Raw genomic sequence first — 144,179 nt, forward strand, 5'->3', positions numbered from 1 at the left:
GAGCTTGCTTCCAGGACTTGGTCATCTAGCTTTTGAAGGCTAGCATGTAGCTCACAACATCTTGGAGGGTTTTTCTGGAGCCTGCTCCCACCCCTCACTAACCAGACTAAGAGGTACACTTACTGGATGGCCATACTGAGGTTCTCAGGGATTACATCCAAATCTAGCATGAGGTACTTCTGTCTAAGCAAAGAGTAGGCAGGGTAAGAGGGCATCCCTCTTATACCACATTGCCTCAGGTAGGCCCTTAATCTCACCTTTAAAGGAATCTCTCAACAGGCCAATTGGTTTGTGAATGGTGGGTTTTTGAAAAGATATAAGCAATTCAATACTCTCTCCACGTTGACTGCATATAAGCTGACATGAATTTGGTTTCCCTATCAGACACCACTTCCTTGGGGAAACCCTTTTGGATTAAAATCCCCATTAGGGCCTTAGCCACTGCAGGGGCAGTTGCAGTCCCGGCCTCTAGGTTCTTTGTGGCATGAACCCCCCTAACCAGGATAAACCTGTTGACAGTGTCTGTCTGTTGATCCAGGGGCTCTACATTTTCGATGCCCACCCATTCAAAGTGGGTGCCAATGACAGGCAAATGATTCAGGGGAGCTTTCAGCTTCTGCCCTTACTTCCTGCTGGCCTGGTAAGTCAAGTACATCCTACACAATGTATTTGAGGAAATCTTTATCCAGGGCCAGTAAAAGTGGGGGACAAGCCTGGCAAAGGTCTTGTCATGCCCTAGATGTCCTGCCTGCCAGGGGTATCTCATGAGCCAGCTTCAGTATAAGGGCCAATTAGCATTGGGGAATGCCCAGTGCCATTGTTGCCCCATGCACAGTTACCTTGGGCTCTCTTAACAGGAGGCTGTCATCCTATTATATCTGGTGACTTCCAGAGGCATCACCTGCTGCCTTGGCTTTGGCCTGTTGCCTTATGCCCTCCAAGGCTGGGCACCCCATCTGCACCTTACAAAAGTCCTTCCTAGTGGGTCCCTCATCCCCATGCCATCCAGCAAGTACAGGCAAGTCAGCAAGGGGGGCAATGTCCTCTCCACTGGGCTCCAGCAGTAACCTCCTCTGTCACCCCATCCACCTCAGCTGGGAGACATTCAGGGGCTGGTATCCCATGCTCATTCCTTCTCTTGGCATCTGTCTGGGCCATTCCTCCATGCTGCAGACTTCTTAGACTCCTTTACTCCTTTCCTGGGCAGCCATGGACCTAGTGTTTGCACAAATCCACTCAGGCAACCCCAACATTTCCATGTGTGGCCTGAGATCCTCTTCCTTCCAGGTATTTTACTCAATGTCATTACCTAGGAAACCTCCACAGCCATGGCAGGGCTCATAGCTACTTTCAGAAGACCTGATACCTTTCTCCACTCAAAAGACTTTCAGAAGACCTGATACCTTTCTCCACTCAAATGGAACAAGGGCCACTAGGTAGTGACCCTCACTGCTGTATGTTACCACAACATGGTGTAATGTATTGGGTAGCGTCTGCTCTTGGTCCACCAGCTGACTCCTTACCATAGTCATACTAGCACCTGTGTCCTTCAGAGCCTCAACACCTTGCCTATTAATGGTGACCCACTGCCTCTCCTTTGAAGTATCGGAAGGCATATGGGTTTCTGGTACTATCTCCATGTCACCCAGGGACAATAGGGTAACCTCACTGACTTCCCGCCCATTAACAGGGACAAACTCCCCCTGAAGCACTATAATCAAAGCCCCTGGTGTCCTTTCTACTGTGGGAAGCTGTGCCCTCTTGGGACCCTTGGGATCCGCCTTGTAGAGCCCACACTTATAGCACTTGTAGCACTTATGAGTTTTGTTCTGACTTTTGTCAGGGAAGCTCATTCTCTGGTGGCTAGACTGGGAAAGGGACCCTTTCCCATGAGAACTGTTTTGGAGATCTTTGGGGAACATCTTTTCCCCTCCCTTCCTTTTTGTGGTGGGAACACTGACCACCCTTTTGGGAGCCCCCTCCCCCCTGAAGCTTTCTTGGACACACTGGTCCTGACCCAAATATCTACCACCTCAGCAAGCTTGCTGGGGTTTTGCCAGCCCTGGAAAACAAATATCTAGCATGTGCTTCTTCACAAACAAGTTGTGCAGCCCAGAATAATCTTCAACCTTGCTGCCCCTCACCCAGCCCTTCAATGTCTTGCTGGAATAATCAAGAAAGATCACCCAGATCTGTGTTGAGATCTTGTGGCTGCTTCTGAACCTCTGTCTATACCTTTAGATGGTCAGCCCAAATTTGTTGACAAGAATAGTGTTCATGGGGGTGTGCTGTGTCTGATCCTCTACCTCTAGTGTTAGGAGTGAGTCCTCTCCAACGTGGGCATGTATCTTCACAACCTTCCCACAGGCCTCTTCAGTATCCTTGTGCATTCTTAAAGCCACTTCATAGGTGTAGAACCATTTGTCAAATATTCATCCCCCTCCACATAATTAGGCTCTAAATCTTTGGGTATACAGACCCTTACTTCTCCTGTGATCATTATAGGTGGCTACTATCATAACTGCTGGACTAAATCTGCTTTGCTCTCAAGTCAGACACTTCAGGATTCTTCCCAGACCAAATCTCATCAGAATCATTCTGATCTTACCCATACACCCAACTATCACACTTGGTAGATTCTTTCAAAGAATATCACACCGATGCTACTGAGGTTTTTCATTTGCTACTGACCTCCTGCCTTTCACCTCAATAGACCTCTGACACATTTATGAATACTGTTGTTTTTCTGGCATAGGAGCCTATGGGCCCAACTTTCTTTTTACCTACAGTTTTTTTCACAGTGGAAGTAAGGTGGCTCCTTCTGTCCTGATGAAGACCCCGTTACAAGGAATCATTGTCCCTCCTATTCTTATTGGGTCGAAACATCGACTGTCCTGTATTTCAACCTGTACTTCAAGTATATCCACATGTAAATGACAGCAATTAATTTACTGCATATCTTCACTGTATTGTGGTTTTCTTCAGTTATATCAGTTATATACATGTTTACCTGAGGGTCTAACAAAATAGAGAGGATAGCACTCCTATAAAGCAATAATTATAACAGTTAGGGCAAAAATAAGTAGCCCCTAGTATGTGAAACTCTAGTATTTATAGAGTAAACACAGAGACATGCAATAAGATGACATTCAATGGCAATGATTCAGATATGAAGTTCTGGGATATAGTCCACTTGTTTTTTATTAGCTTCAATCTTTATTCTTATTATTCCAAAGCACAGGTTATTCCAGCAGGATTAAACATCACCAACACGTGTTTCGTCCTACACAAGGACTTTTTCAAGGCTGGAAAATTACAAAAAATATACAATATAATAATTCATTTATTATTTACACGTAATAATTACAATTAAAAACCCTATGTACAATGGTGTAGCATGCCGACTGACCTAGCCTGTTATATCCAACTTAATATAGCATAACGGGCGGGCCTGGATCTCAAAAACATAGCCTTTGGTGTCAGCAAGTAAACACAGTATCACCAATAAATACAAAAAACAACATGTAACATTGTCAGTCCTGAAAACGGGATATCTTTGATAATGAAAGGAATCCCTGTGGGGCTGAGCAAAATAAGACATAACATTTAAAACATGTACTGCTTTTACAGTTATATATATACATATACCCTATGGGGCTGAGCAAATAATGCATTAGATTTTTGCATAAAGTACTGTTAGAGATATGAATATACAGATGAACCCACCTTGTAAAAGGTGAGCTAAGCTGTCCGATGGGTGTCCAAAATAGAGTGGTAAGCCAAAAATGTGGAAGAGAATAGGATGTCTGAGGAGAGAAAAATTGCCATAATTGTTTGAGTTAGGGAGTCTAAAGAACGGCTAACGTCTGTGTCCAAAGCACTCGACTAGTAATACAACTGAACAGAGTGGACCATCACTAGCAAAGTTTAAACGTCACTAACAGGGTTTCACAAAGAAAGGCTAAGTAACTGTGGGGTAGGCGTCTGAAAATATGAGCAACCGTATTGAATCTAGAACGAAGTAGCTGGAGAATACACAGCTACCACAAAGAAACTATAGTAAAGATTGTGCATGGGCACTATATTGATGTAATTAGTACTGGACATAATAAAGCCCATGATAAAGCCCATATGTATGGAAATATTGACAACATAACTCACCTAGAATTAAACGGTGAAAATTAGAATATTTAGCAATTTTCCGGTCCAAAGAGACAGTTTCAAGGGTCGCATAAGACCTAGCTAGTACGCTGTAGGAGAAAGAAAACAAGTAAGTCACACATGGTCCCGCAAGAGTAGAAAGCAGCTGCGCATAAAAATACGCAATTGTAAAACCTGCTCGGCAATACATGATAATCACACCAGGACTGACAAAGGTGTAACTCTATCAAAAAAGGTTCAAGTTATAGGTATCTCTAATACGTGGCAAACGATATAACGTCTAATGGAGAGTAGCATTCCAACCTAGTAGTGTTACTACATTGTAGAGGAAAGATACTTGTATGTTAATATAAACAAAACTCACCAAGCTGCACAATTAAGCAAAAGTTGTATAAAAGTCAGGTTCTCATGAACGAACACACGAGCGTGGACCGGGATAAATGCAGTAGTAGAAGAAGACAACCATGATAAGTTGAGACGCTACAAGAAACAGATACCATGAAATTAATTAAGATGCGGTAATCAAACTATTGTGTAAAAAACCCAAGCAGGGTAACGTTAGCTCGCCGCTAGCGTACACTTACCCTAAGTTAGGACTGTTACATGACCTCAATCAGACAGTATCTGGAGCGCGAAACGCCAGGGTGCAACACGCGGCATTATATGCAGTCGCCGCTAAAGTGAAACCGCCGCCACACACACGTGGAACGACGGGTCATAGACATGAGGGAAGGACTAATGCGTGTCAGAGCCAACTAACCAAAGCAACGTGCCATCCAACTTGGAATATCCTCAAGAATTACAAACAAGCCAAAGTACTGACCAAGACTATATGGACTTAGAAGGTCAAAAAGTTGTTTGGACACAAGCATAAGCCGTAATAAGCTCCCATAAGAAATATAAGTGAAAGGTGAGGGTACAAAGATATCTGTAGAATATGTAAATAAATGAAAAGAATGAGTTTAGGTGAGAGAAGGACTTATGTATGGGGCTCATAAGGTAATTGTGCACATAAGGTTGTGACATTTCAAATATAGGTTGAACATCATATATAGCATAATGGCATCAATGGAGAATTTGATTTTTCAGAAACATAGGTACAGTACAGCTAATCCTTGAGAAAAACGTGAAGCTCACGGTCAACGTTAAGACCCATATCTACAGCTCGTAGTTTGATTAACCATTGGGATTCGCATTTCCTCAAAGTATTTTGTTCTATCACCTCCTCTGGGGTGAGCTTTTACCTCCATAATACCATGAAATTTCACCGCAATAATTTCTGAGCCAGCATGTACAGTATTGTAATGGACTGCTAGGGGATAGTTTCTATTCTGATTGCGGATTGCTCGTATATGTTCCTGTATTCTCTCTTTCAAAGGTCTTGTGGTACTACCAACATAGATTAGGCCACACTGGCACACTATGCAATAAACACAGAATTTAGTGTTGCAATTGATGAAATCATTGATCTGGTATGTGTGGGGAGAGTTGTATTTAAAACTCTTTTTTTATCATCAGCAAATTGACATATGCAACATTGGGTACATTTGTAGAAACCCTTAGGTTTATTAGGAAGCCATTTATTAGGGTTATCAGTAGGCACAGGTTCTTTAATTATGGACGGGCTTAGTCGATTCCTAAGGGTTTGTCCTCGTTTGTATACAATACATGTTTACCTGAGGGTCTGACAGTTTTTTTTCCAAAACGAAATGTAAATATTGTGATATCCCTTATTTTCATCCTTCAGTCTTTGCACAAGCACCTCCTTGAGAACTTGCTTTCTTCACCCTATCTTGGAGCACCGTTTTTGAATTGTACAGATTGAATTTGATTTGCTGAACATGATATACATTTGTCATTTTCATTACAAGACCGGAGGCTAACATTCTGCGTAACATCTTTTATTGCCACTCCTGAAGCACCTTCAAAGCCTTTCCAATAGAATAAAACACTAGACCTGGAACACACAAGTCAATAAATAGTCCTACCATCCAACATTCTTCCTCTTTCAATTGCTGCTCCTGAAACAGATAAGTCATACTCATTTTGTTTCTTGTATGAAAGTATGTTGAAAGGATATTGTGGTTAGGTAATGTTTATGTGATTTAGGTTAGAGCTAGCTTCTAATACATGGACGCATGCTCTTTTGTATGTTTGTAGTTGTTTTGAGGTAATTTGATTTTGACTGAAATAGAAGAATATATTTTAAAAAAAGGATACATTCAAAGTAGGATCTTTAACAGGAAGCATTTTTAAATAAATGTGAATATTTCAAGGCATTTTTGAAGTTGTATTAAGCTTCTGGCATTTTCAAAGTTGTACTTTAGGTAAAGATCTATAGCCAGTTCAGGCAAATAATAGACATGGGCCGTTCTAGGCCTAAATATTGCATGTACTCACACATCAAAGTACTAAAAACATGCAAAGATAGACCAAAATTGTCACCAATAAATATAGAAAATTATTTCTCACTTTATATTTCAAATATACTTTAAATTATATTTATGTTTTATCATAAATAACAATTGCAATCAGACAAATCACATTTGAATTCGAAAAATTATATCCATTAGTGCATTCAGATATACATTAGAAAATTGTTTTGCTATTTTTTTTTATAAAATATATATACACAACAAAAAGAGCCATAGACAGGAATTGATGGTGGCAATGCGGTAGATGTAGATTTTCAAAGTTGTATAAAGCATATTTTTTAAAAGACGCAGCTTTACCGTTAAAGTGTAGCTGATGCGCGAGGTTCTGAGAGAGTCTTTGGCTGACATGCGAGGATCCGCTCCCGTTTAAGCTGAGAAGGATTTCAAGGGGAATCTTTGGCTGACATGCTGTCAGCTAGAGGCTCAGAAGCGCAAAGAAAAGAGTAAGTAGAATATCGCGAGAATCACTCAGAGGCCCGTTGCCTCTTGCTTGATCCAGCGAGAGTGATGCCATCGTGGATTTGGCACAAATGCATTATTCAAGTGAGTTACACGCAAAGTGGGAATGGTTTAACAATCGTTTTTCCTAGCGTTTTCGCGTAATGGATGTAACAGCTGCTTGGTGCACAGTAATTTATTGGAGAGAGTTATTTATAGGTCCTGCGGAATAAGGTATTGGTTTTTAGGTTTTTGCTAGAAAAAAAGGATATATAGAATTAATTATTAATTAATAGGAAGTGGTAGCAAATTTGGAAATGGAGAGATCAAGACAGAGATGTGGTGATTACAGGAGGAAAAATGAATGAAGATATTGTTAAAAGAATAATTGAATTTGAAATGAGGAAACAAGTTAAAGAATCTATAGAGGACTTTTTGAAAAGTGGAAAAAGGAGAGGTAATGAATCTAGGTAAAGTTTTATTCATTGTCAAAGGGTGAAGGAATGAGTTCATAGGTAGTAGAAAAGAACAGAACAAAGAAAGAGACACAAGAAGGAAGTGGGTATGGCACAAAAAGATATGGTTGGTAGTTTACCATCTGCAAAGAAAGGTGTCCTTGGTGGCACAAAAAGGAAAGGTGTCCATAGTGGTACGCAATGAGAGGATGTCCTTGTCGGCACACAGGATGGTGACCATTTTGAAGAAGGGACGCCAAGTGTTTTGGCTGAGAAAAATTGTGATAATTTGAATGAATATGTCTTAAATTTAGAGCAAGATGATGGATATGAGGATTTTGAAAATATGGAGATAGAGGCTTCTAGTGAAAGTATTCAAGATCCCTTTGGAGGGGTTATGTTTAGGTAAATAAATATTAAGCATCCAAGAAGTGAAGAATGGTAGCCTATGGACCACGTTGCAAAATTGATAAAAAAATGATTTAAAAAAACCCTTGGACAGGGAAATCAATCAATCAATCAATCAGAGTACTTGTAAAGCGCGCTACTCAACCGTGAGGGTCTCAAGGCACTGACGGGAGGTGGGTGCCGCTACTGCTTGCTCGAAGAGCCAGGTCTTGAGGAGTCTTCTGAAGGCGAGTAGGTCTTGGGTCTTCCGTAGGTGGGTAGGTAGGGTGTTCCAGGTCTTGGCGGCGAGGTAGGAGATGGATCTGCCGCCGGAGGTCGTTCGTTGGATGCGGGGGACAGCGGCAAGGGCGATGCTGGCGGAGCGGAGCTGGCGGGTGGGGGTGTAGAAGCTGAGTCTGCTGTTCAGGTAGGCTGGTCCGGTGTTGTGGAGTGCTTTGTGTGCATGGGTGAGGAGCTTGAAGGTGGTCCTCTTGTCGACGGGGAGCCAGTGTAGGTCTCTCAGGTAGGGGGTGATGTGGCTGCGGCAGGGGACGTTGTTGTTCAGTCGGGCGGAGGCGTTTTGGATGCGTTGTAGTCGTCGTAGGTGTTTGGCTGGGATTCCTGCGTAAAGTGAGTTGCCATAGTCCAGTCTGCTGCTGACAATTGCCTGTGTCACCGTTCTTCTTGTTTAGGTCGGGATCCACTTGTAGATCCTGCAGAGTGTGCGGATGGTGTTGTAGCAGGAGGAGGAGAAGGCGTTGACCTGCTTAGACATGGAGAGGGAAGAGTCGAGGATGAATCCTGGATTGCGTGCATGGACGGTGGGTGTCGGTGCTGTTCCCAGTGTGGTCAGCCGCCAGGAGTCATCCCAGGCTGAGGGGGTGGGTCCGAGGATGAGGACCTCCGTCTTGTCCGAGGTCAGTTTCAGACGGCTGCTCCTCATCTAGTCGGCGACGGCCTTCATTCCCTCGTGGAGGTTTGTTTTGCGGTGTGTGGGTCCTTGGTGAGGGAGAGGATGAGCTGGGTGTCGTCGGCGTAGGAGATGATGTTGAGGTCGTGATGGCGGGCCACTTGTGCGAGGGGGGCCATGTAGACATTGAACAGCGTTGGGCTGAGGGATGAGTCCTGGGGGACGCCGCAGATGATGTCGGTGGCTTCGGATCGGAAGGGTGGGAGGCGGACGCCCCGACCGACCCGCCTGACGTACACCGCCGCCACGCTCATCGCACTCAACACTGGCCGAGTCCCAGGATGCTGCAGAGCCACCCCACGACGCGTCCACGGACCCTTCAGCTGCTACACCTGCAAGTTCACCTGCATCCGGACCTGCCCGACACCAGCACCTACCATGCCGAACACCAGCAGCAACCACCTCAAGTGCATCTTGCTCAACACCCGCTCCGTCCACAGACACGCCATCGAACTCTGGAACCTCCTCGACACCACAGCCCCTGACGTTGCCTTCATCACGGAGACCTGGATGAACACCTCCTCAGCGCCCGACATCGCCATCGCCATCCCAGAAGGATACAAGATTACCCGGAAGGACCGCAACGCCAACCAGGTGGGAGGAGGCATCGCCATCATCCACAGGAACACCATCCGCATCACGACCAGCACCGACAACACCCCACCCTCCGCCGAACACCTGCACTTCCAGATCCACACCGACCCGAAGACCACCCTCAGAGGCACCCTGATCTACCGACCTCCGGGACCACGCACTCAATTCAGCGAGGACATCGCCGACTTCGTCAGCCCGCACGCCCTCCCCTCCGCTGACTACATCCTCCTGGGGGACTTCAACTTCCACCTGGAGAACAACAACAACTACAACACCAGCACCCTGCTCGACAACCTCGCCAACCTTGGACTCAAGCAGCTGGTGTCCACCCCCACCCACCTCGCCGGACACACTCTCGACGCCATCTTCTCATCCAGCAAAGACATCGCCTTCAGCCACGCCACAGAACTCCACTGGACAGATCACAGATGCATCCACTTCACCTTCAAAAGAATGACGACCCACCACCACCAGCAACAGGTTGCCCGAAGAAGCTGGAACAAGATCACGGCCGACCAGCTCGCCGCCTCCCTGAGCCAGCACCCTCCGGCCAGCTCAGTGAACCCCAGCCAGGCCGCCGACAACCTCACGAAGTGGATCATCAACTGCGCGGACGAACTCGCCCCACTGAGGACCCCGCCCAGCAGACCCGGCAGCAAGAAGGCCCCATGGTTCACCGACGAACTCAAGAGCTCCAAGAAGGACTGCAGAGCCCTCGAGAAAGCCTGGAGAAGGGAACCCATGCCGGACAACAGGACCACCCTCGAGCTCGCCACCCGGAAACACCACCAACTGATCCGCATCGCCAAGAAAACGGCTTTCAAAAACCGACTGGACAACAACGCACACAACTGCAAGGCACTCTTCAACATCGTGAAAGAGCTCTCCAACCCCAACGCCGGAAACAACGACATCACCCCTTCGCAAGACCTCTGCAACTCCCTCGCCTCCTACTTCTACAACAAGATCGCGGACATACACCACAGCTTCAGCATCAACCGACGCACGCCACGACCGCAGCAACGCCACCCACCACCACCCTCCGCGCCTGGACCCCGGTCAACACCGAAGACACCGTCCACACGATGAACTCCGTCCACTCCGGATCTCCGACCAACCCCTGCCCTCACCACGTCTTCAACAAGGCCGACGCTATCATCGCACCCCACCTGCGGGACATCATCAACACCTCATTCGACACCGCCACCTTCCCTGAGAGCTGGAAGCACGCCGAACTCAGCGCTCTACTGAAGAAACCTACAGCAGACCCCACCAAACTCAAGAATTACCGCCCCATCTCTCTACTCCCGTTTCCAGCCAAAGTCATCGAGAAGACCGTCAACAAACAGCTGGCCACCTTCCTCGAGACGAATGGATCCCTCGACCCATCGCAGTCTGGATTCCGGGCCAACCACAGCACCGAGACCGCCCTCATTGCCGCCACTGACGACATCCGAGCCCTGATGGACAACGGGGAAACAGCGGCCCTCATCCTCCTAGACCTCTCCGCGGCTTTCGACACGGTCTGCCACCGCACCCTAGTGCAGCGCCTCAGCAACGTCGGAATCCAGGAGAAGGCGCTGGAATGGATCGTATCCTTTCTCGACGGAAGAACAAAAAGAGTCCGCCTACCACCATACAAGTCAGAGGCCACCAAAGTCATCTGCGGCGTCCCTCAAGGATCCTCACTGAGCCAGACTCTCTTCAACATCTACATGAGCCCCCTCGCGGCCATCGCACGCCAACACAACCTCAACATAATCTCCTACGCCAACGACACCCAGCTGATCCTCTCCCTGACCAACGACCCCGCCGCCGCCAGAGCCAACCTGCACGAAGGGATGAGAGAAGTAGCCGAGTGGATGACGACGAGCCGCCTGAAGCTGAACACAGATAAGACGGAGGTCCTCATCCTGGGCTCCTCACCCTCCGCCTGGGACGACACCTGGTGGCCCCCCGCCCTGGGCACCGCACCCAAACCAACGGACCACGCACGCAACCTGGGTTTCATCCTGGACTCCTCCCTCTCCATGACCAGGCAAGTCAACGCCGTCTCCTCGTCGTGCTTCAACATCCTGCGCATGCTTCGGAAGATCTTCTGGTGGATCCCCACAGAGACCAGGAAGACCGTCACCCAGGCCCTCGTCACCAGCCGACTGGACTACGGCAACGCACTCTACGCCGGAACCACCGCCAAGATCCAGAAGAGACTCCAGCGCATCCAGAACGCCTCAGCCAGACTCATCCTCGACATCCCACGACACAGCCACATCTCCGGACACCTAAGAGACCTGCACTGGCTCCCGGTCAACAAGAGAATCAGCTTCCGCCTCCTTACCCACGCACACAAAGCTCTCCACGACCAAGGCCCGAGCTACCTCAACAACCGAATCAACTTCTACGCTCCCAAACGCCACCTCCGATCCGCCAGCCACGCCCTCGCCGCCGTTCCACACATCCGCAGAGCCACCACAGGAGGAAGGTCCTTCTCCTACCTGGCCGCCAAGACCTGGAACTCCCTACCGGCCGACCTGCGCCTGACCCAAGACCACCTCTCCTTCAGGAAGAAGCTCAAGACCTGGCTGTTCGAGCAGTAGCGGCACCCCCCCCCCCCAAGCGCCTCGAGACCCAACGGGTAGGTAGTGCGCTCTATAAATGTCCTTGATTGATTGATTGAGTTCTGCCCGAGAGGAAGGACGTGGTCCAGTCAATGGCCTTCTCTTGGATTCCGGCTTCTTGGAGGCGTGTCTTTAGAGTGCGATGGCAGACCGTGTTGAAGGCGGCCGACGGGTCCAGGAGCATGAGGGCTAATGTTTTGCCGCTGTCTGGTTGGTGCCTGATGTCGTCTGTGGCGGCGATGAAGACTGTCTTGATGCTGTGGTTTCGTCTGAATCCGGACTGAGACGGGTCCAAGATGTTGTCTTCGAGGTGGCCAATTGCATGTTGACGATTTTCTCGATGACCTTCGCCGGGAACGGGAGCAGGGAGATGGGCCCGAAAGATCTTGAGGTCCTTGGGGTCTGCCTTGGGCTTCTTGAGGAGGGAGATGATTTCGGCGTGCTTCCAGCTTTCCGGGAATGTCGCTGTTTCGAAAGAGATGTTGATGACCTTCCGTAGTTGGGGTGTGATGGCTGCGTCTGCCTTGTTGAATACGTGGTGTGGGCACGGGTCTGACAGAGATCCTGAGTGGATGGAGTTCTTGACCATGCGTGTCTCGTCGTCATTAACGTAGGACCAGGAGGTCAGGCGGTTGGCGCTGGTGGTGTTCGCAGGGGAGGTGGAGTGTGGCATAGTCGGGCGGTCGTGGTGTTGAAGCTGTTGTGGATGTCAGCGATCTTGCGGTGGAAGAAGATGGCCAGTGAGTCACACAGTTCTTGTGAGGGCGGGATGGCGTTGGCGTTGGCGCTGGGGTTGGAGATTTCTTTTGCGATGCTGAAGAGCTCTTTGCTGTTGTGTGCGCTGTTATCGAGGCGGTCTTTGAAGGAGGATCTCCTGGCTAATCTGATGAGGTGGTGATGTCTGCGGGTGGCGTCCTTGTGGGCTGCGTGGTTGTCCGGTGTGCGTTCGTGGAGCCATTTCTTCTCCAGTTTCCGGCATGCGTGCTGGGAGGTCTGGAGCTCGTTGGTGAACCAGGCGGCTCTCTTGCAAGCGTGGCTGTTGGAGGGTTTCTTGAGTGGGTGAGGGTGTTAGCGCAGTCGTCGATCCACTGTCTGAGGTTCCGGGCTGCGGCGTCTGGGTTGCTGGGGTCGGTGGGTGGGTTCTGGGCAAGGGTGGTGATCAGCTGGTCTTCGATGACTTTGCTCCAGCAGCGGCGAAGCAGCTGTTGGGTGCAGTGGTGCGTGGTTGGTTTCTTGAAGGTGAAATGGATGCAACGGTGGTCGGTCCAGTGGAGTTTGGTGGTGTCGTCGAAGGCGACGTGGGTGCTTGTGGAGAAGATGGGGTCCAGCGTGTGGCTGGCGGCCTGGGTGGGTGTGGTGACAAGTTGTCTGAGGCCGAGGTTGGCGAGGTTGTCGGTCAGCGTGGCGGAGTTGGCGTTGTTGTTGTTCTCGAGGTGGAAGTTCAGGTACCCGAGGAGGATGTAGTCCGTGGAGGCGAGGCATGGGTGCTGGCTAGGTCGGCAATGGAGTTGCTGAACTGAGCCCAGGGTCCGGGGGTCTGTAGATGAGTGTTCCTCTGAGGGTGGTGTTGGGGTCGGTGTGGATCCGGAAGTGCAGGTGTTCGGTGGTGCTGAGGGTGTCATCTGCGTGGGTGGCGACCTTGAGGGTGGACTTGTGGATGATGGCTATTCCTCCTCTGATTCCGTTGGTGCAAAATGAAATGACTAGGCTGATGAGAGCGGAATGCTCAAGACCTAGAATTGAGGAAAAGGTCTGTGCTACCCCTAATCTGGACCCTGACCTGATAAATTATCTGTTCAGACTCGCCAAAGACCCAAGGAAGGGTCTGGAGAGATCCCTGAAAATATGTCAGGACAAGTTGTTGGAATTTTTTGGTCCATTGGGTAGAATTCTGGATATGGCTGAGGACACATAAGCAAATAAGGAAAATGTTGATGTAGAACTTTTGAGGGGATGGAGCCAGAGGGCAGTAGTGACTTTGGGAAATGCAAATGCTGGACTACTGCAAGAAAGAAAGAAAGTGATCTTGATGAAGATTAATCCCAAATTGGGAGATCTGGCTCAGAAAGAAGGTCAAGAGGACACCAAGGGTTTTTTATTTGGAGATGGATTAGTTAAAGGAATAGGTAAATACGTAGGTACATTTACAACCTTAGATAAGGCGCAGGGAAATATGCGTAAGATGTTTGGAGTTTTTGGAAGGGCCAGTAGAAGGGAACACTTTACTGGCCGTGGCAGGTAGAGGTCCAAATATGGATCACAGTACAACCTGAAATATGGTTGGCAGAACAGAGAAAGAGTATATCACCAGAATTTAAGTTTTTATCCATCCAGAGGAAGTTCAGGTTGAGTCAGAAGATATTCGAAAGGTCACGGATTACCAAATGGTGGAGGACAAGGTGAGTATGGGGATTACTTTTGGTTCTTCCCAAAAAAGAGTAGGATGTCGTCTGAAGTTTTTCATGGAGCAATGGGAAAAAATGACAAAAGATCCTTGGGTCTTGCAAACAAATCAAGGTTTTGTAATAGAGTTTATAAGCATTCCTTTCCAAGATATGGAATCAAGGGAGGTAAAGATGTTTCTAGATCAAGAAGCAATAGTAGACCAGGAGATTATTTCTTTAACCACATCGCTGCTGTGCATTTTCCCCTCCTGTGCTGTTTTATGATGAAGTCTATTGTTCATGACGAGCTCAGCTCGTCATCAGCACAGCTCCACTGTGCCTCATGACCAGCTGAGCTCGTCATGAGCATGGAAGGGGTTAATTGGGAAAAATGCAATAAAGGAAGTGGAAGAATGGGAAATTTGTTTTGTAAGCAATTTATTTTTGGTAGAGAAGAAGGACAAAGGATGGCATCAGTGATAAACCTCAGAGGGCTGAACAAATTCTTAGTGTACCATCATTTTAAGATGGAAGGATTACATGGCCTGAGGGATTTATTAATGGAAAAGGTTTGGATGGTAAAGTTGGACCTAAATGATGCTTACTTTACAATTCCAATGCCAGAAGAAAGTCAAATTTTTTGCAACTCAAATTGAAACAGATTTTATCATTTCAAATCTTAGTCTTTCGGATGATCCTCAGCACCTTGCTGTTCCACAAAGGTGATGTGGGTAGTAGTTGCTTATTTTCGAAAAAAAGGAATAGGGATGATTATTTATTTGGACGATATTTCGATATTATCACAATGCAAAATGAAGTTGAAGAATATTATGATGAAAGTGGTGAAGATCCTGGAGGAGTTAGGATTCATTTTGAACAGGGAAAAGTTTTGTATGGTTCCTTCACACATGCTAGAGTTTTTATGTTTTGTGGTAGACACAAGGTTATGTTAATTAAGCCTTCCAAGGAAGAAAATGAAAATGATCAGGAAAGAAATTCAACAGAAATTAAAGAAGGATTTGGTTTTTTTAATGGAATTGGCAAGGATTATAGGACTTTTGTCTTCTTCAGTCCAAGCTAAGAAAATAATGGGTCAAGATGGAGTATTTTTTGACATTTTTAAGAGAATGAAGACTATATCCACTTCGGTCATTTATCCAATTTATATGGAAGAAAATAAGTTTTGTTTAGTTGGTAGTATTCAAAAGTATGAAACCAGAATTTTAGAAAATAGAAGAGATGGTGATAAGCAATTTTTATCTCCTAAATTAAACCCTTTAATTTGGTAATCGCTGCTACTATCTCTAGATGGGTGAAACCTGTACTGTCTGAATGTGGGATAGATGTGAGAGAGTTTAACTCACATTCCTTGCATGGTGCTTTGGCAAGTAAGATGTGTTGGCCAAGTGCTTGTTTCGAGGACATTTTAAAAGCTGCACATTGGGCGAATGCAGGCACGTTTGCTAAACATTATTTTAGGCCAATTAGACATGTTTCAAACTTTGTTTTTAGTTGGCTTTGATTATGCATAATGGTAGCCTGTGGTCTTTTTTTGTCCTCATTTGCCATAACCTCCATCCACGGAAACACGCCAGCCACCACACGTGTCTGCCTTAAGGTACTTTAGCGATCTATCCTCCTCCATGACCTTTTCCAGACCCAATATTTTAATGGGCAGGACACCAGCCTCTTAAGTGGAAAACGGAGAGACTCCAGACAATGGTATTAAAACCTGACAAACCCAGGATTTACATACGGGAAAGGCCACTTCCTGGGGTCTCTGGAGACTAATCGGCATAATCATAGGACCCGGGGGGAAAAAACCCTGGAAATCCTATCTCCAGTTAATTAACAAATCCCAAAAGGACAGATTTCTTTTGCTACATGATCTGGCCAAGTCTGTCTTTGAAGTTTCATACAACGACGTTAACCAGGCTGCGTGGGATGGAGATATAACATCCACCCAAAATCTACATATTTGTCGCCTTGCCAGGATAATCGAATAAAAAAGAAGGGACTTTGCCTGACTGGTTACATTTTCCTCCAATCCAAAGATTATTAGTGGGAGGGTGATAATCAAAGATATATTTAAGATCGAATCCAAAGTGACCTTCACTTCTTCCCAAAACTGCATAATTACAGGACAATCCATAAACGTATGTGTATCTGGAACTGCCAACAAGTTGCACTTGTTAAATTTCTTCCCTGGAAGAAACTTTGAAAGTCTAAGGGGTGAGAGGTAGGCACGATGCAGAGTAAACAGATGATTACGTCTTAACCAGGCTGGCTTCACTGTTTTATAAAGGAAATTAAAAGAACTTGTCCATAGGTCCTCGCACCGAAAGGTCAAGACATTTCCCCATAACTTTCCTGGGAAAACGAAGTCCCCCATCCGCCTCCTCGACCATTGTCCAATACCAAATTGCCACCTCCTTGCCCCCTTCTGGCTTTTCAACCAGTTGTTGTTCAAACTGACTGGATTTTCCCAGTTGGGGGCCCCTCCTGCTTACTGCTCGTGCCCAAATGTCCATCTGTATAAATTTAAACCTGGAAAGAGCTGGACCCACCCTGTCCCTCAGCACCTCCCAGTCTTGACCCCTCCCATCCACCAATAACTCTCCCCATCTAAATATCCCAGCCTCCTTTATCGGGGTTGCCAAACTGTCCTGCATACAGGGCGGCAGCCCTGTAGAATCCCACACAGGGGCATAGTTGAAGTAATAATATAACCCGATTTTCTTTTTGATCTGCACCCAATTTTTTATGACAGACTGTAGAGTCTTTAATCTGACCTTTTTGAAGTATTTCATGTCGCCAAACTTAAAAAAAAATCCATCCAGTGTGATATCAACTCCCCCAATCATAGCCCTAAACATAGCCCTCAAAGATGATGTTACGGGGGTTTTCAGAAGCATCCTGGAGGTCAGCTGAAATGCCCATGCGTAATACAACAAATCTGGCAATGCCAACCCTCCCTTCTCCCTCCTCCTTCTCAATTTCTTCCAAGTCAACCTAGCTGTTTTGTAATTCCAAATAAAAGAATTTATCTCTTGCTGGCTTTTTTCCAGTTTTTGTTTATCAAACATCAGGGGAATAGAATTGAAAATAAACGTAAACTTTGGAAGAATGGTCATTTTAACAAGGTTTGTTCTCCCAAAAATAGAGAGTGGCAAAAATGACCAAGATTTCAAAAGATTCCTACACTCCGTGGCAACCCGATCTAAATTAGTCTGTGCCAACCTTCCTATTTCTTGGGTAATACGTATTCCCAGGTATCTCATAGATGTTGCAACTGTTAATTGTACATTAGGAATATTCCAACACATAATCTCAGTTTTGCTGGGGTTGATGTCATAACCTGAGATTTGTCCAAACTCCTCTGCCTTTTTAATTACCACCGGGAAAGCTCTCTGGGGATCTGATGTGTAGACGAAAATGTCGTCTGCATAGAGAGCTATCCGCTTCTCCCACTCACCAAATACGAAAGGAGGGATATCCGCTTACTCTATCAAAACTTGGGCAAATGCCTCGATATAAAGATTGAATAAGAGAGGGGAAAGCGGACATCCCTGCCTGGTTCCTCTGGTAATTTTTATTGGGTCTGTTAGGGTGCCATTAACTAGCAATCTTGCCGTGGGGGCCCTATACAGTTTCTTGGTGGCCCTACAGAAGACCTCCCCCAACCCGAACCTTCTCATCACCTCCACCAGATAGGGCCAATTGACCCTATCAAAAGCTTTGGTGGCGTCTAATGTCAGGGTGGCCAGTGGAAGGGAAAATGTAGTTGCAATATCGATTGCCCCCACCAAATCTCGTGTATGATCAGCCAACTGACGCCCCCTATAAAACCCCTTTGATCTGAATGGATTATTGAGCCAATTACCTCCCCCAATCTAGATGCCAAAATAGATGTAAACATTTTGTAATCGTTATTTAAGAAGGAGATTGCCTGCGGTCTTGTAATGAAATGGCAATTTTCCAAGCATAGTGAAATGAGAATCAAGATTTCATTAAAGATACGAAGGCTAACAATATCCCTCCCTGCGCAACCCTTTGCTTAGGAGTGGGGGGATAAGGTTGCAGGTTGAACCTGATTTTGTGTAATACCGTTATAAGTCGTTAGAAGTGTTACATTTTTATATTGATGTTTTTCTATAATCTTATGCAGAATACTGGATGGCGTATTTCAAGATGACATGGTTGACGAACAGAAGTTTATTTGAAGTTTTCAGTTTTCAGCATTAAAAGAGGAAGAATAGTGGATGGAAGGAATATTTATGGACTTGCGTGTTCCAGTTCTAGTGTTTCATTCTATTGTGAAGTCTTTGAAGATGCTGCAGGAGTGGCAATAATAGAGGTTAGGCATAATGTTAGCCTCTGTGTCTTTAATGAAATCTGGATTCTCATTTCACTATGCTTGGAGATTCGCCATTTCACAATACTAATTTGGAGAATGTGTTTATTTTGGGTGATGTCGTTTTTACAAATCCTTTCCTTCTGCTTAGACCAATGTTACTGTACCTTGCTCTCAAATCAAGCTTTCTCAGACTCAGTTCATGAGTCAACTTTCTCTCCTTCATCTTTAGCTTGGCCAGTTCTAACTTAACTTTCCTTTCTTTTTTCCTGTTCTCCAACTCCGGTGGGAACAGGCCTCTGATAAATACACTACTCCCTGAGCATCAGGAGCATCCATGTCATCTACTGAAGCAGAGTGGAACTTGCCTTTCCTCTGCTCATCCTCTGTGAGTGCTCCCTCCTCCTCCTTGTTATCCATCTCATCATCCTCTGAGGCAGCCTCCATCTTTACACCTTCTCAAAAGCCCTCATGGATTCCTGTAGATCCAGTTTTGAAGCCTATTTGTCTGCTTTAAATCCTGTGTTCTTGCAGTTACAGAAGCTCAGGCCTGCTGACGGTGTCAAAGCTGCAGGCGTCCATGGTACAATAAAAAACAATTGGTGCACATAAATTAAGAAAAAGGGGAAAAAAGCAATTAAAAGACCATGGATGGGGTAGTGGCCATGCGGTCCAACAATGCAGACGCGTCTTAGCTTGGCTCGACACAGTCTTCGACACAGTCTGCCACAGCACCCTTTTACAACGCCTCAGAAACATCGGAATACAAGGAAAAGCACTTGAATGGATCACCTCGTTCCTCACCGGAAGAACCCAGAGAGTCCGCCTTCCACCATTCAAGTCCAAGGCCACTGAAGTCATCTGTGGCGTTCCACAAGGATCCTCACTCAGTCCCACCCTCTTCAATGTATACATGAGCCCCCTCGCGGCCATCGCCCGCCAACACAACCTCAACATCATCTCTTACGCGGATGACACGCAACTGATCCTTTCTCTCACCAATGACCCCAGCACCGCCAAAACTAACCTACACGAAGGAATGAAAGAAGTTGCCGAATGGATGAAACACAGCCGTCTGAAACTGAACTCAGATAAAACAGAAGTCCTCATCTTAGGTACATCCCCCTCTGCATGGGACGACTCTTGGTGGCCGGAAGCCCTTGGAAAAGCACCCATCCCGACAGACCACGCACGGAACCTAGGCGTTATCCTGGAATCTTCACTTTCAATGAACAGACAAATCAGCGCCGTCTCCTCATCCTGCTTCAACATTCTTCGCATGCTCAAAGAAACATTTCGCTGGATCCCCACCGAAACCAGAAAAACAGTCACCCATGCTCTGGTCACGAGCCGACTGGACTACGGAAACACCCTCTACGCAGGTACTACCGCTAAACTCCAGAAGAAACTCCAACGAATCCAAAACGCCTCAGCCAGGATCATATTAGACATCCTGCGTAACGAACACATCTCTGGTCACCTGAAAGACCTCCACTGGCTACCCGTCAATAAGAGGATCACTTTCCGACTGCGAACCCACGCACACAAATCACTCTACGACATCGGACCAGAATGCCTCAACTCACGACTGTCCTTCTACACCCCCTCCCGCCAACTACGTTCTTCCAGCCAAGCCCTCGCCACTATACCTCGCATCAACAAGACCACCATGGGAGGCAGATCCTTCTCATACCTGGCAGCTAAAACATGGAACTCACTCCCCACTTACCTTCGCCTTACCCAGAACCACCTAGCATTCAGAAAGCAACTTAAAACGTGGATATTTGACAAGTAATCCTCCTCCCCTCCCTAAGCGCCTTGAGACCCTCTGGGTATGTAGTGCGCTATATAAATTCTTTGACTTGACTTGACTTGACTCCTGGAGCCCCGTAATCATCTGTTAATATCCTGCCGTCTAATCCCCTATACTAAACAAAAACTCTGCAGCATTGTCATAGTCCCATGCCCTACGGTGCCTACCGGGTTGCCACACTGAAGGGATTTAACCTCTGTGGCGATTAAGGAGCCCAGGATCGGTCTTCGTGGGGTGTGGCTGGCCTTTGTTTATAGATAACACCCTGTCATGCTTGACACCCAGCACCACACAATCGTCCGGCGCTGGTAACCAGACCCTGATTCAGAAAAGGGGGTGGTGATGAAAAGAGTGTCTGAATTAAGCAGACCACTCTTACCCAGTCCAAAGATCAGGGCTTGATCCATCACCGTTTTTTAGCTCACTGCACCATCCCAGCTCAGAACTTGGCTATATGCAAATTAGTCTGACCCTGGCCCAGTGCATCATGGGAACAGGGCAGACCAAACTACCAAGCCAATTCTTATACTGGGAAGGAAACAAGCTACCGGGGACCGGTTTCTGGCATTTCAGCCGTCTTCGGCCCGGCTTGCTTGAATCCTGATGGTGCAATGAGCTAGGAACTCACATCTGAGTATACCCTTCCACGCTTATGGTGGACAAAAATGATTCAGAAAAGGGGGTGGTGATGAACAGAGTGTCTGAATTAAGCAGACCACTCTTACCCAGTCCAAAGATCAGGGCTTGATCCATCACCGTTTTTTAGCTCACTGCACATCCCAGCTCAGAACTTGGCTATATGCAAATTAGTCTGACCCTGGCCCAGTGCATCATGGGAACGGGGCAGACCAATGTACCAAGCCAAATTTTATACTGGGAAGGAAACAAGCTACCGGGGACCGGTTTCTGGCATTTCAGCCGTCTTCGGCCCGGCTTGCTTGAATCCTGATGGTGCAATGAGCTAGGGACTCACATCTGAGTATACCCTTCCACGCGGTATACTCAGACATGAGTCCCTTTCTCACTGCACCATCAGGATTCAAGCAAGCCGGGCCGAAGACGGCTGAAATGCCAGAAACCGGTCCCCGGTAGCTTGTCTCCTTTCTGGTGAAGAAGCCAGGGACAGTCTGATTTGCATACAGCCAGGTTCTGAACTGGGATGGTGCAGTGAGATAAATAACGGTGATGATCTTTGGACTGGGTAAGAGTGGTCTGCTTAATTCAGACACTCTGTTCATCACCACCCCCATTTCTGTATCGTTTTTGGCCACTATAGGTGTGGCAGGGTATACTCAGACATGAGTCCCTTTCTCACTGCACCATCAGGATTCAAGCAAGCCGGGCCGAAGACGGCTGAAATGCCAGAAACCGGTCCCCGGTAGCTTGTCTCCTTTCTGGTGAAGAATTGGCTTGGTAGTTTAGTCTGCCCTGTTCCCATGATGCACTGGGCCAGGGACAGACTGATTTGCATACAGCCAGGTTCTGAACTGGGATGGTGCAGTGAGATAAATAACGGTGATGGATCAAGCCCTGATCTTTGGGCTGGGTAAGAGTGGTCTGCTTAATTCAGACACACTGTTCATCATCACCCCCATTTCTGTATCGTTTTTGGCCACTATAGGTGTGGCAGGGTATACTCAGACATGAGTCCCTTTCTCACTGCACCATCAGGATTCAAGCAAGCCGGGCCAAAGACGGCTGAAATGCCAGAAACCGGTCCCCGGTAGCTTGTCTCCTTTCTGGTGAAGAATTGGCTTGGTAGTTTAGTCTGCCCTGTTCCCATGATGCACTGGGCCAGGGACAGACTGATTTGCATATAGCCAGGTTCTGAACTGGGATGGTGCAGTGAGATAAATAACGGTGATGGATCAAGCCCTGATCTTTGGACTGGGTAAGAGTGGTCTGCTTAATTCAGACACTCTGTTCATCACCACCTTCATTTCTGTATCGGTAACCAGACCCTGTCACAGCCTAAATCAGTCAGGCTAGACCCTGGTGTGGCCAGTGGTTGAGGGAGAGATCCCTTAGTTCCTAACCACTGGTACACTCGATCCAAGACCCAGGAAAACCTTAGAAGTACAGAGATCCTGCAGCTCACACCAAATGCTCTACCTCCACTGACAACTAAAATACATCCGATATGTCTAAGAGTCAGTGAATGGGCCCATGAAACGAAGAAAAGCACGATTGACAAATTAACAGGCGTGAACACTGGATCCACCAGCAACGCAGACACTCAACCTAATACTCCAGACAATGCTACGCTTCTAGTTGCAATTACTGAGCTGTGAGATATGCTTGATGTGAAAACTGGCATGGTTGGGGATGACGTCATGTTGCTGCACAGGACATTCGCAATGGTGTGGAACATTTAACTCAGGCTGATTCCAGGAATTATGGTGCAGGAGACACAATCACTACTCTACATGGTAAGGTCATCACCCTTGAAGAACTTCTGGTCACTCCCCACGTCGCACGGCCCCTCCTGTTTTCCTGTGACTGTCCCACTGCTGCTGCTGCCAAGGGTTCGCCGCTGGTGTGCTCCTGGAACCTGTTCGTGGTTCTGTATTGTTTCTTCTTCCCCATACCTGACTGTTTATTTTGTATTGTGTTCCTCTGTTTGCCGTTCTTCCCCATACCTGGCTGTTTATTTTGCATTTTTGTTCCTCTGATTGCCGTTCCTTGCGCCCTTGCCCTCTGTGCCCCACCCGCTCCCCGCTTGCCGCCGCTGCTCCTCATGGCCCGCCCCCTTTTTCCTTCTGTGCCCTGTGTCCTCGCCCACTGGCCGCCCCGCTCCCGCCTCCCAGCTGCTCCTCCCTCCCACTTGGCCTCTTATGCAGGGTGCCACGTGGCAGTGAGTGTGACCTGATCTCTGGTCTCTCCCCACACCGCACGGCCCCTCCTGGTTGCCCGTGACTGTCCCACTGCTGCTGCTGCCAAGGGTTTGCCACTGGGGTGCCCCTGGGCCCTGTTTGTTTGGTTCTGTATCGTTTTTTCTTCCCCATACCTTACAGTTTATTTTGAATTGTGTTCCTCTGTTTGGCGTTCTTCCCCATACCTGGCTGTTTATTTTGCATTTTTGTTCCTCTGATTGCCGTTCCTTGTACCCTTGCCTTCTGTGCCCCCCGCTCCCCGCTTCCCGCCGCGGCTCCCTACAGCCCGCCCCCTTTTTCCTTCTGTGCCCTGTGTCCTCGCCCACTGGCCGCCCCGCTCCCGCCTCCCAGCTGCTCCTCCCTCCCACTTGGCCTCTTATGCAGGGTGCCACGTGGCAGTGAGTGTGACCTGATCTCTGGTCTCTCCCCACACCGCACGGCCCCTCCTGGTTGCCCGTGACTGTCCCACTGCTGCTGCTGCCAAGGGTTTGCCACTGGTGTGTCCCTGGGCCCTGTTTGTTTGGTTCTGTATCGTTTTTTCTTCCCCATACCTTACAGTTTATTTTGAATTGTGTTCCTCTGTTTGGCGTTCTTCCCCATACCTGGCTGTTTATTTTGCATTTTTGTTCCTCTGATTGCCGTTCCTTGTACCCTTGCCTTCTGTGCCCCCCGCTCCCCGCTTCCCGCCGCGGCTCCCTACAGCCCGCCCCCTTTTTCCTTCTGTGCCCTGTGTCTTTGCCCATTGGCCGCCCTGCTCCCGCCTCCCAGCTGCTCCTCCCTCCCACTTCGCCTCTTATGGAGGGCGCCGCATGGAAGTGCAGTGAACGCGTGCAGCGGGTGCGCCGAAGGTGCGCCAAAGGCAAGCCTGTCTGCGCCCGTACATGCCTGGACCGCGCCCAGTGCCAGAAATCCTGGACCCCGCGCCCCCGCAGCACCAGACTGCACTACAACTCCAGCACCCTCCACGCACTCATCGAGACCACCCCTGCTACCGGGCCACCCCGAAGCGCACCCAAGGACCCTTCGCCTGCCGTAACTGCAGCTTCACCAGCATCTGGCCCATCAAACCATCAACCAGAGAACCCAACCATCTCCGCTGCATCCTCCTCAACACCCGCTCCGCTCGCAAGCATGCCATCGAACTCTGGGACCTCCTAGATTCCACTGCTCCCGACGTCGCCTTCTGTCAGAGACCTGGCTGAACGCCACCTCAGCACCGGACATTGCCCTAGCCATCCCACAGGGCTACAGGATCTCCCACAGAGACCGTACCAACGGAGTTGGAGGGGGAATCGCCATCATCCACAAGGACACCCTCAGAGTCTCGACCAACACCAACTACACCCTCACCACCGCCGAACACATGCACTTCTAGATCCACACCGACGCCAACTCCACCCTCCGAGGAACACTTGTCTACAGACCACCCGGACCACGACCACAGTTCTGCGACACCATCGCCGACCTCATCAGCACCCACGCCCTCACTTCCACGGACTACATCCTCGTCGGAGACCTGAACTTCCACCTCGAGAACAACAACAACACCAACTCCACCGCCCTGATCGACAACTTCGCCAACCTCGGACTCAAACAGCTCATGACGACACACACCCACGCCACTGGGCACACGCTGGACCCCATCTTCTCCACAAGCCCCCACATCTCCTTCAACCACACCACCTAACCCCACTGGACCGACCACAGATGCGTCCACTTCACCTTCAGGAAACCAACCAAACACCACCGCACCCAACAGCTACCACATTGCTGCTGGGGCAAGATCACCAAGGCCCAACTGACTACCACCCTCGCCCTGAGACCACCCGCCGATCCCACCGACCCGGGCATCCCCGTGACCAACCTCAAACAAAGGATCAACGATTTCGCCAACACCCTCGCCCCTTTCAAGACCTCCAGAACCAACCACACCAACAAGAAAGCCACCTGGTTCACTGAAGACCTCCGGATCTCCAAGCGCACCTGTCGAAAGCTGGCGAAGAAATGGCTCCACGACCAAACACCAGACAGCCACACAGCCCACAAAAGCGCCACCCACAGACACCACCAACTCATCAGGACCGCCTTCAAGGACCGCTTAGACAACAACACCCACAACACCAAAGAGCTCTTCAGCATCGTGAAAGAACTCTCCAACCACAGCTCCAACACCAACGACATCTCACCATCACAAGACTTGTGCGACTCCCTGGCCACCTTCTTTCACCGCAAGATCACCGACATCCACAACAGCTTCAATTCCGATACCCCCGCACCCACCACCGAGACCACCACCCCTGCGATCACCACCCACACCAGCCGCCTGACCGCCTGGTCCCACGTCAGCGACGAAGACACCATCAAAACCATGAACTCCATCCACTCCTGATCCCCATCCGACCCCTGCCCTCACCACATCTTCAACAAAGCCAGCACAACCATTGCACACCACCTCCGGAGAACAATCAACAGCTCCTTTGAGACAGCAACCTTCCCGGAAAGCTGGAAGCACGCAGAGATCAACGCCCTTCTGAAGAAGCCCAAGGCGAACCCCAAAGACCTCAAGAACTTCCGGCCCATCTCCCTGCTCCCGTTCCCGGCAAAAGTGACAGAGAAGATTGTCAACAAACAGCTGACCTGATACCTAGAAGACAACAACATCCTGGACTCTTCCCAATCCGGCTTTCGCAGCAACCACAGCACCGAGACCGCCCTCATCGCCGCCACTGATGACATCAGGATCCTGATGGACATAGGAGAAACAGCCGCCCTCATCCTCCTACACCTATCAGCAGCCTTTGACACGGTCTGCCACCAAACCATATCAGCACGCCTCCACGACGCCGGAATTCAAGACAAGGCCCTGGCCAGGACCACATCCTTCCTCTCCGGCAGAACCCAGAGCGTCCGCCTCCCACCCTTCCGCTCAAAAAACACTGAGATCATCTGCGGCGTCCCACAGAGATCCTCCCTCAGCCCGACGCTATTCAATATCTACATGGCACCGCTCGCCCACGTCCAACGACAACACAACCTCAACATCATCTCCTACGCCGATGACACCCAGCTAATCATATCCCTCACCGAAGACCCCCACACCGCCAAAGCCAACCTCCACAGAGGAATGAAGGCCGTAGCCGACTGGATGAAGGACAGCAGACTGAAGCTGAACTCAGACAAGACGGAGGTCCTCATTCTCGGACCCACCCCATCAGCCTGGGACAACTCTTGGTGGCCCACATCACTATTCGCAGCCCCGGAACCCACAGACCACGCACGCAACTTGGGGTTCATCCTCGACTCCACCCTTTCCATGACCAGGCAAGTCAACGCCATCTCCGCGTCCTGCTTCAACACCCTCCGAATGCTCCGCAGGATCTTCAAATGGATACCCCCGACACGAGAAAAACTGTCACCCACGCCCTCGTCACCAGCAGACTCGACTATGGGAACGCCCTCTACTCAGGAACAACAACCAAGCTCCTGAGACGACTACAACGAATCCAGAACGCCTCGGCACAACTGATCCTCGATGTTCCCCGATGCAGCCACATCACACCCCACCTGAGAGGCTTGCACTGGCTCCCCATCAACAAGAGAATCACCTTCAAGCTCCTCATCCACGCACACAAGGCACTACAGAACGCGGGACCTACATACCTCAACAACCGACTCAGCTTCCACACCACCACCCAAAGCCTCCGCTCAGCCAACCTCACCCTCGTCACAGTTCCTCGCATCCGGAAAGCCACCGCCGGCGGCAGATTCTTCTCCTACCTTGCCGCCAAGACCTGGAACACTCTCCCCACCAGCCTACGACAGACCCAGGACCTGCTGGCCTTCAGAAGACTTCTCAAGACCTGGCTCTTTGGTCAGTAGCAGCCCCCCCCCCCCCCCCCCCACTCAGTGCCCAGAGACCCTCATGGGTATGTAGCGCGCTTTAGAAATGCATTGATTGATTGATTGTTTGATTGGCACAGGCCTAGTGTCTTGGGTTAAAGATGCCGAAGGGAGAGCCCAACGTAATAACCTGAGATTTGTGGGATTCTCAAAGGGATGTGAGAGCTCCGATATGTGTGCATTCCTTGGTCACTGGCTTAAAACTTGGATCCCTGATGGGAAGCTGTCCTCCTGCTTTGTCCTGGAGCATGCCCATATTGCACTAACAGCAAAGTCTCCCCCAGATGCCAGGCCATGGCCAGCCATTTGCCAAATGTTTTATTACCAAGACCCTTACCTTTCAATCTCAACCAATATTGCTTTTCCTCGACCATACCAAATTGGTGAAACAACAGAGACAATCGTTTACAGCAACAAAAACATGCCTTGCGAATTACAAGTCCTTTACATGCTGCTTTTTACAGCTCACCTAAGAGTAAGCTACAAAAATAGCACCCTGTTCTTTGTCACCCTGGATGAAGTCTTCCAATGGGAGACGAGTGTAGGCCAGTCAAGCATCACACACCGCCGCCTCAGGACTCGGACTCATCCTCTGGTGACCCACGCCTCCAACAGAATAACTCAAAAGAAAAACTAAGACATCGATTAAGATCTTCCAGGCACTCCAGATCTGGAAGTAATCAACAAGCTGAGCTACCATACAGCTGATTCAAATGACCCCACATTGTTGTATTCTCGGACTGCATGACCGCCGACGACGCATTTAGAACGCTTGTTCTTCGGAACTAACATGGCCTACTATGTACAAACTGATTTCTCAGACCCCGGGGTTGTATGCCAGGGATGGGACATTTGGGCAACCATTGAACAGTTACAGCCCCCATCCCCTGTTGAGAGGGGAACTGCTGCTTAATGTCTGCGACAGACGCTTTAACATTCTACGAGGTATTGGGGTGGGATGGGGTGGGTGTGGGAGCAGGGGGGAGTTTCCCTTACAGATGTGGTTAGACTCAGTTGTCACAGTCATTGCGCATCCATCTCATTATCTCTATTTGAGCCCTGATCGCTATACCCCCAACACTTCATGCTATACACTGTGATGACACATCAAAATAGGCAAATTCCAACAAGGGAACTTAAGGTAGTAACATGGAATGTGCGAGACTTCCTAGACATGATCAAAAGTGGTACAACACTCAAATATGTGAAACCTAAAAGAGCTGACGTCCTCCTTCTCCAAGAAACCCACCTATTAGGGACTAAAGCTCCATGTCTTTCCTGTTTTGGATTTATACACGTCTTTCATGCCGGGTTAACTAGAGGCTCCGGGGGTGTCGCTATCTGGATCTATCGTAGAATTACCTTTACATACACTCACACATGGGCTTATATGTCAGGCAGACACATGTCCGTTCAAGGCATGATTAGCGGTGAACTTATAATACTGGGTAGTGTATATGCCCCACCACCTCTTAGACAAACATTTACTCAACATATAATAGACATTTGGGGCTCACTGCCGGAATTCCATGCACTAGTTGGAGGGGATTGGAACAATGTCATTCATCATAATCGAGACAGGTGGTGCCCTACATTCATACACAGACCAAGGGAGTCAAGCCTGAAACCACTGATAAGAGACATTGGGTTGGCCTGACACATGGAAAATTCTACAGCCCCTAAAAGCGGGTTACACTTATTTTTATTCACAGTTCGTTTCCTGGCTAGAGTATATCTTTATCATGAGGGAACACATTCATAGATTCGTTCAAGCAGAAATTCGGCCTAGAGGATTGTCGGATCACTCCTCGCCCTGCTTCGGTTACTAATGGGACCCCAACGGTTTCCTTTCCACTGGCGTCTATCACCCTGGCATATGCATAACCCTAGTCATAAAATCAACCTTCATAATGTCCTGCTAGAATACTTCTCATTCAATGTGGAGATGGAAGGTTCCGCTGCCAGGCTATTTGAAGCGATGGAACCAACCATCAGCAGATTTGACATTAGTGACTGCGCAGCGGTTAAATGCAAAAAAAAACACACACTAACACAACTTGAAACCCAGATCATTAGCACAGAATGACGTGTGCAGAAGTACAACGGAGCAGTGCTCACAGACAACTCGGCATGCTGCAGAGACGCTATCAAAGTGTGCTCCTAGATGAGGCCAAACCCATATGGCAGGCAACACAAAGCAAGATATATAAATGAGGAGACATATCTGGGAAGGTCCTGTATAGGTTATGCCAGTACACTCTGAAACCGATTCCCCTGCCGACCATTTCATTGCACACAAACAAGTTACTCACTAGCCCCGCATAAATTGCCCAGTATTTCTCTGAATTTTATCCATCCCTATATGCCGCTCATGAAGTTCTAAGTGTATCCCAAATAGAGGACGTCTTTCTAGACATATCACCAAAGGCATTATCCGACACTGCGCGTGAATCACTAGAAGCATCTATTTTGCTAGAGAAACTAACAGCTTCTGCCTCTGAAATGTCACCTGGGAGGTTGCTGGGCCCAATTGATTCCTGTGCAAATTCTTTAAAGCCTATGCGACAATATTGGGTCCACAATGTTTCTCTGCCATTAATGAAGCTCTAAAAAATAAATAGACGCTTCCTGATTGGAGACACGCAGACATTGTAGGCTTCCCTAAACCGGGTCACCCACCTGAACTGTGTTCATTGAATAGGCCAATTTTAACTCCTAAATATTGAAGCCAAACTGCTGGCTAAGGTCCTTGCAAATAGACTGATCCCCCATCTTAATGATCTGATCCACCCAGATCAAGCTGGCTTCATGCCCCAAAGAGTGAATCTGCATAATATATGCAGAGTTCATAACGCAATAGCGGCCATAGATCGACTTGATAGAGCAGCAGCACTACTCTTGGTGGATATAGTCTTAGATTCTGTCAGCTGGGTATACATGTTGATACAGCTGAAACATTTGTATATGGGCCTCCACTTTATTTCACATGTGAAATTGTTATATACTGCCCTCACAGCGTCCATTTGAGTGACAGGCACTACAACAACCCAGTTTCCTATCAGGCGAGGAACCAGACAAGGATGCCCCCTTCCCCCCTAATATTTGACCTGGCCATTGAGGCCCTGGGCGCCTGGGTCCCACGTGATGCAATATATCGAGGCTTCAAATGGACACCTGAAATATCTGATCATATAGCGTTATACGAAGACAATGTCCGATTCTTCCTGATGGACCTCCACAGGACAGAACAGAGAATCAATTCGGATAGTGCGAGTCTTTGGCGAGACATCGGGCCTCTACATGAATAATACACAATCGTTACTCTTGCATATTCGAGGGATCGTAGGGAGTGGCCGGTGGGGGGAGGGCCTCACAATGGCTTCGCATGGCTTCACATATTTGGGCATATTCGCCCCATGGAAATAGAACATAGAGGCACTGACAGAAAAGGTTAAAACTGAGCTGATGACCTGGTCCACATTCCAACTGGAAGGTCTGCCATCTTCAAAATTGTTTCTCTATCCCATCTATTATACCAACTACAGTCTTACCCATACTCAATCCCCGTGTCCTGATTCAGTCAAATGAATGCTATACTGGCACACTTCCTATGGGGAGGCAGCAGTGCCCAGATTGCCCTATATACATGCTTTCAATCCACATACTGTGTGGGTATTGCAGCCGCAGACATACAATCCTACCATGTAGCTGCACACCTGCAAATCCTGAATGTATGGTGGTATGGGCCCAGAGATGATCCTACCTATAGAGTCGAACAATGGATTATGGGAGATCCTTCCGTGCATGCATGCATTCTTATACAGTAGGTCAGACCCAAAAGGCCTTCCCCCAGTGACACAGATGGTGATTATGACCCGGCGACAATCCCTCCGCCTCATGGAGTTACAAAGGAGACTCCACTGTGGCGGAATCGTATGCTCCCACAAGTTGCAGATATTCAGGGATTCTGTGCTGGGATTGTATTGGAATCTCAACGTTAGGCCCTCTTGGTCCTGCCAAACATTCATAAGCACTTACCATGTTCTCCACCTGACTGTGTTGCCCAGCCTGATGGAGAACATGCCAAGGCTCCCAGGAACTGCCTTAGCAGCGAAACAGGCCACTCAGACCAAACAAGACTCTGCTCATGCAGCTTCGTGATTGGCTGGGAGAGTCTGCTTCCGGTCCTGCCAGTACAGACGAAGAGGACAGAGAAATGGCGTGAGGCTACGGCTGAGGCTAAGAAAAGGTTTGTTTATTTATTTACTTTCTAATCCATCCTCCCGCTCCATCACCCCCATTTAGAGGCAGCTGTCAATGCAAGGCCTGCTGAAAAAATATACCTTGATCCTTGTCGCACCAGTCGAGCGAAGCATCTGTGTTGATCCCACAGGTGAGGTGATGCATCAGTTATCTCCACGCAACGGTGATGATACCCCGGATCTGAAGAGCCAGTTCTGAGAAATGATGGTTCCAAAGCCTCTTAGATATCTTCACGCAGTTGGGAGTATGCGTTGATTGTCTCTCTGCAATGTCGGCGATGCAATGGTTCCAATGTAGCGGTTCCATGGCGATTCACTGGATCCGAGTGTGATGCGCCGGTGTTGTTTCCAAAACAGTGGCAATGCATTGATTCTGCTCTCGTAGCAGAGGATGCACCGGTTCCGCTAGAGGGAGCACCTTGGTCCACTCCTAATGGACCACGCACAGTCTTCAAATCAGGAAGTTAGTCAGCTTACCCTTGGAGTCACTCTGGGTTTAGTGATAGAGGTTCAGTCTTTATTCAGTCAGAAAGCAGTAGGCAGCAGGGCAACACAACAAGGGAGCGGCTTCTAGAGCAGTAAGTAGTCCAGCAGCGCGCCAGACCTTAAGCATTGCAGTTCTTCTTCTAGGCTGAGTGGTTTCAGGTCCAGAAGTGTACTGAGTTGGTAGAGTCAGTAATCCGTTACTTATACTCAGTTATGTCTTTGAAGTTAGGGTGTAAGAAAACAGGCCTCTTTGCAGATGTTCCCCTACTTTTTACCCCCATTTGGACTACCAGATGCTGGTTAATGACTCTGACAGTGCACTGAAGCCTGCTAACTAGGCCCCAGTGTTCTTTCCCTAAAACTGACATGTGTGAATTGGCATTCTCAATTGACAAGGGCTTACTTTACCACCTTATAAATCCTCAGCAAATGGTACCAGGGGTACCCAAGACATAGATGGAAAAGGGGTTCACAGGGCTAATGCACAAGCTTGTGTCACTATGAGTGACCCGACCAAACTACTGATAGCAGGCCTGCCATTGCAGACTGCAGCAACTGTGCAATCTGCTCCGTTCTGACTTTGGCCTCACCATGTGTGTTAAAGTCAATGCAGTGCTTTTTATATATGTCAGTCAGCCCTAAGGAAGTCATCCAGGAGGCAGGGTGTAGTATATATATTAAAGGTGTGGACATGTAAGTGCAAGCTTATATGTCCCTGTAGTGGCCTTTACCATTAAAGTACACTACAAGTGACAGACGGTCCTTAGCAGAACACAGGCTTGCACCCAAGCACTCTAGGTTTACTAGCTCCATATTGGTACCGACAAAATAGGCCATATTTGGAATCAAACAATGTGCTTTCTCACCCTTGACATGAATCCTGTGTTGAGGAGGTTGTGGTAGGCATCCAGATGACTACCCTAGAGACTCCCACCTGGTTTCCCCCTGGTTTACAGTGCTCTGGCTGGCAAGCCTTTGTTTTCCTGCGGCGCCATTAATGTGGTTAGCTTCAAAGGCTACACTGCATCTGATATCCATCAGGGGTACACCCTGTGGAGGAAATATCTCTCTTCCTCTCCCAGGCACCTACGCTCATTGAGCAGGGGGAAATTATATATGCAATGTAGTGTACACCCCTACAAGGCTGGCCACACCTCCAGGGTGAGCAGCTTGGTCTGTACACTAAATTGAGTTTTCTGCCATGTCTAGGAGTGACAGAATAGAGTGTTCTAGGTAAAAGAAGTAGCCCACCCCCACAGATGTGTGCATCTCAGGGACAGATTAGCTGCAAGGGCTAGCTGCCCATTGGCTACTAGTCTCCATATCCATAACTCCCCTGAGTCTAGGATTTAAGAGACCCCCCGGATACCAGAATCTCAAATCTGAATGACCTGCATCAAAAAAGGAACCCGTGTCCATGACAACAGGACTTTGCATGTCAAACTTAAAAAATGATACTCTGTCCCTCTGGCAATGGACTTGGAACTGGGAGACCGAGCCTCGTCATTGGATAAAACTCGGCATCCCCAGACAGAGGGATCCCTGCCCAAACCAGCCTCGGAGTCCCCCAGACTAGTGGCACTTATCCCCTGCACACTGCAGGCAAAAACACTACCAGGTTCTTAAGAATCACTGGCTATAAGGCCCGCCACAGGATCAACTAAAACCAGAGGGTGCAGTGGTGGTATAAACAGCAGCAAAAAGTGTGCCAGACATTGGGAACCATTACAAATGGCAAGCACATTAAAATTAACAAAATCCGATACTTATCCTTTGGCCCAAGATAATCCAGGGCATTGTGAGAGTTGGTCTTACCACTGCCATGGCTTGTTGGTCGCCAATTAGGCAACTGATCCCCACAGTCTAAGCTGCAACTAGAACGGACACCATGCAAGCAGCACCCGACATCAGCAATTGTGTCTCATGTTTGTTTTGCTTCATGATTCTAGCAGCACTGTGTAAGCAGTAAAATCAGTACCAACAGCGTCTCCCATTCCGCACCATGGACAGCCATAGCACTTCTGCATCCGGACCCCATGAGCTAGGTAAGATTGGACTGACTGCTGTGGCCTGGTCCTAGGGCCCGCACAATATTAACCCTCCAAGGGTTCTACCTAACTTAGCCTCAAAGTGGTTGTGGACGTGGGTGAAGGGACGACCGTGACACCAACTGTAGGAATTAACTAGGGTTTTATTTTAATAGCTCTTAAGGGTTTGGTGACAAACGTCTTTCATGTCCTGAATGTTAGTCTCTCCCGCGCGAAGGTACTTGGGTCCGTGGCGCTGCTCGTCTACAGGTTCCTTCCCAGGAAGATGGTTCCACACTTCGGGCACCGAGGGTCTCGCCACATGAAAGAAAGAAGACCAACAAGGCGGAAGGCCGTTAGGACACAGTCCTCCAATGGGGTTGCACCAGGGGGCCCAGGGAGTGTTAGGTATACACCCAGTGTATCTAACTAACAATTGCCGTGCTCAGTGTAGGAGGTGTTGGGATAGATGGTAAAGGAGGGTAGGGTGGGGGGAGGAAAGGTAGGACTAAAGGGATAAATGCAGCGGGAGCGGAACACACAGTGGCGCTCTAAGCACTAGCGTTACGCTTGCCTATCCAAGCCGCCAAATGCCGCCGTACCTGTGTCAGCCACACTCCTCCCTCGGGAGTTTGGCACGGCGGTCCGCAGGGTCGTTGGCCTCCTGGCTCGCCTCGTGGATCGGCTTCTCCTTCGGCTCCTCTGCAGTCTCCCGCTTCGTTTCTTCGGGTCCCGTCTTCTGTTGCACTCCGGTTCTCCGTCTCTTCAGGTTCCGCCTTCTTCCTCGCGGTGTTTCCACACCCGGCATACAAGACTTCCTCTGTTTTAACCAATGTGGTCTCAGTGACGTCACAGAGGGCCGGGGCTTCCCCCGCGTACGTTGACGCCCACTTAAAGGGCCCGTTTTCCTTGAACTCGCTGGCAGTCTCGTTTCCGTGCTCCCACTCGAGATTCTGTGGAGAAGCCAGAAATGACAAATCAGTATGGGTCGGGCTCCACCATTCCCGACGGGTAAGGACGCCGACTTTACATTCCTCCCCCCCTGGATTCTCCCGATCGGGGAGAATGGGCATCCTGGAGAGGAAATCGGCATTCCCATTGTCTACCCCCTTCCGATGCACAACCTTGAAGGCAAACGGTTGCAGGAAGAGAAACCAACGTAATATCCTAGCATTCTGGGATCGATTTCTTTGCATCCACTGAAGGGGTGCGTGGTCTGAGTATAGGACGAAAGCTTTACCTTCCAGGTAGTACCTCAGCTTGTCAATAGCCCACCGGATGGCGAGACACTTTTTCCACCGTGGGGTATTTCTGTTCCCTGGGGTGGAGCTTTCTGCTGACATAGAGTATGGGATGTTCGGCTCCGTCATCCCCCTCCTGTGACAGCACAGCCCCAATGCCGGTGTCGGAGGCATCAGTGGCCAGGGAAAAGGGTTTCTCAAAGTTTGGTGGTATGAGGACCGGGCTTGTGGTAAGGGCAGTCTTTAGAGTCTGGAAGGCTTTGATGGCTCCTTCTGATGGAGGATTTGGCAGAGCGTTCTTTACGTGTTTCTGCAGAAGGTCTGTTAGGGGACTTGAAAGGTCTGCAAAGTTCTTGATGAATCTCCTATAGTACCCTATGAGACCTAGGAATGCACGTAATTCCCTTTTTGTGGCTGGAAAAGGAGTACTGGTTATAGCTTTGATCTTTTCCTCCTGAGGGGCTATGACTCCCTCACCTAGCATGAATCCCAGGTATTTCACTTTTGGAAATGCGGCCCTTGATTTCTTTGCATTCACATGGAGTCCGGCTGCCTGTAATGCGGTTAAGACATTGGATACATGTACTAGATGTTCTTTCCAGGATGAACTAAAGATGACTATATCATCCAGATACACCGAACTGTATGAGGTGTGGTTGGCCAGTACCCTGTTCATTAACCGCTGAAAGGTAGCGGGGGCTCCATGGAGTCCAAATGGTAAGACAGTAAATTCAAAGAGCCCATCTTCAGTTGCAAAGGCTGTTTTGTGGCGATCCTCCTCCCTGAGTGGCACCTGCCAATACCCCTTGGTCAGGTCAAGGGTGGTAATGTAGCGGGCATCCCCTATTCGCTCTATTAGTTCATCCACCCGGGGTATTGGAAATGCGTCAAATGACGACACAGCATTCAGGGCTCTAAAGTCCATGCAAAAACGGGTAGACCCGTCGGGTTTAGGGACCATGACTATGGGAGAGGACCAATTGCTCTTAGATGGTCTTATCACCCCTAGACGAAGCATGTCCTGCACCTCCTTCTTTACATCAGCCCCTTTGGCAGCTGGAATGCGATAAGGTCTTTGTTTTACTATCTGTCCTTCTTTTGTGCGTATTTGATGCTCTGCCAAATGGGTACACCCAGGGGTGTCTGAAAAGATAGGGGAGAAGGGGAGTAGAGTTGACATCAACTCTCCTCATTCTACTTCAGTCAATTCTGTGTTCATTGGCAGTTGTTTCAGGGTGGACCCGCTCCTATCTTCTGGTAAGGTCAAGTTAGCCTGGCGGGGATATGGACCAATCCATTTCTTGAGGAGATTAATGTGGGTAGTTTGTCTCCTATTCGGGGACATTTGTAAGCTGTATGTGGTACGCCCGTAAGTATCTACAACTTTATAGGGACCTTTCCACTCCCTCCGAAACTTTTGGGTGGACGAAGGTAGAAGCACCAGAGCCCAGTCTCCCTTTTCTAGGGTCCTCCATTTTTTTCCTTTATCATAGTATCGTTTTTGAGCGGCTTGAGCTTTCTCTAGGTTTGAATATGCTAAGTCCCTCAATTTGCCCAATCTAGATCTTAACTGCTGTGTATACTCCAACAGATTTCTCTGTTCAGCAGCTCCTTCATTTTCCCATGCTTCCCTGGTAATCTCTAACAGGGACCGTGGTTGACGGCCGTAAAGCAATTCGAATGGTGAAAATCCCAAACTACTCTGTACTTGTGCTCTTATCACATACAACGCTAGGGGTAGCACTCTGTCCCAATCCTTATTCTCGGTAGTTAGCAACTTCTTAAGGGTGGTTTTTAGGGTCCGGTTATACCTCTCAACGAGGCCATCCGTCTGAGGATGATAGGCGGACGTTCGGATGTGGTGTAGGTCAAGCGTTTTGCACACCTCTTTCATCATCCGGGAAACAAATGGTGTTCCCTGGTCCGTGAGAATCTCGTGAGGGAACCCTACCCTTGAAAACAACTCCACCAACTTGTCCGCTATATTCTTAGTAGTCGGAGTACTGAGTGCAAAGGCTTCTGGGAATCTAGTGTTGTAATCAACCACAACAAGAGCGTAGGTATGGCCACGCGATGTACGTGGTAGTGGTCCAATCAGGTCCATACCTACCCTATCCCAGGGATTTCCAATGATTGGCAGTGGTTGCAGGGGTAATGCGGGTGGGCGAGTCAGGTTCTTTTTTTGGCACACCTCGCACTGTTTACAGTATGTGTCTGCCTCCTTGTATATACCGGGCCAATAAAAGAGACGTACAATGTTCTGAGTTGTTTTCTCACTACCACTATGCCCAGCAGTTAGGTGTGTATGGGCATAGAAAAGAATCTGTTCTCTGAATTCCTTGGGCACTACTAGTTGAGTGGGTTCTCCCTCTTTACTTTCCCTATAGAGCAGATCGTTTTCTATCCTGAATCAGGGGTAACTCTGTGATGGAGAGGTTTGAGAGTGATGTGCTGCTTCCCAGGCATTCAATAGAGAAGGATCATTGGCCTGTGCGAACTTAAACCCTCTGTCTAGCACCCATGGGTCTACTGACAGGTAAGCTTCTGCGGTGTGGTCTTTTAACTCCCTCTTGAACAAGGACAGGAAGTCTGGGTTATCTACCCCTAGTATCAACTCTTCGGGTAAAGACCTTACTACCCCCACCTTAACTGAGCAAGGCTCTCTACCTATTGGGTGTATGGTTATTCGGGCCATAGGATAGGGTTTGACATCGCCATGGACGCACCTGATAAGAACAGTACCTTCCTGGCCTATCTGGTCAGGGTGCAAAAGTCGTTCCTGAACAACTGATTGACGACAACCCGAATCAAGTAAGGCTTTCACTAATTTCTGGTTAACTCGTACCCTTACGTAAAAGGATGGGCCCATTTCGGAAGTGTACATGACCGTCCGTGGGATATAGCCGACCTCCATGGGTTCTTCCGGGGGTCTTCGTTGGGGGCACATTCGGGCTATGTGCCCCCATTCTCCGCACTCGAAGCACTTTGGCCCCTTCACATGGGGACCTTCCGGTTTGAACTGGCGTGGTTTGATTGGGTCGGGTACAGTTTTTTTTTCTCGGGTTTGGATGTAGATGTTATGGACTTGGTATTTTTTTCATTGTCCCAAGGAAAAGACCGGGGTGCTGCTCTATTATAGTTGGCCGCCATCTCTATGGCTTGGGGCCGCCGTTAGTCCGGGGTGTTGTCTTAACCACCTCTGTGTGCCGTATGGTAATACTTCCATGAACTGTTCCAGTATGATACTGGACATGACCTCTTCTTTGCTCCGGATATCCGGCCTGAGCCATTTTTTGGCAGCCATTTTTACCCTTAGATACATGGTCTTTGGATTCTCACCCGGTATTCCCTTCTCTTTTCTAAACCGTAGACGGTATGCCTCTGCATCCATCCCTAGGTGGTCTAATATCATCGCTTTTATGTCTGCATATGAAGACGTTCCTGTATGATTTGCCACCTGATAGGCAGTTTGAGCCTCTCCCGAGAGTAAGGGAGCCAAAATGAAAAGGCCATTACTCTTCCGGCCATCCGTAAGCTCTGGCTGCGCGCTCAAAATTCAGTAGGAACGCGTCGGGATCTTTCCCATTCACGTACTTTTGTAAGGCGACCCCTGATGGGTGTGGGCCTATGGGCCTTCTGTCCAGTGCGGATGATGAGATGGGAGTTTGTACAACTTTTTGGATAGTGTCCATTTGTTGGGTCATAGACGTTCTGAACAAGTCCCGGTCAGCATCAGCTGTGCTTATTTGTTGGCCTATAGCCCACTCTAGTTTTTGTTGTCCATCAATGAGCGTTTGAATCACTTGTTCCATTGCCATGGTCGTTTTGGGAGGGGAGGATCCCACTTCTGACACCAGTGTGGACGTGGGTGAAGGGACGACCGTGACACCAACTGTAGGATTTAACGAGGGTTTTATTTTAATAGCTCTTAAGGGTTTGGTGACAAACGTCTTTCGTGTCCTGAATGTTAGTCTCTCCCGCGCGAAGGTACTGGGGTCCGTGGCGCTGCTCGTCTACAGGTTCCTTCCCAGGAAGATGGTTCCTCACTTCGGGCACCGAGGGTCTCGCCACATGAAAGAAAGAAGACCAACAAGGCGGAAGGCCGTTAGGACACAGTCCTCCAATGGGGTTGCACCAGGGGGCCCAGGGAGTGTTAGGTATACACCCAGTGTATCTAACTAACAATTGCCGTGCTCAGTGTAGGAGGTGTTGGGATAGATGGTAAAGGAGGGTAGGGTGGGGGGATAAATGCAGCGGGAGCGGAACACACAGTGGCGCTCTAAGCACTAGCGTTACGCTTGCCTATCCAAGCCGCCAAACGCCGCCGTACCTGTGTCAGCCACACTCCTCCCTCTGGAGTGTAGAACGGCGGTCCGCAGGGTCGTTGGCCTCCTGGCTCACCTCGTGGATCGGCTTCTCCTTCGGCTCCTCTGCAGTCTCCCGCTTCGTTTCTTCGGGTCCCGTCTTCTGTTGAATTCCGGTTCTCCGTCTCTTCAGATTCCGCCTTCTTCCTCGTGGTGTTTCCACACCCGGCATACAAGACTTCCTCTGTTTTAACCAATGTGGTCTCAGTGACGTCACGGAGGGCCGGGGCTTCCCCCGCGTACGTCGACGCCCACTTAAAGGGCCCGTTTTCCTCGAACTCGCTGGCAGTCTCGTTTCCGTGCTCCCACTCGAGATTCTGTGGAGAAGTTGGAAATGACAAATCAGTATAGGTCGGGCTCCACCATTCCCGACGGGTAAGGACGCCGACTTTACAGTGGTCAATTGTCACTTATGGTTTTTCCCATTGACTGCAGTGTTTTGTTTTTCATGTTTTATCTTGCACTGATTTAATATTTCTTTTAAACGCTATAACCCTGGTTATATGTATGCTATATTTTTCATTTTGGTGTTTAAAATAAGATAAAAATACACTTTGGTTTAATAAATTGGTGTCAGATTTCTATTGTGTCAATTACTAATCGTCCATGTTGGTACTTCTCTGAAGCATGACTGTTCTTTGTCACTCCAACAGGACTGAGCTAAGGGTTTATTAGTGTGAATCCAAGGACCATCTTTAGGGAATTGTGATGATATAGCATGGTGCGGGGTTACGCAGATCTTTGAGGGTGGACAGGACACAGCCGTTTTAGGTGTAAGTGTGAAGCTGTTCCTAGCTCTTCCCTCTCACCCTTTCAGGAAGATCCACCAAGTCATGCCCGTGTTCCCTTAAGTATGGCTGTCTAGAGTGAATACATAAAGTCCAGCTGTAACCCAGCCCACCCAGTGAGCAGACACCAAATGCCTAATAGCAGAAAAATGCCTAACTTTCTAAAAGTGGCAATTTCAGAATAGTAACAACAAATCCAACTTCACCATTAAAGAGGATTTATCATTATCATTGCTTAGCTAAACACGAGGGAGCCTCCTTCCCTTTACTAGGAATTAAAGCTTACTAACTGTAATAAGAAATCCACAGTCTTAACGTATGCGAGGGGTAGGCCACTTAATAGTGAAAAATGAGTTTGAGAGTTTTTGACTACCAGGACAGGTAAAACTAAAAGGCACTTGCCATAACATTTAGTTACATAACACCCAGCCCTAATGACTACCTAGGGCCTACCTTTAGGGTTGACGTATATGCAATAAAAGGGCTTGGCAATGGGTTTTTAATACTAAGTTGATATAGCAGTATACATTTCATACACAGGCTCTGCGATGGTAGGCACAGGCCATGATGAAAGACTTCTGAAGTGGATGGCGCAAGCAGTGCTGCAGTCCCACTAGTAGCCTTTAATTTGCAGACCCTGGGCACTTGTAGTGCACTTTACTTATAAGTAGATTATATATGCCAATTGTGGATACAACAATCAAACCATTTTTTGGGGGGGCTCACATGCAATTTAGCACTGGTCAGCAATGGTAAAGTGCTCAGAGTCTTGAGGCCAACAAAAATAAATCAGCAAAATATGAGGCATGCAGACAAAGGTTTGGTGGAAGACCACCCTACGGTTGTCAGATCCAAGAAAGGCATTCTCCTAGATGTTAGCGCTATACTTTTATCTCTTGGACATATCTTGCGTCTGGGGGACTTCTGCAACCAATATGGAAAAGTAAGTGTTGTGTTGATAACATTTGTAAACAGTTCTTATTTATGCATCTTATGATGTCAATCCAATGACCCCTTTACATTTTTTTAGCACACATATGGATCTGGTAAGTATTTACTGGTAAATCAGAGCATGCAAAGGGAATAAATATCCAGGACTGTTACACTCGGACCTCTGAGGATAGCAGATGCAGTGTGATGCTGGCATTGTGGTCTGAGGGAGGTACTGGTGGCAAAGGGATATAAAGGTTGATGGGTAAAAAGTAGTGTGGTCTGTGAATGGTAGCACAAAAGTTTGAGAAACTGAGATGGCTGAAGTCAGCAAATTTGGCTTATCACTAACAAAGGGGGAGGTCCAAGGGCTATGACAATCAGCAAAGGCGAGCTCAGGATAGGATCATAAGAAGGCTCAGATGATCAGAAGAGGGGAGAGGAATGCTCCAGATACATTTTCTCATGGCTCTAAGGAAGGATTCTGCTTAAAAAAAGGGCTCTGATTGCCAGCTGTGATAGCACTAGGAACCACAACCAGCTGTGATATGTTCTGCACCAGATTAAGGGCTAGATGAAGGATAGTGGAGATATATATGCAGCAGAAGTGTTTGAAAGGCAGCAAGCACGAGTTTCAAGTCCAGTAGAATAGACTGTGTGACTTCCAGACCTATGAGTTACATTCCATGTGTGTTTGTGTGTGTGTGTGTGTGTGTGTGTGTGCAATAAATATGTAGCAAGTGTGTAGTAGAAGACTTTCCTCATGTAATCTCCGCTCTGCCATCCAAGGGAGGATCACTGTACCTAAATTTAAACTATCCCGGATGAGTGGCAAGGCCTTTTCCGATCTTGGCCCCGCAATCTGGAACTCTCTACCCACAACAATTCGCAATAAAGCCAATTACACACAGTACCGCAAGTCATTAAAACCTGTTTTTTTGATAAATAACCATCTTGTCCACCTGCTCTCTCCACCTTGATCCATCCTATGCGGCGGAAAAACCCTTTTTGGGTATCTGTTGCGCACTATAAATTTTAAAACTAACTAACTAAGACTGTGTATGTTGTGAAAGTCTCTGTGCATGAACCAATGGAATGCATTTTGCAAACCATGGTAAAGTGTAGACATTGCTTCTCTATACAGTGAGAGTGTATTGACTGCATCTTTTTGGGTGGAGGATGGAGACCCACACATTGAAGTGAGGAAGGTAGGATAAGAGGCTACCCACAGACATTTTGTGATGTCCTTGCTAGCAAAGGGCCAATGATTAGTTTACCTTGAGTAATAGCATTAGGTCGATATTAGGAGTGAGGGGTAAGTCAGAGTTTTCTCTTGTAAAGGTGACAACATTTCTAATTAGGGCTGCCCTTTTGTCTGTTACTGTTAACTGCTCAAGAAGGCTGAAGACGGCAAAGTGCTGAGATTTCACACATCACTGTGTCCTAGTTTTGGATACGCCTGCTTGGAGACAACACTATTGCTACTTCTATGAGAACCATCACCTAACACAAAGGTTGTGTTTGAGCTACATTCAGAAAATTACATTTAGTAGAGAATCACCCTAAATCATTTTTGAAATCTCAATCATGAGAGCCACATTCCTTACCTGGAACATTATTATAAAAGTGGAACTGTGAAATGATCGATTTGTAGTTCACAAAAATGTAGGTAATAAAATGTCTTTGTTTATTCAGTGTCCTATTTTTTACAATATTTCTAATAAAGTAAACAAATCAAATATCTCTACAAGTTTAGTACTTCTGTGATTTTGATACCGATATGTCTTTATATGATTCACCGGGAATATTTTCAAATGACAGTCAGTAAAACTAATTTTGATGCCTTTGCTCATTGTTCCTTAACGAAATATTTCCTCTGGTGCCTGACAGAATTGAGGTAATTGAAGGGCGGACTTTACACCCTCCACACTAATAAGATAAAACATAGCTGTAAAGGACAGGAAAACAATAATGACCTTGACAAATAGGGAGAAAACTTCCACAGTGTGAGGTCCATTTGATTTTTTATTTTGCAAAACCAAATACGCTTTGGGAGATTGCTTTTTGAAATCAAAAAATCTTTGAAAAGTGTGCCGGGCAGCCGAATGGCCATCATATCTGGCACTATTGCCCATCAAATATTTCCTGTATTGACAGGAACTACCATGACAGCAGTTCCTGTCAATGTGGAGAGTTGTCCATAAGGCTGGCGGACAACTCTAAATTTAGCAGCATACGCCCCAAGGATGGCTGTGATATTGTCTTCTTCCATCCAGACAGATTTAACTCTGTTCCCCAGACTCTAAATCACAGTCATAGTTTTTTCTTCTTCCGTCATGAGATTTTAAAGAAACCTCTCAATTATGCTGTGCTGGTGACTGTAGAAAAGTATCATTTTTGTATAGTCGCCCCCTCACTTTTTGCCCCAGTACTGATGGTTATGACTCTGGAAAGGGCACTGGAGCATGTGCCTAGGTGCCAGTTCAAGTTATCTCTCTCGAAATATAATGTAGCAAATTGGTACTCCTGTTGTATATGAATTTAGGACCCTAGCGTAATTTTCCCGATTCATGCCCATATATAGGTATATAGGTATAAATCACCCTATCTTTATATAGACATAGAAATCATAACCATATTTAGACTTAGCCTGTGCAGTCCAAATACGGCATGGCCACTTCCACCAGTTCCGAAAATCCACAACGATTTCTTGGAAAAACCCGCCTTCAGCAGTCAGGGACTTCCCCTTGCTTGAATATTGATTTACCCGAGAACTCATGGAGTTTTCAAAGAACTGAGTTTTTTATGACGTTATTATGTCCAACCTTACGTCAACCTAGGCACTTCAAGGTATGAATATGCCCACATTTGCCCAAGCAAACACACGGTGGTTTGGAGCAGTTCGACTATCTACTTTCCCAACGCTCTGCTACAGCAAGCGCCGAAGGAAGCTGACCCTCCAGCAGACTCACTGAGAGAGACACTGTATTTTCTCCTGCCGAGAAATCCAGCTCCAGTGTTTCCAAGCTACCCTTGCGGGTTGTTGGGAAATCGAGTCCTGAGAGAAGAGATACCAGACCTCCTTCATTCTAAAACCAAGGTACGGAGCTGATTAGACCCTTAGAGAATTATTGGAATAGATTCTTGGCAAAAGAATACTGAAACTAAACTACACCTCACTTACTTCTTCCCTTGTACTAGACCTAGGTTAGGTACATCGGGGTAGGCTTATTTTAGAAGCACCAGTTGAGTACTTTTAGTCTTTATTTATTAATGAATGTATTCTATGTATTTCATGGGTTAGAAACCATATCATGCTTTTACAGTATTACTTAATATTACTCTTCGTACTGTACGCATTGTACTTTGCAACCAGTATTATAATTGTAGCAGTTTATTTCCTCTGCATGAGACAGAAGACTGCTCAATATATACTTTTTATTGAAAATGCCCGTCTCTCTATTTCTCTGCACCTCTGGTGAAACGAAGCATGCACAATTGACTGAGTAAAATAACTATATATTGTTTCCGCGACTCTAGAGATACGTTTCTTATTCTTGGGAAACAAAGTTGTCATGTTTATGCGGTTGTCAGAAACTAATCCCTTCTTGATTATTCGAGAAACATTCTAGTGACCTTTGATCTAGCTGGCACTCACAATTAAGTTTAGTATATTTGATAGAGACCTAGTAGACCTCAGTCCTATGTCAAATCTATGGGATATTTTATTCCAATGCGCAGAGCATATTTGGAATATAGGAACTACACTACATGGCGCCCAACGTTTGGTAAGGCACTAATTTAACGCTAGATATTTGAGTAACTCAGTCGTACTTTTCAGAGACCTCTTTTTCCCGTAAATACTCCAATAGACGTCTGGAGTGGGTTAAAGGATAAAATATCCGCCTTAAACTGAGTAGGACGAAAAATCCTATGTATTAGTTTTTGGTTTTGTTCAACGTTGAAGGATACAGTGTTCCAAAATATTGTGCACCTTATCTTTGTTTTCTTGAAACTCGCTCTGCAAAACTTCTTAACAAAATGTCCGACGAGGATAATCCCGGGGTCAGTGGAGCTGCAAGAACTGCAGCCCAACCGGTTTTAGACGACACCAATCTCCAACAAAATGACCCGGATGCTATACTAATCCCAGTAAATATATGGAAACCAATCACTATAAAACGTATAGAAAATGGAGTATCATTGAGAGGTGGTAAAGTAATATTTGTTATAGAGGCACATGAATATCTGCAGACAGAGGTATTCTATTCATGGATTCAGCTTCCTACAGAAAATCCAGTAACACACGTGTTCCACTACTACAAAGTAGAGGAACCCCCAGCGGAATACGTTCCTTTCGAGGACGTTTAAATTGCACTAACTTACCAAGAGCATCAGCTCTGGTGTAAAGGCGCCCGATATCATCAAAATCACATTACTAGGCTCGGTACACTAGGTAGACCAGGAGCAACATGGCCGGTACTAGCCAGCTATACACCACATCCTGACATTGAAAGAATGTCAGGTCCAGAACTATTAGTTCAGCTAAAACAGCTAGTTAAAATACATAGGCAATTGGTTCAATATGTCATGCAGACTTTAACAGTCCAACCAGCTGTAAGAATTCCACAGCACACCCCTCACCAGGGGAACACAAACAAAATCACACCACAGACTATACAGTCAGTAATCTGTAAGTTGCCTGCAAAAAGGGAACAAATTCCATTCTGGTTAGCCGAGAAAATTACTAAAATAGAGGCAGTATTTCCTGATAGTACACATCATGAGAAACACAGGATACTAACAATCTGTCTACCAATGGGGATTGCACCACACGTGGAGGACTGTGACACTTGGGGTACAGTCTTTGCTTCAATCTACACAAAAACACATGGTGTTCTGTCCATGGTGGTGATACCAGACGTTCTGAGACAGATTAAAAATTAATACGGTCAAAAACCAGCCTTGAATCTTGGAATGAAATTACTGAAAGATTTCAAACAGGTCTTGGATATACTATTAACTAGCAAGTCTATAGTGCTGCGTGCACGATTGTTAAAGGTCGCTGGCGCGAAGGTAAATTTTGACCTATGGTCACTAAAACTCAATCACTCAGAGACTGTACAGCTCAGCGAGCTGAACTACAGGCTTTCAAGATCACGCTTGAAAATCCAGATTGCGAATTCCCCACACTAATAGTGTGCGATTTGTATTACTGCGTTCAGTCTTACAATGAATATCTACAGAACTGGGTTCAAAACGGTTTCAAAGATGCAATAGGTGGCACAATTAAGCATAAAATGCTTTGGGAACAAGTAGTTGTTTTGCAAAAAGAACTACAAAAGACTCACGTGATTCATACACTGTGTCATCAGCATGTTGGCGTTCACGTTGCAGGGAATTCGTTGGCTGATGAGGCCACGAAGGCAGCTGTGCAAACAGCTTCGGTAGCTGCAGTCACTCATTCAAAAACAATAATAGATGGTGAAACAATGCTAGCAGTGAATGCCTCATTGAAAGGCAGCTATGCAGCGTTACCTCTAAATTATCCACTCGATATACATACATAATTGATGCAAACTCCGTTCCTTTTGCTCGAATCCCTGGAGTGGGGGATAGAGTAATTCCAAACAGGAACCGGAGAAGTGCTTTCATTTTTGGAGCACATATGGGAGAGGGTTTGATATATCAAGGAATCTCTAAATCTCTACTAGAATTAGAAGAGATGTACTGGTGGCCAGGGGTGATAGCTCATGTATACGAATTCGGAATTATTTACGATGACTGTTACAAATACTACAGCTTTGAACACCACCAGATTCCTGACCACAGCGTAGCCAGCCCAGTACAGACACCACTGTTAGACAGCATAAGGCTATCTACATGCAGATGTCCGAATGGACTGATGCAGTCCCATAAATATTAAGACAGATTCATTTGGAATGTTGCTTCAGTGCTCGGCTGACGCACAAACTGTTATAAAAGATTTGCGAGTCTTTATCGGCACAAACGCAATTGGCATGCTTCGTTCTGACCAGGGTCCTGCGTTTAGCTCTCGAGCTTACAAAGAGGCCATGGCTAGCTTGGGAGTTGCATTTCGGTACTCAAGTCCATTCCATCCTGAAGGAAATGCGGTAGTGGAACAAAAAAAACGTGACATAAAGCAATCTATAATAGCTAGGGTATTAGGTTCGGGTGACTGGTGGGTCAAACATCTAATAAATGTCCAACGTAGTCTTAATAATCTGCCAAGAAATTCTCTGGGGGGAATCTCTGCATATGAATTACTATTTGGTACTAGAATGCTCATCCAGGATCTTGATTGTCAAACTTCAGTGGTGGAACAGAAACCCTTTGATATCAAAGACCATTTGGCTGATTTACAGGACTTAAATGAAACAAGAAGAAGTCTTAGTAACACAACAAAGAAGCCAACTGTGAGAAGTTGGCCTGATATATGATGCTCACTAGTTCTAGTGATCATCTTGTATCAGTCCAAACAACCCTTATGGTGATTGGTTGTAAGTCAACCTTATAGACCAGCTATCCTAATGGTAGCATGGACAAAGCAGTCTTAGGCTAAACTCTTTTGGCATGTGAAGCCAGCTGTTTTACCACATATAACCCCTTGAATACCAGATGAAAGGATACCACACAGGTTGTTATGAAAATAAACAGTATATTTATTAATAACAAACACCTCTGAACTCTTTATGAGATCAGAGGGCTAAGCACATAACAATACTCTTGGGAAAAATAAGAACACCAGCAGGTCAAGACTAGAGAGCCACCAACAATCGTCGAAAGCAAGGATCAACCGGGTAACAGACAACTGACGGCTAAACAAAGAAGGAAAATGAAGAGAAAACTTACTTCTTAGAAGTAAACAAATCGTTGACAGAACTAGAGAAGGATCAAGGAAGCATGAAGCATGATATTAGCCCCAGGGCTGGGGAGAATACCCTGCCCGCTCCCGCTCTCATAGGTCCAGAGGCAACCTCTCCAAAGAGCAAGTATATATAAGCACAGACCATAAAGGGGTCAGATGAAGAAGGTCGAAAATGCGATGACTTGGGGGCGACGAATAAAAGTGCAAAATTCCCCTTACTTCCCCAGATAGTGGGTCCACTATCAGCTCATAATTTGGTCGCCCAACCAATTGGAGGCACTAACCCCTGGAATCCTGCTACCTGTATCTTTTCAACAGTCAGTAAAAAAGAACCCAATGTAAAGTTTGACACGGAATCACTGATCCGGAGAGCCCAAGTCTCCGGACCAGTCAAAAACATAGCCCTCATGATAAAACCTGTACCATCGTCGGAGAACAACAAATATGATCCCTGTGATTTAACAGCTAATTTGGGCCCATCAACTGAGAGAGAGCAGGGTTTACAAGCCCAGGGAGAGCAGGGTTCACAAGCCTACGATAGACATCAAAGTATGGAAGGTGCAATAAACCATGAACAATGACAGGAGGCTATCACTGACGAGGAGTATAAAACAATACTCTTTATTCCTGACTATAGATCTAAAGGCCGTGAGGATATTCTAAACCGAAGCAACATCCTTCGAGTGTTGAACTCGATTACATCCTTAAGCACGCTTGCTACCCAAAATTTGGAAGCTGTGGAATTTACCACTATCAAACATCTATCTGAGCAGGGAATAACAAAAACAATCTGGAACACAGGAGAACTGGGGAAGAAACTCCTAAAAGAAGAAAACCAACTAAAAGTATGGGGGATTCGAATTAAACCATACCTCAACCCGGAATATCCGGTTCCACTACTCCGCAATCTCCAAGAAAAGGTTAATTCAACCACGAGCAAACGTCAGCCAGACATACTCAGAAAATCTATATTGAGAGGAGCACGCGGAAGCTCAGCTGAACAAAAGACCGGAGCACCCCCTCTGGAAAAAAACAGGATCCCATATCAAGAATGGGACTGGATTGCAAAAACAATCAACATCAGACCGTCCGGTAAATGACAATTTGACGAGAGAAACAGCAGTATCCCAAACACAAAGCCATTACTAAAACTGTGTTCCTGTAACATAAACGGATTAGGATCAAAAACGCCAAATAAAGATCTACTGTCATACTTCCAGCAGTATGATCTAATTTTGTTACAGGAAACCTGGTTAGCAGAACTATTTCATCTTCAAGGGTATAAAACATTTCACCTCCCAGCAAGGAGAATTTCAAAATTTGGCCACGAGAAAGGTGGCTTAATGATATTTACCTCGATACAAACAATAAATCATGCAAAAGAACTTCTCAATAAAAACACTTCAGGATTGAAAACGGGATAATTGCAGTTCAGCTGAAAATAAAAATATCGTGAACCATTAGGCAGGAACTAACCCTGGTTCACATCTACCTGCACCCAAAAGGCAAAAAAATGGGGCTAAACACCTGGTGACAGAATTGACTAAATTAATAACAGAAGCGGAAAACTCGAACCCTATTGTCTCAGGAGACTTTAATATGTTCCTTTCGAAGTCATCCGGTAAGAATCCGCCAATGGAAAACCATCTGCTGACCAGGGGGATTCCCACACTGGAAGTGTGTCCATGGGGCAGTTTGACAAACCTATCAATAAGATTAATGGAAGACTTATCTAACCTGGGCCTGATTTCGATAAACGGCCGATCGCCGGGGGACAGACCCCAAGCGGCAACTTTTCATAACACTTCCGCCAGCTCGGCGATCGACTACACCTTCCTATCTTTTTCAATGTTCACATTAGTTCAAGCCTTTAAAATAGGCACACTCGACTGCAGCGACCATCTCCCGCAAGAACTGACACTGAGGGCGCAAGGGACAGCTCTAACATTTCCCACCAATGGCCCAAAGCTATTGACCACAACAAAATGCAAAATAATCAAGTGCAATATCAATGACCCGGAGCGACTAGCGGAAGAAGCGAAGCTGTGCTTGGAAAGGGTTGCAGATTTGAATGTTGGTAACATTACTGCTTGGGAGTCCTTCTTGAAAACCTTCGGCCTTTTGAATGCCAAGCCCAACTTCTCTCAAGAAAAAGACGTTACGGACTGGCCAAAAAACATCCGCCCGGACCAGTATCGAATCAAAAATACAACCTCAGACTTTTCTACCCTTCAATTTACGGGCAATAAAAACGGCCATAAACAGAACACTCCGCGAGCTGAGGAAAGCTAGGAGTGATACCAAACTGAGATCATTAAAGTGTCAAAAGAACAAAATCCTGTGGCGAATCAAGCAGGAGTCCACTGAACAAACTTGGGCCAAACTGCAGTATGATTCAAAAAATAACAGCACAAGATTCTGGAAAACTATCAACAAAATAGAGAATGCGAACACCCATGGCGTGAACTCCTACATCACTGAGGAGACATGGGCAGATTTTCTGTTTAAACACTTCAACGACGAAGGCCAATGCAAAAATCAACAAAGCCCTGAATTTTGCCAAGCAAACCTGATGGCTCTAAAGCCTCTAGTGGAAGAGTCCAACTTCCCAGGCTCAACCGCCCAGTTGAAGGGTCGAATCGCAAAAGGTCGGAAGGAGGGAGCTCCAGGCCCAAATGGAATTCCTCCCATCCTCTATAAGCAAGATCCAACTTACTGGGCCGAACAATTGCTCGCCCTTTTTGTGGACACCTGGAGGACCGAACAACTCCCATCCTCCTGGAGGGGTTCAATAATTGCCCCATTCTACAAAAAGGGCAATAAGAACGAGGCAAAGAATTATAGGCTCATAGCCCTTATAGCTATAGACGCTAAATACTTCTCTGGGCTTCTCTTGGAAGAACTAACAGCATGGGCGTCACACAAAAAATTGATCCCCATCAATCAGACCGGCTTTCAAAAAAATCTAGGGACCACGACAAACATCTTAGCCCTTTCCCTGCTGACAGATGCCACAATCAAACAGAAAAAAAACACTATATGTGTGTTACATCGATTTTTCAGCTGCATTTGACAGCGGAAAACTATGGGCAAAACTCTTAAGGTGGGGATTGGACCCCAAATTGCTGAAACTACTGATGTTACTACATACAGATACCTGGATCCAAGTAAAACTGGGGGCCGGCAACAGTTTGTCCAAAGAAATACCAACTACAAAAGGGTTGAAACAGGGGTGCGTTCTCGCACTGACCCTGTTCAACCTTTTTTTGTCCGACCTCTCCGAAGATCTGGATAACTGTAACCACCATGCCCCAAAGCTAGGGGGTTTTACGCTGTCCAACCTGCAATACGCAGACGACTTGATACTAATCAGTCAAACACCAGTAGGCCTGCAACACCTCATCAACACCTCAAGCAAATTTGCCGGAAAGAACGGGTTATGCGTAAACACAGAAAAATCGAAGGTGATTGCACTATATCAAAAATCTAAAAAGCGGGGGGAGGAGCTTCGCGGGCAAGCAAGATGGCCGCGTAAGCTCGGAGCTCCGCAGACCCTCCGACCCTCCGCAAATATCCTGGACGAAATCCTGTTCCACAGCGGTGGATTCCAATTGGCGAATGGTCACGGACGCGGGAACCGCTTTCCGCCTCTAAATCCGACATTTCTTGGCAAAGTTATGTTGTGTTGAACTTTGTGCCAGGGATGCGCCATTGTCCCGGAGGTGGCTGGTGATCGAGATGACGCGGTGCATGATTGATATGCGAAGCGAGCATCTCCTGTTCCTGCCGGCGGAGTGCACGTAGTTGCCGATTGCTGACTTGGCCCTCGTGGAAGCTAAGCCTCGTGCCTACTCGAGTGCCTACTGTGTCCTCGCCGTATTGCCCTTTGTTCTCTCCGGACCCATCATGGCTGGCAGGGGTGATCCAGACAGGACGGCGAACCGGGCTAGCAGAAAGACGATCCAACCCCAGACCAATAAGATCGACCGGTACGCCCAACAAAGGACCTCACCCTCTGTAGTAGCTCAGTCTAAGGACTCCTTACGCACGAGCTCACCCGAAGGGTCGGAGCCCACTTTACGGGACATTATGGGTGCCATTACAAGCATCAGGTCTGAGATGCATAAGCAGCACAAGGTCCTGGCACATAAGGTGGACACCCTGGCCATCGATCTCAACTTGATCAGGGCCGACCTGGGCAAAACTAATGATCGAGTAAAATCCCTCGACATCAAGACCTCCAGCCTCACGACCGATGTTTCAGACCTGCAAGCGGAGGTCCGCACCCTGCGGTCGGTTAATGACCTGTTCTCGAGACGGCTGGAGGATTTTGAAGGACGTGCCAGGCGGCAGAATGTGCGCATCATTGGGGTACCGGAGGGTGCGGAGGAAGCGGCCGTCGATCTCTTTGTTGAGGACTTGGTGGAGACCCATCTCGCTCCAGCTGGTCTCAGTCACTTTTTCTCAGTGGAACGGGCCCACAGAATACCTGGCGGCCCTCCGAAGACGGGTGTCGCACTGAGACCCATCATCGCCCGATTATTCAATTTCAGGGATCGGGATGTGATTCTCCAGGCTTCGAGGCGACATGGGCCTCTCAAGTTCCAGAATGCTGATGTGAACTTCTACCCGGACTTCACCAGGGCCGTTCAGAGACAGCGTCAAAGCTTTGCGGGGGTGAAAAGGCGCCTCAGGGACTTGGGGCTGAAGTATTCTATGCTGTTCCCCGCTAAACTGCGAGTCGAACGTGAGGCCGAGCCCTGTTCTTTGATATGCCAGAGATTGCGAGTGACTGGCTGGACACTTTGCCACACCGCCGAGAAGAACATGAGGAACACTCCGAAGGCGCCTCTGGTGGCCCTGATCTTCAGGAATAGTGCTTCTCGCACTGCCTTTAGCGGTTGGTGTGCCCGTTGACTGTGACTGATAATGCCAAGCTGTTGCACTTTTACCTATCCTTTTCTTACATGGAGGGTGGCAGGGGAGGACTGCGGGGGTTCCTTACTCCTCTAGGGTCTTTTTTGTAGCTTAGTTAATGGGGCGACAGGCACACTGCTGGTTGGGGGGGGCTTTTTAGTCTGCTGCAGGGGTGCAGGGTGGGGGGTGGTGTTGGGGATGGTTTTGTGTGTTCTCTTTGTTTTCTTCTTCTTTCTCCTAAGCAATGGGTCGTATGCTCTGTTCTGATTCATTTGTTGTTGAGGCTTTTGGGGGTTGATGAGGACTTGGGACATGACAATGGGGGGTAGGAAATTGCAAGTTCTTTGTTGGAACGTCAACGGCTTGGGTGATCATATTAAAAGAGGGGTGGTATTGCAACTGCTTAAAAGACATATGCCGGATATTGTTCTCTTGCAGGAGACACACTTAGTGGTGAACACGTGTAGGGCGCTCAATAGGAAGGGCTTTAAAATGGTGGCTCATTCGGGGTTCTCTTCGGGGTCCCGGGGGGCGGGTGTTATGGTGCGTACGACCCTTCCTTTTGAGATTGACTCCACTATAGTTGACGAGAGGGGGCGGTACGCAGCTGTTGCAGGGCGTTGGGATGGGCGTGCCCTGACATTGGTTTCGGTTTATGTTCCTCCGGGTTTGCAGAACAACACCTTCCAGGACCTTGCTAGCGCCATTTTGAATCTGCCCGCAGGGTTGCTCATTGTGGGGGGTGATTTTAATTTGGTTTGTTCCGGATCCTTGGACAGACATCCGCCTAGAGACCTCCGTAACACGCAAATGTGGTTGCCCACCTTTCTTGACACTTTGGGGTTGTCGACTGCTGGAGACTCCTGCATCCCACCCAGAGCCAATACTCATTTCATTCTGGCACTCATGGTAGTCTCTCCAGGATCGATTACGTCCTTACCCTGGCGGCTCATGCACCGGCGATCTCCGAGGCCCCCTTTTTGGCGAGGGGTATTTCGGACCATTCTCCGCTGTGGGTCTCATTCGACTTCAATATTGTCGTATCGGAGCGACCTGTGGTGGTCAATCCGTGGTACTTCCGAAACCCCAAGACTCGTGGTCTCCTGGCTAAGGCTATCGAACTTTACTTCACAGAGAATGTGGGGTCGGTTACATCGGCTGCCACTTTGTGGGAGGCTTTTAAAACGGTCTTGCGGGGTGAGGCCTTTACTCTCATAGCGGAGGCCCGTAGGAACAGTGATGCCGACATGGTGCGTATTGAGCCTGAGATCATGGAGTTGGACTCCCGATTAGAGGCGGGCCCTGAGCCCGACTTGTTGCATAACCTCTCCCTTAAACAATCGGAGTACCGTGACCTTGCCACTGACGCTGCTCTCGTCCTGGGCAGGGAACAGCAGGGTCGGATTTACGACGTTGGCGACAAGGCGGGGAAGTTGCTGGCCTGGCTTGATAAGAAAGAGAGGGCCAGCCGTGTCGTCCCTGAGGTACTGGGAGAAGATGGAGTGTTAGTCATTGACCCGAGCGCCATTGCGGAGTCCTTTTCGGAGTACTTTCAGGGCGTTTATGCCTCTGTCTCGGATCGGTCTGAAGCCGACTCGGTTGCTTTCCTTTCTGATACTGATCTCCCGTGCTTGTCGGACGCAGATCGAGACGATCTAGACAGGGTCATATCCGTGGATGAGGTTGCACTCGCAATCCGTTCCCTGAGATCTGGCAAGGCGCCGGGCCCCAATGGCATTCCGGTAGAACTGTATAAGATTAAACCGGATGTAGTTTCCCCGCATTTGCGGAATATGTTCCTGGAAGCGCGGGAGGCTGGCCTACTTCCCCCTGACCAGAGGTTGGCCACCATCGTGGTCATCCATAAGGAAGGGAAGCCAAGAGACTTGTGCCGATCATATCGTCCCATCTCTCTTTTAAACGCGGAGCCTAAGATTCTAGCCAAAATGCTCGCCAACCGTTTGATTGGCGTCATCGGTGACTTAGTGCACCCGGACCAATCGGGCTTTATTCCACACCGCAACATTGCTCTTAACCTGCGTTGACTTCACGGTGCCCTGGCTAGGGCCCACACGCTTGAGGAGCCGGCTGTCCTGGCGTCATTGGATGCCACGATGGCTTTCGACTCCCTCGAGTGGAGTTACCTGTGGGCAGTGTTGGCGAAGCTCGGTTTTGGCCCGGAATTTGTGGGGTGGGTCAAACTCCTATATGCCGGACCGTTGGCTAACGTAGCTGTCAACGTCCGAGTTTCCACGCCTTTTGCTCTTCAGAGGGGCACCAGGCAGGGCTGTCCTTTGTCGCCCCTCCTGTTTGCACTCGCGCTTGACCCACTTGCGGCCCTGTTGCGTGCCCATCCCGACCTACATGGTATCAGATGGGCCCCTGGCTTCGAGGACAGAGTGTCACTGTACGCAGATGATATTCTTTTGTACCTCACCTCCCCCTGCAAATCCCTCATTGTGGCCTGTGACGTGCTGCGACTTTTCGGTCGGTACTCCGGCCTAGTTATTAACTGGACCAAGTCATACTTGTATGTCCTGAAAGGGGGAACGCCACGCCTTCCAAGGGGTTGTGGCATACAGGTGGCGAGCCAGGGCTTCAAATATTTGGGGATCTATATCTCCACTAATTCTAATGCGCGCTATGAGCACAATTTGCTTCCCCCTCTTCTCCGCCTGCGGCGTGACGTAGAGGGATGGCGCAAACTCCCGCTCTCCCTGCTTGGGCGCGCGGCGTTGTTTAAAATTATGTCCTTGCCCAGGTTCCTCTACGCCCTGCAAAATCCCCAGGATCCGGTCCCAGCTCGATATATCGGTGAGATCGAGAGCCTGCAACGCGCCCTACTTTGGGACGGCCGACCTCGCATCGCTATCACAAAGCTTACGCTACCGTAGTACAAGGGGGGATAGCACTACCTGATGTGCGGAGGTACTACTGGGCCTCCCAGTTAGCGGCTATTAACCATGGTCTGTACGGTCCGGCGAACAACCCAGGGTATGCCATGGATCGGTGGCTCCTGGGCGGCGGGAATTACCACAGGGCACTCTACTCTAGGTCTCTCGACAGGCGGATTTCTGGTCCTACGAAAACCGCGGTCCATATTTGGAGGTGGATTACTAAGGCGCAGGGATGGAAGGATAGACTGACTAAGGCGACCCCACTGTATGACTCGGACATCCTGGGCAAATTGTGGCATACCAAGGGCTTTGATAAGTGGGACCTAATTGGCATTTCCAGGGTGGAAGATATGTTGTTGCGTGGCGAGATTAAGACTTTTGCCCAGTTACAAGCAGAATTTCAGCTGGGTGAGGCGGAATTCTTCCGGTATGCTCAGTTGAGACATGCATTGTTGTCCGCCAAACCGGAGGGGGAGGTGATTCCTGACAGCTCCCCTTTGGAAGATAGGGTGCTGGACGGCCATATGCCGGACAGTGCCATTTCACTGTCTTACAAGAAACTTATCAATGTCCGTACAGACCTCCTCCTGGGTGTGAGGGACCAGTGGGTGCGAGATGGGATAGAAATTGATGACGAGGATTGGCAGAGTGTGGTGTCCTCCCCTAAGGAGGTTGCTATCTCCTCCCGTCTTCGATTGCTGCAGCTCAAAATCTTGCACAGAGTTTATGTTACTGGTCCCAGACTTGTGCACATGGGCTACTCTGTTGATGGCCTTTGTAGGCGCGGCTGTGGCGCCATTGCCACCTTCATGCACATCCTGTGGGAATGTCCTGCAATAACTTCCTACTGGCGACGTGTGCACTTGATTATGAGCGAGGTGACTGGGGTAGAAGTGCATGCGGAAGCTAGGAGATGCCTCCTGAACATTTGGGGTCTGACAGATCACAACATGGCCCAGACCCAATGGGTGACCCTTGGCAATATGGTAGCTAAACGGGACATTGCGCAGAAGTGGGGAGCTACAGCGGCTCCGAAGGTTGTACAGTGGAAGGCCAATATGGATTGGTGTATGTTCCGGGAAAAGACTGTGTATGTTGCCAGGGGTAAACCTAAAAAGTGGCAGAAAATATGGGGGGCTTGGAATGACTACAGAGGGGACATTTGCGTGCCCCCGGACCCCGCCCCGCAGGAGGAACGCTTATCACCGTAGCTTGAGACACCAACTGTAATACTTTACGTTGCCATCCTGTGTTTTCCTCCCCTCCCATTCCTAGTACTCTATTCCGTTGGTCATAACTGTGTTCACTGTGCCCTCCCGACCCCCCCACAACGCCTCACTGTTTCTCACATTCCATTGCCTCCTTCTTTGCGCCAGTTTCGGCGCTCTCTTTATTTTTCTCCATCTTTTCTATGTTTTTCATACAAAATTTAAAATCAACCTCATTCGTTCTGATGTATTAATTCTTGCACTTTGGTTCTTTTGTTTCGATATGCTGCCTCGCCTCCGGGATGTAAGGCTGAATAGCTGTGTGCACTGTTTTTAAATAAAGGTTTTAAAAATTTTTAAAAAAAAAAAATCTAAAAAGCAAGTATTCCAATGGTCTCTTCAGGACAACAAAATGGAAATAGTTCAAGAATACAAATATTTGGGCATAATTTTTGATTCAAACGGCTCCTTCAAGCGACAAGAAACAGCAATAAGGAACAGAGGGATTTCACTGGCCATTGCATTAAAAAGCATCAAAAACAAAATAACGGGTCCAAACTTAACCCCCTTGCTAAAGATATTTTGTGCGAAATTGCTGCCGTCGATAACATATGGCAGTGAATGTATGGGAGGGAAGGATGAGATCATCTTAGACAACGTGGTCAGCAAAACATTGCGAATACTATTCACTCTCCCTCCATACACCTCCCCAGCACAGCTAAGGCTCGAGTTTGGCCTACAGAAGCAGCAAATTGCACGTAAAGGCGCATACGTAAAATGCTGGTACAAAGTAAAGAACGCTGAAACGGACTCCCTGAATGCTCATCTCTGGAAAGATATGGAAACAAACAAGGACTCCCCCGCAATGGTGTACCTCCAAGCAGCCAATAACTCCCTTGTGCTAAAATATCTCTGGGTCTCGAGTTGTACACACAATTGCTTCAAGCGCCTTGTCAACAAATCTGTGAAAACAATCTCGTTGGAAGAGGACAAGCAGCACTAACCAAGAGGTCCCACGGTGGTTTGTGATCCAAGGCTACACCAGCGCCTCACCACAGCCATACCTAAGCACCGGCTTTTCAAGGAAGGCGAAGGAAGACTTTTTAGGGTTGAGGATGGGGGTAATACCATCCAAAGTACATCTCCACCCTTGGATGCGACTGGACTGCAATCCTAAGTGAAGGCTCTGTGATAATGCAAAGGAAGACCTCCTGCACCTGCTGTGTAGCTGTAAAGCTCTAGATAGTGCCCGAAAAAAACTACTAACACAGCTCTGGAATCAAAGACGTGTGCGCACTTGCAGACAAGCTCTGCTGATGAGCTTCAAGGGAGAAGACATTCAACTAGCCTGTAGGCTAGTGCGCTTCATGAAAATAGTCAACACAGCCCTAAACCTAGAGGCCAGTAACTAAACTTGAATTATTGTGATTTTTTTTCGCATTCTAAGACCATTTTCTTCTGATAACTAAAGACACGATTGATTGCGAAGGACCTTTTCTACTAATGCACAGTACTGTACTAGCTGCACAGCTTCTTTTTTAACTTTTCTAAATGTGTTTTTTAATTGCTTTGCAAAATTGTTACATTTATACACCTGCTTTCTTCCTGTTTTTATTGAGTAATTGCAAAGATTTTAATTAATCACGCAATAAAGAATATTATTATTATTATCATTATCTTAGGAAAAATACGATAAGTTGCACAATTTACAATGGTGCCCTAGGGGCACGTCAAACCATATACTAAACAAGTGGTATAAGGAAATCGATAGAAGGCATGGAGCTGTCCAGAGGCTGTAGGAAAGCTGGGACTACACTACCCTAACCTTAGGTAAGTAGCAGGAGGGCCACGGGACGCGTGTGCAGAGTGTGAACTCACACGCGAGATGCGGAACAAAGTCAATGGACAGAACAGTTTACGAAAAAGGTGAGTAGGGACAGTCTTTACTATCTAGGACTAAAACGACTGGAAATCTGTACACTAGGAGAGTAATCTACCCTTGAGCACCAAAATGCTCTTGTTACCTCACCCACCGGCTGCGGGTGCATATGTGTCAAAGTTTGCCGGGTTTCCGCGTTGAAGTCTATAAAGCCATAAAGAAAAATGCTGCAGGCGACCAGGTGGAAGATGTCCGGTGCGATCCAAAGGTGGATCAAGGAAGAAGAGGACCTGAAAGCAGAGGGGACAGTGTTCAAAGTCACTAGCCAGTGACCGGAGTGGAACCAGGAAGGAACCAGGTGCTGTCATCGCGATCAGGTGAAAAGTGGACGCTTGTCTCTGCAGCCACGTGGACCATGAGGTGTCTTCGATGACCAGGATGGAGGCACGAGCTGTCCCACGCAGGCTCTCGCTGTCGGCGGTGTTGGATCCGGATTTGGAGTCCACAGGCCTTGGCAAAGGCAACCCAAGCGGTGAGTGGGAACGGCGTCTGGTGCGGACCAGGAGGGTCCGGGGTGCTCTTCTTTTGGAAGGGAGCAAGTGCCAGTCTTGAGCAACCAGACCAGTGGTTTAGATTTCGTGGATCGTAGTCTAGGAGGCCACTAGCCAGCCGGCAAGTGACCAGACAACGCGCCAAGAAGCAATCAAGCAAAAGGGCCCCACGCAGATCTCGTGGATGCTGGAAGGCTGATCTTCTGTGCAGGAGCTGCTCAGGGCTGGGGCTTCTCAATCTCCAAAGCATTTCGTAGAGGATACCTCTGAAGTCGTGCTGGAAGCGAAGTGCAGTTTCTTCATGATGGCGCTCCCACGTGTCTCGTCGCACCCAAGGATCTCAGCTGTGCTGCAGATGTAGGTAGAGGTCGGAGAGGTCTGGAAGTCCGGGTCTCGTCGGGCTCTGAAGTCTGGATCCACCAGGGAAGACGACAAAGTGAACTGCTGGAATGCTTGATGGTGCCTGCTTGTGCAGGGTGGACACTCCTTGCCCACAAGGGAGATTTCTTCAGTCTTCTGGGGAGCAGAACATCGAAGTCCAGAGTTTCTTCTTGTAGAGTTTCAAGTCAGGATAATCCTATTTGGAACGGGACCAGCTCCTACCTTTATTCTCCTAAAGGGGGCTGTACTATGACTAGGTCCCTCCTATGGGTGGGACCAGGTTACACCCCCTATCCTTTGTCCGGTTTCGTGCCAGAGCTGGGGCTGGAGTGCCCCAGCAAATGGTTTGAACCGGTGTATGCACAGGGCACCTTGTGTGCCCCAGGCATGTCTCATTACTTTCAGGCCTGTCCTACCTAATACACAAAATCCTGTCTGGGGTGGTGCTAGCACCTCCCAAGGCAGGAAACCCTTTGTCCAAGCCTCCCTCGCTGGAAGGACTCCCAGCAGCAGGAGGTCAGACATGTGTCTGTGGTGCACCATCCATTTTGTGATGCTGAGGCTCGAGTGAACTTTAACCGGGGTTTACAGTTACATACCTGTTGTGTCCCTCTAGAAGGTTGGAATGCTACCCCCGTCGCCAGAACTGGCGAGAGGGTAGTATTCCAATTCGTATGACACCTTACTCGACATGTTTTGATAATGCTATACCAAAGTTAGCAATTACCGCGAGGATTATAATGCACTTAAGAGTATATGGTATAGGGTTATCATGGAAACAGCTACAGGACTTGGTTCCGAAATCTGCCGACAGGCTCAGCTCATGCTAGAGGACCATCTCACATAATTCCAAGCACTCTGCCTTCAGGATTGATAAGGCCTACCATAGGAGTGACTGATAGGAATATATGTGTCCATTTTAGGGTTAGATATAGGTATACTATATCTAAAGCAAAGGGTGATTACACCACCTTGCCCCGGCTGATTGATCAGCCAGTTGTGTCAGTTTGGATGGCTTGCTCAGACGTGAGTCCCAGGCTCTCCACATCACTGGAGTCAAGCTATCCAGGCTGAAGAAGGCTGATAGCCAGAAACCGGTCCTTGGATGCTTGATTCCAGTCTAGGAAAGGCATGGCTTGGTAGTTCGGGCTGGACTGTTCCCATGAGGCACAGGGTCAAGGCTGATTTGCATATAACCATTGTCTGACCTAGGGGGGTGTGGAGAGCAAAGAAACAATGGATTAAGGCCCAGATCTTTGTACTGGGGTGAATGTAAGACATTGTTCTGCATTCCGTCTATCAACTGTGGTTTTTGCAATTTTCACCCAGAGTGGACTGGGTATGCTCAGTCGTGAGTCCCAGGCTCTCCACATCACTGGAGTCAAGCTATCCAGGCTGAAGAAGGCTGATAGCCAGAAACCGGTCCTTGGATGCTTGATTCCGGTCTAGGAAAGACATGGCTTGGTAGTTCGGGCTGGACTGTTCCCATGAGGCACAGGGTCAAGGCTGATTTGCATATAACCATTGTCTGACCTAGGGTGGTGTGGAGAGCAAAAAAACAATGGATTAAGGCCCAAATCTTTGTACTGGGGTGAATGTAAGACATTGTTCTGCATTCTGTCCATCAACTGTGGTTTTTGCAATTTTCACCCAGAGTGGACTGGGTATGCTCAGACGTGAGTCCCAGGCTCTCCACATCTCTGGAGTCAAGCTATCCAGGCTGAAGAAGGCTGATAGCCAGAAACCGGTCCTTGGATGCTTGATTCAGGTCTAGGAAAGACATGGCTTGGTAGTTCGGGCTGGACTGTTCCCATGAGGCACAGGGTCAAGGCTGATTTGCATATAACCATTGTCTGACCTAGGGTGGTGTGGAGAGCAAAAAAAACAATGGATTAAGGCCCAGATCTTTGTACTGGGGTGAATGTAAGAAATTGTTCTGCATTCTGTCCATCAACTATGGTTTTTGCAATTTTCAGCCAGGGGTGGCATAATACATGCTGCAGCCCCTGGTAGGCCCTGAGTACACCTATGCCCTGGGTACCTAAGGTACACTGTACAGGGGCTGATAGGGTGACCCAGTATCCAATTAGATATGTACCTAAGGTACATGGAGTCAATTTTAACAGAGAGAGCAGGAAGCCTGGGGTCCTGAATAGCAGGAAATCAGGCCAACTGTGTCGAAAACCAGCAAAACACTAGGCAAAAAATTGGGGGTAACCATAATCAGATATCCACCTTCCTACATAACCCCCCCCCAAACGAAAGGAGATAAGGCTCTCCTTGACCAGGTAAGCCTATATTGCCTGAGTGGCCATATGAGGAGGTGCATGCACTGGCATGGGTACCCCCATCTCATGGTCCACTAAGCAATCCCTCACCCTAAGGGTATCTGAGGGTCTCCACCATAGGGAATCTCTACCTGTGGTGTGTTTTGGCAAAGTAAAAGGCTGGTGCTGAGATGGAGTACTGAAGTGGGGCTCCACTACTATTGGGCTCAACTTCCTCAATCACCATCCACCAAATATGCCTTTCTTTCCATGACTGGGTTGTGTTGGGCTCTCAGGGTCAACCTCTGGCTACCTAAAGCTGGAGGCTGGGTCCCTCTGTTTGGCCTACTGGAGGGACAGGTCAGGTCTGGGGCCCTTAGGTCCCAGGTTTGGCTGTGCCCAACAGAGTACAACTGGGGGAGGTCCCTAACTGAGTTTAAGGGGGTGGGTGTATTATTGAAGACTCTGCCTGTGGGGAGTCATTGCCGCTGGGACGAGTGCTGCATCTTCTGCTTTCCCAGACCTCGCCGCACCCGCTCCGGGGGTGCCGCTTCGCATATCAGGACAGAGGCAACCGGACGCCTCGAAGGAGCTGTGGACTGTGGGATCTTGGTGGAGGCACGCAACAGGGCTGCGAGCGTTGCAGGGACTCCATCTCCCAGGAGTCCCTGCCTGACCTACAGCCATCTTCGGGTCCGCTCTCCCTGTTGCTCCGCCCACAGCCTGTAACCGCCCCTATTTCTTGGTTGTAGTGCCCCGCTGCGCGGGAGCGTCGCCGGGCGAAGACCGGGTCAAGAGCGGGCCCGTTTGTGCCCCTTCGTGACCGACCGTGACCGGGCCGCCCCCCCTTGCTTTTGCTGCTCATCCCTAGTGTGGGGTGATGTCCTGTCGAGAAACAAGGAGTAAGTCATCTTTGGTTGGAGCAGTTATTACCGGAGGCATGGAGAAATTTTTGGTAAGAGCTAACACCCTCATTGATACTGAAATAAATGCTCTTGAGAAGCGTTTATCAAAGGAACTAAACGCCAACAAAAGATCTTCCCTTGGTACTCTGGCCAATGCCATAACTCCTGACCGGCATAAAGTGACTAGTAATAACGCCACGACGGCCTCATCCCTAACATCTATGGAGACCAACTCGGCGTCACCTGATTTGGACACATTGGTTAATGAAATTCTTCCAAAATTAGATACGGTTCTTGATATTAATGTCCCCATTCCCCCTGATTCTGTTGTTATTTGCGACACTATATCAAATGGGGTTAATGATGGGGCTGCAACCTACCGTAAAAGGCCTAATAACTCAAAACCGGGTGGCAAATCAAAATCTGCCAAACTCCAACATGATACCCCTAATCCCACACTAGGTTCATCTCAATCCTTACCTAGTTTGGATTTTTCTTTAGAAACTTTGGGAGCCCTTTTCAAATCTTTTTTATTTCCCTTAGAGTCCAAACTGGAACGTATTGAACTTCGTCTGACTAATATTGAGAAAACCTCTGCAGCTATTCTTGCTAGATTCCCCAAGTCTAATACTCCCTCCACTCCCCCTAACCCTCCAATCTACCCCATTAACCTAGGTCCCCCGTTAGTGATTACTGCTGTTCCCCCTCTGCCACCCGCTATGGGCAACTAAGCCCCGACACAAAATAGCAATTCTAATATTCCACCCTTGCTACCTGTAGGCCCAGTTCATTTAATGACCACTACCAATGGGGCCACATCTAATTGCCATATAGCCTCCCCACCCCCTGAAAAGATTGTCCCTAGACCTCGTAGGCCCGATCTGCCGCCTGAAGCTAATCGCTTCATGGTAGTCCTGGCTGGTGTCCCTCCCCTAGAGGCTGGAGAAGTCGAAAACTTCCAATCACTCAAAAGTAAAGTCATTAAATGGCTGAACTGGAATAGACCCCTCCCGGCCCAGTTTAATAACGAAATTATCATGGTTAGAAAGGTACCCTGGCTGGGTAAAACCAGAAAGTCTATAACTGGGGACTGTATCACGGTGAGCTTTCGAGAACCTAGGACAGTCTTGCACATATGTGCTGGGTTTAATAGATCGCTCGATTCCAGCATCCAGACGCTGTCAGTGTCCTTTTTCTTTCCCCTATCCATATGCACTATGACCAAGGCTGAGGTAATTGGACGAGGGTTGAGCGGAGGGGTATGAAGAAAGACCGTTTTTTTTGCCCCCTGAGACCCCTTTCTGCGATTTTAATCGCTTTAACTGTCTTAATGGGTTGGATGGAGTCGATTGACTGCCTCCAACCAATGTCTCAGTCCCCATCCTCCCTGCTACTAGTAACAGTTTAGTTGCAACTTTGGGTAAAATTCTATTTTCCATTCCAGAACCTGAAATGCCACCCACCGCTACCCCGGTACAGTCACCACCCCAGGGAGTTGACACCGTTGATAATAGTCCAGTGGCACTAATGGGTAAAAGTTTGTCTCCCACTATAGCATCCGCAACATCTTCCATCTCTACCCTGGTGCAGTCACCTTCCCTAGGAGCTAACACCGTTGATAATAGTCCAGTGGCACTAATGGGTAAAAGTTTGTCTCCCACTATAGTATCCGCAACATCTTCCATCTCTACCCTGGTGCAGTCACCTTCCCTAGGAGCTAACCCCCTTGTCCCTCCCCATTTTCCCGTTTCTCCGGCTTCCTCTGTTGCCATTAGGCCACCACTGACACTCTCTAGTGTTCCCGAGGCTATTGAACCATCACCCTGTACCCCGGGTTATAAATTTGCAAGCTGGAATATTGCTGGCTGGTGCCGGCAAATGTCGTCCTTGGGCTGGAGCGAAATCCTTTCCGAGTTTGATGTCTTATGTCTACAAGAGACATGGGTAACAACTGACATCATCCTCAATGGATTTGTGTCATATAACAACCCGGCACAGAGGTCCAATATGGGTAGGGCCAAAGGGGGGTTAGTAATTCTACTTTCTGTGAATCTCCCTGTTCGTGTGAAATTGCACCAGACCGTGGGTTTCCATACGCAAATTTTAATCCTGGAACACAAAAGGGGCCATGTAACCTTGTTGATTAACCATTACAACAACTTGTTTGATGCTTCTAATACCTCTGTGGTGGATGAGTTGGGATTAGCTGTGAGTAATATTTGTAAAGGCATTTATAAACCCTTTGATATCATCTGGGGAGGGGATTTTAATATTCATACCTGCCCCCATTCATTCACCAAAATTTGCGGGTATGACGGGGAAAATGGGGAAAATCGGGCACATTTTATACACTCTCCATATGGTGACTCCCTTAATTCTTTTATTTTAAACCTGGATCTTTTGATACACTCCCCGGCCGCAGACGATGAGGGTAATCCAGTACCGACTTTCGTAGGATTGAATATAGCCTCTGTTATTGATCATTTATTAGTTTCTGTTCATATTGTCCCATTTTGTACGGTTCCTATTGTTGCAGACCTTGGAAGTAGCGATCATAATGCCATCACCATGTTGATTTCTGTCTGGGGTCCCCGGTTAACATCCAGCGCACGATAGTTGAAGACGTAACCCCCTGTAGGCAGAATGGCATCCATATCAAATGGTTTGTGGATAACTCTGAGAAACTTCAGCATAAAATTGTAGGAGCGGGGTCTGTGGCAATACATAAATGTTTGAATCCAGAGGCATCCTCGGAGCGTATTATAGCCGATTTTGAGGAACTTGGCACTATCATAAAAAGATCCCTTACCATCACCAAAGGCCTAACAAAGAAGGAATCTGTTGGTTGGTTTGATAGTGCATGCACTAAATCCTTTCGAGAACTTAAGCGGGCACTTTCTAAACAACCTAGAGACAGGGAGTCCATTATATCCCTTAGATTGACATATAAAAAGCACTTAACACGCAGGAAACATGAGATAAGGGAGCAAGCCTGGGATGACTTGACCAAAGCAGCTATTCTGCATGATAGTAAGCTCTTCTGGAATACGGTTAACAGCCCATTTCTCGTAAAGGAAGATTTCCCTATACTATCAGCTCAGGTTAGCGAAGAGAACTGGGTTGTACATTTTACTGAAATCTTTGACCCGGCCAGGGAGGATTGTGCTAGTTCTTCCCCTTCCCTGTACGAACCAAAGCTACCCCTGGGTATTACTCTCATAGAAGTGGAAACTGCCATCAGACAGAGTAAAGGGGGGAAGGCACCGGGACCGGATGGGGTCCCAGTTGACCTGTACAAATCCAACTTGACACTCTGGAGTCCGCTCCTGACACAGGTGTTTAATGCCTCAGTTAGGGATAGTACACCATCTACCTGGAGTGAATCCATAATTCTACCGATTTATAAGAAGGGAGATAGAGGAGAGGCTAAGAACTACTGCCCTATCTCCCTTCTGGATTCCTCACTCAAGATCATGAGCAGGGTCCTACTGATGCGATTAGAGGAATGGGCGGAGGATAACAAAATTTTAGCTGAATCTCAATACGGTTTTCGCAAGGGCCTTGGGACAACAGAGTAGTGTATCAATCTCAACCTTATTATCGGGAAATACACCAAAGCGAAACAGGGTTCTTTATTTCTCTGTCCCCTCGAGTGCCTTTGATTTAGTGGATCATACTTTGTTATGGCCCACTCTATTGGAAATGGGAGCCCCTTCAGCAATTATATACTTCCTGGCCAGACTCTACAATAAACTATCAGCCCAGATCCGTTTTGGCCAGGCCGGAGAATGTACAGGGAAAATCAGGGTTAACTCAGGCATAAGGCAAGGCTGTGTGTTGGCCCTGTTGCTCTTCTCCCTTTTTATAAACTCTATGGAGTCCAAACTGAAAAGGGTACAGGCAGATTCCCCACAGGTTGGTGGTCATCCTGTGCCGGTCCTGCTATAGGCTGATAATACGGTTCTACTCTCGTGCACCCCGAATGGACTCCAAAACCGTATGAATTATTTTTACGACTTTATTAAAGGGAGAAATCTGAAAATTAATAATTCTAAGACCTTCATTATGGCCTGCGGGAAACGGATGAAACTCTCTAAGCCATTTTATTTTAACAATCACAGAATTGAGGTTGTGGAAAAATTCTGTTATCTCGGCGTAACTTTTAATAATAGAGGGACATGGGCACCAGAGATTTTAAACGTGAATGCCAAGATGGGCAAAAGCTCCTCCGGAGTATTCCGCTTTGCTTCCAAACTAGGTAGTCGCCGCATCCCAGACATGTTAAATATCTATAGGCATAGATGTGTATCCATTGCTTTATATGGATCTGGTATATGGGGCTACTGTAATCACAGGGATCTGCAAGTTACAGAGAACCAGTTTCTCAAAAGACTCCTTTGTCTTCCTTCATCGGCATCCACTGAACTGAGCCATAGAGAGGTGGGCCTGGACTATCTTACAGACCTAACGGGAATGAGACCTCTTATGGTTTGGAGGTCAATCTGGGTTAAGGATGAGATTACCAGGCAGATAATCTTAGATTGTCTTCGGCTGGACAACGTCCGTAAGATCCCCTGGCTAAATTACGTCTCATCTTCTTATAGTGAAATTTTTAATCTTGATATTTTTGATGACCCCCATAGTGCCGCCACTGTACCAAAAAAGGAACTTAAAAATGTCTTTTTAGAGACCACATCTAACTTGCGCAGGGCCCAATGTAGCCTCATGTCAACTCATGTATTTTATTTTTCCAACATGTCGGAAGCCATGGGCATGCGGTATACACCTGTTACAACGCATTTCTTACAACGCACTACCATTACAACGCGACTTTTACAACGCATACCATTACAACGCATTGCGCTGGGGGGCGCTCTAGGATAGGGAATAAGTATAATTTACTATCCAACACCTTCCCTAGGGTCCACGGGGACTGGAGTTAGAATAGTAAATTATACTTACCACTATCCAGCACCTCAAAGCGCTATGCGTTGTAATGGTATGCGTTGTAATGGTCGCGTTGTAATGGTAGGTAGTTGTAACGGTATGCGTTGTAACATGGTACATCCTGGGCATGCCTATGTACCTAAAAGCTATTACCAAGCAATCTCACCAGTTTGTTCTCACTAGGTTGAGATTAGGCATAACCTGGTGGCTTTCCCACAGATGAAAATTTATAGCCAAACGCCCTGCCCCTGTGATAGCCTTACTAAGCAAAGCACATTGCACTTTATGCTTATCTGCCCTTTCTATTTGCACCTTCGTCTATACTACCTCAAACCTGTCTTTAAGAAACATTCTGTGTTTACTACTGCCCAAGCACTGAAACTGCTATTTGCACTAGATGCGTTGGACATCTGTTTTTTTACCGCTACCTTTCTGCTAAAAGCTGTCTCCCATAGGAAAAGCCTGGTGTTTTAACTCTGTTATCAACTGAGCTGTATCATCTTTTGAAAAATGTGTTGCATATCATGTATTTTATTCTGTATTTTTAACACTGTATGCTTTTGTGATTGTTTTTAATAATCGAATAAAGCTTTGAAATTTGAAATTTGAATTTGAGTTTAAGGGGGATCCCTCGGGAGTTTCTAACTTTTTCACCTTGCTAGGGCTGCTAGATCTGATGTCCCTAATCTGCTGATGGGGTTGTTGTATTGGACAGGGGGCCCTTTGTGGCTCACTGGCCTCCTTGACCTCTGTAGCCCTGGGATGACTGAGGCATGGTAGAGAGGGGCAGGTTACCTGCTCCAGACTGGGTACCACCCTGGAAGGGTCCACTGACATCAGGGGTTCTGCCAGGCTAGGCCTGACTACCTCTGGAGCAGTTTCTTCACAAGGGGTAAGATCAGTTCCCTGAGGAGGCTGATCCTTTCCTAAAGTCTGGTGGGAGGGAGACTTCTCTTCCTCCTCAATGCTCTCTGTTTGTGTGGAGTGATCCATTGTTTCAGGCTTCACAACACATGAATCAGTTTGAGTTTGGGCTGTAGCCATCACAGCCCCACCAACCTTTTCAATTAGGGACTCAGTTTGGGTATGGGCTGTTACCATCACAGCCCTGATAACCTTATCAGGGAAGGAATCCGTTTGAGATTGGGCTGAGACTGGCACAGCCCTCCTAACCTGTTCAGGAAGGACATCTTGGATTGAAGCTGTGCCCAGCACAGTCCCACTAACCTTTCCTTGGAGATTTACCATTTTGAAATGGGTGTCTTGTTCCACCTCAGCCCAGGCTGAGATTTCCAGATCATTCCCCAGTAAGCAATCCACAGGCAAGTTTGAAGACACTGCCACTCTCTTGGGGCCAGTGACACCTCCCGAGTTGAGATGTACCACTGCCATGGGATTATTTGTCTGAACTCCATCAATATTAGTCACCTGGTATGTGGCACCAGGTATAAGTTGCCTTGAGGGGGACTAGATTCTCAGTCACCATGGTGATGCTAGCCCCTGTGTCTCTATAGGCCTCAACTTTTAGACCATTGATGAGGGGCTCTTGCCTGTACTTGCTCAAAGTGTTGGGACAAGCAGTGAATGTTGGCAAACCCCGTGCCATCTTCACAGACAAGAGTAGTTAAGTCAGGGGACCTGGTTATGCCAGAGTCCCCAGGAACTCCCAAAGTAAACCCACCCAAATTCTTGGGGGCACTCCCACCACCTGGGGGATTACTACTAGTAGTAACAGGAGGCTTGGGAGTATTACTTGGAGGTATGTTCTCCTTATTGTTGGCCCTTGGGCAACTGCTGCCAGTTTTCCAATGGCCTACCTGTTTGCAGGTATGGCAATAAGGTTTCTTCTGGGTAGAGGAAGTGTCTTGGGACCCACCCCCATTCTTGGAGTTTTGGGGCCCTCGGGAAGTTTTCTCTTTAGGTTTATCCCCACCCTTCTCTTGAGGCTTGGTAGTCTCTTTCTTTTGGTCACCACCCTGATTCTTAGGCCTAATCCTGGTTCTTACCCATTTGTCTGCCCTCTTACCCAATTCTTGTGGAGAGGTCAGATCAGAGTCCACCAGGTGCTGACCTAAAAGCTGGTTTTGACAGTTATTTAAGATTTGCTCTCTCATCATGAGATTGTACAATCCTGTGTAAACAGTAACTTTACTTCCCAGTAACCAGCCTTCCAAAGCCTTAGTGGCACAATCAACAAAGTCAGTCCAATCCTGAGCCTGAGTTTTTTGGGTGTCTCTGAACATCAACCTGTACTGTTCAGTTGTTAAGCCAAACCCATCAATCAGCGCAGTTTTCAGGACTTGGTAATCATTAGCATCCTCATCTCTAACAGTGAGGAGCTTATCTCTACCTTTACCTTCAAAGGAGAGCCACAATATAGCTGCCCACTGACTCTGGGGTACCTGTTGTACTTTGCAGGCCCTCTCCAGAGCCGTTATCCATTTGTGGATATCATCTCCTGTCTTATAGGAGGGCACTATTTTACTCAGGTGTCTATTATCAAAACTCCTGTCTTTATCTCTAGGGATAATGCTGCCACCAGTGGGTCCTAACCCACTCAATTGTTGCTCTCTGGCAAAGGTAAGTTTCTCTTTGGCAAGGACAAGTTCTTCCCTTTCAATCCTCAGATTCACTTCCCTCATCTTTGCTTCATGTTCTCTTCTATGAGGGGATGTCATCCCTCTCTGAGAAGATGCCTGAGAGACATGGGTGTGAATAGATCTGTTAGAGCCTCTGGAGTGAGACCTAACTCGTCTATTCCCAAGGTTAGGCCTGCTTGTGGATGGTTTTGGGGCTCCCCCAGTTCCATCCCCATGTAGACTTAAGTTGGCCCTGGTAAGTCTACTGACTATAACTGGACAATTTTCTACCTCTTCCTCAGATGAGTTCCCATCTGCCCCACCATCTACATCTTCTGTTTCAGGGAGGTTAGAGTCTGGGTTATCTTCTAAGGGGGGTATGCTCTCTTCTGCTGGATCAGAGGGGCCTGGGTTAGAAGCCCTTCTAGCATCATATGTCTCTAAGAGACCTAACAGAAAAGGAGTGGTAGGGTTAGAACCCTGTTTCAGTTTCCTGGAGGTACACAATTGTCTCATCTCCTGAAAGCTGAGGGCTGCATATCTAGAAAGGACCTGTGGAGGGTCACTAACCACAAGGGGAGTCAATGAGGCCTCTCATGTGGTAGACATGCTTTCTAGTGAGGTGTAAGTGGTGCACTTACCCACACTATGGGTTTTCCTACTGATCCCTTGCTAAGAGTTGTAGTCAGGGTGTGCTACTCCCTTTCTACTACAACAGCTGGTTCAGTAGAACTCAGAGTATTTCTAAGCTTGTTATATGTACCTATGGTACCTTATGTGATCTTTCAAATGATATCTCAAGATTATATTTGGGAAAAACAACAGCAAGCTCAAATCCCAACCGCTGCACACCAATGTGAGAAGTTGGCCTGATATATGATGCTCACTAGTTCTAGTGATCACCTTGTATCAGTCCAAACGACCCTTATGGTGATTGGTTGTAAGTCAACCTTATAGACCAGCTATCCTAATGGTAGCTTGGTCAAAGCAGTCTTAGGCTAAACTCTTTTGGCATGTGAAGCCAGCTGTTTTACCACATATAACCCCTTGAATACCAGATGAAAGGACACCACACAGGTTGTTATGAAAATAAACAGTATATTTATTAATAACAAACACCTCTGAACTCTTCATGGGATCAGAGGGCTAAGCACATAACAATACTCTTAGGAAAAATACGATAAGTTGCACAATTTACAATGGTGCCCTAGGGGCACGTCAAACCATATACTAAACAAGTGGTATAAGGAAATAGATAGAAGGAATGGAGCTGTCCAGAGGCTATAGGATCGCTGGGACCACACTACCCTAACCTTAGGTAAGTATCAGGAGGCCCACGGGACGCGTGTGCAGAGTGTGAACTCACACGCAAGATGCGGAACAAAGTCAATGGACAGTACAGTTTACGAAAAAGGTGAGTACGGACAGTCTTTACTATCTAGGACTAAAACGACTGGAAATCTGGACACCAGGAGAGTTAATCTACCCTTGAGCACCGAAATGCTCTTGTTACCTCTCCCACGGGCTGTGGGTGCATAGGTGTCAAAGTGTGCCGGGTTTCCGCGTTGAAGTCTATGGAGCCTTGAAGAAAGATGCTGCAGGCGACCTGGCGGAAGATGTCCGGTGCGATCCAAGGGTGGATCGAGGAAGAAGAGGACCTGAAAGCAGAGGGGAAAGGGTTCAAAGTCACTAGCCAGTGACCGGAGTGGAACCAGGAAGGAACGAAGTGCTGTTGTCGCGATCAGGTGAAGATGGGATGCTTGTCTCTGCAGCCACGTGGACCAGGAGGTATCTTTGACAACCAGTATGGAGGCACGAGCTGTCCCACTCAGGCTCTCGCTGTCGGCGGTGTTGGATCCGGATTTGGAGTCAACAGGCCTTGGCAAAGGACACCCAAGCGGTGAGTGGAAACGGCGTCTGGTGCGGACCAGGAGGGTCCGGTGTGCTCCTCTTTTGGAAGGGAGCAAGGGCCAGCCTGGAGCAACCAGACCAGCGGTGTAGATTTCATGGATCGTCGTCTAGGAGGCCACTAGCCAGCCGGCAAGTGACCAGACAACGCGTCAAGCAGGAATCAAGCAAAAGGGGCCCACGCAGATCTTGTGGATGCTGGAGGGCTGATCTTCTGTGCAGGAGCTGCTCGGGGCTGGGGCTTCTCAATCCCCAAAGCACTTTGTCGAGGATGCCTCTGAAGTCGTGCTGGAAGCGAAGTACAGTTTCTTCAAGATGGCCGGTCCCATGTGTCTCGTCACACCCACGGATCTCAGCTGTGCTGCAGATGTAGGTAGAGGTCAGAGAGGTCTGGAAGTCTGGGTCTCGTCGGGCTCTGAAGTCTGGATCCACCAGGGAAGACGTCAAAGTGAACCGCTGGAACGCTTGATGGTGCCTGCTTGTGCAGGGTGGACACTCCTTGCCCACAAGGGAAATTTCTTCAGTCTTCTGGGGAGCAGAACGTCGAAGTCCAGAGTTTCTTCTTGTAGAGTTTCAAATCAGGATAATCTCATTTGGAATGCAACCAGCTCCTACCTTTATTCTCCTAAAGGGGGCTGTACTATGACTAGGTCCCTCCTATGGGTGGGACCAGGAAGGGGGGTGGTTACACCCCCTATCCTTTGTCCGGTGTCGCGCCAGAGCTGGGGCTGGAGTGCCCCAGCAACTGGTTTGAACCGGTGTATGCACAGGGCATGTCTCATTCCTTTCAGGCCTGTCCCACCTAATACACAAAATCCTGTCTGGGGTGGTGCTAGCACCTCCCAAGGCAGAAAACCCTTTGTCCAAGCCTCCCTCACTGGAAGGACTCCCAGCAGCAGGAGGTCAGACTTGTGTCTGTGGTGCAGCATCCATTTTGTGATGCTGAGGCTCGAGTGAACTTTAACCGGGGTTCACAGTTACATACATGTCGTGTCCCTCTAGAAGGGTGGAATGCTACCCCTGTCGCCAGAACTGGCAAGGGGGTAGTATTCCAATTCGTATGACACCTTACTCGACATGTTTTGATAATGCTATACCAAAATTAGCAATAACCGCGAGGATTATAATGCACTAAAGAGTATATGGTATAGCATTATCATGGAAACAGCTAAAGGACTTGGTTCCGAAAGCTGCCGACAGGCTCAGCTCATGCTAGAGCACCATCTCACATAATTCCAAGCACTCTGCCTTCAGGATGGATAAGGCCTGCCATAGGAGTGACTGATAGGAATATATGTGTCCATTTTAGGGTTAGATATAGGTATACTATATCTAAAGCAAAGGGTGATTACACCACCTTGCCCCGGCTGATTGATCAGCCAGTTGTGTCAGTTTGGATGGCCAGCCAGGGGTGGCATAATACATGCTGCAGCCCCTGGTAGGCCCTGAGTACACCTATGCCCTGGGTACCTAAGGTACACTGTACAGGGGCTGGTAAGGTGACCCAGTATCCAATTAGATATGTACCTAAGGTACATGGAGTCCATTTTAACAGAGAGAGCAAGAAGCCTGGGGTCCTGAATAGCAGGATCCCAGGCCAACTATGTCGAAAACCAGCAAAATACTAGGCAAAAAAATTGGGGGTAACCATAGTCAGATATCCACCTTCCTACACCAACGACCACTGAAGAAAAACAACCTGTCCCAGCAAGACCTGTCTGGATTCCAAAGATTGGGGATCTAGTCAGGGAAAAGATTGCTGTGAACAAGGAATTTGGGCCTTCTTACAGAAAAGCAGTATCTGTCTTAGCAATCCATGGAACAAGATCAGTGTTTCTACCGCCCCTTGATGGAAAAAGGGAGAACAGAATCGTGTCCATCAACCTAGTTAAACCACATCATGTGGCCGATAATAAGTAGAAGGCCCAGTGGACTCCCGAGATGTAGCAGACGACCAAATCTTGCTACAATCCAAGAGGTTCAAACTGAAAGACTTATCACCTTTGATAAAACTACAGTAGGAATAGAAGGACTATGAAACAAAGCCATGGAACTTGTTCCTCTTGAGACCCAAATAACAGTTCATCAAGAAACACCTGTCTACAATGATATAGCATCTGACTATACTAATATGACAAAGGAAGAAACAGCTCCAGCGATTCTGAAAAATCCGGATGCAATACCAACAATTGGAAGAACTGCCTCTGGCTATTTCATCAATTTTGATACATTTTCTGAGGATCCCAGTGAATTTGAAATTACGGCAGTTAATAAAACTTTCAAAAAAAATAACAGAACTCTTTCATCAACTTGAAAAAATATATCTGGCTTCACCATGGGTTGAATTTTGGATTTTGTTAGGTGTACTTTTTCTCCTGCTCTGGCTCATTCTTGTTTTAAGTTTGGGAAGAATGATAGATTGAAAATACAGTACAATGGACACAGCAAGTAAGAACATCAACTTGCTCCTGAAACCTCACAAATCCTCTCATCGTGAGCGAAGAGACCTGACATCAGTAAACATCACAGCCGTTCCTATACCTCTTTGAGTGACTTTGTCTCACCCAGCACATTTTCCGATGATTGAGACTTTGAAACTGTTAATAATATGATGACAGATTTAGAAATGTCAGCTAAATTCACAAAACATGAATACTTTGAAGGTCCATCAGATTATGAACAAATGTATTGTTTTAATCATTATGGTCACCAATATTTGCACAAATCAGCAAACCCTAGAAATGCTTTTACTTATAATCAATGGGAACATTGTCCAACGCCGCCAAAAGGCAGGTCAAAAACATTTAATGAAAAGATTCCATACTTCTCAGGTTTTAATGTCACAAATCCAGAAACGTTTTATTTCAAAAATGTGACTAAGGGGGGGAGTAGCTACCTAGCAAGCAAGATGGCCACATAAGCTCCCGGCTCCGCAGACCTCCGCCAGCAGCTCGTATATCCTGCAAATTATCCTGTTTTCCAACCGGACTCCCGTATATATGAGGAGTGACTGATTCTGAAGGCGCAATCCCGAACATTTTATCCCGCCGGATGACGGAAATACGCTGTGTTTCATTTTCGGCCTACCCTGGAGTGGAAGGCCTCGATTTCTAACCCATCCGGGCTGGAATTGAACAACATCGGCTGTGAACCTTGGGCTTTGCCCGGTCTCCCGAATGGGGACATAATCTACCTGTTTTAAACGGTGATTTCGTATCCTGCCTGCAACGCACACGCCGCGGATGACATATCGTTTGCTGCGGCCCTGTGTCAGACGCCCAGAGACATAGTAAGCTTGTCGGGGGGGGGGTGCGGACGGGAGCCCTGATCGGCGGCGAAGGTGCAAAATCGTGAGGTGAGAGCGCCCGTGGTTGGTGTCCACTCCAGATTTGCCTGCTCCCCCGGAGTAGCCGGCCTTCGGGGTCTGCATCCTGATCTGTTGCTTACGAGAGGAGATGGAGGGGACAAAAGACACACCACCGCTGCACGCCGTAATGGCGGCCATTAGAGCGCTCCACTCACAGATCATTGTCAACTACCAGGCACTGTCGGTAACAATGGATGCTCTTTGCCGGAGACCGGACAGCGGCTTTTTGCTATCATCGCAGCCAGCGGTGCCTCCAACGAAACATTGTGTATCCAACTTCGAGGTCCCTGTGCAGACGCCGGATCCCTTTTGCGCTGCTGATTCCTATGAGACTAGATCGCGCGCCCGTGGACATTGTCAGTGTCCCTTGCTTGAACCCTATCTCGCCGAATATCACTATGGACAACCTTGACTGCCTTAACAAGATCACCTGTGACTATTGGAAAGTTTTATCATCCTTCCATGCTTTTCCTCGCTTGCTCTGTGGAGATCGTGAACTTTTATCCTTTATTTGGCTTGCTCATACTGACTTGAACTTTCATGAAAACTTTACCTCTCTCATTGTTGCTGTGGCCTGGGTTATAAGTGCTCCAGTGGACATTCGTACTGGCCAGGGTTAACTTATGGTACTTTTTAGGATACGGGAAAATAATTTAATCTGCTGCTGGGATTGTGACCTGTGAAATGCGGGAGTCGGGTGGTATGTTTCGTACTTACCCGGATTGATTGTGCATCTTACTACATTTAATTTGCACTTGTTTCCGGGTGGTCGCATCTGGTGGAGGGTAAGGGAGTCCGGGAGTGTATTTTTTTTGTTTCTCCTCCTCCGCTTCTTTCTCTCTTTTAGGGACGTTTCTGGGCGACAGGCACGCTGCTAGTGGGTTAGGCCGTAGCCATTGCAGGGGTGCAGGGTGGCGGGGGGGTTTGTTATTTTGCCTTTGTTTTGTTCTATGGCCCCTTTTTTCTTCTCTTTCTCTCTCTTTAGGGTATTCTTCCGGGCGACAGGCACTCTGCTAGTGGGGTAGGCCGTAGCCATTGCAGGGGTGCAGGGTGGGGGGTGCGGGGGGGTTTGTTATTTTGCCTTTGTTGTGTTCTATGGCCCCTTTTCCTTTTTCTCGCAGGGTCCGGTAGCGATACTTTTGGTCTCATCCTGAACATACGAGTGGGCGGGGTTTGGGGTGGGTGGCTGTGATGATAGATAGGTAGCTTTGTTCTTCTCCCTTAGTGAACATACTGGCGCTTGCATTTTTACTGTTGGTCTATCTTGATCCATGACTACCTTTTAACGCCTGCCCGCATTTTTATACCTCCAGTGTGTAGCTCCGGATATCCTGTATCTTCTTCTTTATCTTGTTTTTTGGGGGGGGGGGGGTTAAATATAAAATGAAACCTTAGGCATATCCTTGATCTCAAAATGTTTTCAACACATCGTCTATCCTTTACCGCTGCCGGACCCATGGGTTGTCGGTTGAAGAGCTGTGTTATTGGGCTTCCTGATACGTTCTGCATACATGTGGTGACATGCCCCTGTCGATGCAGGGCTACCTTTGTATTTTGTGTTGAACTATATAATAAAGGTTTTCAAAAAAAAAATATGACTAAGACAGGAATAAAAAACATGTTGACCAACACTAAACAAATTTATTCTGCGAACTTTTATGCTCAGCTGTCTACATTAGGTTTTAACTTTTGGAAAGACGACATTGAGACAAAAACTGTCTGGTGCACAAAAGACTGGCAGGAGCAAAGATTAGAAGTCTTATTCAGAGCCTGCTATATCCCAGAACAAATAATGTTTCACTGTTCACCACCATCATGTCTTGGTTTAGCTAGGATAAAAGATTTAAACAAACCGTCCATACCTAAACCCACACCTGACAGTAATTTAACTTCAGGTGAGGAGGTAGACGTAAATTATTATATTTTACAACAGAACAGAACTATCCTGAATGAAAAAAATTGTTAATCTGGCCCACAGACACGAATAACTGTCAAGATAGATTCCTGAACAAAACACAGGGGTTCAAAATTAACAGGCTAGATCCAAGATATTCCCAGAGACAACACCCAGGGATAGTTACAACATACAGTGTAGGAAAAATATGCCTTGAGTGGCTCCAGAAATCCACACTTCCAGAAATTAAACAAATCTTAACTTTACTTAAAGAAGGTGTTGACTTACGAGACTTCTTACTTGGACCTCGTAAACCACGTCAAAAATGTTTCATATATGCCGGTATATATTCTGCTTACAATGAAGCATGGAAAGTCAAGCAAATGGAAACTGCAGAAAAAATACGAGAAATTGATCGTATTAATTTAGAGAAAGCTCTCTCTGTAGTGGACAATGCGTTAACGACTCTGCCCTCCAGAATGTATTCTTTGGACAGCATTGTATCATCTGCGATTGAGATAATAGAGCAGGACTTGCTAATGTTTCAACATGGTCAGTCTCAATTACATTCTATAATGCTCTTAGGCTGGACGTTACAAATTCTGCATTCAGGCTTCGTACCATGGCGTCTAATTAACACCACGTCTTTGTTTACTGTCTTTAACCTCAAAGATAAACAAATCTCTTTGGCACAAAGAGGAGCAGACTATACGGTGCTGAGCATAAAAAAACTGGAAAGATTACCATTAACTGTTTCTGAGAAACCTGTCGTGGAATGGGTAATACATGGCACCATCATGATACCAGTGACGAATTTCCAGTTTCAGTATTACTTATAACATATACCATCAGGCCTGTATGAAAGGTTGGGTAAAGGATACATTAAGTCAACCTGGAATTTTACCATACACACACAAATGTTGGAGTGGTGGAAAGGAAAATTGTAAGAACTCGCTAAGCGGTACACTTTTATGCGAAGTTATTAATTTACATGGAGCCTGTGAAGGTTCTTCAAATAACCTTTCTTGCCACATGCACTGTTCACCAGCAGCGGTGATAAAACCAATTTTCAGGCAGCTTTCCAGTGGCAGCTACGTTATGCTTAATGATCACAGCTGTTGTGGCATGTTGCCAGGAAAAGTGTATCTAGTAAGTCTGTCAGCCAGGGTCACTTGTTGTAAGCAAGTATTGTATCCAAAAAACAAGACAGACAGGGAGTCGGCGTTATGGCCTTCACTGAATATCTCTTCTATAGGAATTGATACTTTAAGCAGAATGAAAACCATTCTTTTGCAAAAAACTGTGCCACTGACCTCGTCTAGAGAAACATATAAACTGCAAGTTGCAAGGACTTCTGCAGAGATACATGCATTGTTGTCAACCAACTGCCCAGTCAAATCTTAAACATGTCAGATACCAGTGGTATTGCACATGTATTTAAGACAATTTATTGGGGGCTGTTAGCACTATTTGAAGCAGTCCTTGGCATTTTTCCAAATTTCATGCATTCTGTGTTCCGCGGCCTGCCTCTCATTTTGGGACTCGTTGCAGGAATTCTATTTTTGTTTATTGTGCTCCGATATGGCAAGTCCAGTCACCAACGATACCCAGGCTATCATAGACGCCCTCCTGGCTATGCGGTACCATGACAGAATTACACAGATTCTTGGTTTGGCTTGTTTAAGAGATCTGAATACCACTTGGTTTCTTTCATTTAGACCAATCTGGCAGGATTGCATCTTACCTGTTCTACGATGCCTGCTTTTTGGAGAGGAATGCGTGTTAGATGTTTGTCTAACACTACCATCGGTTGTGCCAACGGATGCAGACGCATTGCTGTGTCCGGTAAGGGCTCATGTGTTGTGTTGCCCCCAACAGTTACCAATCCTATTGATGGCATTCAATGAGATCACACCAGCGAATCCAACAGGAGGTGAGATACGCGGATCAACAGGCACACAGGTACCATCTGATTTGAACATTGCTAACGCGACAACTGACGCTGACGGTGATGCTTCTCATCTGTGCACAATAGATCTACTTAATGAAGTAGTTCCACTTTCACCTACTGTGGGACACGATTACTTTGCCAGCTTAGTCGATTTTGTGTTTTTTCATGACACCGAGAATAACTTTTGAAATCTGCACACAGCGTTCCATGAACTCTGAATTTGGCCTTCACTCCTAATAACAATCCTCCCGAAAAGCCTTTGGAACTCTATTTTTCTATGCCTAATTTTGACTTTTTCCCAAAGAACTTAAAATAAAAAAAATGTTGGCACAAAGTAATCTGCTTAAAGTAGAACTTTTCTTAGAGAATAGGAAATTCTTTAAATTCTTCCTAAAGAGACAATATTTGGCCTGTCCTCAAAATGAAAACAGTATAGTATTTCTGCTATGGAATGGTCTCAACCTTTTATTCTGTAACTTAGAGCCATTTCATAAATGTCATTACATGATTCATTCAGTTAGCTTTGCCAACATCATAATTCATGTTTGAGATGACGCCTATTGCTTTTAAATGCGTACTACACAAATGCTCATTTTTTGTGTGCAACCTTATCAAATGCATTTTGTGTATTTTGGGTAGGATTGTAAACACACGCTTTTGTTACGTTTTAGTGCTGATAATTTAGTAAGGTTAAACATAATAAAGTGGAGTGGGTGTTGTAAATGAATTTAGGACCCTAGTGTAATTTTCCCGATTCATCCATACTAATAATATAGAGAGCCCAAACCTTTGAGGCGGGAAATCTCAGTAACCAGAGCAAAAATCACAACACTCAATACAGCGTCGAAAAGGGCAGTTGCAGCAGAAGGACATAGGCTATGCAGAAGGCCTCCATATATATATTGTTTCCAGAGTTTTATATAGCGCAAACTTGACCCGAACTGAATCAGGTATCAGAGCGCTTTACATAGCACCAGTTATGTTACATGAGGACACACATTCATTTTTGTTAGGCACGGGGAGATTAAGTGATTTCCCCAGAATCACAGGATGTTTGGCGTCGTTACCAAGACTCGAACCCAGATCCCAAGGTCTGAGGTCGAGCGCCATAGCCGTTAGGCCAACTCCTCTATAGATTTAAAAGGGAAAAGAACCGTGCCAGCAAAGTAGTCCCTTGTGGGCGTGTCTGCTTTGTGCTTTGGGCGTGTGCTGGGGGCGTGACAAATGCTGAGGTCGTGTGTTCGCCTTTCATGCCATGTGAGTCATACATACAAGCGCCAATTATGTTGCTGCGCAGCATCAAGGGGCATGAGAAACGCTGGGGGCGTCTGTCCGGCCTTCATGCCATGTGAAAGCAATTGCGCCGCATCAAGGGGCACGCTGGGGGAGTGAGAAATGCTGGGGGCGTGTGCTAAGTTTCGCCCTTCATGCCATGTGGGTCATACATTAATCAGAAGATCGTCTGCTGTGGCCGTGTGCTGGGGCGTGACAAACGCGTTCACCTGGATGCCTGGTAAGTAACGTTACTGCAGCCTCTCCTGCGTGCTGTTGCTGAATTCTCTCATTCAACTATATTACACGCGCCTGCTACCATCAACCAGGGCTCTAGCCGGGCTCAGGCGGCGGATCAGTACACTAATTACACGCGCCTGATAACATCAACCAGGGCTGCAGCTGGGCCTCAAGCGGGGGAACACGCACCTGCTAACATCAAACAGGCCTGCATCTGAGCCTCAAGCGAGGGAACACGCAAATGAGCGTGTCTGCGGGGACAATTACTGTAGCCTCTCCTACTCGCTGTCACTCAACTCTTTCATTAAACGGATTTACCCGCGGCTGATAACTCTCTCATTCAACGACATTACACACGCCTGCTAACATCAGCCAGGGCTGTAGCCGGGCTCAGGCGGCGGATCACAACACCAATCACACACACCTGCTAACATCAACCAGGGCTGCAGCTGGGCATTCTCACTCCCTATTCTAATGAAACAGAAAATGTTATCTACCGCGAGATTTAAAAAAAAAATTGCCCTTGCCAAATACACACATTACACACATTCTATTTCATACCCGGACAACGTCGGGACGGGCTGCTAGGGCCCATATATAGGTATAAATCACCCTATCCTTATATAGACATAAAAATCATAACCATATTTAGACTTAGCGTATGCAGTCCAAATACAGCATGGCTACTTCCACGAGTTCAGAAAATCCACAACGATTTCTTGGAAAAACCCGCCTTTTGCAGTCAGGGACTTCCCCTTGCTTGAATATTGATTTATCCAAGAACTTATGGAGTTTTCAAAGAACTGAGTCTTTGATGACGTTATTATGTCCAACCTTATGTCAACCTAGCACCTTCAAGGTATAAATATGCCCACATTTGCCCAAGCAAACACACAGTGGTTTGGAGCAGTTCGACTATCTACTTCAAGTGCTGAAGGAAGCTGACCCTCCAGCAGACGCACTGAGAGAGATGCTGTCTTTTCTCCTGCCGAGAAATCCAGCTCCAGTGTTTCCAAGCTACCCTTGCGGGTGTTTGGGAAATCGGGTCCTGAGAGAAGAGATACCAGACTTCCTTCATTCTAAAACCAAGGTACAGAGCTGATTAGACCCGTAGAGAATTCTTTGAATAGATTCTTGGCAAATGAATACTGAAACTAAGCTACCCCTTACTTGTTCCCTTGTACTAGACCTAGGTTAGGTACACCGGGGTAAGGTATTTTAGAAGCACCAGTTGAGTACTTTTAGTCTTTATTTATTAATGTAAGTATTCTATGTATTTTATGGCTTAGAAACCATTTCATTCTTTTAGAGCATATTTTATAATACTCTTCATACTGTATGCATTGTACTTTGCAACCAGTATTACGATTGTAGCAGTTCATTTCCTCTGCATGAGACGGAAGACTGTTCAATAAATACTTTTTGTTGAAAACGCCCGTCTCTCTATTTCTCTGCACCTCTGGTGAAACAAAGCATGTATGATTGACTGAGTGAAATAACTATCTATTGTTTCCATGACTCTAGTGATACATTTCTTATTCTTGGGAAACAAAGTTGTCATGTTTATTCGGTTGTCAGAAACTAATCCCTTCTTGTTTATTCAAGAAGGTTTCTAGTGACCTCTGAGCTAGCTGGCACTCACAATTAAGTCTAGTATATTCAATAAAGACCTAGTAGACCTCAATCCTACGTCAAATCTATAGGATAAATTATTTCAATGTGCAGAGCCTATTGGGAATATAGGAAATACACTACACTCCTAATTAACAAGGACATTAATCCCCTCAGAAGTCCAGAGTAAAGAGGTACCAGGGGTTCACAAGGCATGAGTGTTGAAGGTGTCAGCAGGGCCTGAAGTACTAAATGAAAATTCAAATCACCACCCATCAGATAAATATCATCTACATAGGACAATGCCTGTGTGTAAATCTAATGCATAATTGACATAATACAGGCAAAAAACAGTCCTGAACTATTCTTATACCTCATAGGGAGTCGACAAAAGCGGCTTTAAAGCTTAACACGAGAAGGCACTTAAATCTCTGCTTTCAGGTGCTAGATTTTGGCAGAAAAATACATTGTAAATATCCACAGTTGTTTTGTATTTCTTACTGACAATATTGTAAATAAATGCCATACTATGTGAATGTAGTGCCACAAATGTGCGTATATGACTCCTTAAATGTCTTTAATCTAAGACAATGCGGAATGAATGATCTGGTTTCGACACCAGAGACAAAGGGGTATTTCTTTGGAGATACATGGTTCAATAACTCCCTGGTACTCAAGTTGTGAGAGGATTTCTATCACTGAAGCGTTAGTTCCATGTTTAATTGCGTATTGGGCAAGAGGCTGTGAACTGGACTGTAGGGTACATCCTAGTCCACATGATAATGCTGGGGCTTGAGCAAGAGCCCATTCTGTAGCATATGCTAGTTTGACCTCCCCAGGAACTAGTGCGGAAAATGCAGGGATAATAATATCCTCCCCTTGAGGGGACGTACAGAGTTGGGATGCCAGTCCACCTCCGCCAAGAGAAAGTCATATGATAATGTTAAATTCTCACAAAATATTACTCTAATAGTGCGCATAATGTCACCCTCTAATTGCAAATCAAATCCAAGTTAAATAATTGATTGTTACGGCTCATACCAGCTATGGAATTTCTACATCAATGTAGTAGCTAGTTGCTTTCGCTACCAGAAACTCTTGAACATGCCAGCAAACGATTTTGACCTCAGCTGCGCTGCCTAAAAGATATACTGCCCACAACAAAGATGCTCCCTCATCCTTGATATTGGCAAGAATGATTGAGGACAATGCATTGAAATTGCACATCAGTTTCATCCCTAACTTCAGGACAAGACTTGCCCCATATTCTTTTTGAATTCGTTTTTCACACCTCTGGCAATACAGCCAGAGATGGTATACTATGTGTGATGGTATAAACAGCAATACAAAATGTGACTCAAGTAGTGCAGTCACCAACATTGGGAACCATTCCAAATGGCAAGCAAATGGACAAAATCTGATGCTTTTCCTGTGGTCTGTATGAGGGAACACAGCTTCAATAATTGGTCTTTTGAGCAATCCAGAACGGAATCTAACCCTGTCTAGAAGGGATTTTTCTCATAATAGAATTAATAGTCACTGGACTAATACCCAGCATGGCCAAGTGTGGTTGGACAGCCTACACTGCCCTCCTAGTGCTGTGACCAAAGCATGCAAAACATGTTATGTAAGTGATCTATAAAGGAGGACAAGTCTATTATAGAGATTTCCTAAAACTGCCATTGGCAGATTAATGATACGATGGTTGAGTGTATAGCCACCTAACGCTACCTATGTGTCCCCCTCATTAATGAGTGGGCCAGTACGAACATCATCTAAGACATGTGGTAGGGCATCGCGGAACCAATTTTGATGTTCCCAAAAAGAAAGTGGTATTTCTAAATGTTGTTGTGGTCTGCATGCACCCAGTGGTGCTGCATTAATGTATGTATATAAAATGTTTGTGTATTGGCGTCTGCAGTCGGAAAATGTACCCATGTGTAGTAAACTTCAGTTTTATAAGCAGATGTGCTTCAACCACAAACGTTAAATTCCCAAACGCCATGCTAAGACCATAAATCAATATAGGTGCAGTAACCACAGCTCTGCAATTCTGAGGAATCTGAATCACTAGCGCTTGATAAAATACAGTGTCCAAAGTGGGTAACATGAAAGGGGGGGTAATCTTTTAAAGGTTCAAGTTTGAACAACCATCACACAAAATGTAGATACTCCCTAAAGTGATGTGGAGGATATATCCCTAACAGCATGGTTGTCACTGTGTAAGGTGAACAGGGCACCATAGGTAAACGTCAGCACTACTCAGGAGGTCTGTTAAATAAGTACCTGACCTTTGAAAGTTGGTGATTCCATGTTATACGGATTCCACTAGGACTAGTAGAATTGCGTATGTGGAAGACAGGATGCCCTGAGGTAGGAGACTGAGTTTGCGTACCCCCTCAGAACCTGTTTTTCTTTAACTGACCAGCTCACTGTGCCTCAACTAACTCCTAACCTGCACAGAGTACCAAGTGATTCAGACAAATCAAAAACATGACACTTAGATCCACAAGGGAATCATGAAAACAGATCTTACCACTTTCGTTTGCACACTCATGTTTTCTCATGGTACAGGCAAGAAAAATATGAGGGAAGTTTACAATGTGTTTATTGAAAACTAGTGTAATCTTACATAGAACATTTCGTGAAAAATAAGCTTAGCATCTGTAGAGCTGCCTTTCAAACAATACATTCATTCAAGGGTAACCATCACAGCTGGAGTGCTCCTCTCTGCCCTCTAAGGGCACAGAGCATTTTTTGTAGTACAAAAACAATGTGCTGGCAATACATCTGAGAAGCCATCTTATGTCTGAGCCCCAGAAGCTAGGTATCTTTATGAAAAATACAAAATAACTGCCTTACCTTATACTTGATCTGCAGACAGTAAAAGAACATGGTTAGTGAAAATGAATGATGTGTATAGCGTGTCCCTAGAATAATATTGCAGTGAACTACGCTGTAAATAAGTAGCCACGCTGAACAGGGTCAGCCTATTATGTGCAAAAGTAGGGGGAACCAAAGAGGGTCTAAAAAGGAAATAGCTAAAAAGAATGAGCCAGGAGTAGGAAGTGCCAGGAAAGAGCAGAACAAGGTAGATTCGGGCCAGGAAGGACTAGAACTAGTTGCACCAAATTTAAGAAACCACTACAATGCAACTAGAGCAAAGTGGAGCCAGGACGAGGAGGCATACCAAAGCAACCATGAAAAGGTGCACTGAAAAGAGAAGCAGGATGAGAAACAAGACCAGGAGGTCTAGAGGGACCAGTAGGAAGAGAACTATGTTATTCTACTCCCGTGTATCAGGATTTGTCTCTTTAATATCATCAGGACATTTAAAGCAATTATGAAAAGTGTGGGCTGAATAATCACATAATGCAAATCTGAGCTGTGAATGACAGCAGATCCTTTTTGATGCCAGCACAGTGATCTGTGGATGGATCGAGAGCAGAGGGACAGAAAACTTGGCAGAAGGGTTTTTGAAGCTTTTCACATCAATAACACTCGCCAAACACTTCAGCAACAGAAGCTACAGTGATAATCCACATGCTGCGTCAACAGTGACCACCTGTAAAGACCCCCATTGTGAACCTCTAGCAACAAGCAGGCTCTTCATGCTGCAACAGTGAATGTCCCCGACACCTAACCTGTTCTTCATGTTGACAATGGACTCGACGTGGCTCCGCCACCAAGAAACTCTACGCAAAGCTCCTGGAGTCGGAACTTGAGAATGTACATTTTCAGCGGCATGCAGGTGGCCCCAGAGGTGCAAGAGAATGATAACCCTGAGGATGACTTGATGGACATGGAGGATGAGGATGGAAATGGCCTGGCCAAAAGCCCCAAGCTCCATCAATGGGTGGAAGACAACTTGCCCACAGGAACGAGGTCCCCTGGCAGGGCAGGTTGCAGGAGGTGTCCTCCTCCAATCTGTACCCTGAGGAGTTAGCAGACTGGAAGGCAGAGAGGGAGCTGAAGCTGCAGCTGGCCCAGCTGCAAGTGGCTTCGGAAAAGGAGAAATAAGAGGCAGCAATGAGCTTTGGAGAAAAGGAAATTGACGCTGGAGGAAGCAGAAGCTGAGGCTAAAAGGTCGGTGTAGGGAGTCTGAAAGAGCTGTACCTCAAAGCCAAACAAAACACAGAGTCGATCAATGGTGAAAGCGACAACATAGTGTCATATTCCCAAGAACCTGGTGCCCAACGCTGTGGTGGGGAATGAAACAGACAAGCCGTTTGATACATATGAGAGAGCACTGGAGATGCATAGGTGCCTGAGGAGGATTGGGGAGCCAGTCTCTGCAGGCAAATACCTAGTGAGAGTAGGGATCCTCTGCTGTTCTTAAGGAATGGTGACAAGATAAAGTACCCACTCATGAAGGAATTCCATGTCAGTAAGTAAACCTGTGGGTTTGAGTTTGAGGACCGGCAGAAAAAGTCAAACAAATCCTGCGAAGATTTCACAGATTACTTTCACAGATACATGCATTGTTGTCAACCAACTGCCCAGTACATTTCGCAGAAATGTTAGGTCAAATCTTAAACATGTCAGATCCCAGCGGTATTGCACATGTATTTAAGACAATTTATTGGGGGCTGTAAGCACAATTTGAAGCAGTCCTTGGCATTTTTCCAAATTTCATGCATTCTGTGTTCCGCGGCCTGTCTCTCATTTTGGGACTCGTTGCAGGAATTTTATTTTTGTTTATTGTGCTCCGATATGGCAAGTCCAGTCACCAACGATACCCAGACTATCATAGACGCCCTCCTGGCTATGCGGTACCGTGACAGAATTACACAGATTCTTGGCTTGGCTCGTTTAAGAGATCTGAATACCACTTGGTTTCTTTCATTCAGACCAATCTGGCAAGATTGCATCTTACCTGTTCTACGATGCCTGCTTTTTCTGAGTATACCCTTCCACACTTATGGTGGACAAAATGGATTTACCTGCGGCTGATAACTCTCTCATTCAACAACATTACACACGCCTGCTAACATCACCCAGGGCTGTAGCCGGGCTCAGGCGGCGGATCACTACACCAATTACACACACCTGCTAACATCAACCAGGGCTGCAGCTAGGCATTCTCCCTCCCTATTCTAACGAAACAGAAAATGTTATCTACCGCGAGATTTTAAAATAAATTGCCCTTGCCAAATGCACACATTACACACCTTCTATTTCATACCCGGACAACGTCGGGGCGGGCTGCTAGTGCCCATATATAGGTATAAATCACCCTATCCTTATATAGACATAAAAATCATAATCATATTTAAACTTAGCCTATGCAGTCCAAATACAGCATGGCTACTTCCACGAGTTCATAAAATCCACAACGATTTCTTGGAAAAACCCGCCTTCCGCAGTCAGGGTCTTCCCCTTGCTTGAATATTGATTTATCCAAGAACTTATGGAGTTTTCAAGGAACTGAGTCTTTGATGACGTTATTATGTCCAACCTTATGTCAACCTAGCACCTTCAAGGCATAAATATGCCCACATTTGCCCAAGCAAACACACAGTGGTTTGGAGCAGTTAGACTATCTACTTGCCTGACGCTCCGCTACAGCAAGTGCAGAAGGAAGCCGACCCTCCAGCAGACGCACTGAGAGAGACGCTGTCTTTTCTCCTGCAGAGAAATCCAGCTCCAGTATTTCCAAGCTACCCTTGCGGGTTGTTGGGAAATCGGGTCCTGAGAGAAAAGATACCAGACTTCCTTCATTCTAAAACCAAGGTACAGAGCTAATTAGACCCGTAGAGAATTCTTTAAATAGATTCTTGGCAAACGAAAACTGAAACTAAGCTACCCCTTACTTACTTGTTCCCTTGTACTAGACCTAGGTTAGGTACATCGGGGTAGGGTATTTTAGACCACCAGTTGAGTACTTTTAGTCTTTATTTATTAATGTAAGTATTCTATGTATTTTATGGCTTAGAAACCATTTCATTCTTTTAGAGCATATTTTATAATACTCTTCATACTGTATGCATTGTACTTTGCAACCAGTATTACGATTGTAGCAGTTCATTTCCTCTGCATGAGACGGAAGACTGTTCAATAAATACTTTTTGTTGAAAACGCCTGTCTCTCTATTTCTCTACACCTCTGGTGAAACGAAGCACGCATGATTGACTGAGTGAAATAACTATCTATTGTTTCCGCGACTCTAGTGATACATTTCTTATTCTTGGGAAACAAAGTTGTCATGTTTATCCGGTTGTCAGAAACTAATCCCTTCTTGTTTATTCAAGAAGGTTTCTAGGGACCTCTGAGCTAGCTGGCACTCACAATTAGGTCTAGTATATTCAATAAAGACCTAGTAGACCTCAGTCCTACGTCAAATCTAAAGGGTATATTATTTCAATGCGCAGAGCCTATTGGGAATATAGGAAATACACTATAGTCCTAAGTAGCAAGGACATTAATCCCCTCAGAAGTCCAGAGTAAAGAGGTACCAGGGGTACACAAGGCATGAGTGTTGAAGGTGTCAGCAGGGCCGGAAGTACTAAATGAAAATTCAAATCACCACCCATCAGATAAATATCATCTACATAGGACAATGCCTGTGTGTGAATCTAATGCATAATTGACATAATACAGGCAAAAACAGTCCTGAACTATTCTTATACCTCATAGGGAGTCGACAAAAGCGGCTTTAAAGCTTAACACGAGAAGGCACTTAAATCTCTGCTTTCAGGTGCTAGATTTTGGCAGAAAAATACATTGTAAATATCCACGGTTCTTTTGTATTTCTTACTGACAATATTGTAAATAAATGCCATACTATGTGAATGTAGTGCCACAAATGTGCGTATATGACTCCTTAAATGTCTTTAATCTAAGACAATGCGGAATGAATAATCTGGTTTCGACAACAGAGTCAAAGGGTTATTTCTTTGGAGATACATGGTTCAATTACTCCCTGGTACTCAAGTTGTGAGAGGATTTCTATCGCTGAAGTGTTAGTTCCATGTTTAATTGCGTATTGGGCAAGAGGCTGTGAACTGGACTGTAGGGTACATCCTAGTCCACATGATAATGCTGGGGCTTGAGCAAGAGCCCATTCTGTAGCATATGCTAGTTTGACCTCCCCAGGTACTAGTGCGGAAAATGCAGGGATAATAATATCCTCCCCTTGAGGGGAAGTACAGAGTTGGGATGCCAGTCCACCTCCGCCAAGAGAAAGTCATATGATAATGTTACATTCTCACAAAATATTACTCTAATAGTGCGCATAATGTCACCCTCTAATTGCAAATCAAATCCAAGTTAAATAATTGATTGTTACGGCTCATACCAGCTATGGAATTTCTACATCAATGTAGTAGCTATTTGCTTTCGCTACCAGAAACTCTTGAACATTCCAGCAAACGATTTTGACCTCAGCTGCGCTGCCTAAAAGATATACTGCCCACAACAAAGATGCTGCCTCATCCTTGATATTGGCAAGAATGATTGAGGACAATGCATTGAAATTGCACATCAGTTTCATCCCTAACTTCAGGACAAGACTTGCCCCATATTCTTTTTGAATTCGTTTTTCACACCTCTGGCAATACAGCCAGAGATGGTATACTATGTGTGATGGTATAAACAGCAATACAAATTGTGCCTCAAGTAGTGCAGTCACCAACATTGGGAACAATTCCACATGGCAAGCAAATGGACAAAATCTGATGCTTTTCCTGTGGCCCGTATGAGGGAACACAGCTTCAATAATTGGTCTTTTTGGAGGAGCTTCGCGGGCAACCAAGATGGCCGCGTAAGCTCGGAGCTCCGCGGACCCTCCGACCCTCCGCAATAATCCTGCTCGACATCCTTTCCACGTTGGTGGATTCTACTTGCTGACGGGTCACTGACGCGGGAGCCGCTTTCCGCCTCTGAATCGGTGGTTCCTACACTGAGCTACATCGAGTGGGACTCCGTGCCAGGGATGCCCCATTGTCTCCCTGGTCTCCGCCACTCCGCACGACTGGAATGCGTAGTGCTCGGTGGTGATTCCTAATGGCGAAGTGCCTGTGACTGCGGTGTTTACTATCATCGGCCTGGCCTGAACATCTGGCTCCGACCACTGCTCTTGGTATACTTGGCTTGGACTCGGGTGGTGTGCCCCTTTGTTCTCGTCGGACCCAACATGGCGGGCAAAGGGGACCCCGACAAGACGTCGAACAAAGGCGTTCGCGGCAAATCCCAGACACAACTGAACAGAATTGAGCGCTATGTCCAGCCGCGCACTTCACCTGCTGCGGGGGCCTCCACTAAAGACCTTCCTTCATCGGGCTCGCCCGACGGATCCGAGCCCACCCTCAGTGACATTATGGGGGCCATTGCGGGCATATGGTCAAAATTGCAGAAGCAGCATGAGGTCTTAACCCACAAGGTGGACACTTTGGCAGTGGATCTCACCCTTATCAGGGCCGACCTGGGTAAAACTAATGACCGAGTGAAGTCGTTGGACATCAAAACCTCTAGCCTCACCACCGACGTCTCGGACCTGCAGACTGAGGTCCGGACTTTGCGGCTAACTTCTGAACATTTCTCCAGGAGGCTGGAGGATTTTGAGGGACGTGCCAGGCGGCAGAATGTCCGCATCATTGGTGTTCCGGAAGGCTCGGAGGAAGCGGCGGTGGACCTATTTGTGGAGGACCTGATACAGAACCATTTAGCTCCTTCTGGGCTGAGTAATTTCTTCTCGGTGGAGCGCGCTCACCGGGTACCGGGCGGCCCGCCGAAGTCGGGCGTGGCGCCTAGACCCATCATTGCGAGGCTCCTCAACTTCCGAGACCGGGACGCTATCTTACAAGCGTCTAGTAGGCATGGCCCGCTCAAGTTTCAGAATTCTGAGGTGCATTTCTATCCTGATTTTACCAGGGCGGTTCAGAGGCAGCGCCAGAGCTATGCGGGAGTGAAACGGCGATTAAGAGACATGGGCCTAAAGTACTCGATGATGTTCCCTGCCAAGCTTCGGATTGAACATGATGGTCATGCCCTGTTCTTTGACGTCCCGGAAAATGTTAGCGACTGGCTGGACACTCTGCCGCAACGCAGGGAAGACCACAACGAGCACAATGGGGGCGCGACTGGAGGATCTGATCAATGAGACTTGGCTCTACTACAAGAACTTTGGCGGTTGGTGGTCCTGCAATATGTGACTATCGTTACTTTATTGAGTTGACTTTACAGCTCTCCTGTCGCTTCAAGGAGGGTGGCGGGAGGTGTCCGTGGGGATTCCTCACTCCTTTGGGGGCTTCTTGTAGACTAGTTAATGGGGCGACAGGCACACGCTGGTTGGGGGGGGCTCTTTAGTCTGATGCAGGGGTGCAGGGTGGGGGGTGGGTTTGGGCAAGTTAATTTGTTTGTTTATTCTTTCTTTCTTCCTTCTCTCAGGCAATGGGTTGTGTATATTGTTGCTTTTCTCTGTTTGCTGAGGATTGTTGGGGCTGGATGGGGCGGGCGGCACGATGATGGGGGGTAAGAAATTGAAAATAATCAGTTGGAATGTTAATGGGCTGGGTGACCGTATCAAGAGAGGGGTTGTGCTTCAGCTGCTTAAGCGCCACATGCCTGATGTTGTCCTTCTACAGGAAATGCACTTGGTTGGCAAAGCGCTCAACCGCAAAGGTTACAAGATGGTGGCCCACTCGGGGTTCTCATCAGGCTCTCGGGGGGCGGGTGTTCTTGTGCGTACGTCCCTTCCGTTTGAGATTGACGTCACTATGATTGATGATAGAGGGCGCTACGCTGCAGTGGCAGGGAGATGGGAAGGGCGTGCCCTCACTCTACTTTCGGTTTACGTCCCTCCAGGCCTACAGGCCAATACTTTCCGAGACCTTGGTGGCGCCATTTTAACTCTGCCTGCTGGCTTGTTGATTGTGGGGGGTGACTTCAACTCAGTCTGCTCTGGCTCCTTGGACAGACATCCGCCTAGAGATCTCCGTAGTTCCCAACTGTGGTTGCCTTCGTTCCTAGAATCCATGGGCTTAGTGGATAGTTGGCGGCTCTTGCACCCCATGCTTTGCCATTTCTCCTTCCTTTCCGGTGCACATGGCAGTCTCTCTCGTATAGATTACGTTCTCACCTTAGCAGCACACGCGTCTGCCGTGCCTGAGGCCCGATTTCTGCCACGTGGCATCTCCGACCACTCTCCGCTATGGGTCTCCTTCGACTTTGACGTCATCCTGTCGGACCGACCGGCGGCGGTTAATCCGTGGTATTTCCGCAATCCTAGAACTCGCGCTCTCCTAGCCAAAGCCATCGACCTTTATTTCTCTGAAAATGAAGGCTCGGTTAGGTCGGCCGAGACCCTGTGGGGGGCATTTAAGACTGTTTTGAGGGGCGAGGCTTTCGCTCTGATAGCGGAGGCCCGTAGAGTCAGGGATGCCGACCTGCTACGCATCGAGGAGGAGGTTCTGAACCTCGATTCCCAGCTGGGGCCTGAACCTGACCCCGCTCTCCTGCACGCTCTTTCCCTCAAACAGTCGGAATACCGTGATCTTGCCACAAATGCCGCCCTGACCTTGGCTAGGGAACAACAAGGTCGTATTTATGACGTTGGGGACAAGGCTGGGAAGCTGCTGGCCTGGTTGGACAGGAGGGAGATGGCTAGCCGCGTCGTACCCGAGATTCTGGGGGACGACGGGGTTGCTGTCACCGACCCCAGTGCCATTGCCGAGTCTTTTGCTGATTATTTCCGGGGTGTCTACACCTCTACTTCAGATTATTCCGAGGCTGACTCGACAGCGCTTCTCTCGACGGTAAGCCTTCCCTGCCTCTCTGAGGAGGACCGTGACGATTTGGATAGAGACATATCTACCGACGAGATTGCTCTCGCGATCCACTCGTTGCGCTCTGGTAAGGCATCCGGTCCCAACGGCATCCCGGTCGAGCTATACAAGATACGACCTGACGTAGTTTCCCCGTTTTTGGGTACTATGTTTTTGGAAGCGCGAGACGCCGGCCTTCTCCCCCTTGACCAGAGGCTGGTCACCATTGTGGTCATCCACAAGGAAGGGAAGCCGAGAGACATGTGTCGATCCTATCGTCCCATCTCTCTCCTGAATGTCGAGCCTAAGGTTCTTGCCAAGCTGCTCGCCAATCGACTGATTGGAGTTATTGGCGACTTAGTGCATCCGGACCAGTCGGGCTTTATTCCTCACCGCAACACTGCCCTTAACCTACGTAGACTCCGCGGCGCCCTGGCTAGGGCCCATACCCTCGAGGAACCGGCAGTCCTTGCCTCTCTTGATGCCACAATGGCCTTCGACTCTCTTGAGTGGAACTACCTCTGGGCAGTGTTGGCGAAGCTCGGTTTTGGTCCGGTGTTCGTGGGTTGGGTGAAACTTCTCTACGCTAGCCCATTGGCTAATGTTTCAGTAAACGGCCGTCTATCGACGTCCTTTGCCCTTCATAGAGGTACCAGACAGGGTTGTCCTTTGTCGCCTCTCCTTTTTGCCCTGGCTCTTGAGCCGCTCGCGGCCATGCTGCGCGTGCACCCTGATCTGCACGGCATAACCTGGGCCCCCGGCTTCGAGGACAGGGTCTCCCTGTATGCCGATGATATCCTGCTCTACCTGACTTCTCCTTGCAACTCCCTCATCGTGGCTTGTGACGTACTCAGACCTTTTGGGAGATACTCTGGCCTAGTCATCAACTGGGCCAAGTCCTCCCTGTACGTCCTGAAAGGGGGCACGCCGCGCCTCCCCAGAGGCTGCAATATTCAGGTGGCCGTACAAGGTTTCAAGTACTTAGGGATTTACATCTCTGGGAGTCCAAAGGCGCGATATGACCGCAACTTGCTTCCTCCACTCCAGCGTCTCCGACGTGATGTGGACAGCTGGCGAAAGCTTCCGCTCTCCCTACTTGGCCGTGCGGCATTGTTTAAGATGATGTCCTTGCCCAGGTTTCTCTATGCTTTGCAGAACACCCAAGATCCTGTTCCGGCCCGCTACTTCAGGGAGATTGAGAGTCTCCAACGAGCCTTGCTCTGGGATGGTCGCCCCCGCGTCGCTGTCATGAAGCTCACGCTTCCGTGGTACGACGGGGGCATAGCTCTGCCGGACGTGCGAAGGTATTACTGGGCCTCCCAGCTCGCGGCTCTCAATCACGGTTTTTAAGGCCCGGTGAACAGCCCCGGCTACGCCATGGATAGATGGCTTTTGGGCGGTGGTAACTATTACCGGGCCCTGTACTCGAGATCCTTAGATCGGCGGATGTCGGGTCCAACGAAGACGGCGGTCTGCATCTGGCGGGCGATTACCAAGGCGCAGGGATGGCAGGGCAGACTGACCAGATTCACCCCTCTGTATGACTCCGATATTTTGGGCAGGCTATGGCACACCAAGGGTTTCGACAAATGGGACCTTATAGGCATCTCTAGGGTGGACGACATGATCTCTAAGGGTGAAATCAAGACCTTTCCTCAGCTGCAGGCTGAACACCAGTTGGGCGGCTCGGAGTTCTTTCGATACGCCCAGCTGAGGCACGCGCTGCTCTCTGCCATGCCGCCGGAGGGTGCGATTCCAGAGAGCTCTCCGTTGGAGGACAGAGTGTTGGACGGCCATATGCCTGATAGCGCCATCTCGTTGTCATATAAAAAACTAATCAATGTCCGCACTGACCTTCTCCTTGGAGTGCGTGATCAGTGGGTGGGAGATGGCCTAGAGATCGACGATGAGGACTGGCAAAGCGCAGTGTCCTCCCCTAAGGAGGTTGCCATCTCTTCTCGTCTTAGACTGGTGCAATTTAAGATCTTGCACAGGGTGTATGTGACTGGCCCTCGGCTTGTACGTATGGGATACTCGCCCGACGGTCTTTGTCGTCGAGGCTGTGGTGCCCTTGCTACCTTCCTGCACATTTTAGGGGAATGTCCCGTCATAGCCTCCTATTGGAGAAGGGTACACAGTATTATGAGTGAAGTGACTGGAGTGGCGACTACGGCAGAGGCTCGGAGGTGTCTCCTTAACATTTGGGAACCGTCTGATCATAACACGGCACAGACCCAATGGGTGACCCTGGGCAATATGGTGGCCAAGCGGGACATTGCTCAGAAGTGGGGTGCTGCCACGGCTCCCCTTGTGGTACAATGGAAAGCCAACATGGATTGGTGTATGTTCCGGGAGAAGACGGTCTATGTTGCCAGGGGTAGGCCCCAGAAATGGAGTAAAGTGTGGGGAGCCTGGAATGCTTACAGGGGTGATGTTTGCCTGCCACCGGAGCCTGTTTCTCTGGATGAACATATGTCGCCATAGCCTGTGACGCCAACTGAGACACGTTATCTGATTTATCCTGTCTTTCCTCCTCCCTTCTACTATCCTCCACTCTCCTGTATCATTGATTCGCTGTTTGCTCTCCCCTACCTGCTACCAATACCTTGCTGAATTCTCTACCCCATTGCCACTCTTTAGCACCGTTTGGCGTTTCCTTTCTTTTGTTCTCTTCTCTTCATTATAAAATATTAAAAACAACCTGCATTGTTCTGTGGTACCTGTTTTTGCACTATTGCGCTCCTGCCTCACCATGCTGCCTTGCCTCCGGGATGTTAGGCTGAATAGCTGTGTGCTCTTTCAAAATAAAGGTTTTAAAAATTAAAAAACAAAAAAAAATAATTGGTCTTTTGAGCAATCCAGAACGGAATCTAACCCTGTCTAGAAGGGATTTTTCTCATAATAGAATTAATAGTCACTGGACTAATACCCAGCATGGCCAAGTGTGGTTGGACAGCCTACACTGCCCTCATAGTGCTGTGATCAAAGCATGCAAAACATGTTATGTAAGTCATCTATAAAGGAGGACAGTCTATTATAGAGATTTCCTAAAACTGCCACTGGCAGATTAATGATACGATGGTTGAGTGTATAACCACCTAACGCTACCTATGTGTCCCCTTCATTAATGAGTGGGCCAGTACGAACATCATCTAAGACATGTGGTAGGGCATCGCGGAACCAATTTTGATGTTCCCAAAAAGAAAGTGGTATTTCTAAATGTTATTGTGGTCTGCATGCACCCAGTGGTGCTGCATTAATGTATGTATATAAAATGTTTGTGTATTGGCGTCTGCAGTCGGAAAATGTACCCATGTGTAGTAAACTTCAGTTTTATAAGCAGATGTGCTTCAACCACAAACGTTAAATTCCCAAACGCCATGCTAAGACCATGCATCAATATATGTGCAGTAACCACAGCTCTGCAATTCTGAGGAATCTGAATCACTAGAGCTTGATAAAATACAGTGTCCAAAGTGGGTAACATGAAAGGGGGGTAATCTTTTAAAGGTTCAAGTTTGAACAACCATCACACAAAATGTAGATACTCCCTAAAGTGATGTGGAGGATATATCCCTAACAGCATGGATGTCACTGTGTAAGGTGAACAGGGCACCATAGGTAAACGTCAGCACTACTCAGGAGGTCTGTTAAATTAGTACCTGACCTTTGAAAGTTGGTGATTCCATGTTATACGGATTCCAATAGGACTAATAGAACTGCGTATGTGGAAGACAGGATGCCCTGAGGTAGGAGACTGAGTTTGCGTACCCCCTCAGAACCTGTTTTTCTTTAACTGACTAGCTCACTGTGCCTCAACTAACTCCTAACCTGCACAGAGTACCAAGTGATTCAGACAAATCAAAAACATGACACTTAGGGCCAGATGTAGGTAGCCCTTTACCGATCGGATTCGGCCGAAAATACCGATTTTCGGCCGTTTCCGATCGGTAAAGGGCTAGGGAGATGTAGGTGCACATATTCGGTCATTTTACCGAATCGTTATCATTACCGAATCGCTAATAAGTACCGATTCGGTAATAATTACCGAATCGGTAATATTTACCGATTAGGTAATATTTACCGATTCGGTAAAATTACCGAAAATGCTATGTGGGTAGCCAATTTTCTATTGGCACATGGCTTACAGAATCGGTATTTTACCATGGAATACAAATCCATGGTAAAATACCGATTCCTGTGTACATGCACATCTGTGCATGTACACATGTGCCATGTGACAGACAGACGTGCCCTTAGGGCATGTCTGTGTGCCACATTGCACACATGCCCGTTTTGGGGGTGCTAGAGGGTGTCAAAGTGACACCCCCTGCACCCTTGTGAATTCTTTAATTACCGATTCGGTAAATACCAAATCGGTAATGCCTAATCATTCCTATGGGCTTCAAAGCCCATAGGAATGAATGGGCATTACAGATTCGGTATTTACCGAATCGGTAATTAAAGAATTGTTAAGGATTCGGTAACGAATCCAGATGTTGGGACCTACATCCCATTTACCGATTTTGAAATACTGAATCGGTAAAATTCGGTATTTCAAAATCAGTAAATGGGATTTACCTACATCGGGCCCTTAGATCCACAAGGGCAGGGCCGGTCCTAGGGTTCATGGGGCCCTGGGCAGAATAGGAAAATGCGAGGCCCCTATAATTTGCATACGAGTTAACTTAACAGGAAGTGACATCATAGGAACTCCTTTCAATTGGCCATTAATCTTATTGATATTGTTTATAGCGCATGCCAGTGTAGCACTGCCATCTGCAGCTGTAAGCAAATTGGCAACATAGTTGAAAAAAGCCAGGTTTTAATTTTTTTCTAAATGGTTTCAGAGTTTGCAAGGAATGAAATAAAGCTTCTGCCACTCCATGTCTCTTTGTTTATTTTAGGTGTTTCCACTTTTCCCGAGGAGGTTTATCGAAGAGCTCCCCTAGGTGTGTACCATATGCATTTCTCCAAGGTACTCAGGACCTATGTTGTGAGCAGTATACAGTGCCTTGAAGGCTACTTCCTTTCTAATGGGAAACTAGTGTAGCTCCAACAATACATGAGAGAAATATTTGAACTTAGAAATGCTCATTAAGAGATGAGCTGCTGTATTTTATAAAAGGTGCAGTTTATTCAGAGATCGCAGATTATATGGTATTGTTGAAGCCTTTTTGCAAGAAGCTACTTACTGAGTTTGGAGGTGAGTATAACGGTTAAAAATTAATACTTAGAAAATGCGTACCTATATTTTACATCTGTATTAAATAGAAATACATTAAATGATTTAAAAATTGTTATTTTTCTATTGAATGGGATTATGAATTTATAGAAAATGGGCCAATAATACAATCTTCTGCCATTTTTAAAAGTATTCTTGATGAGGGTGAAACCTCCAAACCACTAGGAAGTGTGAGGCATGCCTTGCACACAACAAATTATTAAATGTTACGTTAGGAACCTATGCATTTCAAAGATCCCAAGTTTTCCGGCCTCCTACCACTTTGCATGGATTCTTCTCCTCTTACATCCTTGAATGTAATGCTCTTCACCTCAGCTCTTAATCTCTCTACCAGCCTGTCCGCATGGATTCTGCCCATTACATCCATCTCTCCTCTTCCCTGTCTCCCTTTCTGCCAGCCCACGCCTTTAGGCTGGCTGAAAAACAAATGAGTGGGTCTCTTAAAGGGGTGTGGTCTACATAATTAAGGGTGTAGCCTAAACAGGGTAATCTAAATTTCTGTGATTCCACAAAGAGTACAATCTGACCGGTACTTTGTTTCCTCTCTGGGCTTTCCGTGATTGAAAACAGAAGTATAACACAACTGACATACACTTAAAAACAACCAGGAGTATTGATTTTGTCAATGGTTGTTAGCTGTTTCGGATAAATGAGTAACAACAACAAATTATTTTTCTTTTACCTTGTCACTGTTTTGACCAATGAGTGCCTCCTTCACACACATTTGCACAGAATCACACCTGCAATTTGAATACTGTACCTCTGTGTTCTCTGCAGAGAGGCCATGTATTGAATGATCACGTATTCTGAACACCTTTTTGATCCCCAGGTAGGCACAAATACAAAGCTCTCAATTGTAGCCTATTATAAAGACCTGGATGCAACTCAATACAAAGTGTGCACCATACAAGAGTAATATGCTGTGAAACGAATGACAGAAACACACATCTGGGAAATACCTAGGATTTTTAAGGAATGCAAAATTAAGTGCAGCACGTGAACCACAAATGGGAACGAATTTGTTGCCATGTATTACCCTAACATACATTGTCAGACTGAGACAGGAAATAGGCCCCAGGACCGAAATAAAAGTGGCCCCCATTAGTGAATTAGGCAGCTAGAAAAATGTCTGTATTTGCAAATTATATCAGTTTTTAATTTGTAAAGACATGCTGTGTACGATTGTGTAAGGTATGGAAGACTGCATATATTTGAGTTTGCTGGAAGCAATGTTAGTTTTAAAATATCATGAAAATCAACATTAAAAAAGTCTCATATGACCATAAAGCAGGCCTGTAAACATTAAAAAAACAGCCTACAGACTGACCTGACAGATTAGACCGTTGGGCACAGCCTGATTTGATTGCCCTATAGGTCAGTCCGACCCTGTAAACGTGTCATACCTCATTGTGCAGACACTAAACCAGTTTTTTTGCAGTCAAGTTAGTACATGAATATAGGAAAAGATATAGGGCCCGTTTCAATCTCCGTTCTAATTAATTGCTGGGTGTAAGACACGTAAAGCCTTGCTCCAACCACATATTAATGCTGTGTCTGCTTCTTTGCCTGCACCCCAGGTCTCTGTCATACTCACACCTATCTGCTCCCCCCCCCTTTTTTCTCACCTCTATGCTTCCTTTCCTAGTGTTCCCTCATCCTAGGTGATCAGATTTCACGTGACAGGAAGTAATTATATTCTTTGTTGTCCGCCCTGCAGGAGATCCTGCTTTCATTCATAAATGACAGGGCGCACTTGACACATAAGGGCAGTTTAAGTACCTATCAAATCGCTGCCATCATCACGCAGCTGCAGCGATCAGGCCCTGTGAGAGGGGCCAGCAGGGGAAATGGGTAGAACCTTTAAACTCTTAGGGGGCCCCCTGGGCCTCGAAAGACCGAAGTCTTTAAAGGTGCGAGGCCCCCCCTCCTGTGACCAGACCAGGGGGCCCTGGGCAGCCGCCCATGCTGCCCATGCCTAGCGCCGGCCCTGCACAAGGGAATCATGAAAACAGATCTTACCACTTTCGTTTGCACACTCAAGTTTTCTCATGGTACAGGCAAGAAAAACATGAGGGAAGTTTACAATGTGTTTATTGAAAACTAGTGTAATCTTACATAGAACATTTCGTGAAAAATAAGCTTAGCATCTGTAGAGCTGCCTTTCAAACAATACATTCATCCAAGGGCAACCATCACAGCTGGAGTGCTCCTCTCGGCCCTCTAAGGGCACAGAGCATGTTTTTGTAGTACAAAAACAATGTGCTGGGAATGCATCTGTGAGGCCATCTTATGTCTGAGCCCCAGAAGCTAGGTATCTATATGAAAAATACAAAATAACTGCCTTACCTTATACTTGATCTGCAGACAGTAAAAGAACATGGTTAGTGAAAATGAATGATGTGTATAGCGTGTCCCTAGAATAATATTGCAGTGGACTACGCTGTAAATAGGTAGCCACGCTGAACAGGGTCAGCCTATTATGTGCAAAAGTAGGGGGAACCAAAGAGGGTCTGAAAAGAAAATAGCTAAAAAGAATGAGCCAGGAGTAGGAAGTGCCAGGAAAGACAGAACAAGGTAGATTCGGGCCAGGAAGGACTATAACTAGTTGCACCAAATTTAAGAAACCACTACAATGCAACTAGAGCAAAGTGGAGCCAGGACGAGGAGGCATACCAAAGCAACCCTGAAAAGGTGCACTGAAAAGAGAAGCAGGATGAGAAACAAGACCAGGAGGTCTAGAGGGACCAGTAGGAAGAGAACTATGTTATTCTACTCCCGTGTATCAGGATTTGTCTCTTTAATATCATCAGGACATTTAAAGCAATTATGAAAAGTGTGGGCTGAAAAATCACATAATGCAAATCTGAGCTGTGAATGACAGCAGATCCTTTTTTATGCCAGGACAGTGATCTGTGGATGGATCGAGAGCAGAGGGACAGAAAACTTGGCAGAAGGGGTTTTGAAGCTTTTCACATCAATAACACTCGCCAAACACTTCAGCAACAGAAGCTACAGTGATAATCCACATGCTGCGTCAACAGTGACCACCTGTAAAGACCCCCATTGTGAACCTCTAGCAACAAGCAGGCTCTTCATGCTACAACGGTGAATGTCCCCGACACCTAACCTGTTCTTCGTGTTAACAATGGACTCGACGTGGCTCTGCCAACAAGAAACTCTACGCAAAGCTCCTGAAGTCGGAACTTGAGAATGTACATTTTCAGCGGTATGCAGGTGGACCCAGAGGTGCAAGAGAATGATAACCCTGAGTATGACTTGATGGACATAGAGGATGAGGATGGAAATGGCCTGGCCAAAAGCCCCAAGCTCCATCAATTGGTGGAAGGCAACTTGCCCACAGGAACGAGGTCCCCTGGCAGGGCAGGTTGCAGGATGTGTCCTCCTCCAATCTGTACCCTGAGGAGTTAGCAGACTGGAAGGAAGAGAGGGAGCTGAAGCTGCAGCTGGCCCAGCTGCAAGTGGCTTCGGAAAAGGAGAAATAAGAGGCCAGATCATGGTGGTAGAAAGACTGACTGGTTTCTACAGATTAGTACCTGCTATTTCAGGTGTGTAGGGTAACCCAGGCCCAAGGGCCTGAATTTGTCACCCTATGGTCTTGGTCCCCCTGAAGTGGGGTGGGGAAGTGACCTAGAGAAGATCATAGTCAGTTTCCAGATGCCCATTGACTGTATCCTGAGAAATGAGTTACCACTGGTGTAAGAAGAGGTGAAACGGATGGCTGCACATGGTACTCTGAAAGCTGAGATTTCTGGGGGTACCACTGCCAAACGGAGGGTACTGAGGCCCAGATTGAAGGGGGCGGAGGTGGAAAGGCTCACTCCTAGTACCTGTTCAGCCTGAGGGTACAGCCCCTGGTTGACAAGCCAGTCTCTGGATACGACCCCTAACCTGGATAAAAGGAGAGTGGAAGTAGGATGTCTAACACCTGAAGCTTTGCCCCCAGTCTGGGAAACCTCAGAACAAGTAGGGAATTCATTGCCTGTCCCAGGGCTGGAAGTGAGGCCTACCCAAGGTCCAAGCTTGAAGCCTCCACCTGGCAGAGAATGGCTCAGTTACTGGCTCTTGACAATGAAATCTGTCAGTGGTCTCCATTTGATACTGTCTTTATGGGTAGAGTTTTCCCTGGGTTAGGGACAGAAGTCTGACCCAAGAGTAGAATGGACCACGTCACCTTACTGGCCTTGCTGGTACTGTCTACCCACTGAGATGCATCTGTGAGCATGTTAAGTTTAGGAACTTCACAGATGGGGTCCACAGGTGAGGTGGAGGGTTCCCCATTGGCTAGCAAAGTGTCCCCAGAGAGTATTGCCAGAGAGGTACGGTTAGGTTTATAGGGGTACCTAACTGAGAAGTTCCACTGCATATGAGGGCCATTGTTTTGTTGCAACGTCTATGCAGGAAATTATATCTGGTTAATAATTGGTCTACCCTGACTTTTGGCAGGGGTTTGTCATGGTGGACCTGCCCCTCTTGGTGGGGTCACCCCAGATTTATATTTTCTGTTTTTGACCTTGTTTTGGTTGCCATTAGGACGTTTGCACTGCTAACCAGTGGTGTAGTGCATGTGCTCTTTCCTAAAACATGGTAAAAGTGGTGTATTCCTGATTGATACTTTAATTTTACTTATAAGTCCATTGTCAATGGTAAAACATGTACCTAGGGCCTGTAAATTAAAAATAAAATAATATTAATAGGTCTCACCACTCATTGTGCCACCCACCAAAGTTGCACTTTAAAAAATGTCTCAGGCTGTCAGTCTGTAGATACTTCGGAGTGGATTTGATGCTCAATACTGGTCGACCTCTTGATTGCTTCACTTCTGATTGTAATAAACACAGAATGATGATCAGATTGAACGAGGGATGGAAGGGAACAGCTGGGAAGGAGACCTAAAAATAAGATGTTAACAAGATTATCTTCAATGATAACACCACCCTAGAATTGACATGTCATTATATATATATATATATATATATATATATATATATATATATATATATATATATATATATATATATATATATTTTCATCAATACCTGAAAAAACAACATAAGAAACATTATAATCCAAGATTCTTCACAAGACCATAGAGACCTAAATCATAGATCTATTCTACATAATGGTCATCGGTTATTCCTGTGGAAAGATAAATGGACAGGAACTTTTAGTATTAGATCCAAGTTTGTAGGAGTAAGAGTAAGAACGAAGATACTAATGCATTCATTATTTCTTGGTTTTTCCCCACACTGTTCCTATCAACTGAATATGTCAGGCCAACGTCACAGAGGAAGAGAAGGACTCCTCTTGTTTCTGACCCCCTATCAATAGGCGAAATGAAAACAGCATAGAATTACTATAGTAATAGATTCATTTGTGTGTCCTTCATTGGATTCTGAATAAACTCCAAGGACAACAAATGGAGCTCAACCTCAATCAATAAACAGGATTTAGGAAAGTATCAAGGACAAGTAACAATAAATAGCAGCAGATGGAGGGGTTCTCCTCACCCCAATGTATCGTTAACCAAATGTATCATTATCCGAATGGTATTGCCAGCCCATTGAAGCCTAATTATCACACACTCTTTCACAAGGATCAAGTCTCAGCTAAGACACTACTGTATGCTGCCGAATAACACCGCAAACATTTTAGGGTAAAGACTCCACCCCGAGATCAGCTGATCTCGAACTTTGAACGCCAATGCATTCTTAACACTAAATCAAATGTTCAACAGCAGCTTATACTGATCCCATATCAAAAAGTAAACAACATCACAGAAGGGACTCTAGCACTTGTAATCCCATATCAAGTGTGTAAGTGTACACTGTTACCAGAGAACACACAGAACGGTGCAAGAAACCTAACCTTACCGAAGCCTCACTCCACAGCTCCGCCTCCTTGCGCTGCTCGAAAATAATCTACAGCAAGGGGACCGCGGACATCCCTCTTATGGTTCCGGCCAGTCCTTCTGTCAATAGCAATCAGGAAGAAACAGGAAGTACAATTTGGGATCCGTGGGTGATATAGTTTTAAGAACCTCATCTGGGTTTTGTTTCTTCGTATTTTTTACAAGAATCAAATGACACCATGAAGCACAGGAGGTAAGGCACGTAACAGTCAGTGGTGGGTTCTCCGTGAGGGCGGTGGAGTGTTAATTATTAAACCAGTGCCAGTGGCGTCACTCACGTCACAGTTACATGATGAGCCGAAGGCCGCGCACTAGACTGTCAGCGAATAATGAGTAGCAGTGCAGCACGACGGCAGTGTGCATGTTGGGTTTGGCCAGCTGCCTTCCCCAGCCAGGAACCCAACATACGCAGAAAGCTTTTTTGCGGCATGCACGTCAGTGACTAGGGGTTGCCCAAAGTATCAGACCCCAATAGTCACTAAATGAGCAGCAGTTTTCCTGCTTGCCCCAATCCTGGCTCTGCTCTCTATAGGAGAGCAGCCTCTGTATTGGCTGTTGCATGTAGAGCGCGGTTCGGGTTTGCTAGTCTAGTCTAACCCAGAAGGAGGCAGCCGCAGGCAGGCCTGAATTGGCATGGCAGGGGGGTGGGAGGGCCGGCCCAATGTAGCAATGGCCAATCAGTGGAATGGCTTATTGTTAAACTATGAAGTGATTGGTCATTCTGTTGTTGCTGGTCAAATCGGACAGTAACCATTCCTAGTCTGCAGAAGTAGAGAGAGAGTAAGTGATTTAGCACATAGTAGACATTTGTCCCGTGGCTGCGGCAGCATCATCGACATCCTGGGTAGGTGTCCCTCCTCTCCCCTTCATAAACTTCAAGTTAGTCATCCACCCCTGCACTTTAAAACATTCACTGACTCCCTGTCACAAAAATAATCCAGTTTGAGATTGCTTGTGTGGCAAATATTAAGCGATTTACAAGCAGGACCTTGCTTTTGTGTTGTCCTTAATTAAAAGGTATGACCCCTCCGGCACACGCCTTGAGATCTCAGAGTGTCGCAGAGGCTGCCTCCACGAAGTGGGGGCTCGAGAGTCGGCGCCATAACGGTCGCTGTACCCCTCTTCCTTTGGTGCGCAGGCAGCCAAAGGACGCGAAACCAGCCCGGGGTTGCCTCAGACCCTCGTCCCCCCTGGGCCCCCTACCGCATGGGCACCGGGGGCCAATGGGGGGGAAGCGAGATACGAACCCCCTAATGAGGGGCCTAGCTACGAGCAGGCCACCAAGACAAAGGAAAGGGGGGGATATAAGGCTGCTCTCCAGGTGAGCTCCACATCCACGGTTGGAGCAGGGGGAACAGCGCCGAAAGCAGAATTTCCCACCCACCCAAACCAAAGGAACAGCAACGTTGCAGGCTGAGAATAGGAGTAGGTGTGGTGGAGAACTACGCGGATTAGGGTTGATAATCAGGCACACCGGAGGGCTGTGTGCCAGGACGGGACCACTAACCATGGGATGCCTCACGGCTGGGAGAGCTGGCCAAAGGGCAAAGGGTAAGACCACTCACCTTCACATGCCTCACGTCTGGGTGAGGGGGCTTACCGGAAAAGGGGGGTACCAAAACGGAGGAATGAAACCTCTGCGTTCACATCATGTCTTAATTTTAGCAGCCACAGCTTTTATTCTCCATGTAGGGGCACACTCGTTCCGTCCCAAGACAAACCTAGGAACTTGAATCAATTCATCAGAACGATGGAGCCAAATTCAAAGAGTTAATGTGGTCATAAAGAGAGACCAGAAATCGGGGAGACAGGAAAGTGAGAAAATGGAAGGATACATAAGAAAGGGAGAAAAAGTGATATGAGGAGGAGGAGGAGACGGAAGAAAGGAAAAGGGAAGGACACGTTCAGTAGAAAAAAGAAGCAGAGAAAGGAGAGAGAGAATATAGTAAGCTAGAGAGAGAAGGGACATACGCCGCGAGTAATAGACAGGGAGAATACTGATAAGGAACAGAAGAGGTAGAGGAAAGGAGGCAGAGGAGACAGAAAGACGAAATAAGGGATGCATACATGACTGCTCCCAAACATACCATTAGACCCAACAGCAGGGAGACTTCCTCTTTTTGAAGCGAAAAACTGCTTTATTTTGGCTGTTTCACGCCTGAAATTACTTCTGATTCAATAAAAATCAAAGGGGGAAATACATTCCCCCTCGAATATATTTAGGTGTGAGAGATGAGTGCATGGAGTACACTAGGAGTCCGAGTCATGATCCCTTGATCAGTGAAATGTCTGCGTGTTCGCTGTTCTCTGTGGCACCAGAGCTAATGAAAGGGGTGCCTCGTGGTACCAAACCTGCAAGACCTCTTTGCGGCTGACATGTCTGACTGCCCTTTTTAGGTCGAGCCTAGACAGCGCATGTAAATACAATATCGAGGATAATTTCTCCTGCCGCTTGCCATTGGTTAACTGTGGCATTGCTCTTGTTAGCTGGCCTATTATTGGCTGTCGATACGATATATCACTTCCGATTATTCCGGAAGCAGCACTGCCTAACTACAGTTTTTGTCCACTCTTGTTGTTCTTGTGTCTCCGAGGGGACCTTTGTTTTATGATTTTTCCAGCCCAGCATGCTGATTTGCAGCATTTTATTGATTTATTTAGAAGGTTTTTATACAGCGCGGACAAGATCTTTGCGGATATCAGAGTGCTTTCCAATAAAGAACGCAAGTTATACATAACAATAAATGCGAGAAAAGTCTATAATAGTATAATAAATTATAAAGGAAATAATATGCAGGAGAGATGACGCCTGACATGAGCAGTTTGTGTACAGAGGAAAAACCGTGGAGTACACAACAGGAACAACACAGTTGATACAAGTCAGGGCAGAAACATGTGACTAAGATGTTTAGTTGGGTCCTTGATAAGAGAGTGGAATACTAGTAAGGGTACTAATGCGTCTCCAGAGTTACTTAGTCTGTAATCAGGTGAATTTTTCCTTGAGAATCGCTTTAACTTCCTTTTCGAAAGAGACGGTAGAGGCATTCAATCGGATTTCTGGGGGAAGAGTGTTCCAAATCCTTGGCGCCATTCCCGAAAAGGTTTGTTTATATGTTTTCTTCTTGTTGAATCTTTGAGGTTTCAGTAATAGGTTGTCTGCACTCCTTGAAGACCTAGACCAACCAAAGATTGTCAGTTTCTGTGCGAGGTAGCTGGGTGTATTGTAGTGTAAGGCCTTATGTGTCATGCACGCAAATTTAAGATGATCTGGCTTCCAGCCGTAGCCAATTCAAGGAATTTAAGTCTGGGGAAATGTGGGAGCTTCTTTTCGAGCCAGTGATGAGTCTCACAGCTGCATTTGAGGCTTGAAGGGGAGCTGTTGATACTTTTGGAAGTCCACATAAAGAGGCACTTCCATATTCCACACAAGGAATAACTAGAGCTTGTACAGCCAGCTTGAAGTAATTGACTGGCAGTAAGGGTTTCAACTTCCTCAGATTGTTTATCTGGAAGTTTGCTCCTTTTGTAGCTTTGCTAATGTGTTTCTGCATAGTGAGATTGCTGTCTAGAGTTATTCCCAAAGATTTTGCTGAGTCAACAATGGTTCATTGAACGTTGAGTGCAGTACGATGTTGGATCAAGTTTTGCAAAGTGTGGATTTTGGTGGGTGGGGCATAAGGAGGAATTTGGTTTTTTGAGCATTCAGTTTAAGATGGTTTTCTGCCAACCATGTCTGGGTGTTGGTGAGTGTAGTGTTAGGCCGCTAATGTCTTCTAGAGTGTTGATCTTAAGATAAAGCAGTGTATCGTCGGCGTATATATGGTATTGCACGTTGGAAGCCTGTAGAATTTCGGTGAGTGGTTCCATGAACAGGCTGAACAGTGTCGGGGATAATGAGGACCCTTGCGGGACTCCCAATCTTACTGGTACTGGTTTGGACAGGGTGTTACTAACCAGGAATTTTTGTGTTCGGTTATCGAGAAAAGAGGTAAACCAATTTAACACTGACCCTGATAGACCCATTCTAAGTTTGAGAAGATCTAGCAGATTCTCATGCTTGACTGTATAAAAGGCCAAAGAAAGCTCTAGTAGGATGAGTAAGCAAGATCCGTTCTGGTCAAGGATTTGTAGCACATCGTCGACAATGTGTGTCATTGCTGATTCAGTGCTATGACCAGCTCTGAAGCCCGATTGGTGATTGTTAAAGAGGTCAAAGTGATCAATATGTTTAGTCAGTTGGTGGTGTACACATTTTTCAAGTAATTTGGCCAAGGTAGGAATATTGGATACAGGACGGTAGTTGTTAAGGTCCGTGGGGTCTGCAGTTGGTTTCTTTAGGATGGGTGAAACCTGTCCGACTTTGATGGAATCTGGAATGCGGCCTTGTTGCAGTGAACTATTGATGATTTAGGTTCGTAGAGGTAGAAGCCAAGGGGTTAAGTTTTTAACAACGTTAGCAGGGAGTGGATCGATGAGGTGGTTGGAAGGCTTCATGGCATTGAGAATCATGCCTAAAGCCTCTTCAGTGTAGGTATCGAAGGATGACCAGGCTGCTTTGTTCTTAAGGTCAAGCTTTGAGGGGATTTGGAGTGGGGAAGTTGGTAGTGAAGGGGAAGTTTGCGAATGTGGCACAGCGTACAATAATAGATCATTTAGAAGATCCTTCTCGATGTTATCAGTCTTCTGATTGAAGAAGGCCGAAAATTCTGCGCAGGTGGGATGTGGTCGGGCTGGGTCTTGTAGCCGTTGAGGTGCTTCCTTCGATTGAGTATTGATTAACACGAAAAGTTTTTTGGGGCGATATCTAGCATGGTCGTTGAAGAAATCTGCTTTAGTGCGCTTGATCTTTTTGTAATAGGCATTTCCCTTTTTCCTTAATAACTTAAGGTGAATAGTAAATGGGACTGATCTCCAGTTACGTTTGAGGGTTCTAAGCGACCGTCTGTTCTCGTCAAGTAGGCCATTGTACCAGGGCTTAGAGTCTTTAGTGGAAACTCTTTAGTTGAAGGGGGGCTACCTCATTAATTATCGAGGTCATAGAGTTGAGGTAGTGCTTGGTGAGATCGTGGACGTCTGAGGTGCCAGGAGGTGGCAGAAGAAGGTTGTAGCTTGAGGAGGGTAGTGTGTTGGGGTTGAGTTTTTTTAGGTCTCTTTTCCAGATTTTTGGTTTTGTTGACTGAACCGAGTTGAATGTTACTGTTTACTTGATTAAGAAGGTTATAATATGATGGTCCCACCAGTTGCAAGGTTGCAACTGAATGACGTCACTTTCGGAGAATATTAGATCCAAGATTGAGCCTTCATTATGAGTAGGGCTATTGCAAATTTGGGTGAGGGCTAGATCTCCAAGGAAGTTTTTGAAACTGTTGACCACTGCGTCGTTTTTGTCATTCCAGTGGAGATTGAAATCACCAAGTAATATTTTTGGGGTATTTTGCCATCCGTTGAAATCATATCCATGAGGTGTTTGGTGAAGATTAGGTTGTCACCTGGTGGATGATAGACGATGTGACGCGAGCAAGCTGGTTTGCCATTGCTGCTAATGTCAAGGCAAATGTATTCGCAAGAGGGGAAAACCGGGGAAATGGATCTATTAACAGTGATGTTGCTACGATGTATACAGACTATACCTCCCCCTATCTTATCGATTCTGTCCAATCTGATGATGTCGTAGTTAAAGGGTACTAGAATGTCAATAAGTGGGGTGGAGGATTCTGTTAGCCAGGTTTCAGTTAACATTAACAGGTCAATACGGTCATTAACAGGTCAGCACGGAGCTCGTCACAAGCTCCGCGCTGTTAAACATACATAATCAGCACGTCGCTCCTCATGGATTTATTTCAATGTCGACCCAGCAGCACCCTCCGGCCCTGGGCGCCTGCTTTTACAATACTATGGCCATACAATCAACACGCCCATAGCCTCCTCCCGCTGTACTTTCATAGAAGTGCATTTTTACATTGACCGAATATATTATCGGCTTTCAATCGGCTGATGGATGCAGTGTAAGTAAAACATTAAAAAAATTTCTTACACAAGGTGGTTTAGCTTTAGTATGGCACACTTGCGCCTTTCTTTTATTGTGCGCTCGGCCACCAAACATTGTTTTTTTTCATTGAGGTGCCGTTCCGTGTAGCCCAAATGTGCCTCCGCATTACTTGGGCCACAGCATTAATTATTTGCTGTAACTCCAGCTGGCTTTTGCTGTTGCTCTTGTCACTGCTTGTTTTCCCCTGTATTGGGCCAACCATCATCCTCCCTTACGCCATCCCCCACTGCTTCCCCCAGCAGCTGCCATCACCTTTCACCTAGTAGCCCAGCCATGGAGGAGGAAAAGGAAGGATCCGCCACTGTGAACATCTCCGTGGCTCTGGTGAGGAAATCAGTCCCCATTATTATAACTGTAGAAGCCTGTAAAACGAGTATGTTTATTTAATTTGCGCTTGTGTTTGCAGTAAGTATGGGCAAATTTTGCGGATCTGCGGTCCGGGAATTCGCGCGAAATCGCAAAAAAGTCTGCAAAATTGCGGATTTTCCCGCAAAATCACAGATTTTTTTTCAATTTCCATCTACTCAACTCGAGTACTTTTTACTCACTAATCAGTAAGTGCTACCTCGTTGGGTAAATGTAAAGAGTTTTCCCTACACTGCAGCTGCGTAAAGGGTCAGAAGATTTGTCTCCACTGACCATGTGTGCCTGTAACTTGCCACCGCGCCAAAATGCACCGAGGTCCCTTGAGGGAGCTGTCCATCATAGTTGGGAAAGGGCTGGAAGACGTTTGATACCGCTAGTCTGTGGTGTGGGGCTTCTATGCGTGTCAACATGCCTCATGTATAAAGGGTCAGAGAGCGAGCAGGGCAGCAGGTGAGGAGAAAGCAGCCACCTGGTCACAGGAACGGGGATTGCGCTCGAGAAACTCAGGGATCAAAGACCTCCCTCGCTTATTACAGATAATTTTCGACAGCAGATATGAGGTTAAAGCACACTTGCCCAGCCTCGACCGTGCTCACTAATGTTTTGGGCTGATTAAAACGTTACTGAATTTGAGCTTCAACTCGGGCAGCTGCTTTATTTATATCTGTAAGTGCTTCCTGTTGATGTTTAATTTTTGGCCCACAGGAAGCACTTACAGAGTTAAGGCAGGTGCCCGAGTTGAAGCTAACTTTGTAACCATTTTAGAATGGCGCCAGCAAGCACTCTGGCAGCTTGCCGGCGCCATTCTAAAATGGTTACAAAGTTAGCTACATCTCGAGCACCTGTCTTAACTGTGCTTCCTGGGGCCCAAAAAAAAATCCGCCCGCTCGTGAATTCTCGAATTTTTTGGCAATTTCGTGAGATTCGTAGATCGCAAAATTGCCTAAAATTTGCACATTTGAGCGGCGCGGATTTTGCGCCCCCGAACCTCGTTATTTTCTTTAAACTAACGAGGTCATCTGAAAACCCAACCGCTTGCATCTTGTTTTCAGTCTATCCTCTGTCGTGACCTGGGCACAAGGGCACTAGGAACCTATACCCGACTGGTGGGGAGGGGGTGAGAACCGGATACCACTTCCGGTCAGGGGAATGGGGAGGAAGGTAGAGTACGATGAGAGGGGCAAGCGACTAGATAAGGGGTCAGCGCAGCAGCACAGAGCACAACGATAAAGAATATGTAAATCCTCTTACCTGACTCCTGTATGTACCTGGGCTTGGTGATACGACAACTGGCGACAAAGGGTGCAAAGTAGATGACGATGCATGTATTCAGGTCCCTCAGGAGTCAAAAACGGAGCCTGGAGCCCACCGTAGTCCGAGTGAGGGAGAAGAAAAAACAGCATGGTAACCCATCCCGGCCGAAGAAGAAACAGTGCGAGAGCCCACCCTGGCCGCACCAGAAAGCCGGTAAGAAGCCCCCGACCTGCCCGACACTAATAAACAAGCTGCCCGCAACAAGAAAAGTCCACGCGTGAGCAAATTAAACGAAGTCTCACGCGAGGACAGCCGCCATCTTAAGGACAGGCAAAAGCCGCCAATCAGCGTCGTGGATGGCCCGGCAGCCCTTTTGAAGTCAGGCGGAGGCACGAAAGGACTCGCGAGATTTGGGCGGCCATTTTAGAATCAGGCAAAATTAGCCAATAAGAAGCGTGAGAGGCCCGGTGGCCATTTTAAAGTCAGGAAAGAAAAAAAAAAGAACAGAAAGCTGCGCAAAAGAGGAAATTAAAAGGAATAACAAAGAAAAAAGGAATAAAGAAGACAAAGAGAAGGCACAGAAAGATAATTAAGGCAATAAAAGCTATCACACAGTAGAACTTAAGAACGAAGAATCAAAGGGACAAACCGACAAGGAGCCCAGTAAAAGAAACCAAAGAAATAGGATACAAGAAAAGAAGAAAACAAAAGGGACAAATAGACAAGGAATAGAAACTAGCACAGTGGTACCAAGGAAAAGAAGTACGCTGTAGCGCCAGTGCTGCACGCCAACAATGGCTGATCAAGCAAATGACAAAAACAGCACGCAAGCAATGTTCTGCATACCCCTTCCATTCAACTTATCGGAACCTCGGATAGGTATCAGATGGGAACGACGGATTCGCAAATTCGAAAGGTACATGCGTGCCACAGATGTAGTGGACACCAAGCAGATGGATTTATTCTCAAACCTCATAGGGGACAAAGTAGACGGCCTGCTAGTGACATTCCGTGAAGACTAAACAGCCACATACAAGGGACTAATAAAGGGCCTTCCAGACAGGCTAGACCCGCAAACAAACATTGACTTTGAGAGATACAACTTCACCATCACATGCCAGCAAGCAGAGGAGTCCCTTGACGACTTTGCAATACGACTGCGCAAATTGGTCACACACTGCAAGTTCGATAAGTTAGACAATGAACAAAAATTTGCCTGCGCATCATTGAATGATGTCGGTCTGTGGAGTTCCGCACACTAATTCTGAAAGAACCGAGCTCGCTAGAGAAAAATCTGACCATGGCCCGGGCAGAGGCGAGAGCAACCACACACGCAAAACAGATGGAGCTGGGAAAGAGGCGAATAGAATAAGCAAACCACATGGTTGGAAGCAGTCGCATGAACACCCGGAAGAAAGAAAATAATGAGCAACTGCCAAGAAAACCACATAAAAGAACATGCTACAGATGCGGGCTTGAGATTCCGCACATTGGTGCTTGCCCGGCAATGGGTCAGACATGCAGAAAATGCAACAGGAGCAACCATTTTGCAAGTGCCTGCATGGGCACACAATTCAAAAGTGAGAGAGGATGACTTGGAAGACCGCGGATGACGACAGATATGCCAGGCACATGGAAATGGCAAATCGAAGCTCTTCAGCTGAGTCGGACAGAGAAGCAGTACAAGAGAACGTGAAACTATTATACCTGATGTCCGATGTCGCTCCTGCAGAATAAGCAGAAGGGCAAGAGAGCATTCATCTAATAGAGAAACATCAAGTTAAAAAAACGGCGACCGTAGACATGGATGTGGGAAAATACAACACCCGTTTTGTGCTAGATAGCCGCGCCGCATGCAACATAATGTGTGTATCATAATATGAAAGATGAAAACAAAGCCAGCACTAGTGCCATCGACTGTTGACGTATTCACTTGAGGGTCGAAGAAACCAGTGCTCAACATGGAGCAGTTTACAGAGACAGTGATATACAAAGAAAGATCAAGCAAGGAAGACATACATGTACTGAAGGGTGACATTCCAGCACCATGTCTACTGAACAACGTCACAGCGCAGGTGATGGGTCTCCCCGCAATGACATACCACATGTCAGAGAAAAAGAACATCCTGTGAGACTCCAGGAATACTACAAGGACTATGGAAACTAAAAGGACGGCAAATAACACTGCACATCAATGAAGCAGTAAAACCAGTAGCTCAACATCACCGACGAGTGGCGATACACCTGCAGCCACAGGTAGAGGAGGAAATACAAAGCCTGTTGAGCCAAGACATTATAGAGCCTGCGGACGGGCCGACCCCATGGGTGTCACCAATAGTGGCAGTCCCAATGAAGAACACATCCAAGATTCGCATATGTGTCGACATGAGGATTCCAAACACAGCAATTGAACAGGAAAGACACCCTGAACCACACCTAAATGACATGATCAGCTGCCTCACGGGCACTTGCAGATTTTCAAAGCTGGACCTGTGCAAAGAGTATCATCAGCTGGAGCTCAACCAACAATCAAGGTACATTATGACATTCTCCACGCACATGAGTATTTCGCTACAAGCGACTGGGTTTTGACATCTCATCGGCCGCAGAGATATTTCAAGAAACAATACGGCATGTCATAAGGCCGTTAAAGAACAGCCTCAATTACAGTGATGACATTCTGGTGTTTGGTCGATCTGATGACGAGCATGACTGAGCATTGCGGGATGTATGTTCACATCTGGAACAAGCAGGTCTAACGCTGAATGAAGACAAATGCAAAATAGGGAAAAAAACTGGTATTTTTTTGACACATCTTCTCAAAAAATGGGATGCAACCAGATTGCAGCAAAGTAGAGACGATGGAAAAAATTAGTCCTCCGGGCAACGTTGCAGAAGTGAGGTAATTCCTTAGGCTTGCCAGCTACTCTGCTAGATACATAAAAGACTTTGCCACAGTAAGCACACCACTTAGGGAATTAACGAAGCAAGGCCAGACCTTCATGTGGACACAAGAATGCAACAAGAAGTTTGAGGCCATCAGACATGCGGTGATAGCGGTGGACCAGCTTGCTTACTTCGATCCACTGCTGTGCACGGAACTGATGGTGGACGCCAGCCCAGTAGGACTAGGAGCGATCTTAGCTCAAGACTTGCCAGGCAAAGAGTCTCCAAGAAAGTATGTGGCATTTGCAAGCAAAAAGTATGTCCGACATTGAGAGAGCATACTCACAGCCAGAAAAAAAAAGCCTCGCAGTGGTATGGGCGTGTGAGCCCTATCACATGTTCATCTATGGAAAACCATTCACCATTATAACAGATCATCAGGTCCTAGTGACCATCTATGGAAATCCTAATGCGAAAATACTCCTCGATTCGAGTGCTGGGGCATAAGGCTGATGGACTATATTTTCAAGATTGTGCATAAACCAGGGAAAGAACATAACCTGGCGGGCTACATGTCGGGGCATCCTTTACCACAGAGACCTCAGGCCACATCAATGGCGGAGGAATATCTGAACTTTGTACTGAAACAAAACACTCCGGCATCGATAACGATAGCAGAACTGGAGCAAGAAACAGAGAGGGATGCCATGATGCAGGTGGTAAAAATTGTAACAAGACAACGAAGATGGAGACATGTCAACAATAACAGCATCATGGAAGAAGGAGTGAACAAGGAGGAAATGCTGGTGTTTAAAAAGGTTCATGAAGAAGTATCAGAGACTGTGAATGGAATAATAATGAGAGGAACAAGAATAGTGATGCCAAGGGTCTTGGGCAAACAGACTGTAAACTTGGCACACAAATCACACAGAGGAATGGTTGTGACAAAGAAACTGCTACGGGAGAAAGTGTGGTTCCCTGGTTTGGACAATATGGTGGAGACCACCGTCACAAATTGCCACATCTGCCAAACAACAGGGCAACCAGCAAAACCAGAACCACTACCAATGTCAGAGCTCCCACGGGTGGTGTGGAAGGAACTGGGAGCAAACTTCTTGGGCCTCTAGAAATGGGCAACTGCTTGCTCCTGATCATTGATGAATACTCCTGATTTCCCATTGTGCGACAAGTATCGTCAACATCAGGAAGTGCAACGTTGCCAATACTGGATGACATATTCGCAGCCTGGGGTTCCCCACAAACACTAAAGACAGATAATGGCCCGCCATTCTCAGGGGAAGTTAGAAGGTTTATGGGCTATCTAGGTATTCATCACAGGAAAATAACACCTCTGTGGCCACAAGCAAATGGCATGGTGGAAAGATTCATGGGAAACATTAAAAAGGCCGTCCAAAGAGCAAAGCTGGTGTAGCTATCAATAGGACAGGCCGTGTGTCAAATACTAAGGCATTATTGAAACACCCCTCACAGCTCCACGGGACAGTGGTCCGCCGAGCTGGTGCTGGGCAGAACAAGCAGGGCAAGGCTACCACAACTGGAAGCAACAGCAACAGCAGAGCACAGCAGCATTGCTTTCAGAGACAAAGAGGCTAAGGTGAAAATGAAGGCGTATCCCGAGGCCAGGAGACATGCCACTTCCGCTCACCTCAAGCAAGGGGATGTCGTGGTGGTACGCCAGAGGCAGCTGAGAAAATCGGACAGCCCATTCTCAAAGGAACCATTAACGGTGACCCAGGTCAAATGGCCCATGGTAACAGCAACAGCAGGCCCTTACCAGATAACACTGAACAGCTCGCACTTCAAGGAGCAAAAGAACATGGATGAAGATGGAGGAAACACAGCAGCAGGAGACAAAGGCACAGACGAGAGACCGGATTAGGACTGGCAGATGGACAGGGGAGAGACATATCAAAGAAGAGAATGCAAAATGTAACGATGAAGACAACGGCATGTCTTTGTACATATCTTTTTCTCTTTTCTTTCTCTCTTTCTTCTTCTCCCTCTATCTGTCTCTACAGCTCAATATCAATCACCACCCTTTTCTGTCATTTTCATGCAACAAAAGGGGAGATGCAGTGACCTGTGCACATGGGCACTAGGAGCCTGTACCTGACTGGTGGGGAAGGGGTAAGAACCGGACACCACTTCCGGTCAGGGGAGTGGGGAGGAAGGCAGAGTACAACAAGAGGGGCAAGTGACTAGACGTGGGGTCAGTGCAGCAGCACAGAGCATAACAATTAAGAATATGTAAATCCTCTTACCTGACTCCTGTATGTACCTAGGCTTGGCGAAACAACATCCTCACCCCTCCAGCCCCTCAATCCACTGTTGCCGCTTGCTGCAACTGGGGAGATCTTCTGTGTGTCACTACTGCATATGTTTTCTTTTATCATGACAGCCGGGCTCTTCCTGACCCCTGCGATTTGTTTCATGAAGCTGTTTCATAAAGCCGTAAAGCGGGCCCTGTGTTCATAAAATAAAGGTGAGCGCCCACTTCCTCCAACCTTAAAAAGGCTGTTCCTGGTCAGTTTCCATGCCCATTAGTGCTATCCCCCGCACCCGAAAGCTTCCTGCGCTTTATGTTTGAAGCCATTAAGTGGCGCTGTATTCATGAAAGAAAGGCGCATGCCCGCTTCCTCCAACCTTAGCTTCGGTGCCTATCAAAGCCGTCCCCCCACCCGACAGCTTCCTGAAGCAACTTATAGAGAGTTCAAGCTGGTGCAGTGAGTTCAATGTAGTGTGACGCACCAAAGGCACCACACTATACCCCATGCCACTCAAGAGGCTGAAATATGTGCTTGTCTAGTTAATATTATATGTTGTTTAACCAAAAGAGGCATGCAGTGGTTTATCTTCATAGTACTTGTGATATCTCAACACTGGGACTGGGACAGGCAAGGGGTAGGGCACCAGGCAACCCGGTAGGGCTGAGGCTGTTCAGAAGAACTTAGGGACATATTAGCAAGAACCTTGTTAAAATGATCGCAGTTTTAGTGGCAGGAAACCGCCGCTAAAACAGCGATAATGGGCTTGCTAATATGCATTATAGAATTCCAATAGAAGCCCAGGTTAGATGTGCAGGACATCTAACCTGGGCTTCTATTGGAATTCTATAACACATATTAGCTAGCCAATTGCCGTTTTAGCGGCAGTTTCCTGCAGCTAAAACAGCAATAATTTTAATGAGGTCCTTGATAATATGCCCCTTAATCACGTGTGTTTTACCTCTGCTTTGCCACATCGTCCAAGGTTATTCTTTTGCACACGTACAAGTGTTTACAAAATCTTGTGGAAGGACACTTATCAGAAAAGAGAAACTTGCTCAAGCTGCTTTAAAGTTACAGAGGCAACATCAACAGGTAAACGGGGTATTCTTTTCTGGGTTTGAAATTTGTGAAAATCTAAATAGGGATGAAAATACACCAAAAGCACAAATGCCTTACACTTGAGTATTGGCAGACCACCAGTTGATTCTCTGTTTGCTTGAAGTTCAAAAGTGTGCTTCTTTTATGTTGACTCAGTAGACACACTTCACTACAAAACAAAAACACATTTATTTCCATTACACTTAATATTGACAGTTATTTGTGTGGAGTTTGACTGTGCCCCTCGGCGTGCACACATGTATTTATAACACCCCCAGCTCTTGTCGATAGCGCCGAGCATACAAGTGGAGAAGGTGCCTCTGTATTTAATCGCAGGGCACCTTTCTTCGGTGCCTAAAAAGAGCGGTCTATGCCCCGGGCACAAGCACTTCAAATGTCCATACTAATCCATGCGAGGGGCGCAGAGATGATAATATCATGTGAACGTGACAAGCCACCCCTGTGCCTCTTGAGCTGTTCTCATACACCTGACTCAAATATATACTTTCATTTAAAAAAAATCTTCCCTGAATCTTGAACAACAAAGACTAAAAGTCATGCTTTTGCGTCCAATGTTGCACATTTTTTTAAATGCACATTAAAATGCAGCCTTTATTTAGTATTCAGGAGTCTGTGTGCGTGGTTTATAACGGGTGTAAATCTCGGCAGTGTGCATGTGTGCATGTGCGCGCACAGCCGGATGTGAAGCAGCATACACACAGTAGAGAGGCGCGTCAGGGTACAGTAAAGCACTGGCACTCGTGAGCTCAGATGATGGCAGGAGGCTGGTCGAGAATCGGTGCCCTCATAAATGAGGAGTGTCAGAATGAAGTACAATGATGCATGTTTACTTGCAAGTACAATTTCTTAAGCGAGCGGTGCATGAGCGGTGCCCTCAACCATATGACTAGGTTTGAAATAGCACTGATAGCATGGGGTCTTGCAGCATACTATGCATCCACCATATGTAGCGATGAGTAGTCCTCACATGAATTGTTTGTCAGAAAAGTGATGCCGAGGCCTTGAGCCGGGCAAAATACTTTGAATTTAAATAACACAGCCATAGAGAGCTCAATCTCGTATCAAAGTGCAAGTTGACTTAAACCCAAATAAATAAAGAAAACACCTGGCACTTGACACATTCCAGTAAAGGCAAAAGCTTGTAAACACCACTCCTTGATATAATTTAGTCTTGCAATGAAACGCAATGACGCCTATGTGTTTGGTTGACAAAACAACATTTTGTTATATTTTGCTTTTCAGGTAGATTTGGAATGGTTCCACCTGATGGGAATAAGATGGAGGGCCCGATGGGAGGAGGAAAATGAAAGTATATATGGGTGGCACATCGAAGCCCCATCATGGGAGGTAAGGAAATGGATGCTATATTTTTTTACATTGTAGTGAAGGGCTATGTAAGTTGTCTACATTGTGGGTGGAGTCTACATGCACATCAGAATGAATTTGAGACATATAGCTGTGTAATCAATATTAAAGATTGCTTTGAATGTTGAGCGCTCATTTGAAGACAATGAATTTGCTCATGGATAATAACGGCTGGTGTAAGCCTTCTGTTCCCAATGTTTGACTTTCTATTTCCCTCTCTTTAATTTAAAAACATTAAACCGTCATTGGATGGAATGCAATACTAGCCTTTTACCACCCACCTGCTTCTGGTGATACCGGTTGTTGAAGGACCTCTCCATTGCCTTGTAATAGGCCCTCACCTGTGGCATAGGATATATATCTTCTTGAGTTCCTTATCAAACAGTGTCTTTTAGACAACAGTAGTCCTTTGGAGTGAAGAAGTTAGGGAACAATAAAATATAGACAGAATCGTAGCTATATTTGTTTTGACATATCCAGCCTAGACAGAGGTCTAATAACAGGGGGCTTTTTTAGGCAAAAGCAATGGTTAAGTTGCACTTATAGTTTTGGTAATGTCAGAGTACAACAAAAATAAATCACAACACCTTTACACATTTAGTAAACACAATTTAGCTTTTATAAGGTGTTTCAAGGGTGTCGACTGGTGTTTTGATCCGCTTTCAGCAATATACGGATCATCATCAGGACATAATAGATATGCCTAAGGGTAGCCTCAATTGCCTATGGAAGGAAGGACATCAAAGACCAATTGGTCCGGGTTGCACTGCCACTTACAAGGAACAACAACCAGACACTGCACGACCTCTGGTCCTTAGCACCACTGAAGGGCCACTCTAAATGCGGTAACTGTGTGGTCTGCAAATTTACTATTGAATGTAAAGAATTTGTTTTCGATTACATCAGGAATTAACTTAAAATGTTTACTAACTGTAACACGTGCAATGTAGTATGTGCCATATTTTGTCCTTGCAATAAAATATATGTAGGTCAAACCAGAAAATCTGCCTTCGCATCTCCCAACACAGATGCAGGATATGATGCAAAACAGCAAATGCTCCATTGGTTGAGCATTTCTTACAAAAGGGTCACTCTGAAAATGACATCCGCTGGACTATAATCAATGCCGTAAAAGTACCCCCCAGAGGTGATGACATCACAAGAATCTTAAACAAAGAGGAGCTTAAATGGATTCTCAAGACAGAAAGCCAAAATACAGGACTTAACCTCCTTGAGGATTGGACCTCCTTGATATAATGCGGAACAATACTCAACGTACATCTATATGTAATCTCAAACACCTTGACTTTCTGAGTTCTATGAATTGTTATGAAATTTTAAATTTTAATTCAAAATTTGATTCTGCAAGTCGCCTTAATCTGTATTGTTGTCACCACCTTGGCTAACATTGCCCCTCTCCAAGATGGCCACCAAAATATCACCCCATCACTTCCAGGCCTAGTCCCTCTTCACTTCCTTACAATCGTCAGCCAATCGATAGGGGCCACGCCCCCAGCAAAAGGGTCCTTCCCCATCGGTTTTCCCTCTCCCTTCACTTCTACAGCGATCGTGCAGAAGTATTAAACATCTCCGGTGAGTGCCGCCCCTCATGCCCACAACCACCTCCTTTCTGACACCGTACTCCTCTTGCTCATCCCATTTCCCCCCCCCCCGCACAGGCTATTGAGCCGTGCACTGTCTATCCTTAACGCGGACTGACGCCGCGAATTTCCGCTGATTCCGTTAAGGGTCTAATACCCGTAGCACGTGTTCATTCTGGCAGGCCCCCCACTAAGCCTCCTTACTTTCCTTGCAGGCTGCGCACTACCCGTTCGGGTAATTCTCCGTCCCACCCCTCAACAAGACCAACACTCCCGCAACCCTGCGAGGTCACACTTGCCCGCCTTCTGAAATATTGGAAGGTCAACGAGATTGACTCAACGCTTCATTATCAACCACATCACTCCGGTAAAATAGCATGACTTGACTTCTGCTCCCCCTCACGATCCACTCCCGAGAACACACACTTCATTTACAAGTCACCATGTGCTGCTAATTATATATGTGTATAAATTATTTTCTCTTGTTTATAATCACACAATGATGTTTTGGCGTTACATATGTAATTTCTTAAGTCTATAATGACTATTAGTTGGTGGTAAATAACAAATTCCTATGTAAATGCAAATATGTGCATTTACACCTGTGCCATGCGACAGATATACATGCCCTTAGGGCATGTATGTGTGCCACATGTGAACACAAGCACTAATCAGGGGTGCAGCAGGGTGTCAAAGTGACACCCTGCCACCCTTGACTTTTTCCAAATTTTACCGAATCGTATTTACTGATTCGGTAATTGAAATTCATTCCTATGGGCCTCCAGGACCATAGGAATAAATGGCAAATACCGAATCGGTAATTACCGATTCAGTATTTTTTACAGAATTTTTATCTACATAGCAATTACCGATTCGAAAATACCGAATCGGTAAAATTCGGTATTTTCGAATCTTTAATTTTATATTACCTACATCTAGCCCTTGGTTCTTTATGTAGGCCTTCCTAATTCCCATTTTTGTTGTATTTTCCTCCCTTCCTTGGATAGGCAATGGAGGCTACCCTTAGGCATATATATTATGTCCTGATGATGATCCGCATATTGCTGAAAGTGGATCGAAACGCCGTCGACACCCTTGGAACACCTTATACAAGATAAATTATGTTTACTAAATGTGTAAAGGTGTTGTGGTTTATTTTTGTTGTACTCTGACATTATCAAAACTATAAGTGCAACTAACCCATAGCTTTTGCCTAAAAAAGCCCCTTGTTTTTTTCCCCTTGTATGTATGTATCTGTGTGCTTAGTAGGGCACAGGCTTGTGCCCTACCTTGTGTATTATTGTATAATACCTTCGCAATTGATTCATAAGTAAATATCAGACCTCTGTCTAGGCTGGATATGCCAAAACAAATATAGCTATGATTCTGTCTATATTTTATTGTTCCCTAACTTCTTCACTCCAAAGGCCCACTGCTGTCAAAAAGTAACTGCTCCCAAGGTCCTTAGCTGACTTGATTGGGTTCCCTTGTTGTGTTCACACATTCGCAAACAGTGTGGCACACTGAGGGAGAAGGCTATAAGGCTATATTTTTATCAGTCATATTGTGAGAAGGGTAACTGTTGGAGATATATTGCGATAATGCCCAAGATATGCATTTAAACAGAAATATCATGTATTTGCACCAAACTTCATATGTTCTACTTTGATTATTGACAGGTAATTTTAATATTGGTAAGAAACCATGAATACAGTAGAGCAACTACTTGCAAAGCTATTCATTGGACTGAAGCGTGAAGAGAAACTAATTGTAAAACAATTAGGACCTCACCGGCCAGACCTAAACCTACAACAACGTTCCCTAGACAGTGGGAAGAGGTACACACGTTAGTTCTCAAACACATGGTACACAAAAGGTGATTGGCTAACAGGGTGTACTTGAACAAATTCTCTGTTCTGCTTCCCCTGCTTGCTGTTTGTTGGTGAAATTCGTTGAACAAAAAAAGGAGTAACAGACTTGAAGCATTTGTCAGGGTAAGGTAAAGAAGCATGCACACACAAAAATCCATATGGAAAACCTGACGAGACTGGGACTGTTGGCAGCCAAACCGATTGCAGACCACATATGCAATGTATAATGCAAAACAATAAAGAAACATAATGAAGCAGTTGATAGGAATAGACACATACTATAAAAAATAATTGATTGTATTTGTTTCTGTGGTGCTTTTGAACTGGCATTATGAGGGCATGATGAATCTCAATGTTCCTCAAATCCTGGTACATTCAGAGGCCTTGCGGATTTAATAGTAAGAATAGAGCTTGAAATGGAAACACATCTAGCAAGTGCTACAGTCTTCAAGGGCACCTCTAAAATAATACAAAATGAATTGCTTGAATGCATGCTAGAGATTGTGAAAAGCAACATCATACAAGAGTTGAAAAACACCTACTTTGGTATTGAAAAAGGAAGGTGCACCAAGAATAAAGTCTGTTTTCTCCAAGTATTTCCAAAACTTCTCTTTAAGTAGTCAATCGTAAAACTTGGACATCAGCCAACATGTTTCGTTCCACTGAGGGAAGTTCATCAGGTCTGAAAATATATGGATAAAACATCACATAAATCACAACATCACCAGGGGTGGGGAATTTGTATCTCCCGACGCCCGAGACATCTAGATTTCTCACAAGGGCAAGAAGTTTTAATATCTATTTTGTCCCAAGGACAAGTAGACAAAGACTTGCTGTAATGCGATACACAGCTCTTCAAACCTGATGGTGAAAGCCAGACAATAAGTCTAAATTACGTACATGCCACTTCGTGCTGAAATGTTGGGGCCTGTGATTGCACTGATGGCATGCAGTAAAGTCACGACTGGCTTTGGATTAGAGGGGGGCTTAGCTCGCCCCACTGAGACACTGTTCTTTTGTGTCAGTGCCTCCTGGTCAGGGCTGGGCTTTGAGCAGTTTATTGGCAGTGAAAGGGTCAGTTCAAACGTTTGGGTCTGCGCTTTCATTTCCCCGGAACATAAGACCAACATGTTGGAGGGGAGCTCGTAGTTGCAGCTCCTTGTGGTACACCCACAACATTACCATGTAACAGGCATTTTACTTTCTCCTCAAGTCGCTTTCATTCACTTCGAGCACTGCAGCTCAAGAACACTTACAGCACTGACCTGCACGAGGCTGGTTTATCTGCTTCTAAGCCCCTGCCATCTGGGTCTTTTATTCTTTGTTCCACCCTTGTGCCTCATACGGCCCCAAGATGCCTTGTCACCCTCGCCTCCTGGGCCTACATTAAAGTGCCCTGCTTTCCCTTTTCATACAGCTTGTGCCCCTCCCTCCCTTCATGCTTTGCCTTCCCTGTGCACCTCTTATCTTATTGAGGGCTTTCAATAAACCTCCTTACTTTTCCCATGTAACTTTCACCTTCATATAGGCCTCTGGCCCACCCCCATTTCTGTCCTTTCACTTGGCCCCTCGTGCCTCATGTTTATTTGGTGGGCGCAGTGCTGTTTGCCAGCTCGTTCTTCCAGGTGCTCTGCATTTGTCTCTTCACCAGCACCAGGAATGGGAAGAGGGGAAATGAAAACCAAAGGGACACCCCAGTCTGCTTTTGTAGACCGGCTTGTGATGATATGCAGGGCACAAGTTCTAGAGAAAATCGCTAGTGGACTAATTAGCATAGGCAAAGCACAGAGACAATCACATGAAGTGATGTCACAGCAAGTAATGTTACTGTCTTGTGCGAAGCATTAAATATGTAGCATTTTGCACACAAAAAATGTTTATATTGTTAGGCTAGAATTGATCCTCTAATTGTATACTTGCTTTACATAACAACAAATATATTTATGCAGTGAGATGCTGAACTAGGTTATATTCGTTTTACTTCTTGTAAATCATGTGTTTTCCCAAACACAAAGGGGTACGTATTGACATTTTTAAAGAGCCTTCTGAGTTACAGTCAAAAACGACAGTTTTTAGTGAGTACGTTTCATGGATATCTTGCAAAGAGCAAATTGTTAGGTGCACTGTTTCGAGTATGCTGTAATTCGTAACACCATAAAATTGCAAAACACCACACTCCCAACATTATTAAGAAATTAATGTCAGTGCTGGACAGTTTACCCCCATCATGGGCTCCTCTGGAGGAGGGGGAAGATGTCTATTGACACAAAAATACTGTGAGCCACATTGCAAGTAAACACAAAGGCATATGTTTGCCATTGGAAACAGTAATGAAAATGCTAGGTAACTGCATGGGTATTCATACAGTTGAAAAAGGGACATACCTGATCTTCCTTCTGCCTTGGGCAAAACACAACTGTGTCCCCTCTGATTAATGAGGGGACACAGTCCACCCTTTTCCACCCCCGACTTGTGCTGTGATGTGTGTACGAAAGACATTCAATGTAAATCTTAATTTCAATTACCGGATGTTACCAAAGCCTTGTTTTTGAACTGAGGGAATTTATATGATTTTCTGTGAACTAATAAGCATGGCTTTAAGGAAACATGGTGTGCTAAATCGAGGGTGACCTCTTCAAGTGCCAGGGCACAAGACAATATCTGCAATAGGATAGGTGACTTGAGGCCTACAAAGGGGCTACAGCGAGGTCAGCTCAGTTCTCATTAATTAAGGACATACCCTCGAACTCACACACGAAACAACCATGAGTTTCCCAATATGCTGCACCTTTATCTAATTTATAGCAATAATTAAGCCTTGAAAACTCTTCATCACCCCTGCAAACACTATTAAAGTTTTGGTTAAACCCAGCACCTCTGCACTGTTTAGCAATACACACTTGTTTTAGGTAGCGTTTAGTAACGGGTTAACCTTTATCCAAGTACCATCAATTTGAGTAGTTAAGAACCAGAGAACCAAGTAAACAAAACACTTGCCCAGGATAACACATTGAGGTTAACTGAAAGTGAGTCAGGGTTGAAAGTGAGTCAGGGTTGAAGGTTCGGTGCCCTCGTTTGGCCGATCATATTTGCACCACATTTCCTCAAGAGTTAGGAGAATAGTGTGCTGGTACTAGGCAAAATATGGAATGGTTACCTACAATACACTGGCATAGATGACTAGTTAGAGGAGCTAATATGGGTAGACGTGCATGTGTGTTTATGCAATGTATACAAATAGGCACCTTAACAATTGACCCAGGAAAGTGAAAATGTTGAGATCCTAGGATAAACTGGTCTAAAGAAATTCTCCTCCTACTGTTTGGGATGGATAGACTGAGGGGGCTTCTCACTCTTTGACTTCAATAAGATGTATTGTTTTTAGGGTCCACATTTTTGCAGAGGCCCATGAGTGTCTTTTGTGTTATATTTGTTTTCTCTTCCCGGAGCTTCGGATTATCTATAACAGCTACACCTTGCAATTGGGTTGAACGTTACATCAAAGCACATTGCTGATACTCTTACCACTAGGCAGTCAGGAAGACAGTTTTTTTCTGCTGGAAAGAAATCACATGCAGAAGAAGGTACTAAAGCCAGAAACAGCTAATAGTGCAAACTTCTCAGGAGAGACAGTAAAACAATGTGAAATTGTATGGATGCTATGTTCTTTACGGCAGAAATCACAAAGGTACCCATTATAGAAACTCTCCTTAAGACAGTACCAATCTCAAACCACTGCTAAAACCCTTACCTCTGTTTTTGCTAAACTACTGCGAAATTTTAGGTACCATTTATGTGAATCATCATTTATTAAAATGAGTGGATGCATGCTAGCTTTTCCAAACAATATTCATAATGGAAAATCAGTGTTAACAGTTTCAACAAGATAATGGGAAAAATAAGCAAGCACTGGCATATCCAATAGGTCTGACTTTGGTGGTCAACCTTTTGGTTTTGTCAATGCGTGTCTTGTTTTGACATGGTTTATGTAAAACTTTATTGTTGCTGGAGCTGCTGGGTCCTAACCATTACAACAACTATTGGAAAATAGTTGTTAGTCTCAAAGCACACATTGCCATAGTATTTCCTAGCACTGAGCAAAACTACTATGAGTTCTGATACGCTGCTTGTAAAAGAGCCGAATGTTGACTCTCACAGTGAAGCCAGTCAATAGATAGAATTTTCATAAAAACGAAAGGTCCTGCTTAACACCAGACCCAATTAGGAGCTCCGTTATTAAAGAAAGTCACGAAAGTTCACCCAAGGTAAATTTTCTTGCATTGGTGCAGATTCACAGCTTTTATGTGTTCACATGAAGGCCAGGAAATCGTACTCCTAGAAAATATTTATGAACTGCATTTTAGCACTACCAAATATGATTGCATAGTTTTGCTCCTGCGAAAATCTGTTGAGCATTTACAAGTTCACTTTTCCTCCAACCACATTTTTCCCAGCCCAGGAAGAAATTTTCCTTCTGCCATTGTCAGTAGTACATTTCTAACCTTTGTCAGTGTCCGAAAAGATTAGAGAAGAGCTGGTGAAAACCACTTAAATGTGCAAGTTATTAGGTTTGCACGGACTCTAAAAGGCATTCCAACCTTTGAACCATTGCTTACCACCACCTTTAGCCCTAATCTGCAGAAAGATGGCAAAATAAGAAAATTGCTAGTATTCAAACCCTTATATAGTATGAACCCTGGCATAATCAGAGAGGCTATTATCAGAGCTCTTATAAAATGAGATTGCCGCTATTATTTGTCACTGCACTACATGGCACCAAAGGGGCAAGTGGATTTTTCTACAGGGCAAGTAGATTTATGAAGCTACCTGTCCCATGGACAAGTAGATATTTTATTAAATTCCACACCCCTGCTGACATCCATATTTGCCAAATACACAATTCAATAACTAATATATACACAAACAAATACACATATATTACAATCAGATATATTGACATGCTAGAACGACCCAATTAAAAATTCAAAAAATTCAAATCTCCGTATACGGGGAAACATGTTTGCAATTTAAAAATAGTTTTCAAATTACAACTACACATGACAACGTGAATAAAATCCATCCCTCCTTGCTTTGGCAATTGAGTCGAGGCTCACCTGTTGTTCTTCTTGATCCAAGGGGGCCGCAACGCTGTTCTCTGCTCTTGCCACCTGAACCTGCAAAATCGGTCCGAAGGGACCACAACAACTGCCATCCCCCTCGTGGCGCACAGCCACCCACGACATCTGTCGGCGCCAGGCGGGTGAATCGCACGGGCGTGCCCAAGCTAAGGGCGGGCCTGTCGGCGCCCATCAGAGCCCGGAGAAGGCTGGGCTGGGCAATTCCTTTAACATCTTGCCCCCTGAGTCAATGACTTGGAAATATACTAACAGATAAAAGTATTGTGCAGCCCTTAATAATCTACTGTTTTGTTTTGCTCTAACAATTGGAAATTAATATAACATGGAAAAACTAAAGGGAGTTGCAGGTACGCTAGATGCTTTTTTGGTTAGGGCAGAGTCATTACTGACGCATGAGATAGAATTAACTGAGCGACGCCTCTCCCTGGACCCATCTATTTTTCGGAGTCATCAATCAGCGGGTATCCAGTTAGATGGAATAGGTGCACAAGATTGTCTGCTCACTACTTCTATAAATGCCTCACCTACACCCCCTCCTTTCCCTTCTGTACCAGATCCAAAATCACTTAGACCAGCAGCTTCCGGCAGAGTCACTAGGACCAGGGTCCTGAAGAATGTGGTAGCACGGAAAACTGAAGTTTTGCCGGTTAAAATAAAACAGGGGTCCTCTGTAAAAAAAATTCAAGCCTGGGAAGGGCTCTCAAACAACTGACTGTGTAAAGATGGTCCATAATGTAAATATGTTTCCCCCTAAAAGCAGCTCTGTTGGTAAACAGACTGACACGGTCCTAGTGCCTTACGTTTTCAGAGACACTAACACCAAGGATGTCACTACTGAAATTGACGCTGCCTTTAACAAACCAACTATAGGTGTAATGTTAACCCCATGTCCAAGAATTGCTTGAGAATTTTTATTTACAACTTTGGGATAAATTGAATCAAGTGGACATTGATATAAAAAAACTGAGACTATAACATGGCGGGTAGTAAAACAAATGGGCCAGAAAGGGAAGACTTAGGGAGGACGGTGGATAGATGTCAACCCGCAGTTTATGATGGAAAAGCAAAGAGAGGCAACGTGACTAACTCTACTAGCATAGGAGAAAAGTTTCAGGAGGCACCCAATGGCTCGAAATTTCCAGACACACAAACTAGCTGTACAACACAATCAGATGCAGGCAGGAGAGCAAGTGCCTCCTTCGAACCTAAGAAAAGATTTAACCAATGATTCTTTGAATCCCAATATAGATGTACTGAGTTTACCTCCAGCTTCATGCCCATATACATTAATATTGACTGGTGCACCAGCTCTTAGGGTGGACCAGAGAGAAAATTGGGATGACCTACGGAACAAAACTGTGGATTGGCTGAGAAAACATAAAAGGTTTGATCCCTCAGATGCCAAGGAGATATTAATGGTCCGTAGACTAGGATGGGTAGGCCAATCCTCTAAGACTATAAAAGGTGATTGTATAGTGGTTATTTTCCATAGGCCACAGATGGTTCGCTATCTGCCAGACAACCTATACCCTTAATACTAGTATTTGCGCACTTCCATTTGTTTTTTTTATAAACCGCAGTTAGGGCCTTTCTACAACAGGCCCAAACCAGTAACAATGTTTCACGCATTGTTGGACCTGGATGCCCAAGACTGACAACTACCTCTACCCCAATTAGATAGAGCACTGCGAGCTGGATTACAGGCCCCTAAACTCATGTCCTCTGTAAGCGACCACAAACTAAAGACGATTGCTGACAAAGGCGAAGCTGCAATTGTCTTTAGTGTTCCAACAAAGGTGGTAGTAAGACCAGATCCAAATAATAGCTACCAGAACCAGGTGTGCAACTCTATAGATAGGGAGAGGGCCATAATACAAGAAAAGGATGATGACCTATTGTTACTTTTGGTTGAGGAGAATGGGTCGAGCGAGGAGCTAGTCTACTCACCCCAGAACCATGGGAGGGATACCAGAATAAAAAGCCTTATCCATAACTCCGTTAACCTCTGCAAGAAAATGCTAAGAGAAATGAAGCAGAGGAAGTAGATAATGAACAAAATAAGGAAGAATGTTGAGCAGAGATAAAACAAACTTCCTGAAATATTGCAGAGCTTAAAAGGAATATGGGAGAGGTTTATGGCAGGAATACATCGGGCAGAGCGACAACATTTTGTTACAAGAAACTTGGGCCTTGGAAACCCCCTATAAAGTATGCTTTAAAACCTTTAGCATATATGCCATTCCCTCAGGAGGCCTTTCTATTTGGGTAAAAGTCACCTTAGGTATAGATAAAAAACTGGTAGAAATCCCAATGCAGGATATTTTGGGAATAAAGTTTACTACACCTGATAAAAAAGGACGTTTTCATATTAATTCTGCAAGTAAGGAATCTGAAGCTATTGAATATTTAGATCACTTCAAAGGCTTTGATAATTTTGAGGGCGGCTTCAATCGCAAATTTAAACCTGTGGTTGGATTTGAAAACTTCTTCTTCGAAGATGATGTGAGTAACAACATTCCCCTATTGGAAAGTACCTCGGTAGTACCCTGTACAACTGCGTTTGCACAGTTATTAAGATTGGTTTCGGGGCACGGTCTATAAGCTTGTAATGGTCGACTGCCTTACGACAGTCCAAATGCTCCCACATTTAGTAGAATCAACTCAAAGAGCTGTATAGATAGACAACATATTAGTTTCGATTGAATTGTGGCCAACGGTTCATGGCTTAGTAGTCGATGATAGATCTGAGAGTGATCACTACCGCCTATGTTTGACACTGGCGGTTCACCTCTTTCAGTTAGTTGCTTTGAGGGTTAGAGATATTAATAACAGTAATATAGAGCCATTACTAAGTAATAATCGAAGAGCCTTAAAATGGCCCTTGATAGGGGGAAATGAAGTAGAAATTAAGCTGATCTACCATATTTTTGCAAATATGGTTTCCAAGTATGTAGATCTACCTGCCTCAGAGATCCCAATTGTGGAAATTCACTATAGACTGGTAAAAGACCTGACACCTATATTAAGTAAGATTTCGATGGAACGTAAAAATTGGATAACAGAAGAGAGTAAGTTGAACAGTCCCTGGTACAATAAAGAAGGTCGTAACACTAATTTTGGCAACTAAAACTAAAAATATAGTGGCCTTAAGGGACATAAGGGCTCAATATAAGAGATTATTACCCCAAACTAGAAAAGAATGGGACGATAATATTTGGACTGAATTAATGATTGCAGCCAAAGCAAAAGACCAATTGGGCTTTTGACGCTTATTATCTAAAGGTACCAAGAACGGGAGATGTAGTTAGGACCTTTTTTCGATGCAAATATTTGGGTCAGATATTTTTCCGTCTATGAATGACATTGAGTACAGCAACCCAAGACTATGAAATAGCTTTAAGTACTACCCCATTATCATTTAGGTTGGAAGAAACAATCGCAGCAATAGACGCAGTAAAACCAGGGAAGGCACCTGGTCCTGACAAGATACCAGGCGACCTACGGAGACATGATAAAGAGGTTTTGGGCCCTTATATTAATCTTTTGTGTAACTCGGTCGCCTCGGGCACACCCATACTGGAAACATGGAAAGGGGCTGAGATCACAACTATTTTAAAAAGGCTAACCGCCAAGATCCATCGCACTACTGACCAATTAGTTTTATTGAAGTTTTACAGAAGATATACGCACGGCATATTTTAAACAAACCGATTGGTTTGAGGAGTATAACATTTTATCACAATATCAGGCAGGTTTTAGAACCAAAAATAGTAAAACTTATCAGGTTTTTAGATTTCTTTGCATAACCCGGAAATATACAATATTTAAGAAGGGTCACTTGTACATCGCCTTTGTGGATTTAAAGGCAGCGTTTGACCTCATCCCTAGAAATCTCCTCTGGAAATCCCTAAAAAAATCAAGGGGTACTAAGGGAAATGCTCTTTCAGACATTAAGATTGCACGAAGATAATTTTGCAAGGTTTAGATGGGGTCCAATGTGCGAACTTACTGAATCTATTCTGGTAAAAAGGGGTGTAAGGCAGGGATATGTGTTGGGCCCCACCTTATTTTTATTATATGTTAACGACATCCCTGAATAACTTTTGGTTTTGTGAACACAATTCTCTTAAGTTAGGGGGTGGTGCCTGTCCGGCAGAGAGGCTAAGGGCCTGGAAATAAATTCTAGTACAACTAAATATTTGACAGTTAATCCACATAAAACTTTTAGAAAACATTTAACTGTCTATAATCAGAAGATAGAATATGTGCATGATTTTAACTATTTAGGAATTACTTTGGACACTAAAATGACATGGAGACAACAGTTAGAGAAAAGTTATACTATTCAAGAGTAGTTTGTCTAAAGCAGTCTCTCCTGCCCTCATGGTATATAAATATAGGGCGCAATCAGCATTCTTTTATGGGGCAGAACTGTGGGGCCCCCTGATGAATGATACTTTTAAGGTGGGTGAAAACAAGTTTCTGAGGAAATTACTAAGCCTTCCGACTCTACACCGCTAACCCCGATTGCATTGGACCTAAACTTTCACCGTACGGAAGACCAGGCAAACATACGGCCGCTATTGTTCTGGGTCCGCCTGTGGTCTACAGATGAACTCATTCACTATTTTCATTTGATTTAATTATCAGATATGTAGAGCGCACGAATGCCCGAGGGCGTCTTGGTGCTAGGAATGACTCTGCCTGCCGGAAGTGGGAAAGAATAGTGTGAAAAAAAAGAGCCAGGATTAAGCTGAGAAGAGCCAGGTCTTTAAGTTCTTTCGAAAAGATAACAGTGATGGGCTGTTTTTTATTGATACTGATAGCTTGTTCCATGTCTTAGCTGTGGCGTGCAGTAAGAAGCCTCTTCCCCCCATCTTAGTTGTTTAAATCTGAGGGTCTTGAGTAGCTTAGCACTGCTGGACCTGATAGACCTAGGCGGGTCGTACTGTAATAGGTTTGTTTTCAGAAAATGGGGGCCTGACCCATGCAAGGCCTTATACGCCAGGCAAGCTGACTTAAATTAAATTCTTTTCTCTATGGGTAGCCAGTGGAGACTTTTCATTCTGAGGGCCACCGGCTCGAACTTGGTGATGTCCAGAACCAGCCTGGCTGCAGCGTTCTGAAGGCGCTGAAGTTTTAGCAATAACTGTTTTTGAAGCCCTGCATACAGAGCGTTCCCATAATCCATGTTGGATAGTGCCAGCATAGTTACGTGGGTTTTGCTGGTATCTGGTGGGATATATGGCAGCAGTTTTCGAATCAACTTCAGCGTGTACCATACAGAGGAGGCAAGTTTATTAATTTGAGCCTTGAAGGTAAGTTTGAAGTCAAACATAAATCCCAAGTTCCTTACGTTGTCCACTGGTGACTGGCAACTGCCTAGACTGTCGGGCCACCAATTGACTGACCAAATATTAGGTTCCACCCCCAGCAGCATGACCTCTGATTTCTCACCATTTAATTTTAGGCAGTTTACTTGCATCCCGCGACTAACCTGATCCATGCAGTGCCTAAATCTATCAGCTATCTCGGCTGTGTTGTTCGATATAGCCACCACTATTTGGATGTCTTCAGCATAGGATAAGTGTCAAGGTTTCAAGCCAGCTTCCACAGGAACGAAGTGGAATCCCCTTAACCTCCAGAAAACAGTACCAAAAATGCAATATTAAACACACTCCTGACAGCTGTTCCCTAAAAGTATGGGGGAAAAACCCAAGGAGTGTTCACCACTCTCCCCATACGAGGGGTTGAGTCAATGGGGTGGATGAAGGTATGGCAGGTGTAGTCAGTGCTGTAAGAAAACAGGACATGCAATAAAGACCTACACAATATTCAAAGAGCACCCTCTAAATACATTGACATATGCCTTATACAAAGGTCACTTACCCCAATAAAGTCCAGGTGTTGCCTTAAGAAGAGTCCTTGTTGCAAAGCGTGGTCTGGGAATATATGATGCCAGATCTAAAGGAGCAGGACTCAGGAAAGGACGCACAAACTCACCAAACATACAAAAAAAGAAAAGGGAGAGGATTTGAGGTGCACTGGCCGGCTATTCTGAGGGGGCGGAAAGCGGAGCAGCTGCACACTCAAGAGGAGAGTCACCCGGCCCGGGAACAGACTCCAGGCGGAGCACTCTCTCTCATCAGGGACGTAATGACTAAAAGAGGAACTCAAATATGCCCGTCAGCAGCAGGGCTTCAAAAACAACGGAGTAGTTCCAAAATGACCATCCGGTCTAGCGTAAACGCCAGTAAGCACAAAATAAAAGTAGCCTTGGTTGCAGCAAGAGGAGTTATTCAGCCGAAGAACTCCGAGCACCGAAGGCAGGGCGAAAATTATTCCCGGCGAGAGCAAGACGCCGCTCTCCGGGCTGGAGGATTAAAGGATGAAGAGGAGAAACTGCCCAGGGTCAGACAACCCTAGGAGCCTGGAAACGACTCAAAACAATGAGAGGCCACAAAATTGAAGCAGTGAACTCCACAAACAAACGTCTCTTGAAATCAGGACGTGAGAAGGGGGCGTGGTACCGGAATAGTAAGCCAAGCAATGGCTACGTTCCGACGTGTCCCTTTACGTGTCTAAGGGAGCGTCTACAAAGTCTCCATAGGCGCGAGTTTTAAAACTGTAGGGACTGGGTAAAAAGGACACCTGGGAGACTGAGCATAACAACACATGTCAATGTCTTCTCCCGTGCCGCCGTAGTGTCATCCTACCAGTACCCCTCCTCAAATATCTAGTGACAGGACCTGGTTTAGTGGGGTGTAAAGTGTGAAACCTTCTAACTAGTCTAGCAGCATGGACATTCTCTGCGGGTTCCCAAGATTGGTCCTCTGGGGGGTAGCCCACCCAATCAACGAGATATTGAAGTTTACCCCTGTGTCTCCGGGAATCCAAGATTTTATGCACCTCATATTCTTCTTCTCCATTAATTTGTACAGGTGGGGGTGGGACCTCTGGTAATACAGGGGGTATGTATTTCTTAATTAGGGAGCAATGGAAAACAGGGTGTATTTTCATTTCAAGGGGCAATTTTAATTTCAAGGTGACAGGGGTTATTACCTTTTCTATAGGAAAAGGTCCTATGAATCGAGGTTGGAACTTCTTAGACCCTTCCATAATAAGATTTCTGGTGGAGAGCCAAACTTTTTCTCCAGTGGTGTATGTGGGTTCTATTCTTCTGTGTTTGTCTGCCTAGGCTTTCATGGCTTCTTTTGCTTTACCCAATTCCCCTTTAGCAACTTCCCATACCTCCTTGATCTGTACATGGTGTTCTTCTAGTGCAGGGATGTCCCTTTCGTCTTTGTGTAGTACGATGGGTAACATTCTTGGGTGTTGAGCAAAAATAAAAAAAGAAGGGAGAGGTGCCAGTAGCGGAGTGTTGCGAATTGTTGTAGGCGAATTCAGCTAATGGAAGAGCCAGAACCCACGTGAATGATAGGGAGGTCAATAAACAACGTAAATATTGTTCAAGGGTCTGATTGGTTCTCTCAGACTGACCATCAGTTTGCGGATGGTACGCAGTTGAGAGCCTGTGATCGATGTCTAAAATGGAACACATACCTCGCCAAAACTTTGATACAAACTGGGGGCCCCTATCGGAGATTATGACAGAGGGCAACCCATGTAAACGTACAACGTGATCTAGAAAGATTTGTGCCAATTCTTTGGAGGTAGGTATCTTTAACGTAACGAAATGAGCCATTTTTGATAACTTATCCACCACTACATAGATAGTGTTGTATCCTTGACAATAGGGAAGGTCAGTAATGAAATCCATAGTTATGGAATGCCACGGCGAGGGAGGTATGGCTATAGTCTTTAATAACCCTGTAGGTGCACAATGTGAAGCTTTTTGTCTTGCACAAATGGAACAGGAATGAACAAACTTGACAATATCTTTGGACATATTTTCCCACCAAAACCAACTTTGACACAAGTTAATGGTTTTACCACTTCCTGGATGCCCGGCTAAAGAACTGGTATGACACCACTCCATGATTTGCTGTTGTAGAGCCGGAGTAGGAACATACAATTTATTGTCATGATAATACAACCCTTCTCGGATAGTGTTTATAGAGTCCTTTTCCCAATCCGTCTGAGGGATTGTACTAACGTGGTCTTTTAGTTCATCAACGAACTTCTTATCCTTGTCTCCTACACCCAGGATTTTATTTTCAGGAATGATAGGGAGGGGTTCCTCTCTCTCCATATCAGTAGTATGTCCTAACCTTGATAAAGCATCCACTTTACCATGCTGAGGGCCTGGGCGATAGGTGATAATGAAGTCGTATTCACTGAAGAAAGAAAGCCAGCGCATCTGTTTGGGAGTGAGTGCTCGTGCAGATTTAAAGAACTGTAGATTCTTGTGACCCGAATAAATGGTGATTACATGCGGAGATCCTAATAAATGATGTCTCTATTCTTGGAAAGCCAACTTGATAGCTAACAATTCCCTTTCTCCAATGGTGTAATTTTCTCGGCAGGTAACAGGGTCTTGGAAAAGTAGGCTATGGGATGCATATGACCAGCTTCGGTATCTCTTTGTGACAGTATACCTCCAACAGCATATTGTGAAGCGTCGGCTTCAACAAAGAAAGGTTGTGTATTGTCAGCCTGGTAGATTATGGGAGCTGTGGTAAATTTGGGGCATATTATCAAGGGGGTTTATCTCCGCTTTTTTGGCTTTAAAAGCCAAGAAAGCGGAGATAAAATTATCTCCCTATTACCAAGCTGCCGCTAACACCAGTTAGTGACAGCTAATAGGAGATAGCGACCATCTTGGGCCCCGCTTTGTATGTCAGTGATATTTATCACTAATGACATGCAAAGTGGGCGTGCCAAGATGTTAGCGACTGGAAACAGTCCCTAACATCGCTATCTCCTATTACCAACTTTTGGAGATATTCGCGCTAAGCGCGAATATCTCCAAAAGCTAACACCTGCCCTGAGCAGTTCTTAGCCATGTTATCCAATGGGAGGTGGATAACATGGCTAAGAGCATTTGCTCGATAATGCATGAATATCGCTGACTTTTCAGCGATATTCATGCATTGCGGCCGTTTTTTATCACATTTGCGATAAACCTTGCTAATAGCAAGGTTAATCTGCGATAAAAATCGCCGATGTGCGGCGATAATTTTTGTCTCTAAACAAGTTAGAGACAAAAATTATCGCTAGTTGTTGGTAATATGCCCCTTTGTTTTTTAACAAGCAAAAGGCTTGTTCCGTTTCTTCGGGCCATACGAAGGGAACTCCTTTCTTTAATAGTTTTGTGATTGGAGTCACTGAATCAGAAAAGTGATCTATGAAACGCCGATAAAAATTTGCGAAACCTAAGACTGACTGAACTTCTTTAATAGAAGTAGGACTTGGCCATTGGATCAATGCTTTTACCTTTTGCAGGTCCATTTGGATCCCGTTAGGTTTGATGATGAAACCCAGAAAATCTATTTCCTGGGTGTGGAAGGTGCTCTTATCCAACTTTGCAAACAATTGGTTTTCTTGGAGTTTCTTCAATATTTTTTTGACATCAATGATATGGTCTTGTTCATTTTGGGAAAAAATAAGAATATCATCAATGTATACAATGACAAAGATGTCTATGTATTCTCTCAGTATGTCATTAATAAAATATTGGAATGCAGCAGGTGCATTGCACAATCCAAAAGGCATGACGCAATACTCATAGAGGCCAAATTTAGTTCTAAATGCCGTCTTCCACTCATCACCCTGCTTGATTCGGATGAGGTGGTATGCACCTCGGAGATCTATTTTGATGAATATCTTGGCGCCTTTAATTTGATCAAGAAGAACAGAAATGAGCAGAAGCGGGTATTTATTTTTTATAGTCACTTTATTTAAGGCTCTGTAGTCCAGGCATGCTCGGAGACCCTCTTCTCGTTTGTCTATAAAAAACAAAGGAGATGACACTGGGGAGGTAGAGTGTCTGATAAAACCTTTTTGAGTCCTGTCTTCTAAATAGTTTTTTTTAATATTCAGTCTCAGATGGGGTAAAGGCATAGATACGACTACACGGCAGCTCGGTGCCTTGAATTAGATCAATGCGGCAGTCGTAACTACGATGGGGTGGTAGTTTAGTTGCTTCTTTTTCGCTGAAAACCTCATGAAACTCAGCGTATATTTCGGGGACACATGATGCAGCGCCGCTGTTTGGACAGCACAATATTTTTTTTTTTTTTGGTGTAAGACATTTATTTCACATTGTCACATAGGAAATATACAATTGTTTCGCCTACAACCTGATAAGGCCGGCTGTGCATGTTGGCAGTATCTTCAATTAGAACTCTATTCTTACACGGCCCATCAGCCGACAACCGTAGGTCCGGCGGCGTTTTCGTGACATAGTTAATATGCAAGTTAATCGACAATGTTGCATTCCGTTATAAGTGCGTGTTTGGTCTCACTTTTTATTTTTACATAGATAACCCCAACAACCTGTAAGAAAAATTTTTTAAATCAAACCCCTGAAAACGTAAAGCACTGTGTCACAGCATTCTCCCCCTTCCATCACCCTTCAATGAACCACATTTTGCAGTGGATGGCCAGGTTCAGGTCTACACCATTGGCGTGTCACTTTCCGAAGCAATCGTTAGCAGGTATTGTCTAAAGGGTGCCCAATAGTCTCTGGGGCGTGAACCTGCCGGTAGCTCCTCCTCGTATGTGGCCAAAGTATCCCTACAGTAGGTCAAGTCCTCCAACCAGTTTTTTACTTTGGGCCTCAATTTACTGCTCCAATGCAATGATACCCTCCTTTTCGCCATTAGCAGGGCCATTACACACAGTTTCTTCCTGTGCGCCCTCAGTTGCGGCACTATTCCCAGCAAGCAAACTTTGGCCGTGCATTGTAGTGTAGCCCCCAGGATAGCATTAATGGTCTGTATCACTTGTTCCCAATATTTTGCCACCGAATCACAGTGCCAGGCTAAATGCATAAAGTCCGCATTCTCCTGCCTGCATCTTGTACAGTTAGAGTTATCTCGTAAGCCATACCAGTGGAGTCTATATGGTGTGTGGTACATTTGATGGAGGTACTTATAGTGGATGAGCCTGAGATTGCCGTTTGGTGTCAGCATCCCCGTCAGTATACAGGTGGTCTCCCATTCCTCTTCCGTGAGTGTCTCAGCCAGCGCTGTACACCATTTCTCCCTGGCCCTGTCAGTGTTCCCCCCTATGTTTGTTTGTGTGCTTTTATATAATCTGGATACCAGGTGTGATGCAGAGGGTGTGGCGAGTACCAGTTGCAAAGGGGCTAGTGTTTGCGGTTCGTCCGGAAACGTCGGAAAGTGTTCCCTCATTGCCCTTTGTAACCTGTAGTAGTTAAAACTGAACAGCAATGCCGGGTTTCGGATGTAGTCCAGTTTGTCCAGTGTTATGAATTGGCCGTCTCTGTACAGATCGCCTAGTTTGTCTATGCCAGCGTGTTTTAGGAGGTCCATCCCAACCTGTTCTTGTGTGACAGTTATGGCCGGGTGATGTGCAAGTGGAAGCGCGGGTGCGTAAATGGGTGTGCTACGCGCCAGCTTGCTCAATAGTCTCCATGCTTCAATCGTGGTGTTTACTGGGTTGATGTCGTGTTCGTGTAATCTGGGTCGTTTATGCGGTAATACACTCGTAAGTGGGATTGGATCTGCGTCTCCCTGCTCTACCGCAACATGTGTTAGGAAGGGTATTTCATGGAACCAGTAATGCGCAAATTGCGCCTGGGCACAGAGGTAATAGATGTAGATATCTGGCACCTTAAAGCCTCCTTTAGCGTATGGTAGCGTCATCGTCTGTAAGTCCAACCGTGCTTGTTTTCCCGCCCAGATTAAGGACAGCATAAGGGATTTTATGTTTGGGAACACCTCCGCTGGGGGTTTTATAGGAATATTGTTGAATAAGTACAGAAATGTTGGCAGTAGCACCATTTTCACTATCGCGAGTCTGTCAGCCAAGGACAGTGGCAGCCCTACCCACCTCCTGATCTTATCCTCTAGTGTGGATATAGCTCTCCCATAGTTGGTGCGAATGACCAGCTCCGGGTTCCGGTGGAACCATATGCCCAAGTACCTCATCGGTTCATCTTGCCATTCCAGAGGGTAGTCCAAAGCAGTAGGCTGGGCACCATCCGTTAACGGCAGCACTAGGGACTTGGTCCAATTAATCTGAAGCCCCGAGTAGTGGCCAAATTGAAGTATTCCTGCAGTAGCGGGTTAAGATGCTGTTCTGGGTTTTTTACGTAAAGGACCATGTCGTCTGCATACAATGCTATGTGTATGGGACGTGTTGGGAGCTGTATGGCTGAGTAGTGGTGGTGTTGTCTGATTTTACAAGCCAATGGCTCAAGTATTAGTGCGAATAGCATTGGTGATAAAGGGCATTCCTGCCTGGTACCGCGTCTGATTTTGGACAGCACAATATAAAAGGTTGTTTTGTTCACTGGCTTCTTGGTAGCAATGAAGCAGGCAGTACTGGGATTTCAGAGTCACCGTCCTACGGGTCCAGTCTATTTGCGGGTTATGTACTTGCAACCAGGGAACACCCAGTATTGCCCCGAAATTAGGGGCGTCAATCAAATCAAATGTGATGTTCTCAGAATGCCCGTTACTAAATACAACACCCAAAGGGGGAGTTTGGTAGGTTATCAAGCCTGAAGACAATTCTGAACCATCCACCGCACGTATCGGTTCTGGATTTTTTTTTAGGGACAAAGGAGATTCCTATTCTTTTTGCAAGCTGTATATCAAAAAAATTACCAGTGGCCCCTGAATGCAATAAAAGAGACATATTATGTTTACGTTGTTCTAAATAAATTAACGTGATGTTTAAGGTGAAATTTTTACCATCTTTTGCTTCATGATTTTATTTATGGAGATCTGTTGGTTGTACATGCCTGAAGAATCGATCTCTTTGTTCTTCAAGCAATCTAGTTTTCCGAGACCAAGGAACCACTAGCTACTGTTTTAGGATTTTTAGGACCTACTGGACACTCTCTGGCGTAGTGTCCCCCTTTACCACAATACAAACAGAGATTGTTTTTTCTCCTTTTGTCTTTTTCATCAGCTGACAAGGGCCCTCTTAATCCCCTGATTTGCATGGGTTCTGAATTGTCTTTTGATTCTTTTTTCTCGGTGCATAGCATGACGTATTTGGATACCCCTATGCGAGCCTTCTCTCCTTTTCTCTCATGTAGTCTATGGTCTAGTTTCACAGTTAGTACTATGAAAGCTGGACATTCTTCTGGGGGATCTACAATTTGTGACAGTAAATCTTTCAATTCATCGCACAATCCTCTGTAAAACAGAGAGGTTCTTTTGTTCTCAGTCCAATGTGTTTCTGCAACTAGTCGGTTAAAGCTAGTTATGTAGGACAGAAGATCCTTGGATCCTTGTTTGAGGTTTAAAAGGGAATTATCGCTGGCTTGCATATATGTATGTTTTGCAAACAAGCTTCTCATTTTTTCTTGAAACAATGGAAAATTATATAATAAAGGGTCATTGTTTTGTACCAGGGGAACTGCCCATTCTGCTGCGTTCCCTGCTAAATAAGAAATAATGAAGGCGACTTTAGCCGAATAGTCGGGAAATGCTGTGGCCTTACATAAGAAATGAAGCTGACATTGTTTCATAAACATTTTGTATTTTGCGCTATCACCTGAGAATCTTTCAGGCATAGCCAAAGGAACAGGACTGGGGTATGAACGGTGACTTGCACAGGAGGTAAATTAGCGTCCCCTCTAGACCCCGCGTCTGTAGATGAGGATGGCATGGAAAAATGCGCTGGTTGAATATAAATTTTTCCGACCTTAGGAATAGTTCCTGTGTCTCTGTATTCTCCTGTTTCTGCCGTTTTGAGCAGTACAACCTCAGCTTGTAGTCTCTGGTTTTCAACCCGTAACCTCCCTACTTCTGTTTGTAGGTTTACTACTGCTGCCGCTAACTCCTCTACTGTGTGGGTTTGTAGTGTGTTATGTAAACCCTGTTCTAAGGATACTACATTATCGTCAGGATTCATCTTCGCTCAGGTGAAATGAATATTCGTGGGCTTGGCTTTCTGTCAAGGTTTCAAAGGATACAAGCCAGCTTCCATGGGAACGAAGAGGAACCCCCTTAACCTCCAGAAAACAGTACCAAGAATGCAATATTAAACACACTCCTGACAGCTGTTCCCTAAAACTATGGGGGAAAAACCCAAGGAGTGTCCACCACTCTCCCCATACGAGGGGTTGAATCAATGGGGCGGATGCAGGTATGGCAGGTGTAGTCAGTGCTGTAAGAAAACAGGACATGCAATAAAGACCTACACAATATTCAAAGAGCACTGTCTAAATAAATTGACATGTGCTTTATACAAAGGTCACTTACCCCAATAAAGTCAGGTGTTGCCTTAAGAAGAGTCCTTGTTGCAAAGCGTGGTCTGGAAATATATGATGCCACATCTAATGGAGCAGAACTCAGGAAAGGACGCACACACTCACCAAACATACAAAAAAAGAAAAGTGAGAGGATTTGAGGTGCACGGGCCGGCTATTCTTAGGGGGGAGGGGGCAGAAAGCGGAGCAGCTGCACACTCAAGAGGAGAGTCACCCGTCCCGGGAACAGACTCCAGGCGGAGCGCTCTCTCTCATCTGGGACGTAATGACTAAAAGATGCCCGTCAGTAGCAGGGCTTCAAAAACAACAGAGTAGTTCCAAAATGACCATCCGGTCTATCGTAAACGTCAGTAAGCACAAAATAAAAGTAGCCTTGGTTGCAGCAAGAGGAGTTATTCAGCCGAAGAACTCCGAGCACCGAAGGCGGGGCGAAAATGATTCCCGGCGAGAGCAAGACGCCACTCTCCGGGCTGGAGGATTAAAGGATAAAGAGGAGAAACTCCCCGGGGTCAGACAACCTAAGGAGCGTGGAAACAACTCAAAACAATGAGAGGCCACAGAATTGAAGCAGCGAACTCCACAAACAAAGTCTCTTGAAATCAGGAAGTGGGAAGGGGGCGTGGTACCGGAACAGTAAGCCAAGCAATGGCTACTTTCCAACGCGTCCCTTTACGTTTCTAAGGGAGCGTCTACAAAGTCTCCATAGGCGCGAGTTTTAAAACTGTACGGACTGGGTAAAAAGGACACCCGGAGCCCGAGCATAACACCACATGTCAATGTCCTCCCCC

The 144,179-nt window shown here is 46.2% G+C and overlaps 1 long non-coding RNA gene across 2 annotated transcripts; it reads right to left on the reverse strand.

Annotated features, from left to right (window-relative positions):
• Positions 1 to 3,168: 3,168 nt before the first annotated feature.
• LOC147702979 (uncharacterized) lies at positions 3,169 to 105,288 on the reverse strand. 2 transcript variants are annotated; one of them, XR_015297265.1, is made up of 3 exons: positions 105,043 to 105,288; positions 103,893 to 104,061; positions 3,169 to 3,305 (listed from the first exon to the last, which is right to left on the reverse strand). It is a non-coding gene; the product is annotated as an uncharacterized LOC147702979 (long non-coding RNA). The 2 variants fall into 2 exon arrangements; XR_015297264.1 differs by having other exon boundaries at positions 103,874 to 104,061.
• Between the last annotated feature and the right edge of the window lie 38,891 nt (positions 105,289 to 144,179).

The sequence above is a fragment of the Lissotriton vulgaris genome, chromosome 7 (genome assembly GCF_964263255.1).
Source record: "Lissotriton vulgaris chromosome 7, aLisVul1.2, whole genome shotgun sequence".
NCBI classification, from domain to species: domain Eukaryota; kingdom Metazoa; phylum Chordata; class Amphibia; order Caudata; family Salamandridae; genus Lissotriton; species Lissotriton vulgaris.